The 144,179-nt window shown below is 35.3% G+C and overlaps 9 protein-coding genes, 1 long non-coding RNA gene and 1 pseudogene across 13 annotated transcripts; 5 read left to right on the forward strand and 6 right to left on the reverse strand.

Annotated features, from left to right (window-relative positions):
- The first annotated feature begins 617 nt into the window (after window positions 1–617).
- LOC136207398 (pentatricopeptide repeat-containing protein At1g63330-like) lies at window positions 618–3,446 on the forward strand (annotated as a pseudogene).
- A 611-nt stretch (window positions 3,447–4,057) lies between these two features.
- On the forward strand, window positions 4,058–4,875 carry LOC136206265 (uncharacterized). Of its 2 annotated transcripts, none has more exons than XR_010676237.1 (2): window positions 4,058–4,340; window positions 4,453–4,875. XR_010676237.1 is itself a non-coding variant. In XM_065997250.1 (2 exons), exons 1-2 carry the CDS (start codon window positions 4,281–4,283, stop codon window positions 4,567–4,569), a joined length of 201 nt encoding a protein of 66 aa, XP_065853322.1. In that variant the 5' UTR covers window positions 4,080–4,280; the 3' UTR covers window positions 4,570–4,875. The 2 variants fall into 2 exon arrangements, 1 of the variants encoding a protein (XP_065853322.1); XM_065997250.1 differs by having other exon boundaries at window positions 4,080–4,364.
- A 3,224-nt stretch (window positions 4,876–8,099) lies between these two features.
- Window positions 8,100–17,734, reverse strand: LOC136206697 (uncharacterized). Its single transcript, XM_065997840.1, has 8 exons — window positions 17,461–17,734; window positions 16,728–16,953; window positions 16,010–16,144; window positions 15,058–15,274; window positions 14,182–14,368; window positions 13,717–13,901; window positions 10,672–10,809; window positions 8,100–10,129 (listed from the first exon to the last, which is right to left on the reverse strand). Exons 1-8 carry the CDS (start codon window positions 17,567–17,569, stop codon window positions 10,001–10,003), a joined length of 1,326 nt encoding a protein of 441 aa, XP_065853912.1. The 5' UTR covers window positions 17,570–17,734; the 3' UTR covers window positions 8,100–10,000.
- Window positions 17,735–28,225: 10,491 nt separating this feature from the next.
- Window positions 28,226–36,861, reverse strand: LOC136206586 (gamma aminobutyrate transaminase 3, chloroplastic). The gene is made up of 19 exons (XM_065997695.1): window positions 36,673–36,861; window positions 33,041–33,189; window positions 32,772–32,856; window positions 32,611–32,683; window positions 31,228–31,325; window positions 30,779–30,871; window positions 30,579–30,652; window positions 30,449–30,487; window positions 30,273–30,361; window positions 30,113–30,189; window positions 29,956–30,030; window positions 29,771–29,818; window positions 29,604–29,687; window positions 29,425–29,512; window positions 29,270–29,348; window positions 28,971–29,061; window positions 28,801–28,879; window positions 28,530–28,645; window positions 28,226–28,432 (listed from the first exon to the last, which is right to left on the reverse strand). Exons 1-19 carry the CDS (start codon window positions 36,712–36,714, stop codon window positions 28,358–28,360), a joined length of 1,554 nt encoding a protein of 517 aa, XP_065853767.1. The 5' UTR covers window positions 36,715–36,861; the 3' UTR covers window positions 28,226–28,357.
- A 16,462-nt stretch (window positions 36,862–53,323) lies between these two features.
- Window positions 53,324–57,492, forward strand: LOC136206489 (short-chain dehydrogenase TIC 32 A, chloroplastic-like). 2 transcript variants are annotated; one of them, XM_065997555.1, is made up of 9 exons: window positions 53,324–54,068; window positions 54,201–54,267; window positions 55,070–55,098; window positions 55,185–55,393; window positions 55,714–55,832; window positions 56,115–56,210; window positions 56,302–56,377; window positions 56,677–56,830; window positions 56,956–57,492. In XM_065997555.1, the coding sequence occupies exons 1-9, from the start codon at window positions 53,850–53,852 to the stop codon at window positions 57,109–57,111; spliced, it is 1,125 nt and encodes a 374-aa protein (XP_065853627.1). In that variant the 5' UTR covers window positions 53,324–53,849; the 3' UTR covers window positions 57,112–57,492. The 2 variants fall into 2 exon arrangements, 1 of the variants encoding a protein (XP_065853627.1); XR_010676297.1 differs by lacking the exon at window positions 56,956–57,492 and having other exon boundaries at window positions 56,302–56,552; window positions 56,677–56,811.
- A 2,173-nt stretch (window positions 57,493–59,665) lies between these two features.
- Window positions 59,666–62,313, reverse strand: LOC136207066 (uncharacterized). The gene is made up of 2 exons (XM_065998331.1): window positions 61,545–62,313; window positions 59,666–60,499 (listed from the first exon to the last, which is right to left on the reverse strand). The coding sequence occupies exons 1-2, from the start codon at window positions 62,172–62,174 to the stop codon at window positions 60,140–60,142; spliced, it is 990 nt and encodes a 329-aa protein (XP_065854403.1). The 5' UTR covers window positions 62,175–62,313; the 3' UTR covers window positions 59,666–60,139.
- A 2,550-nt stretch (window positions 62,314–64,863) lies between these two features.
- On the reverse strand, window positions 64,864–75,429 carry LOC136205675 (probable protein S-acyltransferase 19). Of its 2 annotated transcripts, none has more exons than XM_065996376.1 (9): window positions 75,086–75,429; window positions 70,800–70,913; window positions 69,764–70,186; window positions 67,902–67,970; window positions 67,735–67,806; window positions 67,489–67,617; window positions 67,321–67,401; window positions 66,930–67,130; window positions 64,864–66,350 (listed from the first exon to the last, which is right to left on the reverse strand). In XM_065996376.1, exons 1-9 carry the CDS (start codon window positions 75,128–75,130, stop codon window positions 65,250–65,252), a joined length of 2,235 nt encoding a protein of 744 aa, XP_065852448.1. In that variant the 5' UTR covers window positions 75,131–75,429; the 3' UTR covers window positions 64,864–65,249. The 2 variants fall into 2 exon arrangements, with proteins under 2 accessions (XP_065852448.1, XP_065852447.1); XM_065996375.1 differs by lacking the exon at window positions 75,086–75,429 and adding an exon at window positions 74,402–74,534.
- On the reverse strand, window positions 73,019–74,321 carry LOC136205676 (pentatricopeptide repeat-containing protein At4g20090-like). The gene has a single exon (XM_065996377.1). It carries the CDS (start codon window positions 74,214–74,216, stop codon window positions 73,125–73,127), a length of 1,092 nt encoding a protein of 363 aa, XP_065852449.1. The 5' UTR covers window positions 74,217–74,321; the 3' UTR covers window positions 73,019–73,124.
- A 15,324-nt stretch (window positions 75,430–90,753) lies between the features above and the next one.
- On the forward strand, window positions 90,754–93,237 carry LOC136206350 (uncharacterized). Its single transcript, XR_010676256.1, has 4 exons — window positions 90,754–91,061; window positions 91,143–91,257; window positions 91,367–91,462; window positions 93,019–93,237. It is a non-coding gene; the product is annotated as an uncharacterized lncRNA (long non-coding RNA).
- Window positions 93,238–102,345: 9,108 nt separating this feature from the next.
- Window positions 102,346–117,960, forward strand: LOC136205320 (structural maintenance of chromosomes protein 3). Its single transcript, XM_065995858.1, has 31 exons — window positions 102,346–102,700; window positions 102,900–103,013; window positions 103,225–103,265; window positions 103,338–103,413; window positions 104,134–104,172; window positions 104,296–104,363; window positions 104,479–104,550; window positions 105,457–105,536; window positions 105,646–105,724; window positions 105,813–105,930; window positions 106,012–106,187; window positions 107,076–107,321; window positions 107,400–107,521; window positions 108,011–108,155; window positions 109,197–109,369; window positions 109,450–109,549; window positions 110,638–110,774; window positions 110,906–111,107; window positions 111,676–111,763; window positions 111,838–111,987; window positions 112,479–112,630; window positions 112,735–112,926; window positions 113,003–113,186; window positions 113,267–113,337; window positions 113,412–113,563; window positions 113,863–114,031; window positions 114,128–114,274; window positions 115,321–115,416; window positions 116,194–116,368; window positions 117,353–117,544; window positions 117,645–117,960. Exons 3-30 carry the CDS (start codon window positions 103,251–103,253, stop codon window positions 117,541–117,543), a joined length of 3,615 nt encoding a protein of 1,204 aa, XP_065851930.1. The 5' UTR covers window positions 102,346–102,700; window positions 102,900–103,013; window positions 103,225–103,250; the 3' UTR covers window position 117,544; window positions 117,645–117,960.
- A 5,087-nt stretch (window positions 117,961–123,047) lies between these two features.
- On the reverse strand, window positions 123,048–123,652 carry LOC136206876 (josephin-like protein). The gene has a single exon (XM_065998074.1). It carries the CDS (start codon window positions 123,605–123,607, stop codon window positions 123,209–123,211), a length of 399 nt encoding a protein of 132 aa, XP_065854146.1. The 5' UTR covers window positions 123,608–123,652; the 3' UTR covers window positions 123,048–123,208.
- Window positions 123,653–144,179: the final 20,527 nt, after the last annotated feature.

Raw genomic sequence — 144,179 nt, forward strand, 5'->3', positions numbered from 1 at the left:
ACTAATAACATAAACATATACATATTCTTCTTGAAACTCCAAATTCGTAGAGAAACATTTGGAATCCAATTTTCATCATTTAAACTCTTTAGAATTTCCGCAGATATATAATAAACAGATACATATACTAATAGCGGGGTGTTTGTTAGGAGTGATATAGAAGGTGTGATAAGGATAAAAAAACACGAGATAAGTTATCCCGCGTTTGTTTGTGAGATAGAAGAGTGAGACAGATGAGGGATAAGTCTCTTATCCCTCAAATCATATACCCAGGAGGGGGGTGGTATAAGGAGGTGGGATAAGCTCCTAAGATGGAAAAGTCAATCTTATCCCTCAAATTAATGTTATGTAGTTTAAATAAGGTTAAAATAATAAAATGTATTATTTTATCCCTATCCCTATCTCACGTGCCAAACATTGAATAATAATTCTCGAATTATATTTTTATCCTTATCCCAACTATTTATCCTTGTCCATATCCCAATCTTATCCTTATCTCTATCCCAATGGAATACCAAACCCTCCGTAGGTTGTTAAAGCCAACTATAATTATGCCCGTGAATTTTTAAAACCATGTGCTATAGATAAAACGTGTCAAGCATCGTCCTATTCCATTTCACTCTTCCTCTCCGTTCCCATTTCACAAATCAGAGTTACTGTAATTCCCAATTCACACCCTTCAATTTTCGTAACCCTAAATTTTAGATCCACGATGGTAAGGAGCTGCAGCAGACGTCTTCTCTCTACATTTTCATCTCATCATCATCATCAGGTAATGGCTATTTCTGCTAATTCATCTTCTCTTATTCCTACTCCTTATTCCACCGCTGCAAAAGTGAGAGCAGCTCAAACCCAATACAGTTTTCATGATCTCATGTCTTCCTTTAATCATATGCTTCGTATGAATCCGCCTCCTTCTGGTATTCAATTCAACAAATTGCTATCTGCTCTTGTTAGAATCAAACATTTCCAGACCGTCCTTTCTTTGTCTAAGCAGATGGAGTTTGTCGGAATTTCTCCTGATGTCTATACTGCGAATATTTTGATTAATTGCTTTTGCTATCTACGCCGTGTCGATTTTGGGTTCTCTGTTTTGGGGAAAATGTTCAAACTTGGTTTGGAGCCTGACATCATAACTTTTAATACTTTGATTAATGGTTTATGTATTCAAGGTGACATTCTAGAAGCAGTGAACTGTTTTGACAATATAGTTGCCATAGGATATCAACCTGATGCACGTACATATAATGTGATTGTCAATTGTTTCTCTAAAATGGGAAAATTCAATGTTGCATTTGGTTTGCTCGAAGAAATGGCTAGGAGAGGATGTCAGCCTGATGTGGTGACATACAGTTCTATCATTGATAGCCTGTGCAAGTATGGCTTGGTTAAGAAAGCATTTCATCTATTCTCAAATTACAAGTGAAGGAATTTTGCCTGATGTTGTTATCTATAATTCTTTAATTCACAGTTTATGCTATTCAGATCAGTGGACAAAAGCCTCTACGTTGTTAAATGAAATGTTGGACCATAACATAGCACCAGATATAGTTACCTTTAATATTCTTGTCGATGAATTATGTAAGGAAGGAATGGTGGATAAGGCTAGATGTGTGGTTAGAGCAATGATTCAGAGGGATATAGACCCCGATGTTATTACTTACAATTCATTGATAGATGGATTTGGTTTGGATGGTCAGCTGCATCCTATGAAGCACGGACATGGATGTGGACACGGGTGCGGATACGGGTGCGGACACGGCAAACGGCATTTTTAGAAAATATGAGACACGGATGCGGCGGGGACACGACAAATTTTATATAATTAATTTTTATATATTAGATATAAAAATATCAGTTTGATTTTATATAATTAATTTATATATATTAGCTATAAAAATACCAGTTTTTGAAGTTAAAAAGAAGCCATGACTAAACAAAGTAGGAAATTCTAAGGGAGATACTGAACAAGAGATAGAAGAATCAAAATCCCAAAAAAAGAAATCGGTATCCCTAAAAAAGAAATTGAAACAGAAGAAATCGGAAGCAAAAGAAACAAGAGGAGAAGAAATCAGAATCAAAAGAAACAGGAAGAGAAGTCGAATTAAAAAAAACAGGGAGGAGAAGGAAATCGGAATCAAAAGAAACAGAAAGAGAAGAAATCGCAATTGCAGATGATGAAGACAGCAAATCGCAATCGCAGGAGAAGACCTAAATGCGCGATGTTACGATGTACAGGTAAGTAAAAATAGGATTTTTGGTAATTGGTCCATATATTTTTAAAGATTTAAAAAAAAAACCGTAAAACTTTTCCTATTTTTATAATTTGCCGTGTCCCCAGTCGTGTCCCCCCGTGTCCCATCCGTGTCCGATGCTCCGGCCGTGTCCCCGCCGTGTCGCCGCCGTGTCCGGTCGTGTCCCGCCGAGTCCCCGAGTCCGGCGAGTCCGACTCGGCCACGGCGACCCCGGGGAAGTGTCCGTGCTTCATAGGCTGCATCATGCCAGGAAAGTGTTTAATACGATGACAAGCAAGGAGTGTAATCCTAATGTTATTACTTATAACATATTGATTCATTGGTACTGTAAACAAAAAATGATTGTTGAGGCAGAGCAACTTCTAGATGAAATGCTTCGTAAAGGGTTAAATCCTAACAATTATACTTATAGTTCTCTTATACGTGGCTTTTGCTGTACGAGAAGCGTTGGGGAAGCCATGAAGCTTTATAAAGACTTGTGTTCAAGTGGCTATGGTCTAGATATAGTAGCTTACTCAACTTTGCTACATGGCTTCTGTGAAATTAAGAATTTTGATGCTGTGTTCGGCCTATTGCATGAAATGCAAATGAGAAAGTTGAAGCCAGACACATGTATATATAATATTCTAATTGATGGGATGTGCAAAGCTGGAAGGCTCAAATATGCAAATAAGTTATTTTCTATGCTTTTTGTCGGAGGGCTGCAAGCTAATGTTCAAACATATACTATAATGATTAATGGACTTTGTAGAGAAGGATTACTAGATGAAGCATATAATGTGTTCAGGAAAATGAAAGAAAATGGCTGCTCACCAAATAGTGTCTCTTACAACGTGATTGTTCATGGATTTCTACGGCACAAGAATTTGTCCAAGGGGATAGAGCTCATACGTGAAATGCGTGAACACGGGTTTTCTGGAGATAACACCACAGTAGCTTTGGTAATGGATCTGTCATGCAAGAAGGATATCACTCCGGAAAATTTGTAAATCCATACTGAAGACACCAAACTTGTATGTACAAGGATGAAATTAATCTCCAATAAAACGTAAATGACGCTTCCTGTATTGTAAAATGTAGCTGTTGCTGTGCTTCCTTTTTATGTTGTAATCTACATGGAACTTAGAGAGGTTAGATCTTATCATTGTATTTTCTTTCTCCATTTGTTGCAAAATATAATTTTATAGTTAATTATGTATCGTTTATTTTAGAAATCTCTTGAAGGCTCGCCATCTCTCATCTGTAGGGAAAGAAGCAGAAGAAAGGATGATTGTAAACAATCCAAGAACATGAACTGACGGCTTCTGTTATTTTCTTTTCCTTTTTGAGGTTGATTTTGTTAATTAGATTACAGATTATTGGTATGGTTTATCATTTGATTGATGGATATTGAGGGTTTTTGTTTTTGTTTTTTACATTTATACTATGCTTAGATGAGAATAGTGCATATGTATTTCAGAATGAACTATATCATTAAAGTATCTTTTGTTATTTTTCAAAATCGTGTTGCGTTATGTCGTCCATATGTTTCATATGATTATAATGATACAAATGCAAAAAGAAAAGGTAATAGTAAAACCAAAAAGAATGCAACTTTAGCAGAAAAGTAGCATGAAACTTGATTTTCATTGAACAATGGATTTCAATTTTGATAGAATCTGCAGAAGTCTGTTTTTCTTTTCTCTTTTTGCTTTCAGTCCTTTACAAGACTCCTTCTAGATTGAATGAGTTGTCTCAATTATAGACTGAATGAGCTGTCTCAATTATTCTTTTGAACCCATAATTTCAAATATTGTGAATAGGTGAACTAGAGAAATAGAGTGAACAAACATTAGATCCCAATTGGAATTTTCAATGTTGTTTTTTGGTTTATTTCAAATTGAGCATTTGTTGATAATTGTGGATAGGATAAGGGGGCAAATAGGTCATTAAGCCCTATAAAACTCTGGAATCAAAACAGTCCACACAGAAGTCATTATTGAGACAACAAACTTATCTATAGAGTAAAGGAAAAGGAAAAGGAAAATGGAGATGGCAGTTCCAGTACTGGGAATAGTAGCTGCTGCTGCTGTTACTTTCTATGCTGTAAGCTTTGCACAAATTAGAGAGGTTGTTATTCTCTCTATCTTATCTTTAATTTGTTTCTCATCAGCTTTTTGCAGAACTGAATTAAGTATGAAATTATAATTCCTTTTAGAAATCATTTGAAGACTTTGATGAAGAAGGAAATGGAAAAGGGATGAAGCCATTTCTCAGCTCTAAAGAAAAAAGAGCCAGAAGAAAGGCTGATAAACTGTCCAAGAACAAGAATTGACACCTCAACAACTTAACCATCTCTTTCTTTCTTTTCCTTTTTATGTTGTGTTAATTAGATAAACATCCTGGTTGGTAGTGCTGTAATCGAGCCGAGCCGAGCTTTGGCCAAGCTCGGCTCACTATAAAATTAATGAGCTCGAATCTGAGCCGAGCTTTGGCTTGCTCAAGCTCAGCTTATTAGAAAATAAATGAGCTCGAGTCGAACTCCGAACTTATTTCGAGCCCAAAATCCTCTTTGAACTTTGTCCATTAAGAAAATTATCTAACCATGAATCGTTTGTGAGTAAATTGTTAATTATATGTATGAAGTTTGCTTGCAAATAGCTATTTAATTGTGTATATAAACAAGCTCACAAGAAAAGTTTGTGAGCCGCTTGTTTACAAATCGAGTTAAACCGAGCTTTTATCGAGCCGAACATCATACCGTTCATGAACGGCTCGGTTCATTGGTAGGTAGGTAGCTGCTTCACTTTATGCTGATGCTAATGAATTGGATTTTGGCATCAAAATGGACTTATTTCAGCCATTTTCATTGGTTCCTACAGCAGAAAATTGGGGCAATGTTAATGCTTCCTCCCTACATGTTTGATGGCTAAACTGTAATTTGTTAAAGATGAAAAGCTTATTCAACTATATTAATTTCAGGAAGATTAATTCACTGGATATATTGTCTTTTATAAAACCAAGATGAAGATGAAAAGTTGAACCTTCCTATATGAAGAAAAAGGTTAAAGGTTTCTTATAAAAAGAAGAAGTTAAAGGTCAATATTGTCATGAGGTCACGGGGATTAGAGGTGGCAATTGTGCGGGAAGGGGACGGGTATGCATTTACCACTCCGTCCTCCAATGTTTACAGGACGGTTTCGGGAAATTCTCATTAAATGATTCGGGAATTTTTTCATCCCTATCCTCTCTTCCATACAGTTTCGGTACGGTTTCGGAGAATCTACATACCCAATAAATTAATAATATTAATTTTTATATATATATAAAAATTTAATTATAATATTTTAAAGAAAAATAACAAAAAAAACACTAAATTGTACTGGTTATATTACAAAGTAACCAACAAACTTATTGCAGATTAATCCATAACCAATTTGCTAGTTACTCTTTAATCTGTAACCAGCAATTACTAGTTAAAGGGAAGAAGACGTGGCAGAAGAGAGGGGTTAGGATTTCTTGGTTACGAGGATAAGAAGAGTGAACAAGTTGAAAATGAGGGAACCACTTATACTTGTCTAATGGATAATACGGGACGGCAGGTGAGAAATCATTCATCAATGTACCAAAGATCTTAATATGTGTGTTGTCTATTAGCAGATTGTTGCACTTCAGTGTATACAAAATAAAAAAACGGCTTAATACATATATACACATCTAAACTTGGTAAGTTTTGCCTAATGGCACCCAAAACTTTTAAAATAACCTATCACACACATATAGTTGGCTTTAAAAACCTATGACACACTTATAGTTGACTTTAAAAACCTATCACACACCTATAGTTGGCACATTCGGACCTCCTACACACAAAATCGTTGATCTTTCGTCTTTGCGGATGAGGTGACATACCGAACGAACTCACGCGCTTTTATTTTTTTCTATAACACGTATACCACCTTGTTCGTTAAAGACGAAAGGTCAACGATTTTGTATGTAGGAGGTCCGAATGAGCCAACTATAGGTGTTTAATATGTTTTTAAAGCCAACTATAGGTGTGTGATAGGTTTTTAAAGCCAACAATAGGTGTGTGATAGGTTATTTTAAAAATTCAGGATGCCAATAGGCAAAATGTACCAAGTTTAAGGGTGTAAATATGCATTCAACCTAAAAAAACAATGATACATAGTAATATGTTTGTTTTTCTTGCATATGATGTGGTTCAATTTCTATGATACATGCACGTTTGATGATAATGTCATACTATTATACTTCACCAATTGGTTGTTGTTCAGTTTTTCCGGTCAAAAGTTTAATCTTGTAATAATTTGAAACTTGATTCAGCTTGAAATACTCGTTTTTAAGACTATAATTCAGATTATTATGTCAAAATCATGTTATGTTATCTATATGTTTCATAATCATATATGATATAAATGAAAAAAAAAAAGTAATTGTCTGTATAAATCGTAGCATAGTGCTAGAAATTGTCACTCTCAATATGCAACATTTTCTTTTTTTGATAGAATGTGAATTAATGACCCATCGTGTTACAAAATGTATGATTTGTATGACATCTTGTCATTGTGATTTCATGTTTAATGGAACACCCTTAGAAAGCATGAAGATGGCAACTGTAGTGATAGTAACTCTAACTTATCTCAAATAAGAGGGTTTCTAACATTCAAACACGCAAATACATTTCTAATAGGTTTCTAACGTATTTCTAATCTTAATAGTGTCTTAAATCACTAGAAAAATTAAACCTCAACATCGTATGAAAAATCGCAGCAAAAATCGCACAAAATATGTTAAATGATAATTTATATACTAAGGGTATTTCGAGAAAGTTAACTTTGAAAAGTGTCTAATTTTATACTTACTTTCATTATAGCAAATGAATTTTACATTTTATTAACATAATGATCACTTTTAATATTGACCGTATCAAAATGATGTGCTAATCTCAAAATAAAAATAAAAATCTAAGAACTAAAGTTTTTTAGAACTATATTTTTAATGTAAGACTGTTTTTTATTTTTTCCATATCATAATTTTTGGATATTATCTCGCTAAACAACCATTTTCTTTCTTTTAAACAAACACCTAAATAACTTCAAAAAAACAAAATTTAAGAATTAAAGTTGCTCATAATTATCATTTCTATCTGTTTAATAACGTTTGGTTACTTGTTATTAGAATGATCACATTGGTCAACGTGAAAATGAGTGATTATAATATTAAAGTAAAGTACAAGATTTACTAGATCTATAATGTTGGTTTTGAAATACGTTAGAAACCAACATTATAGCTCCTATAGACACTATTAAGATTAAGCATGCAATTATATGATTAAGCATGCAATTAATATTTTGCATTATTTTCATGATCTAGTTTTTCAACTCTAACAAGAACCACAATGAAAAAAAATAAAAAAGATAAGGGCTAAATTTAACCTAATGTTTAAGGAGAAGTGCAAATTTAACTTTATCGTAAAAAGATAGTGTAAATTTATTCTTAATATTTCAAAAAAAAATGATAAATTTTAGCCTTATATTACTGAAAATAGACCTTCCAATTTTTATTGGGTTTTTTTTTGAAATGTTTTTATTGGTTATTTCTAAACTATATTACTAACATAGTAAATTTTTTTTAGATATAATTAATTTTTAGAAGATGTAATGTTGCATATCAATAACTGTAAAAATAATGTTTTCAAATTTTTGATAATATAAAATTAAAATCAATCTTTTTTACAAATATTAATGTTAAATTTGCATCATTTTATATTTTATAGGTTAGTTTTAAATTTACACTTTTCCCAAAAATTAGGTTAAATTTGGCGAGCATCCATTCAAAAAAAAAAAAAAAAACAAGACCTTTTCATACTTATAGCAAAAAAAAATATATATATATATATCCATGGAAGAACCATGACTTGCTTCCAAAACAACTCTTGAATAAGTCAGTAACTTATAACGGTAACAATTTTCTTGTAAAGCAATTCAAGCCCTTGGGTCCTCTTTTTTACCTTCCAACGGTAACAATCAGACACCTTTTATTACCAACAGTAATTTTCACCTGACCGACCAGGTGAATTTGATCAGTCTTCTCCTCCGTCTTCTTCTTCAGTAATCGCATTCTCCAGATTCTTCTTCTTCTTCTTCAATATCTTTTTCTCCACCATCGCCATTTAACCTGTTGTTGTTCGGCTGCACTTTTGACATCGTTGCTCCCTTTTCCAATTTTACTATCTTTTTCGTTGATTTGTTCCGAATGTTGACTGCAAACATCAGAAACTCAGTTCCGAACTGTGAATGTGGAGAAGTTGCAATCGCAAGACCTTCTTGGACAACAGCTAACCCAGGGAGAAGGTTTTTTGGATGCAAAAATTATGGGGTAAGGTTAATTTGATCAATTTTTTAATTTGGGGAAATTAGGGTTCATAATGTTGAAATTAGGGTTCATAATGGTGAAATTCTTTGGATTTGTTTCCATAAAAATAATCCTTGTCAATTTGTTTTCAGACGACTAAAGCTTCATGTAGGTATTTCTTGTGGATTGATGATGAGGCATCTGAGCATTATCGAAATGTTATGAACGGTTTGTTGAAGGACTTGAACGAGAAAGATGGAATTATAGAGTCACAGAAGAAAGTAATGAGAGATGGAGGGTAAACAATGAAAAACAATGAGATGTGGATAAACTATACAGTGGCTTTCATGTTAGGTGTGGCATTTGGTAGAGGAATTCATAGGATATTTAGAGTGTAATTCAGAATGTTCTTGGTGTCTACTTAGTTTCAATTATGTAGTCAGACTTGCTCAACTTCTAGATTGAATAGAATGATATTATGAATAGGTGAACTGAGAATGAATTTTCTATTGCAGTTCCTACTGCAAATGTGAATGATGATCTATTGCTTAATTTAGTGGAATGGAACTTCTTTGACTGAGGGTTACATTCCTGCTTCAATCATGTCTCATTCATTTGAGTATTGTTTCCAGGTCTACTAACTGTTTTAAGTTTAAAGTATGTGTAGTAGTAGTTGAACTATTTTGACATTATATTATGCGTTATGGTTCAGTTTGTTCATACTGCTTTTCCTGCTTCTGGAATTCAGTAAATGCACAACATACAATTGAGAAAAGGGCGAACTATGATTACTTGTTATTATTGAAGATTGAAGTCAAGTAGCAGCATAGCCTAACAGTGAAATAAGATACGTATGATCAACACGCCTCAGTTTTGCAATATGTTTTGCTATTGTTGCTGAGGAAAGTCTTGTTTCCTTACTGAAGACACAAGAAAAAAAACTGTTAAAGCAAACGTTTCTTAGCGAGACGTAATGTTGGAAAGTGTAAAGTTGAGTTACTTTTATGTTACGTTTTACAGTTCAATGATTATAACATGAAAATGAGTAAAGTTCAATGGCCATGGGTGTAATTTACCCGTCTTGTTTTCTTTTTTTCTTCCTTCAACAGGACTTAAGTTTGATATCTAGTGTCAATAGTCGTTCATTTTGCTAATGTTAGCATACATTTTACTTGTAACAAAAGTATTTGTGTACTAACATGAAAATGAGTAAATTTCAATGGTCATGGGTGTAATTTACCCGTCTTGTTTTCCTTTTTTCTTCCTTCTTAACTACAGGACTTAAGTTCGATATCTAGTGTCAATAGTCGTTCATTTCACTAATGTTAGCATACATTTTACTTGTAACAAAAAGATTTGTGTACAAATGTGAACGCTATTGTTTGACTTTGTTATGATACTCGAACTAAGATGTTAGTCAGGTATGCGCCCTCTGGGTAGGACGGATCGAGAGGGTGGTCCGATGCTGCACCAGCTTGTCGAATAACTGTTAACTTCCTTCCGGCCGTTGAAGCTGCAGCCTATTTATCATTGAAGAGAAGAAGAAAGCAATTTCAGTCTCTTGAGAACAAAATAAGAAGATTCATTTTTTACCTTAAATAAATGTTATTTTGTACCTTGTTTCAATTTTTAGTCAAAACAATCTCAAATATATCTAACGTTCAAAATGGAGTAAAATACGCATTTCAACTTGTCCAAAATTCTTTTTCTTTCATTTCTATTAGAATACCCAAAAATGTTAAAAGGAAAAAAAGGTCCAATTGTCCTTCACATTTTTGAGAAAGTGCATGTTCCTAAAAAAATGGGAAATAGTAAAATTTTAGGCTCAACGTTTCCAACCAAACGTAATGTTAGGCGCATAACAGGTATATCTGCACTTCCTCAAAAAACGTTATGGGAAAATGTAGACCTTATCCTAAATATTGACTGAAATTGATGCTTTTTTCTTTTACTATTTAGGCATCATTTGTGGATTTTAGCCCTCACATAATGGTAATAAGACAGAACAAGTTAAAACAAAAGAAAAGACATAAAAGGCAGAAAAGGCAGAAAAAGAACTTGCCTGGAGAATTCGCATGAAAGCTCCACTCTGAGTCATGGCTCCAGAACACGAACAAGTCATGAGAAGACCACCTCTCTTTGTCAATCTCATTGCTAACATGTTCAGATTTCTATACATGCCTGATGCACTTTGTAGTACCTAATCAATAAAAACCTAGAAAATTCAATCAACTACTTTACAAGCCTAATAGGCTACATATATAGATAAAGTTCCTTCTGTTTTCATGCATAGATAAGACTGCTAAGGAAGGGTTAATACAACAAGGGACTCTGTCTGAACTTGCCCAAAAATCAATTGATCCCCTAAATTTTAAGGATGTCTCAATTCTTAAAGTGACATGATTAATCCCTAAGTGCTATGAGCAAAAGTAAGAGGAGATTTGGACAAGTTGAAATGCATATTAATTTAAGCAAGTTCATGAGCTAATAAGTCATTTTAAGAATTTTTGGGGGCTAATGAGACATTTTCAAAGTTTAGGGGTACCATCAGATTATCTGGCCAAGTACAGGGGCTTCTTTATATATTAAGCCTAAGTTGAAAGATAGTTTTACACATGAAAGATTAACTGGGTCTTTAAGCATGGTAAGTCTGGTCAAATAAGTAAAAAATGAGCTTTACTTATAAATTAGTCCTTGGCTTGACAATTTTAGTCAAATTAGTCCAACAATTGACCCTACAGTCTGAACCCTCAAATTCACAGGCAACTTGTATCTTACCCTTTAGGTATCAACTCAGCCTTCAAAAAGCTTGAGGCTATTTTGGTATCTTACCCTTTAGGTATCAACTCAGCCTTCAAGTTGACAAATTTCAACAAATTACCCAACTTTTACAAATTTTAGGTATTAAAACTGATTGTATTTGGGTTAATTTGTCAAATTTGTCAACTTGAGGACTTAAAGTTCCATTTGGATTGAATTGAACATGGTTGCCAACTTTAAGGGTAATGTTGACCCTTAATTCATTTTATAGATGGCTGAATAAAACAACGGTTCTTATAACTTATAAGACTTCATTCCTTGACAATGATTTATGCACGCATAAATTTACTAAGGACAAAAAGAGTGTCTCTGCATATGCAGGTAGGCATGTCACCACGACTAGACCCGGCAAAGCGACACACGATCCGATGACACGACACGAACACGACATGCTTTTTTAGTGTTAGTGTTTAGGGCTTTATGACACGACACGAAATGGCACGTTAATTTTCGTGTCATTTTCATGTCAACCCGAAAACACGAAACTGACCCGAAATTTAATTAAAAAAATTAAAAATTATGATAAACTAGGTTAAAAATAGACATGACTTTTCTTATTTATTAAAGTATAAATATAAAGAGTATAAAAAACCCTATCTTATCTTATTATCTTAACTTATTAGGTTTTAATTTTTCAAATTATGAATTTGAAGTAAAGTTCAAAATATTTGGAATGGCAGATCGGGTCGCGTTGAGCAGGTCAGGTCGTGTTAGTGTTAAGCTTAACAGGTAATGGGTCATTTTTGGGTTGACACGAAACTGACACGCTAATTTTTTAGTTGAGTTAGTGTTGATATGTGAATCCGAAAACGACACGAAATGACATGGATATTGAAAATTGTTGTTATATTCTCTTGTGTTTTTTATGTCACTTTATTAATAAAGATAATAAAATTATAATTATTAATTGCAAATATTGATTTGAATTTCCTAAATTGTTATAAACACATTACATGACCCTCTAACATGATATTATCGAACTTTTCGATAATTATTGTTAACATACTAATCTAAAAATGATATAAAATGTTTAAAAACAGTATCATATCTTCTTATATTTTTAAGAGTTATTATTAATATATATGCATAACAAAATTACATGTAACCCAAAAACACGACACGAAATCGACACTAACCCGAACAGGTTAACACGACTTTGACACGAAAGTTTTTGGGTTGGGTTTGGGTTTACTCATTTTTGACACGAACCCGAAATGACACGACACGAATACGACTCGAACACGATAATTGCCAGGTCTAACCACGACAATACGATTTAAAGACACAACCCACTTGACACGGCCCGTTTAACATGATCATTATTTTTGCATTATTTATATTATATATAATTATGTGAAATATATAAATCACATAACATGATAATCCGTTTTGCCACCTCTAAATGCAAATTAAGAAAGCAAAACATAAATGCGCTAGACCATAGCATGGTAATAACCTGGAATCTAAATTCCATATTGTTGACCTCTACATGAAAGTTTGTGAAAAAAATCCCAGCTAGAACAAGTCCGTACACTAACTTTAATCAGAAAAAATCAAGTCTTGTTCCAAAACTTGACAAAATTGGTCTATTTATTAAATGAATCAGATAGGTGCACTTAACTAATACCTAGAGCTGAATACAAATGTTGATTCTTGAATCAAATCGAATATTCAAATAAAAAGATTCAGACTAGATTGAACCGTTGACTTTTTCTTTAGGGCTAAAGTAAAATTAGTTACAATTCTAGAGATTTCCCTTTAGGGTTGAGCACGGAACTTGGAGATTCTTGAATCCGACAAAATATCCGAATAAAAAGATCCAATTGATCCGACAAAATATCCGAATAAAAAGATCCACAATTGGACTGAACCGTTGACTTTTCCTTTAAAACCAAACCGAATTATACTATTGACTTTCATTAGGTACAGTTCTGGACATTTCCTTTTATTGCTTAGGGCTCAGCATAGATCTCGAAGTTTCTTGAACCGGACCGACTATATGAATAAAAGATCTAAACTGGGATTGAACCATTGACTTTTCTTTTAGGACCGAATCGAATTGTACCTTTGACTTTCATTAGGTACAATTCTTGAGATTTTAAAATTCATCGGTTGAATCGAACCGATCTCATCCATTCGTAATACCATTTAAAGAGGCCACATATTTCAGAAAGTAAACATACAACCGCTAAATATGACTAAGATTTAGTAAGTATATGGACCAAAACTTGCTTTTTCCCAGGGTTTATCTGTTTTGAGATATAAGGTAACATGAATATTGATGTACCTTCTTCCTGGGTGCTAACTTAGGAGGATCAAGAATAACTATATCCCATGACTCATTTCTGGAAAGGGCATCCTTCATATACTCAGTTGCATCTTCTCTCAAAAATGATATTCTTCCCAAGTCCATAGAGTTAAGGATAACATTTTCTCTAGCAAGCTCTAGAGCAGGTAAGGAAGTGTCCACGCCTAAAATGACATAAGATAATCAGAAAATTTTACGTTGTTTTAGGGCTCGTTTGGTTTATTTGTTATCCTTATTGCCGATTTTCCTTTCAAAATAACTATAAGAAGCTGTTTCTCAATCTTAACCAAACACTTTATAGGTTTGTTAAAACAGTAACACGCTAGCAGTTTTACGCGCTCAATACTATATGAACCTTATGATTCTACAGAGTGGAATTCTATTAACATGAACATATATTCCAAAATGAAGTTTAAAATCAACACAAGAGAGAAATTATTTTACCTAAAACATCAACTGCGCCTCCTCGTAGTGCATTTAGAGCAAAGCCACCACTATAGCAGCAAATATCAAGAACTCTCTGACCAGCTGTAATTGTTGATATAAATTTGCGGTTTTCACGTTGATCTGCATAAAACCCAGTCTTTTGACCAGTATGCGATATTGCATATGAAATCCCATTTTCCACAACCTACAGCATGGAAATTAGGTGGCATAAGTTGCTAGTTCAGAGATTCACATAAAAGCAAAAACAGCTTCTGCAGAGAAGAGATATTTAAATTAGATTGTGTAAAGAAGTTATAAATGGGTTTTACATGTATAAAATATGTGGATTTTAGAGCCGGAGACTATTTTAGAAGGAAAATAAAGGGCTCACTCAGAAAGAACAGAATGCCATTTCTGAGACGATTAGCAACACATTATTTAGGAAAATGAGTTTGCAGAAAAGTTCAACTGCAACATAAGGCTTCCAAAACTTTTAATATTGAGTTATGTGCCTGTTCGGTTCTCCTTTTTGTTGTTTTGTTCCAAACAAATAGTAGACATAAAATGTTGGGTTAGCATTAAGAAACAACTGGTGACCACTATTTTGAAAGAAAAATCAGCTAACAATAACAGCTAGGACTGTCAAATTTTTATACAACCTAATTTAGAGAGATAACCTGCATGACACGACTCGTTTGATGCAAATATCATTTTTGTTGCATTTATATCATATATAATATAGATCATATAACACGACTATGACACGAAAACTAGTTTTGACACCCCTAGCAACATCAAATACTAACAACTGAATCAAACTGACCCTGAATTACTGTTAAAGAATTTTCAACATAAAAAATACAATGGATTGCTATATTTCAAAGGCATGTTTACCTTTGTCCTTTCATGACAAAGAGGGATTTCTTTCGAAATTGACACTTCCAATCCTTCTTCTTTTAAAATTTCAACAGAAGGTCTCCAGTTTATATGATGAATTTCATCAACTCTACTTATGCAAGCCTCTACTTCTGATTTGTACTTCTCAACCCATGCAGCAGATGATGCTATTACTGCTAAATCTCCAAACACGTCAACTATTAATCCAGACAATCTGCGTTGATAGCACGAAATGCAATTTGCAAATAAGTGGTGGATCCTAAATTCTTAGATTGAATGAGGAAAAAGAATCATGATGGATCCTAGAGCATAAATGGGAAAAAAAATCTGGGGCCCTTGATCTTTTGGATATTTATTGATCAAACCCATAATCTTTCAATTTGACACCTTGAGCCCTTGATCAATTATAATAGTATACATTAGGCCCTTGGTGACCAGGAAAGTCAGTTTTGAATTTAGAACTCAGTTAACAGAGAGTGTTATTTGTTTAATAAGCAGTTCTTTATGTCTAATGTGGCTATAGAGAAACTGTAAGAACCTTATTTCGAACTGTAAAAAATATAGATGCACTGAGTAACGCTCTTTCTCTTTTAACTAAATTAGATGTTTACCAATTTGGCAAGCAATGGGTTAGCGTGCGCAATTTTAATTGATCTAAGGGCTCCATGTATCAAATTGAAATATTAGAGACTCAATCAACATAAATAAAGATGATTTTTTCCAACACAAATAACAATAAAACAATATCTACATGAATACAATTCATCTTTTCGTCCTATTCTCTCTGCTTATATCTACTCTGGCTTTCAAGATGCATACCCGTGACCTTCGGTCACACGACAACAACGTTTTACCGTTGCGCCAAGGCTCGCCCTCCTAGTAAATCAAGGATAATTTGAAAATATCATATATTGATCAAATATTTGAAAATGTTCATAACTTCACTTACCTATCTCCTTCGCTGTTAACAAGGCGGTATGCATTTGTATGGGTTGATGGCAAACCCAATCTCCTACGCAGCTGTATAGCTGCATTAACTCTTGTTTCAAGTAGCTTCTCCATGTTCAATGCACAAGAAGGATCTCTACACCACAAGAATGGAGAATTGAATGACTTTGAGAAGGAAAGCTAAATTATGAATTAGGTTAAAACATCCCTAGCATCTCAAACTTATCTCGAAAAGTCTAATGACCCTTTCAACTTTGAAGAAAATGACTGATTAGCTCCTTAAAGTTGTTTAAAGTGACATGATTAACATCCTAAGTCCTACATAACAAAGCAAGGAGAGATTTGGACAAATTGAAGCGCGTTTCATCTTAAACAAGTTCAAGCATCCAATACGTGACTTTAAGCAAGTTCATGAATTACTTGGGAAAATAATGAACAAAGGGTTAACTTGGGAAGACTCTGTATACGTTAGGCCTATGAATTACTTGAAAAAATTAATGAACAAAGGGTTAACTCAGCTCGCAGCATTTTCCCCAAATTCAACTTTCAATTCGGTCATATAACTTGGCATTTTTTTGTCAAAATTATACGAAGTGCCACATGTTTGCACAAGAGATTTGACAAATGTCAACAAACAATGAACCATATGCTCACATATGTCACTAACATGACAAAAAATGATAAGTTATAGAGCCTAAAGTTCATTTTGCAAAATTTACCTCATGGCTTCCTCTTCTAATTGCATAAGCCTGACTGTGAACATTGATTTGGAGTTATACATTCCCCAACCAATAGGTTTCTCTGTACCATCAGCCACCAGCACAATATCTCCGGTAACCGGAGGTGGTCTACTGATAATTCTATCAACTGCTCCACTATACACCATTGGGCTTCCATCTTTAAAAAGCTGTGTCTTCCCTTTTTTCAATACAACCTTTGCAATTCCTACCAAATCCATACCAATTGCGACAAAGAGACAGAAATTATCAAATACTAAGAACCATATCCACAATTACAAAAGGGATAAGCTACAAATTTAGCCCTATGGAATCTGAAATTGCTCCATCTACAAAACATTGCTAACATTGCACGGTTTTCAATGTGGAGTCTAAATCTACTCCCTCTCACTAACTTATAGGGTTAAATTTGTCCCTAATCCCATTAGAAAATAGCAAATTTACAGAAGAGAAAGCAACAACATGCTAAAGTAAAGCAGAGGAATCAATCAGCCAATTTAGAGCTTCAAAACGAAATATGAAATTATACAGAAACAGGACAGCTGTTGATAAATTGGTAAAGAGAAAATGGCATAGAGCAACTTAACCTAAAAGCATTGTTGATAATTTCAATCAGGTGAGTATGAATTTCTAAGAAAAATCCACAATTTCATAATTAAAACTAAGAATGAGAAGATAATAATTGTAATATAATAAGAAAATAAAAAGAGAATACCTTTATTAGTAGGATGAGAAGAAGCAATTTCTTGAAGTGTGGTAGAGGAAGATAAGGAACAAAGAGGCAGTGACTTGAAGAGGCGTGAGGGAAGGTTGAGCTGTAGCATTTTCGGTGTTTGGAGAAAAGACACCCAACTGAAATTACACAGTGATAGACATAGAAACTAATGCCGCTACTTCGCTGTCTCCGGCGGTTTTTCGCCGCCAAGTTGAAATAAATGTAAGAGTGAGCTGGGAATTGCAGATTGCAGAACCTTGAGATCAGTGAATAGGGTAAATGACAAAATATAGGATAAAATTAAAAAACTGAGGCTCATTTATATATATAATATATAAAATAATAATAATGGACCATTTTATAAAATAATATAATATAATATATTAATTTTAATTATTTTATTATATTTATTTATAAAAAATTATTTTATTAATTTTTTTTGGTAGAAAATGGAAAAGAAAGACAACACAAAGAACAAACTAGCCTGGGATCAGTCTAGGAAAGCTAACTTCAATCCTATCCTCTAAAAGAAGAGAAGAAAGAAAGATAGGAGGATCAGAAATGGTGGTAACACCTAACATCCCCTCATGCCCAGCCGCCGCCAAGCGATCCGCAATCCGGTTCTGTTCTCTGAAGATGTGGCTGAACTCTAAGAACTCAAAAGAAGAGCCAAGCCTTTTAATAGCTTTGATAAGGTTTTGGCTATTAAGACAAATAGCATGATTATCAGAAATCATATTAATGGCCTCCTTATTATCAGACTCCACAAAAAGCCTCTTAATACTCAGACTTCTGGCAAGCTTGACACCAGAGAGAATACCCCAAAGTTCCGCCGAAAAGGACGAGCCCAACCCCAGGTTATGGGTGAACCCAGACATCCAGGCGCCCCCCGCGTCTCTAAGAACACCTCCGGCCGCGACTCTTCCATTGTTGAGACAGGAGCCATCCGTATTCAACTTCACCACCCCATCCTTTGGCCTACTCCAACCAACAAGGTGGACCTCTTTATTCTGGGTAGACCTGGCAAGGGAATCCCCTTTGAAGCTCTCAGTAATAATAAGGAGCTTTTTCGAGAAGAACTCATGTAAGTTCTGAATAAAAACAGTCTTCTCACTAAAAATCTCCTCGTTCCTCCACTTCCAGATTTGGTGACAAATAATAGCAAAGAAAATGTCACCATGCTCCATGTTAGCCAGTAACTTCCCACTAACCCCATTAGAGAACCAGTCATTCTCATAGTGGGCAAGGAAGGAAGGGAGAATGTGGTGTGGGAGAACTTTCTTCCACACCTCTTTACTTTTAGAGCAGTCCCTAAGAGCATGGCACAAAGTTTCAACATGGCCTCTGCATCTACTACAAGCTCCTGAATCTGCCAAATGCCGTCTGTGCCTATCCGAATTAGTAAGCAACCTATCCTTAACTCCCAGCCACAGGAAGCTCCTAATACGGTAAGGGATTTTAAGGGCCCAAATGGATTTCCAAGTATCCGAGAGAGGGTCGGATCTGTTGAGGGTAAAGGCTTCAAAGGCAGATTTGCAAGAATAAGCTCCATTGTTAGTCAGGGCCCAGCAATGCCTATCCTTGTCTTCCTCTTGATTACTAATCTTAACTCCCCTGATTCTAAGGAGAGTATCCATGCTAAAGAAGGTATCACACGTTGACCAAATCCAGTCCCCATCAGAGTCCACCACATCAGCAATCCTCCAGTTGCGGATATTGCTAGGCGGGGGGGAGCTACAAACATCTATAAGCGGTTTATCTCCAATCCAGGTGTCATTCCAGAAGCTAATGGACTTGCCATTACCCACCTCCAGGCCAACCCCCTAGCAGAATTCAGCAAACACAGCGCTAAGCCCTTTCCAAAGGAAAGAACAATTGACAACTCTCTCCTTAGGGCCCCCAAAGATTTTGTCCTTCCGATACTTACCACAGAGCAGACGAACCCAAAGAGAAGAGGGGCATTGCCACATTCTCCAGAGGAGCTTCATTAATAAAACTTTGTTGTTGTCTTTAGCTTGTATAATGCCAAGACCCCCCATGCTTTTAGGCTGGCAGATCTCCTTCCAAGGGACAAAGTGAATCTTTCTTCCCTCTCCAGACTCTCCCCAAAGGAACCGCCGGTTAATTTTGTCAAGCTCATTGAGAACCGGCTCAGGCAATTTACAGACTTGCATGATATGATTGGGAGCCGCGCAATTGACAGAATGAATTAAAGTTAGACGGCCTGCCAGGGAGAGAGAATTGGCTTTCCAACTAGCACACAACCCATTAGTTTTATCCAGGGTCTCTTTAAAAGAGGCTTTGGAAATTCTGTCGCTGTGGAGGGGGACCCCAAGATACTTATCCAAAGAGTGAGTAAGAGGAATGCCAGAAAGATCACTAAGTTTTTTACAAACGCTTTTTTCCATGTTCTTAGAGCAAAGCATCCGAGACTTATGGATATTAATCTTCTGGCCAGAAGCTGCGCAAAAGCAATTAAGGATATCCATGACCACACCAACTTGCTCCTCATTCCCTTCCACAAAGATCATCACATCGTCAGCGAAGAACAAATGGGAAATAGGAGGGCAAAACTTGTTAATGGACACAGGATAGAGAATCCCCTTGCTCACAGCCTCTTGAATTAGGTGAGCCAGCCTTTCCATAGCAATAACAAAAAGGAAGGGGCTCATAGGATCTCCTTGACGGATACCCCTGGAGGGAGAGAACTCATCAGACATATCTCCATTGATCAAAACCTGGAAAACAGGAGAAGAAATGCAATCCTCAATCAATCTCCTCCAGTTCTCAGGTATACCAGCTCTTTTTAAGCTATCCAGAAGAAAACTCCAATTTAAGCGGTCATAAGCTTTCTCCAGATCAAGTTTGAGAGCCACGATCCCTTTCTTACCTTTCCTCATCTTCATGGAGTGAACCATCTCCTGGGCAATAACCACATTGTCCATCATTTGCCTGCCATGAACAAAACTACCTTGATTTTGGTTAATAATCTCAGGAAGGATACGCCGGAGCCTATTAGCCACAATCTTAGTGATAGCTTTATATAACACATTGCACAGACTGATCGGCCTCATTTGTAAAAAGGAGGAAGGTTTTTCAACTTTAGGGATCAGAACCAGGATGGTTTTGTTCACCAGCCTAATATCATTGGATCCGCCGAAAACACCTATAATAAAACTGTAAATGCCTTCCTTCACCGTATCCCAGTGTTTATGGTAAAAACTAGTAGGAATACCATCGATCCCTAGAGCCTTAGTAGCTCCAATACTGGTGAAGGCCAGATCAATTTCTTTATGGTCGATAGGATGAAAAGCTTCTTTAATAGCATCCTCCTCCAGCCTAGGAAAGGAGATCCCAGATTGGGCTTTGTCCAGATCCACCTCTTCCTCTTTAAAGAGGTCTTTATAGAAATCAAGGGCAAGGCGACGAATATCTTCCTCCTCATATATCCAATCACCATTGGAGTCTTTAATAGCATCGATCTGATTCCTCTGCCTCCTAATAATAGTAGAGAGGTGGAAAAATCTGGTATTCCGGTCACCGTCCTTAATCCAAGCCTTTCTAGATTTCTGGAACCAAAGGAGCTCTTCCTGTCTAAGCACCGCTTCCAACTCGTTCTGGAGAGATCTAAGATGACAATTCAGACTGTGGTCAAAACGGATCTCCAAACAGCGTTGAATACCTTCCATTCTCCTTAAAAGTTTATTTTTCCTTCGGATAATATGGCCAAAGATGTTTTTATTCTATCCCACCACATTCCTTCTAAACTCCTCAGCAGTAAGGAGAACATTAGAATGGGGTTGCTAATTGTCCTTAACAAAATTCCTGAACTCAGGATGGGCATCCCAAGCAACAAGGTACCTAAAAGGTCTATTCCCTTTAAGCCGGTGACCTTTAACCAGTTTAACGAGGATAGGACAATGGTCAGAATGACGAAAAGGGAGATTCAACACTTTCACCTCAGGAAATCTATAAATCGCAGCCACATTCGCATAAACTTTGTCCAACCGAACAAACACGCTACTCCTTTTCCAAGTGAACTTATGACCAGCGGCTCCCAGGTCAGAAAGCCCATATAAATCCATATTCTGCTTATGATTAAGGCACCGGTTCACATAATGATTACCCCCCCCCCCCCCTCTTTGATCACTCATGAGGGAAATATCATTAAAGTCCCCAGCAACCATCCAAGCATCCACCATGCTTGTACTTATAGAATACAGGAGCTCCCACAGCCTTTTTCGGTTAGTCAAAACCGGGTCGGCATAAACAAAGGTGACAAAGAAAGGTTTGTTACCAGGGTAACAAACCTTACTATGAATGAATTGATTATCCATACTAATAATATCGATACTAACACGATCTGGCTTCCAAAAAAGCCAAATCTCCCCTGCCCGACCAGTAGCCTCAGATCTGACACAACTCCAATTCTTAAACTTTCTAACCACCTCATCTGCTTTGGAACCACTAACCTTGGTTTCAAGAAGAGCAAAACAAGAAGGATTAAATTGCTTAATAAGATCTTTAACATGAATGCGGGTAGCCTTACTAGTCGCACCTCTAACATTCCAAACAAAGAAGTCCATCAGAAAAGAAGACTACTGATCGCAGGCCCACACCCTATACAAGGTATTTATTCGGGGCTCCTGAGAGCCTCAAAGAGGTGCCAGCAGGCCCCCTTTTATCCCAAGAATCCAAAGAACTATGGTTCTTTTTAGGGTTAGCTTTAGGTTTCTTCATATTCAACTTATTGACTCCCATAGTTTTTGCGGTTGGGATGTCAACAAGAGTTTTCAAATTACTAACCTCTTTGGTCATCATTCTTCCTGTTGAGCCAACGATCTGGGAGCTCCCCTTGGCAACAGCTTTAGAATCGAAAAGAGGATTAATAGAATCACCTAGGATGGAAGCAGGCTCGGCTGATTCCAGGCCCGGCATGCTTAACTCCATATGCTCATTAGATAATTCTGGATCATGTCCATCTTCAAGAGACAGGACTCCAAATCTCGACCCTGATCCGGATGTTGAAGCAACATCAGCACCAATCTTGATATCAGGGGGCCTGACCTTGATCTCAGGAGCAATTTGCAGAGAATTCAACTCCTTACTGATATCTGGAGATTGATTCCGAGCAGCAAATGCTCGTGGCTTCCGTCTGACCGACCTTTTGGCCAGCATCCAAGGGCCAAAATTCTTCCCTTCACTTTGACTCTCCTCAGCTCTACCTATGTTAGGCACCACCACCTCTTCAACCGCCTTCCTTCTCTTTGGACAGCCATCATAAGTATGGCCAAACATGCCACATTCATAGCAGATATTGTGAATCCCTTCATATTCAATATGAAAAACTTTATTATGAACGCTGAATTTGGACAGAAGAGGCTTAACAAGATCAATGTCAATACACCCCTTGGCAAACTTGCCTCTCACTGCCCCAACGGTAGTTTTGTCTACATGGTGAACTTTCCCTACAAGGCCACCAATCTTATTAAGAAATCTCTCGTTATAGTATTCAATAGGCAGTCCTGGGAATCTAACCCAAGTAAGGATCCTATTCACGGAACAGTCATGAGGATTAAAATTAGGGACCCAATGCCTCAATGCCAACACATGATTGGATATGATATAAGGGCCACCATTAACTACAGCATTAAAATCCTCTGCCCTTGTAAATTTAATGACATAATAGTCATTCTCCAGATCCGTAATGGTAATCTTCCCTTTCTTAGCCCATTGTGCTTGGATCCTCTGAGCAAAGTAATTAAAGCTAATCCTTTTCCCAAGCACCTTGACAATTAAGACTAATTTCCATTTTGACCTGAGCACGCGCTTATCCTCAGAGGAGAGACGGATCACAGGACACAGCGGGTCCTCTTGAACACCATCCTCAACATCAGAGTCGGAATAGACTTCCTCCGATTCATACTCGATAATGTCATCCTCCAACATAGGTTCTTCCTCGATCACCCCCATCACCTTATCTCTCCAGGATGAATTCCCCAATCCTTTCTCAAATTTAATATTATCAACCGTATCCCCACCTTGTTGCGGGCTCGGATTAGCAACAGTAGGCATACCATTATGACCCGCAGCCCCCTGGATCAATGATCCTCCCAACGGGCCTGCAACAACATCCCTAACAAACTTAAAAATTATTTTATTAATACATATTTAATAATTTTACTAAATTTTTTTCTAATTTTTTTTAATTATTTATATAAAATAAAATAAAATTTTAATTTTAATTATATTATTATATTTATTTATAAAAAATTATTTAAACTAAATATAAAAATAAAATAATAAAATTTAATTTAGATAACACATTTGTATCATTAATTTTATGTCATTAATTTTAATTATTAAATTATAAAAAAAATTATATTTGTATACCAAAATGAATCTGTGCATCAAGGTTTGCCATCACTAATTGGACGCAATAAGACTGAGAAATAATTTGATGTAGGGAAATTTGATGAGCGTGGGAAAACGACATAAGGAATGAGATGGAATTATGGGGTCACGTGCAGTGCACAATAATTTGAATGATTTTAATTGCCATGTAGGATGTTAAAAATTGTGATGTGGCGCTGAGTTGGCAGACTTAAAAGATGATGTGTCGTTCTCTTAGTAATTCCTAAATTGATGCTATGTTGTAAACGTTAAGCGTATATAGGTGTTATTTTGAACGTTGAGTCCAAATTAGTACTTCTCCAAAAACTTTAGACATATTTTAGTACCTTATCTCTTATATTTTCCTCTCCAAGGTTGACTTTTTCTTTAATTAGATCACAAACTGGTGGCATGGTTTATCAATTTGTTTGATGAATATTGTCATACCCCCGTAATGAGGAATTTTATTTTACTTTTTAAGAATATGGTATGTTTAGATGGAGTATTTAATTATGTCTGTAAGTTAAAAATTCATGAATTGAGGATGAATGTATTATATCACACTTGTTTGAGGCAGTTCATAACCATACTCAAATTAAGAGGGTGTTTGTTTTAGCTTTTCGGATGAGCGTTTAGCGTTTCACTCCAAACCGCAGGAAATATAGCGTTTGGTTAGGTTTATATAGCCGCAACGTTTAGCATTTTCTCTGGAAACTGCAACGTTTTGGAGCGTTTCACGAAAAACTCATATTTTGAGCTTTTTATAAACAGCTGTTTGTAGTTGATTGTTATTGACAGAATTATCCTTCTTATTTCCACAAAATATATTTATTGTTTAACATTATTTATATTTCTACAACATAATTACCGGAAGAATAAAGTTTTGTTTCGTTCAATAAATTTTTTATTTTTTATATAGATTATTTTTATTAATTTGTGTAACACATTTTTTATTTTATAATAGGATAAAATGCAAAAATACCCCCAATATTTATAGTTAGGAGCAATTTTACCTTTAACGTCTAAAATGGTGCAATTATATCCCTAATTTTGGCAGCCAAAAGCAAATTTATCCATAACATTGACAAATTGGGTCAATTTGAAAAATAATTTATCAAACTGTCTTTTTGGTCATGAATATTGTCATCTACACTTCACATGTGCACCATTTTATCATTGTTAGTAACAGATCACAAACATATGATTAGATGTGATTTTTTTTAAGAAAATAAAAAAAATATATTGTCTTTTGTACGAGTTGGACAGAAAAATTTCAAATATTTTATCGAATTTATAAATATTAATTTTCAATTTTATTATTAAATCACAAAAAAATATAAAATCTCTTTTTTAGAACTACTGGTATGTGCAATTGATGTAGAATAAGAAATAAAATATCTATATTTTCTAGCAATATATGAAATCGACCCAACTTGCCAATGTTAGGAGTAAAATTGCACCATTTTAGACATTAAGAGTAAAATTATTCCTAGTTGTAAACGTTATGAGCATTTTTTCATATTTTTCCTTTTATAATTTCATTGTTGATTAATTTAAAACATGTCCATTTTAGACATTTTAAATCCGAACAGCAACAGTTCAATATAATTTTACCAAACACTATAGTAATTAAACAGCTAATAACAAACAGCTAACTGCAACAGCTAACAGCTTACTGCAACTGCAAACAGCAAACGCAACAGCTATTAGCTAACAGCTGAACCAAACAGGCCCTAAGTTTCCATCCCCAGTTATGAACCTAACTTGTATTCATAGAATTTAATTTACTTAAATGGTAAAAAGTTAAAAACATGCATTTTAGTAAAATTCTGCCTTTGTACAGAGTGTTAAGCAAAAGCTTTGTATTCCAGTTACAGGGTATCTAATAATTGTATGCACAAATTCTAATTCTTTATTAACTAGAGTTAGGCTTGCAGTCAAACATATATAGCTACCCTACCCTAGGTCGATCATTGATGGACTTTTAGTTAGAGTTAGGACCTGTTTGTTTAGAGAAAAATATTTTACACGAAAATATTTTTCCAATTTTCCAGTATTTGTTTGGCCACGAAAATAAGTCAAAGGAACATAAGTGGTAAGTCAATGGAAAAGGAATGAAGAAATAAAGAAAAATGTTTTACCATTTTTAAAAGGTAAACATTTTCCACAAAACATACGCGTTTAGAGAAAAATGGGGAAAACGTTAAAAAATATAAAAATATGAATAACGTGAAAACGTTACAAAAAACGAGAATATGAAAAAAAAACCCGCAAAAAACATGAAAAGGTGAACAAACGCGAAAAACACAAAAACGCAAAAAAAACACTTGAAAAAGCATAAAACATGAACAACGTGAAAAAGTGATAACACGAAATATACAAAAACACGAAAACGCGAAAAATGCTAAAACACAAAAACGTGACAATAAGTGAAAAACACGATAAACATGAAAAGACGAAAAAATGCAAACAAAACAGAAAAACGTAAAAAACACAAAAACATGAAAAATACGAAAAACATGAAAAAACGTGAATAACACGAAAAAGTAACAAATGCGAAAAAGGAAAAACGCGAAAAAAAAGGAAAAAGGGAAAAACCGAAAAACTAAATGTGAAAACACGAGAAATGAAGAAAAAATGCAAAAAAAAAAAACACAATAACGTTAATAACACGAGAAAACGTACAATTTATAGTAATAGATTTAAGGGTAATATTGTCTTTTGAATGGAAAAATTATATATTCTATTATATCTTATTCCACCAACCAAACATATGAATAGTTATTCATAGGGAATTTCTATTCCATTCTTTGTTATTCTATTCCATTCCGCGAATCAAACAACACTTTACCATTTATGTATGTTTTTGGTGCTTAATTTGTGCATAATACATGTGAATCTCTTTTTTGTGTTTTATATATACAATTGAAAATAAAAAAAAAAAATACAAAAAATCTATATTTAGTGGTTAGAAAATATTTTCCAATATCGTAGTCAAACACAGGGAAATATGCACAATATTTTCCATGCATAAAATTTCAAGGAGCACATTATTTCCCCCCCAAACAAACAGAGCCTTAGATATACAACTAAGAAAAAACAAATACAAATTTCACCTGTGGCCACTCAACTTTATCTTTAGATATGTAGTATCTCTGATGTTGAATACGTTGCTGGACATTCTTGGACACATAGCAATAATGTATCGTAATACTGATCTTAGATTAAAATGCAGTTAAAAACTTTTAGTGCAGTTGGTGGAGGATCAAAGATTTATCAGTTTGCAACGTTGTCTCATCGTCTTTTCAGATACGTATCATCTGCAAATGAATACTATGCTCTTCTACAGCTTATGTTTTTCAGAATCATGTTATTCTGCTTTTGTGTGTGTGCCATAATCGTGTTATTCTGCTGGTTGGTCATCATCAGAGTCAAAACTAGTAGCCAAATGAGCTTGTGACGCCTTTTCAGGCTTCTTTTTCTAGAACAATTTAGGGAAGCCGTGTAGTTAAAATCGAGTATCTTTGATAAGTCCACTTATTTTGTTTCTTTCTCCAACTTTCTTGCTAATAAATATGTGCAAACTTCTTAGCATTGACTACTTGAAAATGATCAAGATTTGTGTTCTGGTTTTCAATTTTGTATATAATGGAAGAGGCTTTTTCACTGATGGTAGTAGAGTAGAGGAGTCGGATTGTAGGAAATGCCAGTTCTGTTTAGACGGGTTTTAAATTGTAGAAAGTGGTCAGCAACTTGGTAAGATCATCAAGTTTAGGCAAAGGTACTGAGTTTTTATGTTAATAAAGGGCCAAGTTTAAGAATTATAAATTTTGAAGTTTATGTGCCATAATAAAAGTAAGGGTAAATGTAATTTACCCAATTCTTATTAACCAAAACTGAACTTGGTGAACAAAATTTTGTATTTATGGATAAAATCAAAACATTACTTCATTGTATTGCTGGTAAAATTATACTAGCTTAATCTTAGGATTATTTCTCCAATAATTACCAAATTGATAAAGTGAGAGTGCGCTATAACTTTTAGATTTTACTTTGTAGAAATAAATTTATTTTAGGCTATCATTCCAAAACATAAATAAGAAATTTATGTTATTTGACCCGATACCAATGTCTAAAATATTTACTGGGTAACTAATACATTTACAAACAACTTGCTAAACGAGAAGATATATCTACTAGGATGAAATTAATCTCAAAGGTAAACGGAAATAAGACTTTCTATAGTGGAATATGTACTTGTTGCTGCTGACTTTACCTTTTTATGTTGTAAATTTTATAGAACTTAGAGAGGCTATTCCCTTATCATTGTATTTTCTTTCTTTGTACAGAGTTTTAAGGAGAAGCTTTGCAGTTGTATGCACAAATTGTAATTCTTTATTAACCAGATATTATCCAAACTGATGCTTTATTATGTATCAAAACTCCATCACAAGATTTACACAAACTGCAGAGAATTTTCGTCATTGTCAACTACACTTATTTACTACTTCTTTTGTGATTTCAGCTCGTTTACCCTCTCCTCCGTCGCCTTTAGTGCCTTTCCATAGATGCTGATTAGCTGCGACCAAAGATTTCAAAAGCTTTAGTAGATGAATATATACGTATAACTTCATCAACTTCTAAGAGAAAAATAAAATATGCATACAGATATGTACCTCGTCAACCTCTTCAGGGGTGATTATGAATGGTGGAGACATCAGTATGTTATCCCCAGCAATACGAACTAACATTCCATTCTTCTCGCATTGTGCTCCGAAATATGCACCTATCCCTGGATCCCAACTCACAAAAGTATCAATAACTAGGATAACTGAAGACATAGCAAACACAGAAAAATGCTTCAATTCCCTTCTAGTCAATGTGTATGATGCACTAAGATATATATGTCGGGTATATGGAAAACACGCAAAAGAAGATGAAACTTGCCCCATTCAGGAGGAAAAGGATCATTTGGTGATTTATTGTTAGCAAACTCTGTACCAAGAATCAAGCCAGTTCCCCGAATCTGTAAGCATGAAGAGGATATTAGCTAGTGTCTGTCACTTGTTCACTCCCATCTGTCAACTTAATTTAAGCATTTGTTACAGAGACTTTACCTCTCCTATGATAGGGCTATCTGAAAACGCTTTTACACCATCTTGAAATTTAGGTGCAATTCTACTTACCATCTCAGGAATGTTTCTCTCCCTGCAAATTATAAACATTTTAGCACCGCATTTTGCATAAGCGAAGCAGAGTTCATGTTTGATAATTTATTGACCATTATTTATTTGAAAATTTAACACCACAAAATGCACCATCAATTAGGCATGTTTCTATTCTTATGATTTAACCCCAGAAAATGCACCATTAATTCATAATAAAATTTACTAGATAAATATAGTAAGCAGCATACTTGTATATCTTAAGTGCTTCAATGGCGACCGCACAAGATACGGGGTGGCCAGAATAAGTGAATCCATGAGAAAAAGTACCTGAAATCAAAATATTACGTCAAGCTTTCTAAAGTAAACATGCTTAGTAACTCCTTAATTTGAGTCATCAATTTACCAAGTTTGTCGCTCTGGGAGTATATAACCTCAGAAACTTCTGGGCTGACCATAACAGCTCCAATCGGCATATATGCAGAAGAAAGTGCCTGGAACCAAAAGTCATAGTCACAATAATAAATATAAATCAAACTGCCCCTGGATACGAACAGATGACAAATAAAATTTCTCGAATCTTACCTTCGCCAAGGATACAAGGTCCGGTTTAATGTTGTATTTGTCACACCCAAACATTGTACCAAGTCTTCCAAATGCACAGATTACCTACAAGTTAACAACAGCATGCTTAAGCAACCACTACCTAACCGTAACATTTTGGTAATATGATAAAAGAAAGAAAAGAGTACCTCATCCGCTATAAAAAGAATGTCATACTTTTTTACAACAGCTTGCACCTGCAACAATTTGAAAAATATCATCTCAAGCTCAAATAAGATTTCCAAAAATACTTGAGCAGACCAGCACATAAGCGTTTTTCTCGTCCTTTTAAGCATCTATACAAGGCACTTCTATGTGGAAGATTTCACCTCACCTTTTCGAAATAAGTTGCAGGGGGTGGTATCACGCCTCCTGCCCCCATCACGGGTTCAGCAATAAAAGCAGCAATCTGAAGTGAACATACATGGAAAGTGAGAAACATAAGACAATTCTTGCAATGCTGAAATGACAGCAAGTTGGAGTTTAATTACCGTTTCTGGTCCCTCTTTCAGGATGAGATTTTCCAAATTATTGGCTAATCTGGTTGAGAATTCCTCCTCTGTCTCGCCTGATATATGAATCACATTGAACATTAACAAAATTTTATCAGTTCTGCAAGCATCTCAGGAATAAGACTAACAGCATAGGAACCTTGAAGATGATATCGCCAGTAATGAGGGCAGTCCGTGTGCAATACAAATGGAGCAGGAAGATCGAATTTTTGGTGCAGTGCTGGAAGCCTGTGGTTTAGATTTACTAATTAATATTATCAAGAGTTTCATTAGCGCTGAAGTTCTCATAAAGAAATTGCTTATGTAAAATCTCACCCAGAAAGACTAGCAGATATTAGAGTTGAACCATGGTATCTGCGAGTAAATAAAAACTATATGGTTAGTAAAATTGGAATAATGCCAACAAGGGAAAGAATAAGTTCAATGATTTCATAGTCAGGCATACGATTTTGCTCGAGCTATAAATTTCTTCTTATCTGGTCTTCCAAGGGCATTATTATAGTACCAAACTAGCTTCACCTGCAAATCAAGGGGTACAATAATTACAAAATGAAAAATGCACTACATTTTTTCAAGGTAAAAGAAATATAAATTCAAGGGCTTCCTTTGACTATTCCAACTGTTCCCCTTATTGAAATGTTATACCTGAGTGTCATTGGCTTCTGATCCACTATTTGTAAAGAAGACTTTTTCCATTTTTGTTGCAGTAAACATTTCTAGAAGTTCTGTAGCAAGATCCTGCAAGATCATTCCTTCAGAGAGCGTTTTAAGAAGAAATCCAATAAAAATCTTCCGATAATTCATTAAGCCAGGAAAAGCTCAAGTCAGTCCATTGGGGCGAGTTAACCTCTTTTCTCTATGAGAGAGACATTTGCATGGGTCAATTTTCTCAATAATCTATAGGCTTATAGTGATAAAAGGACTTCTGTTATTTTATGTGGTAAATTGGCCCATGTTTCTCACCATGGGGAAGAGTTTCAAATAATCATTTTATGATCAGATAACTATAGACAAGAAGAAAAGAGAGCATGAGATATCATAATTGAATTCCGGTACATGATTCAGTGTAATAAAAAGAGAAAGAATATGAGTACCAAAGAAGGTTTTGTAGTACGGTTCCAAAATGAATGGTAAAATGGCAACTTATTTAATTGTGACACTGCAGCATTGACAAGCCTTGGTTCGTTTCCCCCTGCATATAACACCACCATATAAGCAAGAGTGCCTCGAAGAGGCAACAATAGCTATTACAGATTGTTTTATTTATAAAAAGGCGTTTTTCTCTTTGAACTTTTGCAAATATTACTTCACCCATAATTGTATTAGCGATAGTAATAGGACTCATCGATGCTTCTGCCATATTGCATTAACTCGCCTAATAAAAGGTTTATATATTGGTTACTTCACATGTAGGAATTGTCTTAGAGGGTACGTCTCAACTTTTGATCATAGATGTACCCCAGCCATCACTTTATCATGTCTCATTGAGGTACCTCACTACTTAATATCAGCTGAGTGAAAAACTGCATTCTTGAACTTTCTATTGTATGGATAGTCCAGGAAGTAAAAAATATTTGACAATAGTCAGGTAAGTTGCTAATGCATATAGTTTGTTCATTAAAACATGTACTTTTGTTCAACTACTGTTTACTTTTTGTCATTTCAATGTTTAGCTATGTTGCCTTTTTTGTTTATGTTTTTCTGCTTGCCTTTGTTTTATTTTCAGATGTGATAATATATTGTCCTTCATCATATAGTATAAAATAGAAAAAAATAATAATAGTAATAATGAGATTCTCATTTAGCGTCTCTTTTACAGCTACTATGCACCATTTTACTATGCACCTTTTTTAATAACTTTTAGTTTACATTGGTCATTTTAAACATACATAATGATAGGTCTCTAGTTTCAATTGGATTATAAATGAAATTTTCTTAAGTATATTTAATGAATATAGCAAAGATGAAGCTGAGACCTAAGTATTGTAATATAAGAATATAATTTCAAAAAAGCTATATGCAAGGACAAGTCATTTTTGTGTTCAGTGAGTAAACTATGTTGGTTCCATCTTCCACCAAAAACCTCCTTTTGTCAAAGAATTTCCTCTGCTTTATTTTGGCATGGCTACACGTTAGAACTTACATATTCAAGCTTGCTAATCATTAAGAGCTTCAGCAAATCATTTTAATGTAGTTTCTATGTTGGATCTTCAAATGAATGAAGTGACATCAGCTACTAAGAAAAACATTTTTTTTTCCTTTTCATACGCAGAAATAGCTATAGTACACAAAAACAATCAACATAGCATGCTAAATCTGCATAAAAAATAGATTTCTGATACTTCTATTAAACTCACTAATCGAGTAGAGTCGAAACCTCAGGGTTTTATAAAAGCAATACCACAAAACAATTTGCAGATACAACTATTAGATGAACCAAGAAATAATAATAACAGGTGAAGGAGCATTATCCTTACCCAAGGCTGTGCACCAAAGACCAGCAAGAGAATCAAGATACTTCTTCCCATTTATGTCGTAAACATAGCTACCCTAGACCATCAATGAACTTCTAGTTAGATATGCAACTAAGAAAAAGTAACAGTTTTACATGATGAAGAAAAAGCATCCTGTTTAATACCTCGGATTTATCTATGACTAGAGGATGCAGATCAGTGCTTTGCCATCCAGCAGTGAAAGGTGCAAGCATATCATGCCCCTTAAAACTGTAGCAATCAAGATTTATTATAGCAATAATTCAGATCATATTGAACTTGTTAGAAAGATAAACATTAGAGCAATTATACATTAGGTATAGCAGATCTAACATGTCCGCTAATTATGAAGATACATGGAGGAGAAAGTATCATCAATATATGAATTTTGCACGAGCTACAGAACACAACTTACCCTCTTGTACCCCCAGAATCATTAGTTGAATCTTCCTTTTCCAAAGATCCTGCTGTACCGTAAAATCTGGACAAGGCTGGAGCTTGAAAAAGAAGCTTCTGTGAACTTCCAGAACCCGTAGTAGACACATGTTTAATGTGTGAAACAAGCTGCAAAACGAAACAAAAAAAAGAGTTGATATGGCAGCAATAGCAAGCCCTGAATCATTCTAAGCAAACAGTGAAGGTGGTAAAAAACGTTAGGCGCTAGTTGGACGGACATGACCATCGGGAATTAATCGGATTGGTATTTTTGTATTTTATTATTTGTTAATAAACAAATTATTATATAAATGCAATTAAACTACGTATTATCAATCTAAAATAATAATATAAAATGATTTAATATAGAAAAACATGTGTATTTGCAACATATATCCTTAAAAATGTGAAAACAATAACATTTCAACAACAATATGATTGCAACAACTCAAACAAGTAAAAAATAATTCTGATAATACAATTCGCCAAAAACTATGAAACATTGTCCTTAGGTCCCGTTTGGTAAGATGTAATGGTCTTTGTAATGGAATGCCCATTACATTGAAGTCTCATTACCATGTTTGGTTGCATATTACAATTTTGCTGTAATGGAATGAGAAAACCATAGGTTACATTTTGTTCAACAAATTTTGTAATCTCCATTACATAGGAAAAGGACTTGAATTCTCATTACATTCAAAGCATGTAATCCTGATTGCTACTCTCAAAGCTCCATCTAACTTCTCATTTATCAAACTCACACTTCAATCTAACCTCTTATCATTCTCAAAAACGCAAAAAAGTAAAAAAACATGAAAATTTAAAAACGAGAAAAAAGCAATATATATATATACACTAATTTATTGATTTCAGTTAATCTAATTTTGTATTTGATTTTTGATTCGATTTTTTTGCATTTTTTGTGTTTTCGTTTTTCGCGTTCATCTCATTTTCCATGTTTTCATGTTTTTCGTTGATTTTAATTGTGTAAATAAAATTTTATAATTACATTTGTTTAGGCAAACATAAGTATTGTAACGGTAGTAATTACATTTCATCATTTTCTTTTATTTGACAACCAAACATGGTAATGGAATTACTATTCCATTACATTACAACTTTGATTATATTACAAGTTTGATTATATTACATTGCATTACGGCATACCAAACGGACCCTTAAAGTCTTAAACCATATCATGGAGACAAATAAAAAAACACAATTAAAAAGAAATATCTTGAATTAATAAACACAATTCACCAAAAACCACACGATAATGTTCAAAATTGAATTATAATAAAATAATAAAAAAAATGCATGTTCTTATCACCGTCTCGACATGCGGTCTAGGCATCGTCAAGCATGGTTATTAAAGGCGCATGGCGCACTAAGGTGCAAGGGGTCCTGGAGCCTTGGCGCATGGCCCGCGCTATAGCGAGATAAGGCGCACTTACAAAAATAACAATTATAAAACTATAAAACTAACATAAAAATGCAATGAATACTAAATCATGAAAATATTCTTAAGCATAAATAAATTTTAAAATGCAAAATAAACCCATATTAGAAAGCTAAAGTTGAATACAAAATCCTAAGTTCTACTCCTAATCAAAACTCTCCAAATTCATCACTCCTCATCATCACTATCACACTCTTCATCTAAAGCATCATCAAACTTTTGAATTTGAATTCCCTTTGGCTTCATTGTTTATGTTGTTTGAATTCGTTTACTGTGTTTTCTTCTACTAAACTTCTTCCTCTTATAATGACTTTGTCGCTTCCTCTTCTAAAAGTCTCTTCCTCTTCTAATTAATTCAAACGTCCTTTTGAATATTTTTTTAGTAGAACACGTGTTCCATTCCAGATATGTAAAGTAACTGCCAAAAATTCCAGAAAACTGCTCCTAACTGCCAAGGCACGCCTTTGGCGACTGCCTCTTGGCGCAAAATGGCGCACCAGACGCGCACCATGGCGGTTGCGCCTCGCCATGGTGGTGACATGGCGCTAAGGCCTGCGCCTGGTGCACCATGCGCCAAAGGCGCACCTTTAATAACTATGTCATCAAGGTGCTGCCCAGGTGATCTAGGCACTACCTAGGTGGCCCCATGCAGCCAAAAACGCCTAAAGGGCCTACTCGGGAAAAATCGGAACGGATTCTCGATTTTGAGCAGTCGGGCATCTTTTTTAACACTGCAAACAGTTGAGTTTGAGACTGTTAAACTGTTGATAGAGAATGGGGGATAATGAACAGAAGAATTACTTCTGCTCCCACAGGGCAACCCCTTCCAAAGCTAAGCTAGGACCAACAGACTAATTTCTCCAAAGCTGATTCCACTTGCCAGCCCTTCACATATTTATAACCAAACCCCTCTCCTCTCCAATAAACTCCAGCTGAGCTAACAAGCCAGGTGTCTCGTCTAACTCCTAATTTACCCTTTAATCTAATTATCCCATTCTTAATCAACTGTAGACTTCAGGTCTACATATCATTTTATGCAGCAACCATATATATCATATATTAGATCAACTGGTAGAGAAGGAAGTGACTGATGCAGCCAATAGTATAACTAATTGCTTTTAAATCCTCTTACGGAACACCAAAACCAAACACTGCGACCATGAAACATAGAACCAATTCTACTATTATAAGTGGACTTAATGAAGTTGATGCTCTTTGACTTCCAAATTTTATTACTTTCTATAGCATAGAAATATATTTTTTTATTCGGCTTTTTCCTTCTTGTTTTATTCGCTAAGGAAGTGATTTACTTTGACTTTGCATTGGATAAATCAATGAAGACTGGTTTAGACACATACAGAATTTCTATCTTAAAAGATATTGTCAACAAGATAAAACATAAAATTTACAACTTCAAAACTTGATCAAGGACAAAAGCATACGTTTCTCATTAAATATGTCAAAAAAGGAAATACTTTGGGAACGGAGAACCAATTATGCTTAAGGAACATTCAGGATTTTTCATTCTCAATGATTCGATCTAAAAGAACTGTGAGTCCAACGTTTCCATAGAAGAAAAAAGACTTGAAAAAAGGATAAATTATTCTTCCTCTGACTGATGAAAGGAAGAAGCAAAAACATAAAGACAAATTATTCCCTAGCACCTATATTAGCAGTTTTGGTGATCATTCTCAATATTCATTACTCAATTTAGCTCCTAGTAAAAACAATTTTCAGTTATGTAAGCCAGATGGAATTTTCTACAAATACAAGCTATATCCTTCTACAGAATTGCAGTATTCATCTATTGCTCATCAACCAACCAACATATTACTTGAATGTTCACCATCATTTTCTGAGCAACCAAACAGAACCTTAAAACTAAAGCAGAACAACTAACATCATAATAAGATTTTTTTTTTTAAATAATTTATTGTTCTGGCCCTGACAATGACATGAAGAAGATAAGTTAACACAAACAACCACCTGTTCAAAAAAAAAAAAATCAAATCTGACCTCTTCAATACCATATATAAGACCGAGAATATATGAAGAAATGTAAGAATAATCATAATCAAAGATGCAAGGAGGCAGGCACATGATCCAAAAGATGCAATAAGAGGGAAATTGGCAAAGGAGAAATGAGGCAAAACCTGATTTTTGAGAGTGGATCGGAGGAGATTGTAGAAGATCATTGTGTTGTGTGATGTATAAATGGAAAATGAATCTGATAATCCAAGAAAAGAGGAAACAATTGATAGTGATAGCAGAGACAGAGAGTGAGCGATCTCAGACGGCTCTTCCTGGGTTTTGGATTTTATTGGTGTTTAATTAAGCGCTAATTGAATGGCTTTGCTAAATACTAATCAGGTGTCAGATATCATTGTCTTTTTCTTAAACAGTTTTTGTCATCTTCCGAGGAGGAGTAATTATTAATTTATTAAGCTTCCGTTTTTATCTTCCATCTTTGAGAGTATTTCAAAACACCACAGTTTGAATTTGCCTTTAAAAAGGGGAAAATGCATATTTAAAGCTACTCTTTAAAATTTAATTTTACTGAGTAAATGCATACAATACGTTTTTTATCAATTAAGGGGCAAATTTTATTTTGTATGGGTGTCTTCTATACTTACTTTGTTTACTTTGTTAAAGTTCATCATCATCCAATGATGGAAAAAACAAAATAAGGTTTACTTTGTCAAAGACAAAGTAAACATAGCTTAATCCGTATTTTTCTTTTTTTTTTTTTTGAGGAGAAGTGTAAATTAATTTACTAATAGTGTTTTCAAATGATTTAAGGGTAAATTACACATATGACCACTGAACTTTGTCCATTTTAACATTGTGGCCACTGAACTTCAATTCTTAACGGTATGACCATTAAACTTTACACTTTTTAACACCGATGACCACTCAACTTTAACCAAGTCCTCAAAATGACTATTAACGACCTCAAAATGAAAATATTCAAGACTTAAACATTTACCATGAAACCACATTTTTTATTTTCCAAAATCACCTTTTTGGAGCTTTATCTCTCTAAAAATTCACTTTCTCTCAACTAACCAAACAACGCCTAAATGACGTCAAAACGAAAATTTTCAAGAATTAAAGTTCCTTAGAATATCATTAACTCTTTGAATTTTTTATTTTCAAACCGTCAGCGATCGTTTTGAAGCATTGAGTGGCCACCAGTGTGAAAAAGTGTAAAGTTCAGTGGTCATACGGTTAAAAATTGAAGTTCAATGGCTATAATGTTAAATGAGTAAAGATCAGTGGCCATAGGTGTAATTTACCCAATGATTTAGTAAACATTACACACTTCGAAAAAAAATTATGATTTATATATATAAATAAACTTAGGGTCTGTTTGTTTTACCTACGGTTTACTGTTGTTGTTTGTTGTTTGCTGTTACAGTTTGCTGTTTGCTGATGAAAAAATGATCTCCTACTTTTGTAAAATGTTGTAAACAGGAGGTGACTACCTTTTGAAGTGAAAAAATAAACAGGAGCATGAAAAGTAGCTACCAAACACCTCATTAATCATTTTATATTAATTGATATTTATAAGGCTTAATGTGATCATTAGATAGTAGTGAAATCAGTCTTTTTAAATTTTAGGGTAATTACTTTATTAGTCCCTATATTTTGACAAAACACATTGTTTAGTCCATGTATTTTTAAAAACATATGGTAAAATCCCTAACGTTTTTCTCGGTGAACTGTTTAGTCCCCTAACGTTTTTCTCAGTGAACTGTTTAGTCACTGTCGTTAAACTCTCATGAAGATTATGTAATCAATTTGGATTTGTGTTCTTCTTTTCCTTTATTTTCCTTTCTTTTAAACTCTAATACATCGGAAATCAACTGTGAGTGTCCTTCTTCTTGATTTTCTTCTTAATCGTTCAAATTCGTAAGCATTGGGTCTGTTCTTTTTCTTGTTCTCTATACAAATAGCTTCTTCTTCTAAATTGGATTTCCTCTTTTGAAGTTTGAAGGTAAATAGTAAAGGGTAATTTAGTCATTTCCGAAGTCATAAACGGTAAAAAAATCTGACAAACAGACAGAAGGACTAAACAGTTCACTGAGAAAAAGATTAGAGATTTTACCATGTGTTTTTGAAAATACAGGGACTAAACAGTGTGTTTTGTCAAAATATAGGAACTAATAAATTAATTACCCTAAATTTTAAGCAATACAAATATAATTTATTTATTATGAAAATGTTTATCTTCATTAGATTGGAAAAGAATAAGTACAATAAAAACAAGAAATGAGTAAGATTAAAAAAAAAAAAAAAAAAACTTACAAAATTCACATAGGGATGAAAATGACTACAAATAGCATAAAAAATCATAAAAGGTATAAAGCACAAAAAAAAAAAAACTATAAAACATATACTTCATGGAAACCCAAATCAACAGACAATCAAATCTTCTTCATTTATGCTTTTTCAAACATTCGGATCTGAGTCCTTTTTTTGTTGCAACCACGTAAATATATTGATCCACGGACAAAATAAATCATTTTCACTCTTGCTAAATCCAAAAAAAAAGTATAAATTGCAGAATAATAGAGAGCATATACAATTCAAACGGATAAAGAGATCTGATAAAACATATAAACACTGACTAAAAAGAAAATACAGTAAAGAAAAATACAGTAAACTTAACCTGGTAGAAGAGGAAGAATTCCTCCTTAAATTTGAAGCACTTTGACTGAAAATGGAAAGAGAAGAAATGAAGGAAGGGGAGTGCCGGTAGTTTTTTGGTTGAGAGAGAATAGTTCTAGTTTTTTTTTTTATAGAGTGCATAGGTTTATAGATTTTACTTTTCATAATGATATAACTGAACTTGATTGAAAATGTTGGGATAAATTTATATCATTTCATACGTTAAGAATAGATATGTATTTTTTAAAAAGTGTTATGGTCAAATTGGCCCTTATCCTTTTTAACATACTAAGGTGGTGTTTGTTTCAGTTTTTAGCATGTCATTCCAAACCACGTGAAATGTAATGTTTGATCAAGTTTGTAGGGTAAATTTCATCCATGGTGTACAACATTTGTCCCATTTCACACTTTGGTGTACAACCTTCAATTTGTCTCACTAATATATACGAACTTATAGGTGACCTCCAACTTTGGTGTATGGGCGGTTAAAATGACCGGTCAACCCAAAGTCAACGCGCCACCTCATCATTTTTCTCTCACCCATTAGTAGGAGGAGACCCACACATAGTGTAATTACAAAAATACCCTCATCCCTAACTAAAAACACTATGTCTCCATCTTTCCCTTTCTCTCTCTATCTCTCCTCATTTTCTGCAAATCCTTTCTCTCTAACTCTTCTCTCAATCTTCAATCCTTTCTCTCTCTAAATTCAATTAAAAAGGTAGAAACAACTGAAACCCCAATATTGGTCTGATGGATTGGGCTGGGTTGTGTGTTCCGTCTACATCGTTTTCTAGTTTCTTCTTCAATTTTTGTTTCAATATTTGAATTCTCCATCTGAGTCTGTTTCTTATTTTAATTAATTATTCTTCATTTTATTCCAACTTTGAAATACCCAATTAATTTTTATTATTCTTCTTCCATTTAATATCCATCTCGAATTCTGCACTTATTACTCTCCTAATTCTCTGTATTGGAAAACTTAATCAACAGCTACATAATTATGAAGTTAATTGCATCCACCTTCCACATCTTTCTATTTCTTCCTTCTTCTGCTCCATGATTTCAGATTTACTTATGATCAGTTCAAGGATAATTCATCATTACATAATTGATGTTTTTAATTTTTACAGAATATGAATAATTACTCACATAACAAATTATGTCTTACTTGATATACAAATTAAGTCCATGATAATTAGATTTCATAACTACTAATAAATTATACATAAATCAACAACGTAATGACTAATATCGGGGTTGAACATACTCAGCTGTTTCTACCTTTTTAATTAGAGAGAGGAAGGATTTAGAGAGAGAGAGAAAGAATTTGCAGGAAATAAGGAGAGATAGAGAAATAGTGTTTTTTAGTTAGGGATGAGGGTATTTTTGTAATTACACTGTGTGGGTCCCCTCCTACTAATGGGTGAGACAAAAATGATGAGATGGCGCGTTGACTTTGGGTTGACCGGTCATTTTAACCGGCCATACACCAAAGTGTGAGGTCACCTATAAGTTCGTATATATTACTGAGACAAATTGAAGGTTGTACATGAAAGTGTGAAATAGGACAAATGTTGTACACCATAGATGAAATTTACCCCAGTTTTTAGCATGTCATTCCAAACCACGTGAAATGTAATGTTTGATCAAGTTTGTAGGGTAAATTACATGCGTGGTGTACAACCTTTACCCTAAATCACATTTTGGTGTACAACCTTTACCCTAAAAAAAAAACTTACAAAATTCACATAGGGATGAAAATGACTACAAATAGCATAAAAAATCATAAAAGGTATAAAGCACAAAAAAAAAACTATAAAATATATACTTCATGAAAACCCAAATCAGCAGACAATCAAATCTTCTTCATTTATGCTTTTTCAAACATTCGGACCTGAGTCCTTTTTTTTTTGTTGCAACCACGTAAATATATTGATCCACGGACAAAATAAATCATTTTCACTCTTGCTAAATCCAAAAAAAAAGTATAAATGGCAGAATAATAGAGAGCATATACAATTCAAACGGATAAAGAGATCTGATAAAACATATAAACACTGACTAAAAAGAAAATACAGTAAAGAAAAATACAATAAACTTAACCTGGTAGAAGAGGAAGAATTCCTCCTTAAATTTGAAGCACTTTGACTGAAAATGGAAAGAGAAGAAAGGAAGGAGGGGGAGTGCCGGCAGTTTTTTGGTTGAGAGAGAATAGTTCTAGTTTTTTTTCATAGAGTGCATAGGTTTATAGATTTTACTCTTCATAACGATATAACTGAACTTGATTGAAAATGTTGGGATAAATTTATATCATTTCATACGTTAAGAATAGATATGTATTTTTTAAAAAGTGTTATGGTCAAATTGGCCCTCATCCTTTTTAACATACTAAGGTGGTGTTTGTTTCAGTTTTTAGCATGTCATTCCAAACCACGTGAAATGTAATGTTTGATCAAGTTTGTAGGGTAAATTACATACGTGGTCTACAACCTTTACCCTAAATCACATTTTGGTGTACAACCAAAATTTTGTCACACTAAACCGTACGAACTTCAGATGACCTCCCACTAAAGTGTACAACCGGTTTTTATGACCGGTCAACGCTGGTCAAAGTTGCCACATCATCATTTTTCATTATAGCATAAAAAAAGGGACCCACTCTTTATAGAATTACTAAAATAGCCTTATCCTTTATAAAATTTACTAAATTACCCTCATCTCCTTCCTTCAACCCCTCTCTCTCTACTATTTCTCTCTCTCAATCTCATCTCTACCATTTGCAGTCATGGACACAGCAAATTCCCAATTTGTAAAACACCATTTACATACCTGAAATATTGAGCTTTCCAATGATGGATTCAGAAATAGTCAGAGATTTCAGAGGATCGGACCTTCTTTGACAATGCAAGTCTTAGCCATTATTTGTTGATTTCGAATTTGATCAAAGCCTGCAACATGAAGTTTGGCAAATCTCCCAATGTCAAACAGAAAAAGTTAGAAATTTAGGTGTGTAATCATAAAATTAATCTGCATAAATAATTGAACGGTTGGATTTTATTAATTGAGGGGCCGTTTGGTTTGAGGGTTTCAGGAAAGAGTAAGGGAAACGGGGAGGCTTCATTCCCTTTGTTGGTGTTTGTTTTGCTAATTAAATGATTCTCTTTGCCCTTTTTTAGTTTTGGGTTTACCCCTAACTCCTCTAACTCATTCCCCACTTCCCCCTAAGGTTTTCTATTCCCTTTCCCATCTCTTTCTAACCTACACTCCTTATAAAATTCTACTTTACTCCTTATTTTATTTTTATTTTTATTTTGGTGTCTATATTTTTTTATTTTTACATTTCTTTATCTTTGGATTAATTTCATTTTTGTTATATATTTTTAATTTTTTTACTCAAAAAATATTTTTTGACTAAATTTTACTTTTTATTTTTGTTTAATCCTTATATTTTTTTATCACTAGATTAATTTCACTTTTGATCCTTATAATTATTTATTTTTACCTTTTTACCCTGAAAAATAATTTTGACCAAATTTTTTTATTTTATCATATTATTCAGTTTTAATATTTATTTTTAATTATTTAAAATAATTATTTTCTTTTTAAATATAATATTTATGCATTTTTTTTTATTAATTTTAACTTTTATGAACTTTATATTATTATCAATAAGGGTAGCAAGTGAGTGACGTTTTAGATTGTTTTGGATTATATATGAAGTTATTTCACGTTTTATGGAAACTATAGTAAAAGAGTGAATTTTTTTTTTTGATTATATATGAAATTAAAAAAAATTAGTTTTGATTCCCTATTTGAACCAAACATCGACAAAGGGAATAGGGTGGAATTGCATTCCCTTTCCTAAACATATCCAAACACATAGGAGTATAAATGCTCATTCCTTTCATTTCTTTTAGTTTCCCTTTCTTGATTCCTTTTCCTTTACCCATTGTGAACCAAACGCCCCCTGAAGGCAGAGTTTGGTTTAACAACATCACTTTTTTTTCTTTTTGGCCCATTCCCAAGGCTTGAGCAAACAATAGTACATCGAAATGCCGTAAAAATATTAAGCCCTGCAAAAAAAAAAAAAATTAAGTTTGGATGGGCAGCTTAACAAACTATGCCAATGATATATGGAACTATCTCAGTCAGGGAAAAATAAACAAAATGAAAAATTAAAGAGCACATCGCAGTAAGGAATATTTAGTTCTAAAAACAATACCTAAATGAAGGAAGAAATTTGGTTGTAAAGTGTAATAATATGAATGAAAAGGAAAAAACAAAAGTCTATGTTCACTTTCATGTGCACAAGGAATATGCTACTTATTAACAACCTGACCTGCCATTTCTTCTTCTTAGATAATAACCAATCCATATTTTGTTTCGAGACTTTGGACATCTCATTTACCGATGGATTTGATCCTAATTAGGGATGGAACTTGCCCAGGAAAAATATCTCCACATGGCAGGCAGAGAGAGGAGTGAGAGAGAGAAATGGTAGAGAGAGAAGGGTTGAAGGAAGAAGATGAGGGTAATTTAGTAAATTTATAAGGGATAAGGCTATTTTAGTAATTCTATAAAGAGTGGGTCCCATTTTTTTTAATGCTATAATAAAAAATGATGATGTGGCAACTTTGACCAGCGTTGACCGATCATAAAAACCGGTTGTACACTTTAATGTGAAGTCACCTGAAGTTCGTACGGTTTAGTGTGACAAAATTTTGGTTGTACACCAAAGTGTGATTTAGAGTAAAGGTTGTACACCACATGTAATTTACCCCAAGTTTGTAAAACAACATCTTTTAGTTTTTTTTATCTGTACATTCGTGCTTAGCTTTTTGTGAGAAGGTCAATTTTTCTTTGTATTTATTTGACAAAATTATACTTTTTATTTCCACACAATATGTTTCATTTTTTTAACGTTATTCTCATCTCTATAATATTATTACTCAAAGCATAATGATTTAATTCGTTCAATAATTTTTTTAGGTTATTTTTATTAATTTGTGTATTACATTTTTTATTTTTATAACTTATTATTGATTAATTTAAAACATGTCCAAATTAGATAGTTTACATACTAAGAACACCAGTTCATCACAATATTACAAAAAAAAATAGTAATAATTAATCAGCTAACATCAACAATAAACAGTTAATAACAACAACAACATCAACAGCTGACTAAACAGGTCTTAAGTATCTGTTTGATTTAGTTGTTAGATTGCAGTTGTTATTAGCTTTTAGATTTTAGATTTTAGATTATTGATAAGTAATGTTTGGTAAATATATGATGAAATGTTGTTGTTAAAATGTCAAAAGTCTAGTAAATGTGTTTCGGACCAAGTCCAAACAAAGGCACAATTCGCTTTTCAAAGCTCATTCCACTCTGTATGTCCCACTAACGAAGGAGAAGCGCACAACAGAAATCGTTGTAATCACCTAAGCCAGGTGAAGATGGTATTTTCACATTCCTAAAAGCTTTAATTATGTAGATACCACTTTTTATTACTCTGATTGGTTATAGGGAGGCCACATCAGCACAAGTCAATGAATAGCTAAAAGAAGCAACTAAGAAGTTGGACCAGATCCAACATTTGGTGTGGTGAACGTGGAACATACTCATCGACCTTCAGGTATCACTTTATCCCAGCTCGAAACAATTCTCCACGAAATGGAAGGATAATTGTCCTAAGACTCTCTCGACTAGAAGCTCAAAACATATAGCTGACTCTATATTGGGGGAGAAGAGAGAATCCCAAATAACGACGAGCAAGACCTTAAAATTCATTACTTCGAGGGTGACACGCCAAAGAAGCCCGATACAGCTTGAATTCCTAAGATAGACCATGCAGTATTACTCGCTACATTGTGAAAAATACAAAAAACTTAAGCCCAAATGGCTGAGACACAGTTCGAGTTACAGAAGGAGAATCAACAATTACAAGCTTATTTAGACGAAAACAAAACATTTTTCCCCGAGCATATGAAAGCAAGGACAAAACATAAGCAAAAATGCCCCACTCGGAGTGTTAGTAGTGACACTTCATATAGGAAGCAAGGTACTCGATGAAGAAAAAACAAAGAAATCTCAAATAATACTAGCCCTAGGGAAAGCATATAGAAAGCCTCGTTCAGGGAATCATATGAGGTGATATACTTCTTTCTATAATTTGTCTTCTGATTGCTTCTAGTGACCTGAATCAATGAACAATTGTCAGAAAAGGGGTCGGAGGTCCGGCGAACCCTCTCAAATGCTAAAGTCAGAAAGTATTTGAGGAAACACTAGACTAACTTGTAAGCAATGAAGTATGAGTTGAGTTTTTAGAAGTGATGTACCTATGATAGTTGACTTCCAACCTATTTATAGGCAAAATGTTATGTACCTAGACATATGCCGTTGTTTGATTAGTCTTCGGACCTTATATTTCTGTTCTAAAATACGTGTGAACTTGGGGAGCGTGCCTTTAGAATCCAGCATTCTTATTTGTCCACGTGTCATCTTTAGGCAGCTCCCAAAGAGATGTTATTTAACCAAAGGTCAGTATTTGATCGAAGCTTAGTTCGTCTATGGGCCTTAATTAGACTAGGCCCAAGTGTTGACTTCAGCATGAAGTAAAAGCCTTTTGACTTACGGCCCAATCAAATGATATCATATCAGATACCCCCCCTAGTTCTATTATGAAATCCTTTAGGGTTTCATCAATCAGTACGCTGAAAAGACGCCTGACATCCATAACGTCATCTTGAAATCATTAATTAGTCGCCTTCTTTATGAATCAATAATTACCATTTAACACGCTTTATTTATCCTGAGAATAAAATCAGAAACGTTTCCCATTTCTCCAGTGTTTCCATAATTTGAAGAGAAAGATCCCATTTTCGTCTTCTTCACTCATTACTCCTTGTGAATTCCTTCCTTGCTAAAAGCTGTAAATATTTGTGCCTTCTTTCTTTCATTAAGTTTCTTTCATTTTATACTCAAATGGCTGGTTCATCATCCAAAGATGGAACCAAGAAATCTCACTCTGGTAAATAAATAGTCACAGCTGATGTTATAGCCGCAATTGATGCTGATGTTGAAAAGGTAGCCAAACCCAGAAAAATAAATCCCAGGCTTCCTGAACAACCCTCTACTTTAACTCCCTTTCGCTTGAGAACTCTTGAAGATAAGCATGCCTGGCTCTAACGAATGACACAATTTCACTATCAACGGATAATTGAAGAGCCCATCTCCCCCCCCCCCCCACCCCCTCCTCCATAAAATTAGGTTTATTCCCCAATATATGGATTAGGAGATGAGATTTCCCCTGCCTACATGCTTACTGGTTATGTTAAATGAATTCAACCTTTATCCCTGCCAAATTACCCCAAATGCTTGGCTAGAGCTTCGTAGCTTTGATAAAGTCTGCATTGATCTTGGAATTGGGTTAGCATGTCCAATGAAGAAAACAGATGAAGACATGATTTATTAGACACTCAGTGGCCGAAGATAACCATTCCTAAAAAAAATGCAAATCATAAAAGATTTCAAGCACAAATGGTTCTGGATAGAGCCAAATGGAGCCGATCCAAATAATCCATACGTTTGGGGATTTCCATTTGCCATAAGATGGAACAAAAGCCTGAAAGCTCCTAGAAACCTGCAAGAGCGTTAAGCCCTGATAAAACAATAAACGTCGAACGAATCAGCTCTTATGACCTTAAATGGGAATATCAAGAGATGATTAGAGTTATCTGAACTGAAGGATATACAGGATTATTTAGTACAACTAATAGAATTGTATATCTAGGATCTTCCTGATTTAAAGCTATAAAAGGTAGATTTGCTTTCGTTCTTTGAATTTATACTATTTATTTTCTTTGACGCATGTAATTCTGATCATGTCTTCTATTCGTGATGAAATGTTAGCTCGCATAAAGAATTTGAAGAAAGATAAAGCTACAGTGAAGAGTTCTAATGAAGGCTCAACAAGCAAGAAAGTGGTTGAAGTTGAAAGCTCATCTCCAATCGTACCGAATGCATCCATCGAAAATAATCCTTTAACAACTGCACCAATTCAGACTTCAGGAATTTCAGAAGCACGGACGACCTTGGATAATTTGTCTATTGACATGTCCATTCCAGCTTCCCACACGGTGACTCCTTGTCTAGTTTTCACCGAAGGAAACAAAGACACTCCCTTAGTAGATGTGGCCATTTCTAACGAATATATGCCTTCCTCTCATGGAGGTTTTGTTGATGATCCTAACATGCAGAATGAAGAAATGATGGAAAACCAGGTTTATACCATCATTTCTTCACCAGAGGCATCCACCCCAAGCTGTGAAAATGACCGTGGGCAAAAGCTCTAAAGTTCCAGAGCATGAACATGCTAAACCAATAAGAAAACTTCAGAAGAATACTCCTAACACAACAGGTTATTCTTCTTATTCAGATTCAAATACATCCAAGAGGAAATGAGTCAACAATTTTCAAAAAATTCTCATCGAAAGAGAATCTAGATCCTTGTTGGTGAAGACTCTTATTTTGCGGGGAAGCATCCCAGGCCTATTGAAGTGACTGATCTTCATGAGCCCTGAAGGAATATAAAGAAGGAAGAGCCCGAATGAGAGCTAGCAAAAAATAATCCTTGCCTACTGGAGTGAATCTAGAGATTGTGAATCAAGTCATCGAAGTAGTTGATTCAGAAACCCTAGCACAATTTGACAAATATGATAGGACTGAGGTACAACCATATACCCCACTTTTATCATGGAAATTTGCTATTCATATTTTATTTTCCTAATTTCAATCTTTGGTTGTGCAGCTGTGGGCAACTATTTTTGGGGATCGTTTATCTCTTCGAATCCCATGAATAATTGAAGACATCGCTCTTTTAGCAGTGATGCCAAATGATGTTGAATACTTCAATCATCTGAATACCTATGAGGTTGCTTGAGAAACTCTTGAAAGGAAAGTTTTGATAAGCTTGAATTATTGTGTCCATTTTCTCTTCTTGATTTATTTACTTCTCTTTTAATCGAAACTTCATGCTTTTCAGGACTTGTCTTCGACTGCTCTATTGTTTGAGCAGTATACAAATTTAGCTGTAAACTACCACGAGTAGCAAGATAAAATGGCGAATCAGACTTAATAACCGAAGAGGCCCTAAAAGAACTGGATAATGTCAGGAACCAACTGTCAGCGGCTCAAGATGAAGTTACTAAGTCACGTGATGTTATGACTGAAGCAAAACATCAAGAGAAAATTTCTCTTCAAGCAGCCCAATGTGTTAAAGACTTGGAGAACATTATCCAAGATAAAAATGATACCATCTGAAAGCATCTTCATACCTTAAAGCTCTTTAAGCCTAACATGATGCATTGACCACCGATATCGAAAAGGACTTAAGGGCTAGAAATAAATTTGAGACTGACCTTGGTGCCTTAAAGGTTAAATGTCCAACATAGAAGCTAGATTAGAAGCCACAAAGGCTAAAGTTCTTGTAGAGAAGAAGAAGAGAACTGACGAAGCAAAGAGAGATGTGAACAGCTTAAGCTTCAAATGTTGTCAGGTAGCTTCCTTAGTAGCAAAAAAATCTTCTAATGAAGCTACTTTTACGAGGATGATAAATGATTTGAAGGAGCAATCGGTCGCTGCTATTGCCCATGTTACCGAAGAAGCAAAACAGATAGGACTCAATAGATCACTGAAGTTTAGGGTTTTGTTCCTTCAGACTTTAAGGCAAAAGTACTCTGATGCTGACTTTGATTTCTGGGTGAGACTTTTTCCTCTCGAGGAAGATGATTATCTTGAAATCCCTAATGATGAGGAATTTCCCGATCCTGATTAGATGTATTCTTTTATTTGTAACTTTATCTTTTTATTTCCGTAAAATGAATGTTTAAGCATTTTTCAATTTATGAAAAATTCTACTTGTTTTATTCGGTTATGTGGATGTTTAGATAAATTGTGATGCCTTTTTAGAATGTTTCGACTGAATGATTGTGACTAGAATCCTTTTAGCATGCATAAGATTAGTCTTTAATATAACCAGAAAGGATTCTAAGTAAGATAGCAAAAATAAAAGAGTTGCACTTGATTGCTTTCAAATGGTCTAAAAAGCAGGATTTACAAAAGTTTGTTGAAACACCTTTCCACATGATTTTGATTTGACAAAATTATTTAAGTTAATCCATGATTAAGGGACAATTAAATTTAAGTGCTTTGATTTAATTATACTAATATGTTTGTTCAATGATTGAGTATAAATATAAATACAAATAGAAATAAAAAGTAAGACAGGACGAAGTCAGCATGAGACCACAACACAAGCTGAGTAGAGTGGAACTCAGCGTGAGAAAAGATAAGTCATCTTCTGAACAGAAGCTTAAAGATCAAGAAGCTGAGTGGAACGAAACTCAGTATGAAAGGTAGAAATGTCTTCTTAAAGAACTATGTCTTGCAGAATGAAGCTGACCATGGAAGCTAAGTAAAAGAGAACTCAGTATTTGTATTAGCAAACAATCACAAACAACGGCTATCAAAGACAAGTTGAGTGATCTTCAGGACAGCATGAATGATCCGTTTGCTAAAAGACAAGCTCCGACAACTGTCTGCACTAATAATAGAAACCTTAGAATTATGCAAAAGCTAATTTCAAGATGCATGAGTCAACTGTTCTTTTGCTAAAAGACGAACTGGCATAAGAAGATGAAACCTGCAAGAAGAAGACAAACCTGACGCATGCGGAATTCAGACGATAGGATTGGCCTGCAAGACTGAAGCTGACCAGAACTTGTCTAAAAAAGGAGCCGTTTGGATCAACGGACAAATCCAAAGTTCAAAACCATTTCTGCTTCAGACCTCAACTATATAAGGACATGATCATTCTTGGATCATAGGCCGATTACAACAAGTACAAAAAGAGTATACATACAAAGCACACAAAAGCCAAAAGAGATCTTACACCAAATTTTTATTCTTGTGTAAAAGCTAGATTGATTTTCTATAATCATCTAAAGTGTTCTTCATTCGAAAAGAACAATTTGTATCAATTGTAAAATTGAGAGTGTTGTGCTGAGTGCTTAGTGGTAGAGAAATCTAGGTGTTTGGTTATAGCACTTAGTAGGAGTTGAGTAGACGAATAGAGGAAGGTACTCTTGCATATTCAACTGCCTTGTAAACGGTTTGTGCTCTACCTTTAAAGAGCTCGGTATTGGATTTAAAAAGCCCGGAGGGACTCTGGGGACTGGACGTAGGCGGAGAGACCGAACCAGGATAAGTCGTACTGAGTAATCTCTAACTCTCTCTCAATATATATATATATATATATATATATATCTGTATGTGTTGCTTGTCATATTTACTCAGCATATAAACTGTTTAAACTGACACTGAGTAAATAAGAGTGCTGAGTTGGAAGCTGACCACAATAGTGTCAATTCCCAACTCATACGTAAAATAGTTCTAGTCAACATCTGATTAAAGCTGTCTTACACCATAATCGGCCGTGTTGATCAAAGCTGAGTTAACTAACTCAAGAAAATATATTAAGTCAGCTTAATTAAATTCGAAAAATTTATATTAGTTCCTACCCCCCCTGGAACTAATCACACGGGACCAACAAAGTTGAACTACCGAAAGGTAGGCTTATGAATGAAAAAAATTACATACTACCGAATGTAGGTTTATTGGTAAAATTTTCGCAATGAGACGACATTCCACGTTTTATGAATTGATCTACCATTTAACTCCCAAAGTCGATATGTATGTGCGCGCACACATTCATCAACTTGAAATGGGTCTTTCCAATTCCTACCGAGTTTTCCTTTATCCACACTGGACTGAGAAGCTTCAACATTTCTGATGACCAAATTTCTTTGGAATAATTGATGGGTCTAACTCGTTTATCATGAGTAGCTTTAATTTTCTATATGTTTTATAATTTTAATTTTTTTTAGTTCTACAACTAAAACCACGTGGTTTTAGTTGTATATTAGGTTTTTTTAATTTTTATGAAAATGACTTATTTACCCTTTATTTAATGGGTAAATTACACTCATGCCACTAAACTTTACCCATTTTAATATTATGGTCACCGAACTTCAATTTTTAACGGTATGGTCACTCAACTTTACACTTTTTAATACTGGCGGCCACTCAACTTTAACTAACTCCTCAAAATGATTGTTAACAACCTCAAACTGTAAATATTCAAGAATTAAAGTTGTTCAGAATGACATTTACCATGAAACCACATTTTGTATTTTCCAAAATCAACTTTTTTGGATTTTTCTTTCTTTAAAAATTCAGCGCTCTCCTAACCAAACAACACCTAAATAACCTCAAAATGAAAATTTTCAAGAATTAAAGTTCCTTAGAATATCATTAACTCTTTAATTTTTTTTATTATGAAGCCATCAACGGTTGTTTTGAGGCGTTGAGTGGCTACCAGTATTAAAAAAGTGTAAAGTTCAGTGGTCATACCATTAAAAATTATTGTTCAGTAATCACAATGTTAAAATAAGTAAAGTTCAGTAGTCATGGGTGTAATTTACCCTTCATTTAAAACCTCGGTTGTGTGCAGCAATTATACTATTTAGCCTCCACTCCTCCACATTCGTGATTTACTGCTGAAAGAAGAGAGGTTGCTGCTGCAGCCGTTCGCTGCCGGAAGTTGGGGGAAAGAGATAGAGAGGTAAGTTCTTAAATTTAAGGTTTTGATTTTAGGCTTGTGATTTTTGGGATTTTGATTTTGGGATTTTAATTTTAGGATTTTTGATTAAATTGAATTGATAATGTGATAATTAGGGTTTTTAATTGAATTGATGATATTTAGGGGGTTTGATTTTAAGATTTATTGAATTGAATGTGATATTTTTAGGGTTCAATTGGATTTAGGATTGAATTGAAATGTAATATATTGAATTGAATTGAATTGAATATGATATTGAATTGAATGTGATATTTTGAGGGCTCAATTGAATTTAGGATTAAATTGAATGTGATATTTTAAAGGTTGAATTGAATTTAAGATTGAATTGAATTAAATGTGTTATTTTGACGATTCGATTGAATTTAGAATTAAATTGAATAAAAGTGGTCAGCGAAATAAAAGCATATGTAAATTTATTAAAAAGAACTTCTTGTAGATAGAAATGTTGGATTTCAAGTATTTGATTAGAAAAATTGTGTAAAATATTCCAATTTTATTGTTCACAGCCTTCTACTTTAAAATTATAGATAAATAGATAGATTTGATATTTTAGGTTGAATTGAATTTATGATTGAATTGAACTAAAACTTGTAAACTTGTTTACTTTTTAAAAAACTTTTTAAAACTTGTGAATTTATTAAAAACTTATTAAAACTTGTAAAATATGTTTAAGTACCATTTATTTATTTTTTTCTTACATGGTCATTCTGAGATTTGAAAATGATCCAAACATTTGTAGTTAAAAAAAAAGGTTTAGGGTATTATTGAGCTCTGACCTATTAAAAAAAAAATTATTTGGCCCCTTATCTATTATTTAGTTATATTTGATCTTTAAATTATTCCAATTGGTGAAATTTCACCTAATTTAGATAGAGACATGATAAAAACGTTATCCTCTCTTATATGCAGTGATATTTTGACACATGAATTCGACATGTCACATATATTGAAGTTTATTTCAAAAAAAAACTCTCTTATGTGAAAATAGTTAATTATATTAAAAAACAAAAATAAAAACAAATCCCTAAATTAAAATTTATAAGTGTCAAAATATTGTCATGGTCAATAGAATAGCAATTATCTTAAATCTTCATTCAGATTGGGTGAAATTATACTAAATGGGATAGGTGCCAAATGTGACCAAATAATGGTAAAGGCTATGCTTATTTTGTTTTTTTACAAAGTAAGTCTTACTTTGTGTGTTTTCACCATTGGATTAATTTTATATTTCATCTTTCAATGGTAAAAACACACCAAGTAATGGTACTTTGTCAAAAATAAAGTAACCATAGAAGACACCCCATATAATAGATCATAAGTCAAATAATAAAATTTTAGATAGATGGAAGGCAAAATAATGATTAAAGCAAAAAAAAAAAAACTATAATGGATAAAGAAAAAAAAAAAGTAAGTTAATGATACCACCACTTTGAATAATTGTGAAAAAGAAAAGCAAAAAATTGACAGAGAGAGGCCATGAAAATCCCCAAAATTGATGATGGAAAGACGGCTGGGATGTCAAAACAGATTCACCGGTAGTGTCTTTGAGTATTACATTCGTACCTATAAATAGTTGCATTCGATGATCCGTCGACGCAACCGTTCATAATCGCCACTTCTTTTCTGATTGACAATTTCACTTGGCGACTGAAATTCGGCTACCAATTTGCCTTTTTATCTAGGATACTAAACCCCAATTTGGATGCATCTCTAGTCCATGGCACAGCTACTCAGTATTAGATCCGCATAGAGTGAACTGCAAACTCCTATCAACTTCGGTGGCAGAAGATAAGAATTCGAGTTCGATATCGTAGATTTGGTTATTTCAAGTCTGAAGTGATTTTCTTTTATTTTGTGCTATGGTCATAATTGATTCTGTTTTGGACAAATAATAGTCTTGTTGATGGTTTTGAAACAAGCCTTTTAGGAAGGAGATTATTTGTAGCTAGGAGACAATGGATATGATTAAGGTCCCGAGGGAACTTAGAGAAGCTCTGCATTTCATTTGCTCTGTGGAATTTTGGAGAATGGGTGTGTTTTGGACTATCTCTCTCCTTGTCTCGTATTTCCAATTGTTCCTTAAAAGGATATTCAGTCATAATTATGTCTTTCCCCATTGCCTTCCTCAAACTCCAAGAAGTGGGTCTACCAGACCTCTTTGCATTATTACCGGTGTAAGCGTTCTTGGATTCACCTGTAAATATTGACTTTGGCTTTCTCTGTATGTTTATGTTTTATAAAATGTTTGTTTTTATGAACTTAAGAATGCATTTTTAAATTTTGTACTCCCCTTATTGTTGCTGCAGGCTACATCTGGGCTAGGTGAAGCTGCAGCGCTTGCTCTTTCCAGGAAAGGTTTCTTCGTTGTTCTTGGTACAGCACTCACCTTCTTCTCCTCTTTGTTTTAGAATATTGGTTTGAAGCATTTTTTAGCCACTGATCTACCAAAATTGTTTGTGTTTTCCCCGACCTATTATTTTGTCAATTGATCCGTGATGTACAACAATCTATCACATTTTGTCTAATTTAGACAGAAATTAGCAAGGTCCTTAAATGTTTGGGTTTGATGATTGCTAATCGCAACACAACTGTTATATATATAATATTTCACACCCGAAAACTACTTGCTTCTCCGTTTCTACAACCTCGGAGAACATTAGTTATTTTTCACCCAATTAGCAACTATCTCACGCAAGATTGAACGAGTCTCCTTATTATATACACATTTAGTTTCGTCTAAATTGTACCAAATGTGATTAATTGCTATACGCCGGCACAAACGCAAACATATTTTATAGGTCAATGGCCAAATAATACGTTAAATCTACAAATAATACATTAAACAGCCACTAACATACAAAGGGACAATTGAAAGTTGCACTTAAAGGTGGCACTTTTAAGTTAAGGTATACAACATTTGTACTGTTCAGTAACAAATATTTTGTTTGCATATTTGTTTTATTATCGGTGCTCTGCAAACACTGTAGAAATGCTTTATCTTTAGCGTCCAAAGTTCTAATAAATTAATTTGATGGTTGATATTATAATTTCAACATCCAGATATGGTAGTTTATCAACCTTGGCATAAATAGTTTTAACTTCATGTTTGACTTAGAAATGATTCTTTTGATGAGTTCTATGAGTTATTATAACTGGACTGATGTTCTGTCTGCAGCTGGACGGTCATCCAAATCACTATGCGAGGTAATATAATATGCCTTCTACTTTTAGTATATGCATGATTCACGTTGAATTTTTTTTCTAATGCTCCCTTGTAATGTTTGTGACAGACAGTGGAGAGGATTCAAAAACAGAATAGGGATGCCCAGCTGAAAGCATTTGAGCTTAATCTATCATCTTTCAAATCTATCCTGAAGTTCAAAAGCTCCCTAGAGAAGTGGCTCTTGGATTCAGATATGCATTCTTCCATCCAGCTCCTAATAAACAATGCTGGGATACTGGCCACATCACATCGTCTCACAACAGAAGGCTACGATCAGTTAATTTCTCCATCTTTTACATAAACATTAAGCCTCATTTTGCCTTCACTTGAAAATGGTGTGCTGTAGAGGTTCTTCAAACTAGAATTATTAAATCCCTTCATGCTTGACCTTAAATTCCTCATGGAGCTCAAACACTGTTAGATCAAAACATTTTTCTTTTGTTGTTGCATTTTCAAGCCCCATTATTTTGCTTTCTTGTTATTTTTCAAACTTCATTTCAGTTTCAGAATTATTTTTTAGTCATCTGGAAGCATATTACTTTGATGGACCTTTTTATTGGTCAAACCGAGCATATTACTAACTGTCTTCTGCCTAGGATGATGAGCACAAATTACATTGGTCCCTTCTCTCTCACCAAACTTCTATTGCCGCTACTTAGACACAGCCCTGTTGGTTCACGGATAGTGAACGTTACATCCTTTACGCATCGAAGTGGTAAAAACTTGCACATTTGATTTTGAGATTCTTTTCTTTTTGGATATCTTGTATGCAAAATCTTAAGGTGATCAAGTTCACATTGGTTATCATTTGTCATGCACTTTACAGGAATAGATATGATTCGATGTGATGTGTACAATCTTTTTTTCATTCGATCCTCATTTGTTTCGATGCTTGTGTTCTTAAATCTTGTCTGAATTTGTTTGCAAGGAATAGTTTTAATTATAACGTACAAAAATTGAAAGAAAATTTGATTGATCTATTCCTTTTTTCATGTAGCATTTAGTGTACAGGTTGACAAGGAAACTGTTGGGGGGAAGCGCTTCTGGACATCTAAACGATATCCATATGCTCATCTGTATGAATACTCTAAATGTAAGCCATAACTGTGACATAATTTGCTATCAAATTATTATAAATTCTTTTATCCTATCATCTCTAACAATCACATTTTTGGATTTGGCAGTGTGCTTGCTGCTCTTCACATATCAGCTTCATCAGCAAATTCAGTTGATGGATGAATCTTGTCAGGTCTCTGTCAAGTATGTGCCTTATGACCTTCATGTGTTCACTTCTTCAAATTTACTGTTGTCACCTCTATTTGAATTTGATCACTTGATGGTATCTTCTTCTGGAATTTATGCCCTGGTCTTCCAAGCGTAATGAAAAACCAGTTCGTGAATTCCTATTTTCTTATCTATTCCGATGTACTTGTAGGTAAAATGTACCTTTTCTATTTCTTTTAGATCCACAAGTTAATTGTAGGTAGCTCTTGTAACCTATGGTATTTCAGTTCAGCCCCAAATGATCAATTTTGCTCTGTATTCTGTTACATTTCTAGTGCTGCAGATCCTGGAATTGTGGAAACCAATATCATGCGAGAAGTCCCTTCCTGTCTTTCCCGTATGGCATATATAGTGTTTAAACTTCTCGGCCTTTTGCAGTCATCTGATTATGGGATTGGCTCTATTCTTGATGCGGCCCTTGCCCCTCCAGTAAGATGATGTTTCGTTTTCTTCATTTCTTCTTCCTTTCTCTCCAGTGTTAAAAGAGGATACATATGGTTTATCTAGCAGCAATGTTTCTTACTCTTAGCTAATCGGTGATTCGTTTCTCTTAGGAAACGTCTGGAGTATACTTTTTTGGTGGGAAGGGCAGGACTCTGAGCTCTTCTGCACTTTCACACAACATGAACCTTGCAGAAAAACTTTGGACAACTTCAGTCGATCTCTTTGAAGAGTTTGCTTCCAAGGAAAAAGATGCTCAAATTTCATGAAAGATTGTCATAGTTTAATTGCGAACTTAGGTGGTAGCTAAATGTTTGCAGAAGATAACTTTTGGTGAGATGAAGTAGTGTTTCCTCCATTAGTCATTGTTCATCGACTGATATGCATGAAAATAGGAAGTCAGAGGTACAGGCGCAGCCACAGCATATTCAGAAAGTTGTTGACTAATAGATGGAGACTTTTTCTTACCAGATCAAAGAGCTAAGTTATAGTTTGCTTGTAAGAGCTTAAAAGATCATTATTTTGATAGTAGATGGTAATTTTCGCCTGTTTACCAGTTATTTGTAAGGGAAAAATGAACTTGGTTTCATTTATAAATAGGACCTCCATTATACATGAACTCGACTAAAAGAGGTCCAAGTTCTACTGTTTCTGTTAGTTGTTTATATACATCTTGGAATGAAAGAAGTAGAAAAAAAAAGACGGGTAGAATCCGAATCCAATTGCTATTTGCACTTCATTACAGACACTTTTCCTTTTGGTTAGCAACTAGGAACTTGTTGCTAAATAAAGTTGTCATTTTTTAGCTTTATTTTTCGTTGTTATTAATTCTGCAAACTTCTCAGTTATTCAAAGATGAGTGAATACAGGTACAAACGTCAGCGGCAGTTGAATGGAAACAACTCCCTAAAGTAGCTGAATGGTTAAGATCTTCTGCAACCATTGATGAATGCAATTCTAGTGTTAGAAATAACTCTACAGCAACCTCTCTGACGTAATGTTACAGGAGTAAGCTTGTCAAATTGCCTTCCTTCGAAGATTAACTTTCCTATGTGAAAAGAAGTACCAGACGTTCGCTAACGAGTACTACATCCTCAAAATTGTAACCTTCCCATGGTATATAAGCTACTAATACGTTTTTCCCCAAGGCGAGTTCACCACCACTGGTAGCGGCACCATCTGTTAAAACTTGTCCCTTTTTAATGCATTTACCCTGCTGAACCTGGGTTTTTTGGTGCATACAAGTATTTTTTGTTAGAACGTTCATACATAACTAATGGAATGCGTAGAGTATCTTCATTGCCCGATAAAATGATCTTGTCAATATCAGTATAATTTATCTTTCCCTCGTGTTCGGTTATAGTAGGAACCCCTGTATCTAGAGCCACTTGGAATTAGTTTCAGTGCAAGTATCTCTTCCCTCTTTGGGCTAACCCTTTAAGTTGAATTTAGTTAGTGTGTTGCGAGTAGGGTATAAGAAGAAACCACTTGAACCTCACAACATGAGTTCAAAAATTCAAGGTTTTAGGGTCTTCTAAGCTGGTCCCATTTAGAGATTTCTTCTTAAGCCACATCAATAATCAGACAAAAAAGTTGTAGAGAAATTTAAAATTTAGTCTTAACTCTTCCTTGCACCAGAACCAGAACCCGAAGGATGGTTCTCTTCCAAGACCCGGTAACAAAACTGGAAGTTGATCTGATGCAGAATCTCTTCTGAATCTAGATTCCCGAGGTAGGTTCAGTGCCAACCTCTGTTGGCCCTATGGAGTATACATCAGCTTCTGAGGTTGCTGTGTTGGAGTCTTAGCTGCCAAAGATGAAGACTCCTGTCGTGGAATTATTGGCTTCCTGCCATAATTGCTCATTTCTGCACTAGGTTTTGGCAATCCTATTTGCGTAGTTAATCTGATTCCTGATAAAGTATCTGATAACAGTTGTTTCCAGCAGGAATAGGTTCCTGGAAACTAAAGGATGGTCAGGAGCAAAGCTTAAGACCGAGATTGCTGCTAAAGCTACTAGCACCCTGAGTTCCATTTTCATACTCATCCTTGCTACCTTGACATGGGAAACGCCTGTGTAGATAATCTTGGCTCGTCCTTGATCTCTTTGTTCATGCCCATATCAATACTCCCTGGCCTTGGCTGCTGCTTTTGCAGCCTCAGTAGAATCTAACTTGGCAAGTTTCCAAGCACTGATTCGGACGGCCCCCTTGGACAGCCAACTCCGCTGCATCTGATAAAACCCTGGTCCTTTGTATGCATGCCAAGTGAACTTCCACAACTATAACCCGTAGTAGCAGATCCTGTTGGAGAGTAGAGCACATTTCCCAGTTCCTCATCCACAGATGCTCAAGCTGGAGCCTCACTCATTGCCATATTCACAATTGTTAAAATGAAAAGATTATCCTCCTGAAATCTACTTTGTATGGCCAATTTTTCATTTTTCACTGAATACAGTAGCCAAAACCTTTCTGATCAATATCATTTGGAAAAAGAAAAAGTTCACCCAGAGGCATGCACGCAAGAATTGACACGCTGTACACACCGCCTTCAGAACAGGTTGAAAAGAAAGCTCGCAGAAACATGCAAACGTCGGCAATGTTTGCTGAATTTACGTACCTGCATATTTAAAGATTTGCATCTCCAATACAGATTGCCAGTGTTATTTCCCAATGCAGTACTGAGCAATCAATCTTGGAGCTAAATTAAGCAATCAATTTCTGCATATTCAAGCAATACGAACAAGCTTATTTGTTCAAACTTGGAGATTTCCATCAAAAATATTATTTGCAATAATGCCAATATAATTTGTATATAACAAATACAAAGTCAAACTAATTTTCTATTGGAATAAATTATTCTACAAATGAACAGCTCCCACAAAGTAGCTACTGTATCAAACAAAAATTAAGAATGAAGAGAACATTCAATAAACAGTTGACTTGACATGGTAAATTTGATGCATCAAAGCATTAAAAAAATGTCTACAAGGTAAAAAAAAATTGCACATTCTAACAAACCTAAGAAGAATTACTGGCTATCAAGCTGATAAACATCCTTTCTTCTACATAAGCTCTCTACTTGCAGCAGAATTCAGAGAATGCTTTCCCTTTTGTTTCGGTTTTCCATCAGCATTTGCACCAGCGGCATAGTCAACATCAGCAGTGTCACTGTCTCGTGATACCTAAGTTTCCATTTTTTAGAACATAAGGACTTGAGCTTTGATGCGAAAGAAGCCAAATTACTATTGCATCGGCACAAGTTCCTCTTGCAGTTAATATCTGTTCAATCTACTACGTCAATCCTTGGTGCAGTGCGCATCCGTACCATGCTGAGTGCAATGATTATAACCCACACTTTGAAGAAAATTACGAATTTCTTTTGCACTGCTGTTGCTTGCTTGTAATAGCCGTTCATCTTCCTCGTATATCACGTATGGAGCTTCACCCTTCTTTCTTGACAGTAACTTCGATGCTCCTCTCAACACATGATATTCCCAGCCCTGAACATCAATTTTGAGCAGAACCACTGATTCCGTGTCTGGAATAAGTTCATCAAGAGGAATAGTCCTTACTTCAACTGCTATTTCTTTATTGGACTTGAATGCCAGCTTTGCACCAGTTGCTGAAACAGCACTATTGTCAAGCCTCCCAACAAGCTAATGCACAAAAACATGAATTTTGTTGGTTACTACAGGACTAAAAATAAATTTGCAATATACAAACATATAAAGTCTCTGAAAAGGAGATCAAATATCAAAATACAAGGATCAGAAATTCAGAACTCACATGATCTTCAACTAACAAAACCGAAGTTCTAATCTGAATGGAAGATCAACATTCCAAATCTTTTGATATTGAAGTATCGAGTACCAGTAGAAAAACAGAGTTTATTTTTTATTCAAGAATTTCACTTCACAACCATATAATTTTGGTAGAATTCAAGTGGTGATCAACCACTTTGGAGGATGGAGAAGTTAACAGCACTCCTTATCCCCAACATATCTTTGCCCCAAAATCCGAACCCCCAATCCTTCGACAAGTAAAGGTTGCTCGGGCCACCTTGCTACCACTATACTGGTAGTCTCTCAACCATATGAAGGATGAAGCCTTATTGGACTTTCTACTACTATCAACAATATCTAACACATTCACTACTCTGAGTTATCTATCAAAGAACCACCGAACCCAAAAGCTCAAGCTGATACGAAACGTCTCTGAAGTGTGCCTAAACTTAAAAGCTGATAAGAAATGTTAAATGTTACAAGGATAGTTTATTGTTGTTACTATTTCTTAACATTATACAAAGTTAGCAGCTGATCCAATCTTATAATTCTTTTAGCATTCAGAACCAGTGACTTAAACTGGGAAAGAATATACATCAAACAATCATCAATGGAGACTAGGCAAAACCCCATAAAAAAAACATGAGCATTATTTTAAACATCTTCCATTGCTGACGAAAAGTAACTATGACAGGGAATAAAAACTGGTTCAGCATTTGATATTTAGTGATACAGACAGGCAGGGGAAAGATCCCTAACACCCATTTTCCAGATTATCTTATACATCAAAAGCAATGAACAATAAAATGCAGCAAACAAGTGCAAACTAGCAGAACTCACTATAAAAAAATGTTAGAAATAGCATATTTCAAATAATTTGATTAAAAACCAAATTCAATAAGTTGAATTAAACAATTACCTTATAAAAAGTGATATTCCCAATATGATCAGAAACAGCGGCTTCAAAAACTGTAACCAAGTCTGCAACTCTATTAAACCAAATCCCATCACAAATCCTCTGCAAGTTCTCAAAAACTGGTTCAAAAGCCAACACTTTAAACCCCATTACAGCCGCAGCAAAACTTGCCATTCCTACATTAGCACCCACATCGACCACCAAACCGTTTCTGTCCTTCCTACCTTCTAATAATCCCTGAATTGTCGCCGAGATATCCGGCTTCCTAAAGGGCTTTCCTTTAATCAGCCTCACAATGTTCTTGTGGGGTTTATCGGGCAGGGACCCAAAATCAGCGAGGGAGAACAGAAATGGATACTTGATGTTTTCAACTATGTTGGCAATTACAGGATGGGCTTGCGGAGATTTTAAGCAATTGAAGGGAGGGATTGGATAATTCGAGGTGTCTGTGGGGATCAAAGATCTTGAGATAGAGAGTGAGAGGTTGGGTATTGACGTTGACCGGCGGGAGGAGGAGGAGGAGAAGAAGAAAAAGAAGAAGATTAGAATAAGAGATAGAATGAAAAGAAAGAATATGGATTTGGGAGAGAGTAGTTTGGGGTGTTTATTTTCTCTTTTCCAGGCATTTGCCATGGAAATTTTAGAGTTTTCCAGGAAATATAGCAGTCTGAAATGTAAAGTTTGGAGCTTTCCGACGAAAATCGTGGGGTTTTCCCGGAAAATTTAGATGGGATCTGAAGAAGAAGCACTCTATTTACGTTAGTTAGCACACTGCAGCTTCCACTAATTTCAAAAAGTTTCCAAAAATTGTAACCGAAAAAAGAAAAAAAAAAAAAAAAAGTTTCCAAGATTTACTTTAAAAAAATATAATATTTTATTTTTTCTATTATATATTTTGCTTTTATTACTATAATCCTATAAATTATTAAATGATAGAATATTTAAATATTTAATTACATTTTTATTAAAAAAATGATAAATGATGTATAAAAAAGGGTTTAATATAGCCCTCTCAACTTGCATAAAATGTTCATTAAACCCCTAAACTTGCATAAAATATAATCAATTGATCATTCAATTGCAAAAAAAAAATAAGTTAAATGCGAAAAATATATTGCACGTGTCTTAGAATGTTCTTACAGAATAGATTAAAAATGAAGTTCTTACTTACTCGACTATAAAAACTTATATTTTCTAATGTTAGAATCATATACTCCAAACTTGGTCATTTTACTTTTTTTAAGATGCGTGCAGTACATCTTTCGCATTTAACTTACTTTTTTTTTGCAATCGAGTAATCAATTGATTGCATTTTACGCAAGATCAAAGAGCTAACTAAACATTTTATGCAAGTTGAGAGGCTATCGAAATACTTTGAAAATTCAAGGAGTCAATCAAGATTTTTGAACAAATTCAGATGGCAAATGGTGTATTAAGTCATTCTTGTCTCTACAATACAAAACACTCTTCCAAATACCTTTCATCTTACCGACCATTTTCTATCAAAGATGCTTTAAGTGAAACAGAAACAAAAATGTTGACAAGACATGCAGTAATAGCAAGTATGAGTGTTCAAATTTAGATGAATTATTATAACTCATTTATGGTTTTGGAGAATTTATTAGAAGCACTCGATTCTCCATGTCAAATGGAAAACCTTCCACATGTGTAACATGACTCACACATATTATAATAGGTTATATATGAATTTCATGGTTTAGATGAGTTATAAAAAAAAATTGGATTTATACGGGATGATGAGTTATGATAGGTTATGTATGGAATTTCATGGTTTAGATGAGATATAATAACCTATCCAATTAACTCACTTAACTTATTATATTGGTCAAGTAAAGAGCTTTTTTAGAGTAAAGTTAGAAGTTTGAGCAATTTCAGAAGTTTTGACTAATCAAACCTTTAACAGTGGTGTTTGGTAAAGAGAGGTTTGAAAGAGTTTATTGGATCCAAAGAACTAATTTTGAAAAAGCTCATTTTAGGAACTTTTCCGATTAACTTATTGCTCCGTCTTTTTTTAATGACATTTTTACCTCTAATTAATATTCTTTAACCCCCAAATAAAATATAACCATAAAATATCAATGTCTTTGTTAGTAAACAGCTAAGTTTTATCAAACAATTTTATAGAATCAACTAATCAAATCAGCTAACCAAAAAGGTAATCAGATTGAATTGATTAATTAATCATAGAGCATAAATAATATTTTACAGCATTAATAAAGGATTAAAAAGGAAATATATTTCTGAACTCAGATTGAATTGAGATAAAAAAAAAAAAAACATTGAAACTAAATATATAAAATAAAAATAGGGTACATTACACGTAAATCTATTGTGCCGATTTCGTCCAATTAATTGAACGTGTATTTTTTCTCTTATTTCTTTTCAGCTCGAGCTAAAACGACGTTAATTTGTTAATTTGTTAATTTGATATGGGTAGAGGCAAAAGAAATTCTTTAACCTAACTCATATGGGTGGGTCTATTTTTTCTACTCCAAGAAATTGAAGGATGATTCCGCCATTTTCTATACCTAAAAATTATTCCACATTGAAAACGTTGAGAACAAAATTTTATTATTTTTTTTTAGATGAATGTAGATATTATCCTTTCATTTTATTTGTTGTTAATGGCATCATATAAAAAATTAACTCAAAATAAAAAAGAACCAAAGAAACACTTGACATTTTAAAGACTTCAAATTGATATTCGCTCTTTACAAAGACCTAATAGAAGATCTTTCCTTTTGGTTAAGATCAAGCAACCTGTAACTAAACAAACTTGTCTCATTGGTTCTACATTTCAAAAGACTCTTAGTTTGGTTTTTAAATTAAAATTTGAAAGAGAATTAAAAAATTAACTCCCTCAAATCACTAAAAGTCTCTCTATCCTCTATTACTGAGCTCCTAATGCCCCTTTATTCTATTTTTTATTAATAATTTATTATTAAGTAGTCTCTCTCCTCTCACTATTAACAATACTTAATAAGTTTAATGATAAAAATAATAAATAAATAGTGAATATGGAAAGTATTGTTAGATATGATTTGTTTTAGTCACTACTGAAGTTACTATTATTTTTAGCACCAATGTTCACATGCACCTTAGTGACCAAGTGAATTTGATCATTCACTATTAGATATAGACTTATTAAATCTAAGCTCTGGGATATTTTGAATCTCCACCTTAGGATTTTATTAAGCCTAGATCTAACAATGAATGGTCAAATTCTACATGGTCATTAAGGTGTATGTGATCAGAACCGTTATTTTTAGGGAGTGGACTGACCTCTTAGAGATGCTCCTAATTCTGCAAACAACTTCTTAGTTATTCAGAGATGAGTAAATAAGAGTACAAGGCAAGTGGCAATGGAATGGAAACAAAACCCTAAAGTAGCTGAATGGTTAAGATCTTCTACAATCATTGATGAATGCAATTCTAGTGCTAAAACCAACTCTACAGGAGTAATCTTGTCGAATTGCCTTCCGATTACATTCTTCAGCCGGAGAAGCAGGTTTCAAAGATCACTTTCATCCAAGAAGAAACCACTTGAACCTCACAACTACAGCTTCACAAGAGTTCAAAAATTTCAAGGGTTCAGGGTCTTCTAAGCTGGTCTCATTTACAGGTTTCTTCTTAAGCCACTTCAATTTTCAACTCGCCGATTGATAATCGGATAGAGAAATTTGAAATTTAGTCTTGACTCTTCCTTGCACCAGAACCAGAAGGATGGTTCTCCTCTAAGGCCCCAGGAACAAAAACTGGAAGTTGATTTGATGCAGAATCTCTTCTGAATCTAGATTCCCGAGGTAGGTTCAGTCCCAACCGCTGTTGGGCCTCTCTCGAACCTGAACTCCCGCCTCTCAAGCCATCCCTGGCTGGAGCACTTAAAAGGGGACCGCCGAAGAAAATGGAGTCCCCTGTATACATCAGCTTCTCAGGTTGCTGTGTTGGAATCTTAGCTGCCGAAGATGAAGACTCTTGTGGTGGAATTATTGGCTTCCTGCCATAACTGCTCATTTCCGCGCTAGGTTTTGGCAATCCTATTTGCATAGTTGATCTGTTTCTAGCTTCAGAAGCTGATACAGGAACTGATACATACCTGCCAGCATCTTGGTCCCAGACAACTGACGTTCGTTTCACATCTCTCAGAATAGAAGTAGCTGGAGCTGCAAGAAGCAATGGATCAGAAGTGCCTCCCCTATGCACGACTTTGTCATCGATTCCTGATACAGGTTCCGATAACAGGTTGTTTCCGGCAGGAATAAGTGCCCTGGAAACCACGGGATGATCAGGAGCAAAGCTGGAGATGGAGGTTGCTGCAGTAAAATGACTTAAACCATGTGTTTGCGGTAGAGGGCTAAGTGTGACTGACTCGTGAATATGGCTTGGGCTGCTAAAGCTACTAGCACTCTGAGTTCCAATTTCATACTCATCCCTGCTACCCTGACTCGGGGCAAAAGAGTTTCCCCGCATAGATGATCTCTGCTCATTCTTGATCTCTTTGTTGATGCCCATGTCAGTACTCACACTACTCCTGACACTCATGTTGCCACTAGAGCTATATTCTTGATCAGGTAAACGGCGGCTATCAACCGGTTTTAGAACTGAGGAAGAAGCCCTGGCCTTGGCTGCTGCTTTTGTAGCCTCAGCAGAATCTAACTTGGCAAGTTTCCAAGCACTGATTCGGACAGGCCTCTTGGACAGCTTGTTTCCTCTTTGTGCAACTCCAGCTGCATCTGGATCAACCGTAGATGGGACCATTCCAGGCTCTAGGTGCGGGATAACTTCATCCTGATGCAACAAGTGAAATATGTTTTCAGCAAGTGCAAAAGTCAAAAGCTTGTTCCTGAGTAACTTAACTTTTAATTCTATCCAGAAGAAATCCACAAAAAAAGTAAGGGCATGGACCAACAGTCAATAGTTCTGTTCTAGTATACATTCCACCTCACGAGACAGAAAACTCAAATCAGCCACCACCAGCGCCTTAGATTTAGCTAAGAACAAATTTAAAACCCAAATTGCACATTAAAATCTAAACCCTTACCAGCCATGGCATTCAACAATGATTAGTCGGAGGGTTCAGATTCAAACCCTTAGAATAGTCTTCAGACTTGGAAGTTTAAATAGTTTGAAGTATTAAATGTTTTTTTTTTTTGTGAATTAAGGTCTTATTATGAATGTTATTTATGGTTTATATATTTATCTTTTAAATTTTTCATTATAAATGTGTGTGCGTGAATATATATAATTTGGCGTGTCCCCGTTCTACCCGTATTTCATATTTTTAAAATACTGTAGGTACCTGTACGAGTATCCATGTCTGTTAGTGCTTCCTAGGCAATAACAAGAGTAAGTCTAACAAAGTAATACCTGATAATCTACAAAAACCCTGGGAGGGGTGCACCATGCTCCTTTGTATTGCAGGCCAAGCGAACTTCCACCACTAAAACCCGTAGTAGCAGATCCTGATGGAGAGTAGAGCACATTCCCCAATTCCTCATCCACAGATGCTCCAGCGGGTGCTTCACTCATTGCTCTCATTGCCACAACATACTCATATGTCGTAATACCCTAATTTAACATATTCACAAATGTTAAAATGAAAATATTAGCCTCCTCAAATTCTACTTAAATATGTATGGTCAATTTTCATTTTACACCAAACACAGTAACTGAATTAATAGATAATTTTATAGCTACCAAATTAATCCCCAATGGCAACACCAGAAGTGAAACTAATGTCCAACACTCCCCAACAAACCTTTCTGATCAATATCATGTGGAAAAAGAATAGTTCACCAAGAGGTATGCATGCGAGAATTGAGACTGCAGTACACACCGCCTGCACCAATTTAAATGTAACATTAACAAGAAAATTCTGAATAATTAGATGTTAAAGCTTGGGTCTAATGATATTACGCATATGTACCACAACTGCCGCAAAAGGTGCTCGCGAGAAACCATTTCCAAGAGTGTCAACAATTTCAGCATTCATTGTTTTCTTATTGACAAAGCACCGGACCAATACAGCAATGCCAATTCCAGCTTCAAGTACAAGCTGCACCGAGGCAGAAACAGAGAGAGAGAGGAGCAACGTCAATATTTGAAAATAATGAAGAGTAGGGCAAGTGCAAATAAAATAATAAAGTAACATATGCTGGATTGCGATACATACCCAAACAAGACTACAGGCCATAAGAGAAATAAAAGTCACATAATTCTTGTAACCGACACAATTATTGAGCCACTACAGCCAAACCAGAGACAGATGTTAGTATAAAAAAAAATTTAATCACTTCAGAACAGGTTGAAAAGAAAGCTTGCAGCAACATCAAAACATACCCGGCAATGGTGATCAAAACCATCAACACATTTATCACAACTTCGGCAATGTTTGCTGAATTTGCGTACCTGCATATTTAAAGATTTGCATCTCAAATACAGATTGCTAGTGTAATGTCCTAAGACAGTATCTCAATCCATAAGCAATACTAGAGAACACTATCAGCCACTACTTTATTTTCCCACAGAATGTATCAAGAAAGACATCATTCAGATAATGAAAATGCAAAACAGGCTTCTTTCATCAATGTAATGATACATACAATTCTATAAACAACAGGAAATTTATACCCAATGCATCCACTACTTTTTGAGCAATCTTTTGAAGATTAGATTTCAGGTTCAAACAGTGAAAATAAGTCATCCTTGGCATCATTAAAGAGATGTAAATGTAAGAATTAACAGAAATAAGGTTATAACTTTCAAGAGCATATTTAAGCACTTTCTGTTGTTCCTCAGTGTATCAATAAGACATCAAAGGAAGTATATTACACTCACCACCACTATTCCCAATTCCCCACACAATTACCTCCAGATATCCAAAATATTCTTGATTTTTAGTTACTAATTTCTATTAATTCCAAATTCATTTCTTAAATCAAACCCGTATACTCCCAAACAAACTTAAATTGTGGGTATTCAATAACTTGTGTTGTTAAATTATTACAGCCATGGTGACATTGTGATGTGAAATTGCTAGAAAAGATATCTACTGACAAACCGTGAATCCATTAATGCTTCTAGGAAAATTTTTGTCAATCACTCCTCACACAAATCATTTTCCAATATAGCATATAAATCTTGTTTTCCCATCAAAAATTCTAACAGGACCTATTTGTTTGACAATCATGATATTATTGAAGCAGCAAGCAATGATCCACAAAGATAGATTTTAGTGCAAACCATGATGCATTGACTCAACATATCATTTGTACATATGAGAATTTGAAAACACATTACATGTCAAAGTAGAGACAAATGACAAAATAAAAAGTATACTTGGCTTACTAATTAAAACATAAAAAGCTAGCATATTCATCAATTTTGAGTGAAGAGTATTATATGAAGTCTCCTCATGCTATCAATTCAGAAATAAAAAAACAATACCCTACAATCCTAAATAAAAAAAAACAATTACCATTATAAGATTGATTAAACCAAAATCTAAAGTATTTGACTTCAGTAACAAATTCATGCTAGAGCACCATTATTCTTCACGAATGAAACATTACAGTCTAAATAAAATTTATTATAAATTGGAGATAGGATCCATAATGATAATTTTCAATGCATAAATACTCAATTTCAACTAGTTTAATCTTCTTCCACGCAAACACAAATCTATAAAGAAGAGGAGAAAAATGGGATATGAATGATCACGTTATTCCATACATATATCACTTAGGTTTTTGAGTCATTAACATTAGATTTGTTTCCTATTCTTGGAAGTTGGAAGGATTAAGATTAAAGCTTTGTGTTGCCTATATTTAAGGGAAGATTTCTCAATGTTCTATCAGGGATTAATGATATATGAGTGAGAATTCTCCAAGAAGCTTATGCTGCTAAGAATTATCTTGAACCTATCAAAAGATTAGGTTAGGTTAGTCTTTTATTGGGTTCTCCACTACCAACTTCCAGTCTTAGTAATCATCACATCTAGAGGAATTAAAACTATTGGTTGGATGATTTCATCGATTAGGGTTCAAAGGTTTGTTTATCCATCAAAATCTATAAAAGAACCTTCTTAGATTGTGGGCTGATTCTGTATGGTTTCATTTTTCAACTTTTGGGTACCATATCATTTCCTAACCATTGAAAATTACAGATGCATACTATTACATCACACATGTTATGTTACATACCTCAGAATTGCACAACGTACAAAACAAAGCATCTTCACCAGTGCCTTGTTGCTCAGCTGCACCCTCCTGTTTGCGGCAATCTTCGTGAACAAATATTGCACAGAAGATTAGTCCAAAGATTCCTCCGGTGTTGCAACAAGATTTTCTAGGCAAAGGTTGTTGGGCAGTGTCCATACTCCCAATTTCTCTTGCTGAGCTTTTCTTACTAGAGTTACCAGCAACTACAGAACTTCTAGAAGCTGATGATGGGGAGTAATGCACTCCACTGCCGGTTTCATCAAATTTTCCCAGCACGTCTCTGTCTGATAACCCGTTTGTCCTATTGGGATTACTCATTATGTGTGTGCTAAATTTATACATAATCCCAGGATCTGCAGGATTAATAGCAGTGCACCGAACATAAAGAATAAAAACAAGGAGTACCTGCAAATCCATGAGAGGAAAGCTCAAAATGCATGAACAATGCATAAGATCGCATTGGCTTAGCTAAATTCAGAAAAAAAATAGTATTTTATTTTTCGCAACCAAGAAAGGAAAAGATAGAAACAGTATATAAATTGATAAAACATGAATCTGGTTTCAAATTCACAAAATTGCCAAAAAAAAATACCAACATCATAAGTTAGGTCAAAACTAAAAGATGCACAAACTTTTGGATGTTTCAGGAGATTCTGCCTCCATAATATCATATGAATAACACATTCCAAAGAACAGATGGCTTAGCACTCTGCATTGATAGATAGCACATCCTCTTGAGATTTTTTACTTGTATATTCACTAGCCAACCAATAACTAAGTTTACCAATGGTATTATTAATCTGACTGTTGCGGGGATGCAAGAAAGACAAAACAATACGATAAAGCTACAAAAAATAGAACTGAAAAGGCAACCTTTTCATTGAAGAGGAGAATTAACTACACAATAGGTAATTATTTGCAAAATCACAACCAAATATATTGCCCACACAATCAATAATCCATAACATCTAAGACCCAAAATATATTTTATAGCTACCACAATTAGAAAGTTATATACCACAGGTGAATAGGTGGCAATCAGAGCATACTCCCAGATGCGGCCTCCGAGGAAAGGGGCAAAGAAAGCATAAAATGCAATCACCAATAAGCAGAATACAGTAATTGCAACAACCTGTCAAACATGAGACAATAATTAGAAAACAAGAGCAACAATGCATAATTTATTTACAAATAGTGATATCAGTGTGACATATATGCTAATACAGAAATAACAAATAATATGAGTATTGAAAAGGTCCTATTTGCGAATGCTTTTCCTGGACAAAACTGCTGATTGAAAAGGTGATTCAGCATTTAAAATTAGTAAAGAATGTCATATACTCTTCAAATTTTCACATGTCAAATGTATTCATGCATCAAATGTGGATGCTTAAAATATTAGAATGGGGTTTCCAATTGTCAGCCGTGTGAATTTCAACAACCGTAACATCAACAAACCAAGATATAATTAACAAGAAGAAGGCTTATCATAAATCAGATGCAACCTTCTAAATAATGTTGTCTATAAGACGCATAAGGTTTCCATGGAGGAGAAGATCCACAAGCAAGAAATCTCATTACAAAGCCACATTGAAATTTTCGGCTGTTCAAGAAAATGCAATCCACCAAGCGAAAAATCGCCAAAATGCGCATAGACTGCAACCTAGGTAAGTACTACATAGCCTAAGATAATCACGGGAGCAAATCATAGGGATGAGGGTGTCTCAATGTTAAAAAGGCAGCATTCTTTGAGCTATGATTGAAGAAACATCACAAAGAGACTTCAGTTTCAAGACAATCTCATTCAATTGGAAGGAAGTCAGCAGTAAAATTGGGTTCAATCTCCAGCTGAACATCAACATAAATAAACCAAACTAGTGTAGCCATATGAAACTTGTTGATATAAGAGATATATAGGAAGAAAAACGCCGTTCTTGAGTCAACTCTACAACTGAACTAACCCCCTTAAAACTATTACATAAACAGAAACAGAATTACTTGAACCCCCCATTGACAGGGATAAGCATACTTTCTTTCTTATATAAAATTTGTAAATATATCTGAATTTTTCCAATAATTCAAATTGCTTGCATCTCAACCAGGAGAGCTTATGAACTCTCAACATAATTCCACAGAGCTATTAGACATATCGCACATTATGGACTGCAGAAATCTGACATGATTTACATTTTATGGGAGCTCACTACACATTCTAAATTTAGACAATGTCAGCTATTAATATGAAGTGGACCTTTAACTATCAGCTTGAGCTTTTAGCTAAAACGGTTCCATGACATGGTATCAGAGCCAGTGTGACCAAGTGGTCCAGGGTTCGATTCCTGGCAGCCCCATTTGTTGAGTTATTTGCAGGACATGGTAATATGGGCCTGTGTTGTCACGCTTCAAGCCCAAGTGTGCTTTTGCGTGTGGGGGTGTGTCAGCTATTTCATGTTCTCTCATTGTTTGGTTCTCAAGCTATCTTGGCTGGCTTGTTTCACTAAGCAGACTACTATCTTTACGATGATCGCTGTTGCACTTCTGACGAAGAGATACCATGTGAAGAGATGCCACGCCATAGATCAACCTATTAAAATTAGTTATTTCTTGCTGATCGTCTCATCAGATCTTTGGGTAAAGCAGCTTTTGTATGATTTAGGATCTGTACTATGTTGTCTCTTTTTTGGTCTTCTTATGATATGGCCAATCCGCTAGCCAAAATCATTTGAAGCTATGGATGATACAAGTACAGAAGAAGGACCTCGAATCATCATTACGTTCAACCCTAAGAACAAAAAGCATCTTTCATTGTCTTTTTTCGGTTTCATTCCAGCTTCAAATTCGCTTCTTCCCATTTGTAAATTAAATCTAAAGAATCAGCTGTATAAGTTGCTCCAGCACTTGTCAATGGCTGTTCGAATCTTCTTTGGTTTACATAGCTCTTGAACAACTCTTGCCCATGTAGAGGATTTTGGAGGCAAAAACTTCCGCAACATCAAGTCGACAATCCTCGAAGCACCTAGAACTCTTTGTCTCTTCAATAAGCGAACGGCAAGCTCATCTAAAAAGTCACTCCCATCTTGAGGTGGATTTACCTTTTCCCTTAATGTTCTCAAGAATATGTCACATGTTACCAAGTCAGGATCACAGTCCCGCTCTATCATGCTATTTAAAAGATCAACAGCATGGGATATCCTAAACTGCTTGCATAAAGCATCGAAAAGTATGTTATACGTGATCACATCCGGTTGAGAATCAGGCCCCAAACACAGCATCTCATTGTAAAGTTTAAAAGCCTCTTTTACTGAGCCAACATTGCAAAGGCCATGAATCATTGAACTATAAGCTACAGCATCTGTTTGCAACCTTTCCCTAACATTTGTGCCCAAACCACCAAAGCCTCCTTGACCCGCCCATCCTTGCATAGCCCGTGAATGAGTACACTGTAACAAAACTCATTATTGGCACAATCTTTGGCCATGTCTCTCCAAATTTCAATGGCCTTATTGCTATTACCTGCCTCGAAGAATCCCTTCATCAAGGAGCTATAAGTGAAAGCATTCGGTGTGCAATCTTTCTTAACCATCTCCATACAAAGTTTCAATGCCTCATCTGGCTTTCCTTCTCGACACAAGCCATCAATAAGCGTACTAAACAGAATAGTATTAAGTTTACAACCTTTTTCTACCGACTCCTTGAACAATTTCATTGCCTCTTCAGGCTTTCCCTCCTTAAATAACCCACTAACTAGCACCGAATACACGTATTCGTTTCCCCGATACCCTCTTTCTTCCATCAAAACCAAGAGTTGAGCTCCATCGAGAGCTCTTCCTTGCTTAACAAGTCCGTTAATGATTGTCCCATACGTGACTTCATTAGCCACACATTTACTAAACACCATCCGATCCAAAAGACTAAGAGCCTTATCCAACTTCCCTTTCAAACACAACCCATGAATAAGTGTGTTATATGTTACTTCATTAGGAACACAACCTTTGAGAAACATATTATCAACGAGCTTTGTCACCCGTGTTAGATCACCCTTCTTGCACAACCCATTAATCAAGACATTGAACATAACCGAACTCGGAAAACACCCCTCAACTTGCATCTCATCTAATAGAGAAACAGCCTCATCAATCCTATCCTCTTTGCAAAGCCCATCCATCAATGTACAATAAGTATATGCATCAGGAACACAGTTTTTAACCGGCATGTCCCGAAACACCTCAATGGCACCATCAACTAGTCCTATCTTACACATAGCCTTAATAACCAAATTAAAGCTAAGTGAATTAGGCAATATATTCATATGCTTCAAACTAACAACATGATTATAAAACTCCAAAGCACGATTATACAAACACTCTTTTATAATAACATTAAGAACCGAATTAAATGACTTCACTGTTACTTTACACAGAAATTCATGACCCATTCTATAAAACAATTCAATAGCCTTCTCAGGCAAATGAGCTTTCCCATATGCCTTAAAAATAACAATGAAACTCTTCTCTGTCAAAACTCTGTTTTCAAGTCTCACTCGAACTAATATCTTCTCCAATGACCTAAAATCACCCAAATTGGCATAGTTTTCAATCAAGGAATAGAAAGTTGAATCACCTGGCGTATAAGAACCCATTTTGGAGGCTGAATTGAAAATTTTATCAGGTATTGGAGACTGAAATTCATTGCCTGTTGCAAAATCATTATCGTTGTTCTGTTCATTGTCATACTGGGTAGTGGATGGACTTGCACGAACTGAAGAATAAAAGTGAGAATGGAAGTTATTTGGGATGAAACCCAAAGTGCGCAAGTAGTTGAGGCCAATGAGGAAAGAGCGGGCAAAGGGTCTCCCGTTGTGTAGAGAGCATTTTGGCATAGGGATTCAAAAGATTTTAGCTTTGCTAGCAGTCGCAGTTTGATTGAGAGACCCGGTTTTAGTATCAGTCCGGCAATATTACAAGTATGGAGCTCTTGAATACCTATTTACCAGTAGCCGGCCTGGACAACAACCAAAAAAGTACTAACACTAACCCAGAAATATAATATTTAAACGGAAGAAGAAAACAAAAGGCATTATAACAGAAAACTCGTCTACCAAGAACTAATTTTTTCACATGGTTTCTATAAATAATAAAAAATCTGGGGAAAAGTTCCCAACAAGTAGATACCTAAGCATAACAAGCAAAAAGTAATAGTTTGCCATTTCTAAGCGAAATCAATAATTTGGACATACCCGAATCAGTAATTAAGAAAAAAACACTAAAACACGGAAATGGAGTATTAAGAAAAGAGGATTAATACCTGAAAAGTGTGTGCTGGTAATTCCCATCCATGCTTCCTCACCATGACTGCCAAACTAAACCCGCCCAAAAACTCCCAAACAAAACCCTATAACATAGGGAAAGAGGGAGAGAAATATTCTCCTTTAGTCTTTCAAGTCAGTTCTACCTGACAAGTAGTGATGAAAGATGATGAAATAAAGGAAAGAACTTTAGGGTCAGAAAGAAGGAAATAAAAAAAACAAAAAGGAAGAAAACAAAAGGGAAGATTATAAGAAAAATGAAAACAGTTAGGAGGAGGAGGAGAAACCCAGAAAATGACAAAAGGGGGAGAAGCGTTGACAGACAAAGGAAAGGGATAATTGTCTTTCAAAATGTGAAGCTCAAGGGTAAAGTAGGGTATGGACTAACATGGTCTTACCCCCCTTGAATGTGCAACTAATTTTTGATGGTTTCACAAACTAAACCTTACTTAAGGTTTATTTTGTCAAAGACAAGGTAACTATAGCTTTTACATTTCTTTTAATAGTCCGCACTTTTATATCTAATATATTGTTAATCATTAACTTTGTTATATTCAATAATTTAATCATTAACTTTTTTTTTTTTTTGTTACATTCAACAATTTAATAATGGATTAAATTGTTTAAAAATTCAAATATTTAAAAGATTAAGGGCTCGTTTGTTTTACCTACTGTTTGCTATTTACTGTTTGATGTTTGTCGTTGGAAAAAACTGTTTTTCTGAAAAACAGAGATTCTCTGCTTTTGTAAAATGCTGTTTTTCAGGTGTAAAAGGCAAACAGGAGGTCACTAACCAAACACCCAGTGCTGCTTTTCAGATGTAAAAGGCAAATAGAATGTCACTAACCAAACACCTAAAATTCTCCCTTTTGAAATGAAAAGATAAACAGGAGCATGAAAATGAGCAATCAAACATCCTCTAAATTATTAAATATATTACAATTTTATTCTATATTATTATAATAGATTGATTCATTCATTTAATAATATTAGTATCATTTTTGCTAATCGTTCTACGAATAGTGTTATCTATAAATTTGTAAGGGCATCCTATTATATGTTAGGAGTGATAGAGTGACATACTAATCCTCTAAATTTCATTGTTCAAACCTTGTATTCTGTTTCTACTTAATACATGGTCGTTTCTTTTCAAAATATATATATTATTAAAATATAAAACTCAAACTGTATATTATGTAAAAATATAGAAACTAATAAATTAGTATTTACCTTTTCTATAAAAAAAATATGTACCTTAATTTTTAAATAATTTTGTTTGGAGTTTATTTGATTTTTTACTTTATATCTCAAAGTTGTAACCCAAAAAAAAATCAAGGTTTTCAACTAGCCCGATCGAATCTATTCAATCCAATATGGTCTAATAAGCAAATTAGTTTGAATAGATATACAAATATTATATTGCTCATGATCGGTAAACACCCAACTATTCGGACGGCTTATCCGGTGATTTGTAAACTATAAAATTATACTACTAATTTAAGTGTTTAAGAAAATGACTGCTAAACCGTCTAAACTTTGTTTGGACGCTCAAAAAAATTTATTCTGATTTTTCTCAATTAAACCATGTGGGCTTTTCCCCCCTCTTTGGTGTTTTCTTGACCACCTAGGCGGTGATCGGAACAACAAAAAAAAATATTTTATTATTATTATTATTATTCATTTTTGAACATTGTTGTATGGTTGCTGATTAATTCTATTTGCTATTCGTATATTTTTTTTAATTGTGTTCTCTTCTTTACTTGTTTCATAATTTTCGGGGGTAAATTACATACGTGGTGTACAACATTTACTTGTTATCACACTTTGGTGTACAACCTTTAATTTTGCACACTAAAATGTACAACATTTTGTTGACTTCCCACTAAAATGCACAGCAGGTAAAAGTGACATGTCAATCCTGTTAACCACTTGGTCAACATGACACCTCATCAATTTTTACTCCTTAAAAATTAAAAGTGGTCCCCACATATTATTAAATTACTTTTATACCCTTAATAAAAAAAAATCCCAATTCCCTCTTCTAATTTTTCTCACATATTCCCTTTCATAAAATTTATTTTGTCATTATCTCTCTAAAACCTCTCTCCTCTTTCTCCCTCTTCACCATTTTTTCATATCCATAACTATCATTGTCACTCTCTCTATCTTATTTCTCAATTTCACAATTTCAAGTGGGTAAAAATTCTACTAAATAGATTTGGATCCGACTAACATACCAAATAAAGCTTCAAAATCAAAACATCATCTTTGAATTTGATCAAACAAATCCTCTTTGCACCGCAGATAATCGCTCAGCACATTTTCATACTTAGGAAGCATCTTTCCCATCAGTACATTTTCACACATCTCTTAATACTAGCATTTCAATTTCATCTGTATTTAGATACATAATTCTCTAATTCAAGTTCCAATCCTATCGATTATTTCTCCCTACGCTTAGTGACCCCTCGGCTCTTTCCTTTTTGGTACGTTGCGGGTTTTACAGATATAACGCTTGCTGGAGACCTTTACCCAACAATTTTGTCGTAATTTCTAGCTTCAGTCGTTTCAGGAGAAATTAATTTTCCATGGAAAAGGGAGAAGATTTGTGACGTTATGGATTCACAAAAAATCTGCATCCAACACTTAAATTTAATTTCACCATTTCATTATTCATGGGAAAAGGGAGAAGATTTGTGGCGTAATGGATTCACCCACGCTGCACAGAACGAGCAATTGCAACTCCGTCACGCAATCGTTGAAACGCAAATACGGTGGAGCATGATACAACAAGGCCACCGATGCTAAGATTTTGAACACGAAGAACAAAAAGATGAGGGAGCAATCTCATCGGCGACGGAGGCAAAGGCATGGGAAAGCAGTCAGAGTTGATTTTGAAGCAACTTCCATGGCAGCCGGAGAGATAGAGAAGAGAGAGGTTTGGGAGAGAGAGATATATAATTAGTGGGAGAGGATGGATTAAAAGAAATAAAATTTAGAGAAAATGTGAAACAATAGAAAAGATGGAATTGAGAAATTTATTTTTATTGAGGGTATAAAAATAATTTAATAATATATAGGGACCACATTTAATTTTTAAGCAAGTGAAAATTGATGAGCTGTCACGTTGACCAAGTGGTTAACAGGGTTGACCGGTCATTTTTACCTGTTGTACACTTTAGTGAGAAGTGAACAGAAGGTTGTACATTTTAGTGTGCAAAATTAAAGGTTTTACACCAAAGTGTGATAACAGATAAAGCTTGTACACCACGTATGTAATTTACCCTAATTTTCGGTAAATTATATTATTTATGGATATTACTTTTTACTTGTTTGAATTATTCCAATGATATTATATTGAAATGTTATTGTTTGTACTTTTTTAAGGATGTGTGTTACAAATATACGTGTTTTTTTATATTAAATCATTTTATATTATTATTTTTAAATAATATAATACATATTTTAATTACATTTATAGATTAATTTGTTTATTAAAAATTAAAAGAAATACAGAAATACAAATCTAATTAATTACTGTTTAATTTTTGACTAATCTCTAACTAATCCTAAAGAAGGTTTTCGCCCGACTAACGTCCGACTTATTTAAAAACTTGATAATTGTTAAACATATATATATTATAAACTTATTATTATATTGACATTTTAATTTATTATTAGTAGTAGTATAATTATTATTGATATATTTGATATAGTGGCTGTATGTATGATTTTTCCTTCAAATTTGATAATAAGGGAAATATCGGTGTTGGCGGGAATGTATTTTTTAAGAACAAATAGAGAAAATAGACTAGCAATAGTATGTAAAACATGTATGGGGTTTCATAAACTCTACCTTATAGAGCCCCCCATACCGCGTCCTAATTGGAGTATGATTTCATTTATAGTCAAGAGCTAAAGTCCTAATCACAAAAGGAAGCTATCTAACATACATTGTCTCTCTAAGAATCATTATCTAGACTTGACTTCCAAGGTGTGTAGTATAAGACCTCACTCGTCAACATAAGATCTAAATCCTTTGACATGCGGATTTGGATCATTTGGTCCAAGCTTTATTAGCATGCCCAACGAATAACATTTGCAGGTTATCACGTTGCTCGTCTATGAACTGCATAATCACTCATATTTACAGGGAAGGTAATCAAGCTGCGGATCGTCTTGCCTGTTTTGACAAATCTGCGTTAGCGCTCCGCTGGTGGCACTCTGCGCCTTATTTTTGTCAATCTCATGTTTTCGATGACCTTTGTAATGTTACTCATATTCGTTTCCTTTAATTTTCTCCCTCTTTTGTAATTTTTTATTTTTTATTAATAATATTCAGGGTTGGTTAAGTGCGTCAGAGGTGCCAACCTAGTTGGGATGTCTAACCTCTTAATCGCGTCCCTATCTTTCATTATTTGATAAAAAAAAAGTACTCCATCATCATCTGAAGGTATGACACGTGTACAAATATCGTGCAAGGACGTCCCAAAGGTCTCCAATTGTTAATGTCTTTATAAGACAAGTTCATTTTCCCTTTGACTTTTACCCTATAAAAAAAGCAAAAGACGATTTGATTACTTCTATTAACCTCGTGAGTCACGAGAATCTAGATGTTTAGGTGACGAAGATTGTGACAAATCATCCACATTCAAACTCTGATAGTAAGAAGCTTGGATATGTAAATGTTCGTATTCTGAATGTTTTAAATTAAATATCCTCGACCTTATAACTCATTTTCTTTTTGCTTATTTTTTCCATAAAGGAATGCCAAAGTTATCGCAGATGGGTTACTAGACCATCCATTATGGCTAAAAGATCCGACTATCTTAAAAGATATCTGAAATTGTTTGATCTTACTTGAGTTTGTATTGATACTAAATAATAGTTTAAATAGAGATTTACAAGAGATTGGTTATAACAAATAAATCCTAGAGGATACATGAACATGACTGGTGTAAAAGTAAATAATATCTAAATATAATCTGCACAAAATATGGGCTGGTATATCTACAAAACTGACCCCCTAACATCCCCCCTCAAGTTGATGGTGGTTGAACTCTCAACTTGTCTCGTAGTGCCAATAACCGATCTTTAGACAACAGTTTTATGAATATGTATGTTGTTTGGTCAATCGTAGATATGTACTAAACATGAAGTTCCTTTCGAGCAACCTTGTCACGCACAAAATGGAATTCAATTTCTAAGTGTTTTGATCTTTCGTGAAAGATAGGATTAGCAATAAGATAGGCTGGCCCTAAATTATCACACCAAAGAACTGGTGATGTTTTAGAACAAAAACCAATCTTTATGATCAACATTTTAACCCGAAGCATTTTAACCAATGTGATTGTGTTTCTTAACAACCATTTTGTTAAAGCTTTTGAAAACAGCACCATTTGTATCGGTTTTAATATTTCTAGAGACACACCACAATATAAAAGAGTTCAGTTTCATGTACCTAACCTTTTTGCATAGAAGATTAAATGCAACAAATTTGTGGATTAGATTAAGAACCATGTAAAGCAAAGAACCGAAACTTAGTTTGTTAGCATTATAATCACCTCAATTCGTGAGCTCAAGCCACATTTTTTTCACAGGCCGCACCTTATGGCTAAGTAGTCTTAGCAACATCATCATTATTTTCTACCCCTATAATAACGGATATCCAACTATCCCTTATTCAATTAAAAAAATCGTCCCTTCAAGCAGAAGGAGCAAGTTTCACCATTTTCCATTTGATTATTTCTTAGGGTACTTAGTAACTCTAAGATTAGACTATTCTATGCATCAACTTTTGTTATGGCCAGCTTTAACCATCCCTAAAATTTTAGGATGGCTTGAACGATCTTATCTAAGCCTAAAGTTCCTAAGTAAGCAAAATCAAATACATACATAAGAGTAGGAAGTAAATAAGCAAAGTATTCAAACATACGTCCCTCACTTTTTTCAACCAAATCAAAAGGAGTATGAAGTCTATATTTCTTAAGGTGGGAATAAACATTACATCGTGTCCAGAGTCACTTCCTTCGATAGCAACATTCTCATCTTTTCCTTTTGAAGAGCTTGCTTCCCTATCCATTTGAAGCTTCGACAATGGATGTAGGGTTATGCATAATGCGGTAAAAACCGCAAAACAAACTGAACCGTATAAAAATTCAGTTTTTATTCATTTTATTATTATTCGATTCAGAATCGGTTTGATTTTTTAGGATATATTGGTATTTGGTTCGGTTCAGTTTGGTTCAATTTTACAAAAAATACTTAAAAACCGAACCGATTATATATACAAAATATACTATGATGTCGTTTATATTGGATTAGTAAGAATGATTTTTCAAATAAAGTGCAAATATTTAATTTAGTACACATTCCTAAGTAAAATTTATTTCTATCTTTATAAATTGATATTTTCCAATGTCTATCAATTACTCTTACTAATTGTTAGAGGCTAAGCTCGATGGAAAATTATAAAGAGCCATCCTCCTTTCCTCTTTGCTTGCCCTTTCTCATTTTTTCATGTTGTTATCCTTTTTCTTCGAAATTCAATTCCAGACGTAACCAATGGGGATCTTGCCATTGCCCTAACTTTCTTCTTGTTGGCCTCTGTTGAATCTCATTGGGCCTTTCTGATCCTGCTATAATTTATGAATAATTCATATATTTATTTTGTATGATAATAATTGTACAAAAATATGTTCTTTTTAAAATTATTATATAAATTTAGTTAATTCGGTTTAAAATCAAACTGAAATTTTCAGTTTGGTGTTATCACGGGTTTATATTTTTATTCGGTTTGTGTCGGTTCAAAGTTTTTTACTAATTCGATATTCGGTTCGGTTCAGTTTTGTACCAATGGACATTTCTAAATGGAGGTGGAGCTTGAGGTTGAAGATGAAGTCGGGTATTGACCTAAAACAACTTTAAGAGCACAACTTGCAAATAGAGTAGATTTATGCAAGAAATGTTAGGTTTAGCACGGATTATAATTTAGACGTGGGATTTGAAGAGTTTTTGGAAGATTGAAAGTTGGGGATTTCAAGGGTTTTGAAGAAAATTGTGGATTTGGAGAAAGGATTGGGGATTTGTGGGTATGGGGGAAGGCCCCCCCTAAACCGATAATCATGACTTAAAATCGTGATTCTAGTGGCTCAACTCGACGAGCTAAAGCATATTAGGACCGCAAGTTCCTGTTGTATCCAAGCTCATCGAGCTGGCCAGTCCATCTTGATGAGCTGGGCTAGACTATGTGCGGCACAACCCCTGCCAACCAACTTAGTGAGCTACCGGGCAAAAATTATTCCCGCCAAATCCCTTAACCAATTTCTTGTTTTCCCCTTTCGTGCAATTTTATTTTCTCGGCCCGGACTTTTAAGACTTAAGGTAAAACTAACTCAAAAATTACAAACTTAATTCAAAAAAAAAAATTTAAGTGCATCAAATGAAAAATGTTCAAAAACCTAATTAGAAACTGCTTTGTTTATAGTCGGAAAAAGCTCAACTTTCTCACCCCACTTATTCTCTTTATAGGATTTTCATATTATTCTCTGTATTGCTTGGGAGAGAACTTTAGGGCTTTCTTTCCTTTCCTGATTCATCTGAGCCACTTGGTTGCTCAAGTCCTTGTAGAATGCCTCATTATTTGCAAGTGGGGCTCACATTTCCTTCAAGAGAGTTAATACTTCGTCTTGTGGACCAGAGGGATGTGGAGGAGCTTGGTATGCTTTTTGGTTTGGGGACATCCCTAATCAATGTTTCATGTGCTTATTGTAAGAGTTTGATTAGGATTACACCTTTGGTGGCCACCCACGTAACCTACATTCTCATTACCATCTTCGATGAAAGGATTTCCAACCTGACAATCCTTGCCATGATGATCACTGCCACAATATGTGTAAGAAAGGGCTTGTGCGGTCTGACTAAGGCTCATATGCACCATCAATACGTCCATTTTCTTGTTTAAATCAGCCATGGAGGAATTAGGAGCCTCATTCCCCAAGGTATATATTTGTTATCTTGATGGGCCGATAAGCTTTTCGGCTTGCACTTTTCCTTGCAAGATCATTGATCATGTTGTATGCTGCGTTGGCCGACCTTCTAAAAAAATCTCCACCTGCAGCAGAATCCACTTTAACATGATTAGTTGGGGTCAACCTATGATAGAAGATACTTACCAAGGTATGCTTGGAAATGTCATGATACATGCATATATGGAGCATCTTGTGGAACTGGGCTCATGAGGAAGTAGTAGGCAATAATTCCTTATCCAAACTTGCTAATATAGTGATATAACCGGGATCCAACAACCTCAGACACTCAAATGCATATCTTGTCAATGAAACAGGAAACACTTCAAAAAAATAACATCTTGGAAAACTCCGTTCATCTTTGATGTATTTGCACACATTAAAATTTTACCAAGATGATCATTTGGGTTCTCTTGAACCTCACCTCTGAACAACCCAGTTTATTGGATCAGTTGATCATTCTAGACTTAATTTCATATAAGTTGATTGGAATATTGGGAGCAACAATTCTAGCCAAATTGTGGTGCCAATGGGGAGCTAAGATTTCACTCAAAGAGCGGTTGTCCTGACCACCATTTACGTTCTCATTGTTGGGACAACTGGAATTATTGTTATTTTTCATATCGTTTTGGTTATGGACGTGCCTTTTGCTTTTAGACCTGCAAACAAAACGTTCAAGTTCAAAATCAATTGAAATACAAGATGCCTTTTGATATTGTTTGCATATGTTAAGATTTTTTTTTTTGCTAAAATACAAAATTTACAAGTAAATACTCACAGTTATAAACATATTCACAAAATTTTGCCTAAACTAACAATTAATTTTTTTGTTCGATATTACTAGAAAATAAATCATCGGGAACGACGCCAAAAACTTGATGCACCTCGAGCTAATGCTTAAAGACTCACTAAGGGATAAGTGTACCCCGTCGTTATCAAGTAATAAATCTGATAAAGTATATGTATCAAATCATTGGGATTTATACTGCAAGTAACAAACTACTCAATTCTAGATTAGTATTTAGGCGATCGGAAGTGGATTTGATTTGTGTTTATACTAATTACTATCCTAATGCCTAATTCTAAGTTTAATCCAGGTTAACTGTAAATCAAAATACCCAAATGCAATAATTAAATAAAACATAAACAGATGAATGAAATGAATTGAAACTCATACTAAAGACGATGAAAATTGTCACAACTTACAAACAATTCAAAATCCAGAGAGATATCAATAGTTGAACAAGAATAAAAGGGAAAGAAGATCGTCTTTGAAACTTGTCGACTCAAGCAGTCATTGTTCTAAATTGGAGGTGAAACCTTGATCACTTGTGTATCAATGGCAGACAGGAGCTGGGGGCCAGGCTAAATTCCTTTTTAATGGCTAGCTCAACGAGTTGGCATGCATCGGGGCTTGGTCTTCGCTGGTCCTGGTCAAAATTGCTCTAATGCTGAAATCCCTAAAAATCTCAAAAAATCTTACAAAATCCCATTAAATCTCTACCAAAAATCATTTGATTAACTGATGAGGGCATCCGTCCTCCAGAGGCGGACCCGAAACCTAAAGACGAGACCCGGAGAGACTTAACCGAGGAGGACGAAATCAAGCACGAGAAGTCGAGTACGCGGGGCGCACGTAAGGGGGCGCGGAGCGTAAAGAATCCACTATCGAGGAAACAGACCAGCGGGTCGTATACGCGGGGTGTGCCCTCTGAGGCGCGGAGCGTGGAACATGAGTTCGAGGAGAGTCCCATCCAGGAAGTAAAGAGCGCGAGGCATATTGTCGGGGACGCCACGTGTATCAATGCCCAACGAGAGCCACTAAGCCCAGAGACTCAATCACGTGGGGCGTGAACAAGGGCACGCGGGGCGTACCTAGGTTGAGGAATACTTCCTCCCCAAGTTCTTCTTGTTAGGAACAATACATGCCACCTTCTATTTACTGTTTTGCCACTCAACCATTTACCACTTTGCCATTTACCCTAATTACCCTATTATCTATCTTTATGTAATGCCTACCTTACCCCTATGGTTCCTTAGTTGTTGGTAACCCTAGGGGGGGCTTTTAGTCATTTGTATTTTAATTGCGAGGAGTATATATTCTGCTTATTTTGTAATGTTTGCTAACTTGGATGAAATATTGAATTGAAGCCTCCATTGGAGCAAGGATATTATCCTTTTTGGGTTTACTCAACCTTCTAGTCAAGCTAGAGAAGTTTATAAGCTTTGTTGGTTTAAGATTAAAACCTTCAGATCGATTTAATCTACATCATTTGGTATCAAAGCCGAGTCGTTTTCCTTACCGGAGACTTCTTCTCGGAGATGGTTCAACCACGTATCACCACCGAAGCCATTGGAACCATTGAACAAAGGTTCGAAGCACTAGAAGCAATTATGAAGGTAATGAGTGACAAGATGATGGAGCTTGAAGAGAAGCAAGAAGTGGGTAGAAGAGAAATGCACCTTGCCATGGAGAGACTTGTTCTTGAGTTTCGGAATGCCCACACTCAACCCGCCGGAGACCTTCACCGGACAAATGAAGATACAATCCGGCCTCCACCGGATAGACACCCAACACCACCTCTTTTGAGAAACCAAGCACCACAACGAGTGGACCATTGGGTTCATGAGGTAAGGCATCCTAACGCCATGGTTATTAGAAATGCTGATAGTGATAATGATGACAATCTATTTGATGAATTCGATTTGAATCGGATTGCTAAAAACATGTGTATTAGGCATGATGTCGGTATTGGGGATGTTAGGCATGTGAATGATATGTATATGCTTAATGTTGTTGGTCCCGCGTATGTGCGTGTCGGGAATTTGGATATTTTGAATGTCGATGATGTAGGTGGTCACGGAAGGGGGAATTATGGAATGAATGACCCATATAGGGGTCATAATGTTGGTAGAGGCGACTATAGGGATGGAGCGAATAGGAGAGTGGGCTATGGAGGACACTATGATAGGGATGATGCGTTCAAGCTAAAGGTTGATCTACCTTCATTTGGAGGGGAACTTGACATTGAGGGGTTCCTTGATTGGTTGCTTGAGGTGGAGAGGTTCTTCGACTATGCGGGTATATCGGAAGATAAGAGAGTTCGGTTAGTGGCCTATAGGTTGAAAGGGGGAGCCTCGGTGTGGTGGGATTGAAGGAAAATAGGCAAACGTTTGGCAGCGGAAATATAAAAATTTTAACCTATTTCCATTAACCCAAGATCCGTTAATTGTTATTTCGTATAAAGAGGGATAGAAGGAAATACCTTTTGGAGTTCTATCTACTGTTGCAATCGTAGTGCCCACAACTCTTACTCCGAGTTCCTGAGCATAAGATAAAAACACAATCCAAAATCAAGTTAGATATCAACCGTATAAAACAATCAAGAATAAATTGTCTCTAATAAATCAACACAAGATCAAGGAATAAGAGAAAGAGATGGAAATCAATTGAACAGAAGAAAGCGGTAGATAATCTCGTCCTCAATACTGTGGGTCGAAATTCTCTCTCTCTGGATGGCTAGGGTTGGCCGAAATTCTTATGCAAAGGGGGGTATAAATACTCTCTTGTATCTAAACCCTAGTTAGATAGAATTAGGTTACTGAATAAGAATTTAATTCGGAATAAAATTCTTATTAGTTATTATCTATAAATATATCTAAATATAAAGATAATAATAATAACCTTATAGGATAATAATAGGAGTAATTTAATCTCATTAAAACTCCTAACTTATTTATCCTTTAATTAATTTAATTCACAATTATAATCTAATTAGAATTGTTAAAAATCAAATTAATTATTTATGTATTTTACTACATAAAATCGCCCCCCTCATTTACTGGGCCTTAGTGGACTCAGTTGGGCTTCCATCAATTAATTAGCATATGTTTCTCTTTTGGGCTCCAAGTCTTATGTGTGACCCATTAGGTTCTTATTGCTTCTAGCCGTATGCAACTATTAAATTAATTTTCTCAGAATTATATTTAATCTTTGCATAACGGAATGAGTACGCGAAATGTGATTAGCAAATCCGAAACATTCACCCAGAGCTATAAGAAGACAAGTTGATTCTGCCATTGACCTTTCCGTATTAGTTATAGTATAATTCGATCCTTTATTAACTACATCCTTGAATTGAATCTTATGACTATGGATAATGTCAAGTCACATATAGCGAGACGTTCGTTTTACTTGTACAGGCCGAGTAAACTCCAATTAGATAGGTTAAGTGAAATCTGTATTTCAAGTCTTAAGTTATCACTTTGCAAGAATTTAGAGTCAAGTCTTCCACAAGCGATCCTTGGATGTATCTCCCATTTATCGGGAGTGACAAATGCTCAATCCAATGTATAACTATCCTGCAATTACTTCCTGTGATACCCAACATCTGTCGTTCACACCCCAGAGTCATCTCTGTTATGGATCGTGTTACAACAGGATCAAAGCATCACATTCCGTAATTCAGAATCACTAATTAACATTTCTTTGAGTCTGAGGATTATTTATACCTATTAATACCAATGAGATGAACATGTGACAAGGATGAATCTACCCATCCTGTTATCTCAAGTCGGGTCCCCAATCCTAATGAACTCCCTTTCATTGGATCCATGCAACTGTCCAGATTATCTGTATATCTGAAGCTTGTGAGATCAGCTCTCTATCTTGACAGAAGACATTGTTACATGCAAGTCTCAACAGTGAAATGTCAATCCTAAACATATTACTTGACTTGGGGTGGTTTTAAGTTTATTAGTTTATTATAAAGTTTCTTCTCACTTCATGCTTGTATGAACACTTTATAATCACTTTAAATAAACTTAGGGATTTCCTTTTATTAGACTTATTTAGTTCTTTAAAAGAGGTTGCCTTTATATAGTTATGAAACCATATCTTACTAAAACAAATAACATAAAGAACACTTCATTTATATTTAGTTCATATCCTAGAACAATTGTCTATAGGACATCCGAATCCGTATCGAGTGGGATGGATTAAAGAGGGGGAGAAGCTTAATGTCACTCACAAGTGCAAGGTTCATATCTCTATTGGGGCCTACCAAGATGAGGTTATGTGTGATGTGGTTGATATGGATGTGTATCACTTGCTTCTTGGGAGGCCTTGGCAATTCGACCGTGACGCCTCACATGCGGGAAGGGACAACACGTACACCATATTCAAAGATGGGGCCAAGTACATTCTCACACCATTGACGGGTCCCACCAAGGGAGAAAAGAAAGCCGCTTTGATTATGTGCCCTAGCCGAGAACCAACTCCGCTAGGAGATGCAAACGTTGGGCAGCCCGTCAGATTGCTAGTAACGGGTAACCCGAGCCAAGAGAAGAGTAATGCTAATGGGGTGAGCGGACTATCAACCTTGGGCATGAGCCATCCATATTCTATCATTGAGTTGGGGTCTGACTCTTTTAAAGAAGGAGAGTATGATGAGGGCATCCGTCCTCCGGAGGCGGAGCCGGAACATAAAGACGAGACCCGGAGAGACTTAACCGAGGAGGACGAAATCAAGCACGAGAAGCCGAGTACGCGAGGCGCACGTAAGGGGGCGCGGAGCGTAAAGAATCCACTATCGGGGAAATAGATCAGCGAGTCGTATACGCGGGGTGTGCCGTCTGAGGCGCAGAGCGTGGAACATGAGTTCGAGGAGAGTCCTGTCTAGGAAGTAAAGAACGTGAGGCGTATTTTCAGGGACGCCACACGTATCAATGCCCAACGAGAGCCACTAAGCCCAGAGACTCAACCACGCGTGGCATGAATAAGGGCACGCGGGGCGTACCTGGGTTGAGGAATACTTCCTCCCCAAGTTCTTCTTGTTAGGAACAATACATGCCACCTTCTATTTACTATTTTGCCACTCAACCATTTACCAATTTGCCATTTACCCTAATTACCCTATTATCTATCTTTATGTAATGTCTACCTTACCCCTATGGTTCCTTAGTTGTTGGTAACCCTAGGGGGGGCCTTTTAGTCTTTTGTTTTTTAATTGGGAGGAGTATATATTATCCTTATTTTGTAATGTTTGCTAACTTGGATGAAATATTGAATTGAAGCCTCCATTAGAGCAATGATATTATCCTTTTTGGGTTTATTCAACCTTCTAGTCAAGCTAGAGAAGTTTGTAATCTTTATTGGTTTAAGATTAAAACATTCAGATCGATTTAATCTACATCATTAACTTATCAAAGTATCATTTTGTTACCAAGTCAAAATTGATTATTTTTGGTCCGCCAGTTTCATGAAATTGGTACTATAATAAGCTCTAAATTAAATTCACAATTTTTTTTATTGAAAATAACATAAAACTTGATAGAAATTAAATAAATGCTATAAAAGTGAACAAAAACCAAAACTTAACAAAATAAAGATTAAAACTAGTAAATTAGCATAAAATGACACAAAACGGTACAAAATAATCCTAAAAACCATAATAAAAGATGGAGACAAAACATTCTTAAATTCTTAGCAAAAAGTAGACAATTTGTTTATAATTACAACAAGTTAAAATCATCCATCAAAAGACATACCTTCAAAACTAATCTAATGAGCAATTTTCTAGAGTTCATGCGACTGTGCCTCTAAAGGTTTGTCGTTGGTTGTTGATATGGGTATTTTACCTCTATCTTTTAGCGTGATTTACGGGTTAATTTTAGAAGAAATAAATAAGTTTAATTGCAAAAATAGAGTGTTTTGAATAAAATAACGAAATAATAATAAATTCCGTATTTTCGGATAATTTTTCTTGTTTTTGATTTATTTAGGAAATAAAAACGTCAAGCTAACTCGGCTCTCAAGAATTGTATTTCAGGTACAAGGAAGAAGCAAAATTCATGCTAATACGCGGGGCGTGAAACATCAAGTCAGAAATGATTGCCCTATCCACAGACACCACGTGGGATCGAGTCAGCATACGCGAGGCGTATGCCAACCTACGCGAGGCGTATGACACATGTCAGAAATGATTTGCCTAATCCTGAAAAGTCAGACTGCATGGTCTCCCTGAGTCAACTACCCATACGCGGAGCGTACCACCTTACACGCGAGGCGTGTGAGGGAATTCTTCAACAGAAAAGACCAGAGACTCGTTTACGCGGGGCGTGCCTCAAGCTACGCACAGCGTAACACTACAAAAAATTCCTGATATTGTGACTAATTCTGTTGTAACAAAAGTATTTTTGTCACAATAAATATGGTTATTATGACAAAATAAATTATTTGTCACAATAATTAATCTAGATACAAAAGATTGTGATGAAATACTTATTTTGATAAAATTTTGTCACTATACGTATATATTGGAACGAAATCAATTTGTTACTACTATTTCGTAGCAATATATATGACATAATATTTTTGGGTTAAAATTGTAAACATATATAGAGACTATTATTTTGTCTCTAAAAAAATTAATATTATTATGACAAAATAATTTTGTTACAACAACATACATCATCGATTTTTAATTTTATTATGATATTAGTGACTATGGAAAGAAATAGTGTGTGGTCACAATATGTTTCAAAATTATAACTACATATATTTATTATTTTCTCTATTGAAAAAGAAAAGGAAAAGACGAAATTCATTAACAAAATAAAACCTAAATATAAAACAATTGGATAGCAGAAATTAAACTCATCTCTCTGGCGACCCCTCACTTTGCCCTTTCATATCAGAAACCCTATAACCAAACCCATCTCCCACCTGTGCTTCTTCTCCGGCCACCAACTCTTGCCACCACTTCCTATTTCTGCCTTCTTCCATTTTGTTTTCCCCTTGCTCTTATCCTTACCCGTCTTTGTGAATATCAATTTCAGATCCGTAAATTTTCTGAAAGACCAACATTGTAGCTCTATCAGCCATTGTTGATGTTATGGTGTCTAATTGAAGTCTCTACTCACTTCTTCATACCCAATAGAGTTTCAGGTTTGTTAATTTAAATGCTATGCGTATGATTTGGGTATTTATAAATTTGGTTTTTTTAATTTATTGCTCTGGTGTGAGTAGGGTTTCAGATTTTTGCAATACCGCCATTTGAGAGACTACTGCAATTAATTCTCCATCGTTTATAGAGTACCGCTCCTGAAGCTTATAGAGCTGCCAAGGCTGCTTCTTCCATACGGTAAACTCTCAAATTAGATAGTGTTTTATGTTTTTCGTTATTTGAAATTTGGTTTTGTTTCCACCCTAAACCTATTTTAATTGAAATTAATATTTGTCGTATGTTGTAGACTCAGAAAAAAAAAAACTAGTGACAAATTTCATTCAACGTTTATCCCCAGTTCAAGAAGGGGATGGTTTTGTTTCCACCCTAAACCTATTTCAAGGTATGCAGCATGTTATTATTATTCAATATTTTGGGTACATTGACATTACTATTATTCAAGATCTTCTGGTAAATTTTCCTGTTATATCTGTTGATATTGTGTGCACTGTTACTTAAGTGAATAAGGGGATGGTTTATGTGAATAAGGGGATGGTTTTGGTATGGCGGATGTACAAATGAATTTGATCCAACAAATACTAACACCCGGAACACTCGCCAATTCTAGATTGCATATCTTAATTTTCTGTAACATGTCATATGGTCTTGTTAATTTGATTGTGTCAAAGGATAAGGTACTAAAATAGGTCTATGATTTTTAGGGAAGTATCAATTTAGGCTCCACGTAAAAAATAACACCAATATAGGCCTTTAAAAAAAGGTACCAATTTAGGCCTCGATAATGGAACGAGACACGACGTTGACATTACTCCGTTAAGTTCTATCGATTATACGTGGAGGAAGAAATAAAAAATTAACGAAGTAATAGAAATGACGTGTCCAATCTGTTCTCAAGGCCTAAATTGATACTTACCCCAAAACCATAAGCCTATTTTGATACCTTATCCCAATTTTTATTATAAGAACTTGTGTTTTTTCTAGTATTTAATTTGTCATGAGCTGACATGAGAATGAGGAAATATTTTCTTGACAAGTTTATACTAGGTCTAAACACAAAAATTGAAGTTTGATAACTCTGTTAAATGGTTTCTATAGCCTTTAAATTGAAGTTTATAAGAACTCTGATATGAAAATTTGCCTTTAAAAGGATAGTCTGGCTCTGATTTATCAGTTACGAATTTACCACTTTGCTAAATATGACACAAAAATTACTATAGTCAATTAGTTGTTTCAAACATTGACTTTATGCAATTGTGAGATAGCTATTGATATTAACATGTACGTATACGTGTTTGCAAGGTACTCTAATATATGTGATGCTATCTAGAAATAGAAATAAAGAATGAAATTATTTGTGCAGGGGGGATGTGTTATATTATATATTTATATTCAATTTGATAGTTCTCTAGCTGTGGGTGTAAAATTGGCAAAACAAATGTGGGTTTTCAATTCAGCGTCTCAAATGACCAATCCACACTAGCAAAATAATTGAATTCAGGCCTCCTGTATATGCAACCTCTTATTTAAACGTAATTTTATGTGTTATGATTATGAATTGTTCAGTTATGATGTTTCGTAGTTGTTTCTATTAGCTTTTATATTCAGTTGATTCGTCAAGTAATCAAGAAAAAAAAGTTTCTATTACTACTCACTATGGGGAACTTTCGGTACGGTCAATGATATCTTTTTCCTCCATGATGCTTTTCTCCAACTAAAAATCTTCAATCCTTTGTCATCCTCTGTGTTTATTGTACCATATATTTAAGATCATGAATTATTATTTTTTTCTCAGTTGTGTAAGAAAACTGTTAGATTTTGTTCATCCTTTGGATATTTAACAATTTAGATAGCAGTTCATGTCTTGTTATTAACTTATTAAAAAGCTTTCGTTATATACTTATTAGATGGATTATAATTTACCTTTTTTGTTGCTTTCAGGATGATCTCGAGGCACCAAGAGTATTCTAAATTGGAGCAGCAGCAACAATTTCGCAAAATTATTGTCTCAAAATTAAAGTTGGATATTATTTTTAGATTTACTGTTTCTTATAAACATCAAGTGTTCTTCGTTGTAATTAAATTAGTGGCTTTTCTATTATTGATAATGTACATTTTTCTATTGTGGATTAATAGAATATTGGATTGAGTCTTGAGATATGATATTATATTCATTAGTTTGATATATAAAATGAATAATTAAGTTTTAAAGCAAAAAACTTATGACCAGAACATCTAGCTTGATAAAAAAAATCACACAATTTATAACGATGCATTAATCACAATATATTAAATAAATTGGATTAAATCTAGTTTGTCAAATATTATAACATTAAATAAATTGTAACAAATAATGCATTGGTCACATTTTAATAATAAATTAATTGTAACAAATATTCTTTTGTCATATTAACAAATTTTGTCACAATAGATATTAAATATTTGTCCAACCAACTAACATTTTGTGACTAATATAATTTAGTAGCAACGAAATATAATCGATGTCGTGACTAATTATTAGTCACAATATATGCCGCAAAGGTGACGAATGAAATTTTGTCTCAACATGATCTTAATAATGGAGACAAACTACAATTTCGTCACAAGAAACTTATTGAGACGAGCTTATTGCAACGAAGTTTGTGACAAAATATTTAGTCACTATATGTATATTGTGACAAAATAAGTATATGTTCTGATGAAATTTTTCGTCACAACAAATCCTTTTTTTTTTTGTAAAGAAAGGACCAAAGCAAGCAATAAAAAGTCAGAGTCTCAAACACGCCATGCGCATCCCAGTCTACGCAGGGCGTATTTGAGACAACAAAACCTAGAATTGGTCCACATGCAGAAGATTTCTGACGAAATGGGCATTTACGCGAGGCGTGCCACACCATACGCGGGGCGTATTATGGGATTTCTGCACAAATAATGTTGCTCCATACTTGTACCTTGCAAAATTACAATTTTGCCCTAGCTTGATGTGTATAAATAGACAGCTATTGATACATCTTGGACACACCATTAGAGAGCAAACTATACTTGTTTTGATTGTTGTAGTTTTAGATTTGTTTTTAGGCTTTGTGTAACTAAACTCTTCCATCTCGAGAGCTTGTCCGTTGCTCCCGGCATTTCATCAAAGTTCCGCACCATCTCCGCACACCAAGCTCGAGAGCTCCACCATTCAAGTCCTAGAGACGGTTTTTGAGTCCGGTTAGCTAGTTCCGAGGGTGGATTCTTCCCTTTACACTTGCTAATTAGCTTGATCTCATCCTATGTACTAGGCGTGTTTGTAATTCATATTCATACTTTCCATATTTATAATTTATGATTCATAATCTTTTTTTCTATATATGTGTTGATGTTTGTTGCTTATTTTGATACTCGTAATTGACTATTGTGTAGGGGAACGCGATTTCCGACGCCATTCGGGCTATCTTTAGGGATTCATATAGGTGTTTCCTTACCGAAAGTGACGCTCCGAAAACCGTAGGAATTGACAAGCCACGGAACTTACGGGCCCTAATTTCTGGTCCCAAGCATTAGACACGCCTTGACTAGGAACCACGTAGTCTAAGTACTTCACGGGTCGGTCATACTACACGTAGTCGTCTTTGTAAGAGCAAAACATTAACCGTATATGCATTAGGAGTCGTTATTTGTCATAGTTATAACTTATCACCATCTGTATCACTTCTTAAGAGTTTCGTTATATAAATTTGCCTCACCCGTAGTTAGGAGTAGTTTGTAGTTGGTCCCCATATCAACCTCAAAGTATTCACAGCTTAAATAACGTATAAAACCGAGTCGTTTAATACTTGCAGTTATAAATCACGCGGATTCGATACCCGGTCTTAACCGGATTATTACTTGATACGACGGGGTACACTTGCCCCTAAGTGGTGACATCTAGTGAATTTAGAGCATTTAGAAAGACCACATCCATATTCCCATAGCACACTCATATCACACTACATTCGTAAACACACCTAGACTTCACAGCTATCAGTTGTCTGGAATTTCAAGTAGAGATTGTCAACACATTTTTTCGTTCCAGCCTCCTCTATTCATACTTATTCTGCAACGCATCCCAAATTCCTTTGACATATTTTTTCTCAGCATTGTAATAATCATATAGATTATCAATCAGTCAAGTCAATATATAATTTTTACACAAAAAACCAGTCTTGATCCACTTACCAGCATCGTGTTTCGTAACTTTCAATGGCATTTTCAACAATCACATGTTCTCCAAAATTTAGAACTGATACAACCCTTTGTGGTAAGATAAAATATCTTTTGTTTCCATCTAATTGAAAATCAAAATAGTTTACTGATATCATTTAGTCCAACAATATAATTGGTAGATTCATCAATATCGTTTTTTGAGAATTGTACATTTATCTCTAATATAGGAAATGATATAAATATCTTATAACGTTTCAAATACGGTCAATTTTACCTTTATATAACATAAAAATTAATTAGTTTGTTTTTACCGTCATTTAACTATCACATCGAATTTTTTAAATATTAATTATATCTGAAATATTTATCATGTTATTAACATAAATGAAAAAATATCAACAACTAAGTATGCAACATATGTGTAACTCAAAATTTTTTTGTCAAAAATATAAAAAATGTTTATTGTTTTACTACTATAGTTGTAAACAAAATATGTATAAAATTATTTGAGTTTATTGATAAATTTATTTAAAAGATTGATATAACCGTAATAACAATAAAATCAAACTGTTTTAAATATTTAATTAGATAGAATAAAATTGATTTTGTTTAATATATTTTTTTACTATGATTTTATTTAAAAATGTTAAAAACTAATTTTGTAACATTGAGTACCAACAAAAAGAAAATATAAAGATAGAGGGAAAGTTCACCTCATCCCATACCTTAATAATAATAAAAGGGTTAAGGTATAAACATACCCCTAATATTTTGGGTCAAGAGCAATTTTACCACTAACGTTTAAAATGATGCAATTTTACCCATAATATTGGAAGTGAAGAGCAATTTTATTTTACCCCTAATGTTTTTTTGATTAAAGGTGGAGAGGGAGCAGAGAGATCCCAACTAGGTTGGCACCTCCCTTAAAACTCCAACCCAGATATTATTAAAGATAAAAAGAAAAATTCATACGAAAGGCCAAAGAAAAGTAAGAAAGCTAAGTGAAACGAAACGAAGGTCGCTTCCACATGTTATCTCTGATCAGACCAAAACAGAAGTCCGGGGCGGTGCTCCATCGAATAATCTGGGGCTGCAAACGACCGTAGTTTGCTAATTTATCCGCTATTTGGTTTCCTTCACGGAAGATGTGAGAAACCACAATACTGATTCCGGACAGCAGGTCTAAATAGTCTAACCAGTCACCGCAGAGCATCCAAGGAACCCTCCTCGAACGAGAACGGAACATTGCAACAACATAAGACGTTTCGCATTCAAGTCACAGCTGGTTCCAGTTATTTTCTTCCGCAATTCGAACTGCACTGATTGCTGCCTCAAGCTCGGCCATGTGCGTGAATCTGTAGTTAGACGGCATTACAAAAGCCCCGATGACCGTCCCTGTGCAATTTCTAAAAACACCACCACCGCCGGCCGAATTGCTAGTGACCAATGCATTAGAGTTCGCCTTGACCCACCCGACTGGAGGAGCCGTCCAGCAAACTGGAATTATCCGCCGCATACGGCGAAGCCGAGGGCGAACAGCTAGAGAATTCATAATACTTCTCTCAACCTCCGAATTCCAAACAGTACCAGTCCCGACTAAATCTGTCTGTTGAAGCCTAGTCCATAAAGTTCTCAACGCTCGGTGTATATTTGGCTCTACGTTCTCAAAGAAGCAATCATTCTGTGTTCTCCAAATGATCCAAACAACATTTATTATAGCACTAAGCTAGAGATTACGGATTTGAGGGCTAAACCGAGCCTCGAAGGTATCAGTAAATTTGGTTTTAAGGTCCGTGGCAACCCCCATCCTACGACCAAAAAGGGATGAAACCGCATCCCACAACTAAGGAGTGAATTGACATTGTATAAATAGGTGAGTTGTCGACTCCTCACTGCTCTGGCATAGGCAACATCTTGAAACGATGAGCATACCCTTCCGTTTCAGTAGATCATGAATAGGAAGGCTGTTCTGAGCCGCTCTCCAAGCGGTTAACGAGTAGGACAGGGGCATGAAAGGATGCCAGAGGTGCCGTGTTATGTTCGTTGGTCTGAAGCCCAAGAGCCAATTATAAAATAGGCGAACCGTGAATATGCCATCGGAGCTAGGCTTCCAAGCGCACATATCAGTCGTGTCCCTATGTATCTTCACCGCGCATATATCCGCCCTATATTCATCACACATATCCGACAATTCGGTCCATACCCCCATGTGTATGAAATCAGAAACTTTCTCACGGCCTTTATCCCTTGCCGATTTACTTAAACCAAGACGCTCCACCACCGTTAGAGAAATCCAATCTGCATTCCAGAAGTTAATATTTAAGCCGCTGCCGATGAACCGCTTACAGTGATCCCGAAGCGCCTTATAGGCCGATTTAATAAAAGACCAAACAAAGGAGGAGGCAATTGGCCTAACAAGGCCTCTTGTATTCATGAATCTTTAACGAAGAATGTTGAAACAAAATGAGGTGTCAGCCAAGACGCCCCAAGCAAGTTTCCCTGATAATGCAGTATTCCAAATATCCAGTTTTTTGACTCCCAGCCCCCCTCTTTAAACGACGGGTAACAGTCAATCCAACGCGGAGTTATTATCTTTTTCCCCGAAGTAGAGCCTGACCATATGAAGTTCCGAATCTGTCTAGATATTCTCTTGATCAATTTGCTCGGCCATTTATAAATCAGAAATGAATGTGTTAAAGAGCCATGAATCACTGCTTTGACCATCGTAAGTCTCCCGGCCATGGACAGAGCTGAACCTTTCCATTTTGAGAACTTCCCAACAATTTTATCCGCCAATGGGGTAAGAAGAGAGGATTTAGGGGCTCCAACGAACAACGGAACGCCCAAATAGTTAAAAGGAAGCTCACCTTGGCGAATTCCTGTCACATCCGATAGCTTTCTCCTCCTCCTAGCTGTTACCGACTCAGCAAAGAACACCTCCGATTTCTGCCAATTCACCCACTGACCAGATATTGTACCATAATAGTCAAAAGCAGCGGCTAGAGACTTCGCATTCTCCATGCTCGCCCGACAAAATAGTAAAATGTCATCATCGTATAGAAGATGAGTGGGGAAGTTAAAAGAGCTTGAGTATGCTGATTGAGTGAGTTTACCTTCTACAACCAATTGATCTAACCATGTGCTAAGGAATTCCTCCGCCGGGCTAAACAAAATCGGCGATAATAGATCACCTTGACGGCCACCGCGGGAACAGGAAAAATATCCCTGAAGACCATAATGAGTCATAATGGATATCCTAGCTGATGATAAAAGATTAAGAATCCAATCCCTGAACTTCAAAGAGAAGCCAAATGCTTCCAAAACAGCGAGGAGAAAATTCCAATCCAGGGTGTCGAAGGCTTTAGCAATGTCAATTTTCAGGCTCATATTACCGCCGAAGCACTTCTTCCGCATGGTGTTGATCCTAACGCGATGCATTGGTGAATATTCCGGCCTTTAATAAAGCTGAATTGATTAGGGGAGACAGTTATATTTGCCACTTCAGCTAACCTAGCAGCGAGGATTTTAGATAGAACTTTGAAGCTGAAATTGCTCATAACTATCGGTCGATATTGTTCAATGCGAAGAGCGCCATAAATCTTGGGAATTAGTAATAGGACATTTGAGTTTAAACCGGTACTGATTTCCCCATTCTCAAAAAACCAACGAATCATGCGGCAGACATCTGGACCAACAATCCCCCATAAACTTTGATAAAACTGACCCGTAAAACCGTCAGGTCCAGGAGTACTAGTCGGGCTCATCCCCATGACTGTTTGCCTAATTTCTGAATCCGACGGACAACGGAGAAGCTCATCGTTCATTTTTCACTGTTTACCAACCCCAGTATAACCTCTGCCACCTTCGAAGTATCCACCGGCCAACCCGTGACAGGATTAGCGAATAAATTACCATAGAAGTCTGTTATATGACTCGCGATCCGATTCTGGTCAGTAACAACGGCATCATCAATCATCAGAGCCACAATGCCACTAGAAGTCTTCCGCTAGGTAGCCATTCGATGAAAAAACATGTTGTTGCGGTCACCAACAGACAACCATTGTACCTTGCTCTTTTCTTTCAGGTAAGTTTCCTTTTGCAGTAAGTGAAAATCAAGTCTCGAGTGAGCCTCAAGTTCCTTTGCGTGCAATTCCTTCGTAAACCCATTAACGAGCTGTAACTGAATCTCATTTAGCTCAGATTCACTATGTTCAATGTTCCGGTCCAGCTGACCAAAGCAATCTCTGTTCCACTGCCTTAAGACGTACCTGAGCCCTCTTAATTTGTGACTATGAAGTTGCATAGGACCCATGGGTGGATGTTCGGCCTCCCAGAAGTTTTTTTATCACATCTCTTAGACCCGGATGAGTAACCCACATCGATTGGAAGCGACACCTTAAGACCCTTTGATGATCACAATAGAAACGGAACAACAAAGGATGGTGGTCCGAGTGGTGCCTGATCAGAGATGTGAAGTTGTAAGACCATAATTGAGAAAATTCTTCTGAGACTATAACTCTATCCAATCTGCTCTCAACCCTGGCTTGACCATGCCTGCCATTTGTCCAAGTGTAGAACGAGCCAGCAGTTAGGACGTCATGCCATTCCCCATTATCTACAAATTCACAAAAATCCCGATAGGGCCGTGGAGCCGGAGGACCTCTAGATTTTTCGTGAGCACCCATAACCACGTTAAAATCCCCAATGGAAACCCAGACACCTGGATTGCTGTGTTGAATACTCGTTACTTCGTCAAACAGTAGTTTTCTTTGGTTTGACCAATTACTTGCATAGACAAAATAGAAGAAATGCAGGTTCCCTTGTAAACTGCAGCTCATTACAAGACATTGATCACTTCTATGCAGTATGTTGCTCTGCAGAGCCAAGTGATTGGCCTGAAACAGCCACATTGACGGCTTATCTCTATCATTATGTGCTATCAATTTCATACCCAATTGGTCCCAGAACCTGTGACTTATTGAATCAAAATCCCCCATCGGCTCGGCTATACATAACCAGTCCGGTTTGTATGAATTGAAGATGCTATAAAGATATCTTTGTGTGCCCGCGTTCATCAGGCCTCTACAATTCCAGTATAAGATTATCATCTGAGATAAGTCGGTGGCTTGCAGACCCGTCCGCACGAGTTATGTCCCTGTCCACTTTTTGCTTCGTAACTGTTTTCTTGCCTGTGACTGTTTCCCACCTATGTGATTCCTCATCCATTTCATCTGCCCAACTTCCCTTTGCTTTTGTCAACGGGGTGACGATGTTAGCAATTCCGGGTGACAGGGCTCTATTGCATAACTCCTCCCAACAATCCACTTTCGGAGCCTGAGCCGACACAAAAGGAGATTGAGCATTTAAAAGCTGAGTGTTAATTTCCTCATCTGGTTCAGAGTCCATTTTTGGATGAACTTCTTCCTTATCCGTAGATTCCCCAAGGGCATCAATAATCTTTGTGGTGATTTTAGAGACTGTAATTAACGAATTATCAATCCCATCTAGTGGTGGCTTTTCGACTCGAGATGGTTTTGCTTTATACTCAATTCTTGCCACTTTATCAGTTCGTTTAGGTGCTATTGGCTTTGAATTTTTCCGACATTCATATGCCATATGCCCAATGTTACAGCAAACTTTACAAAAGCTAGGGAGATTTTCATATGATACATCAATCCAAAATTGTTTACCCTCCCTTTCAACACCAAGTTGAGTGGGAATTTCATCTGCTAAATCAATATCAATCAAGAGCCTAACATAATGACCAACCTCCCCCTCTAGAGTCCTCTTATCGAACCTAATCAGCCCTCCTAGACCCCGAGCGATGTCCGATAGGATCTGAGGATCCCAATACTCCCAAGATAACCCATAAAGGCGAACCCATACCTGAGCATGTGTGGACTTTTCCGCAAAAGGGTCGAAATCTGCCTTCCAAGGTTGCAACTGGAAGATGCTTGGTCTTAATGAGGACGCCTTTACTCATTGCCATCTCCTTTGCCCTGTTCGAAGGAAGATATACCTGATAATATCCCCTTCCAATCGAGATTAATTTCCAAGGTTCCGATAACCCCTATTTCGTAGCGAGTCTGGTTTTTAGTTCTGCAGTTTTCCAAGGGGCTTCTCCTTTAGCCAGGATTAGCCGCCCGATGAGGGAGTGCTCGCAAAGAGCAAGGCGTTTATCGTAAGCCGTTTGCGATATTCGCACCGTCCGAATACCACCAATTTCAGAGATGATGGCCGCCAATTGTGGCTTTGACGGGATGTTACGGCGCATAATTGAGGAGAATGAAGGCGTCGGCTGAGGGGTGGCCTTGTCTGGTACTCCAAAGCGGAGATTTGGATTGAAGAGAACCCTAATTCCGACATGATCGTCAATCGTCGAGACCATGGCTGAAATCAAAGAGCAAAGAAGGAGATTGCAGCCGCAGAGGAACTAGGTCATCGTCCAGACCATGGCTGATATCTATTTTACCCCTAACGTTGATAAATTGGGTCAATTTGAGAAATAATTCATCAAACTATCTTCTCGGTCATGAATCTTGTCATCTACACTTCACACATGCGTTATTTTATCAGTAATAAATCACAAACATATGTTGGGATGTGAAAAAAATAAGAAAAAAATATTAAAAATATACTGTCTTTTATATGAATTAGACAAAAAATTCAAAAAATTTATCGAATTTATAAATATTAATCTCCAATTTTATTATTAAATTACAGAAAACATTATATCATTTTTTTTAGAACAAATTGATATGCAATTGGTGCAAAATAAAGAAAAAAACGACTGTATTTTATAATAGTGTCTGAAATTGATCCAATTTATCAACGTTAGAGGTAAAATTGCTCTTGGCTATAAATATTAGGGGTAAAATTGCACCATTTTAAATGTTAGGGGGTAAAATTGCTCATGGCCCAAAACGTTAGAGTATTTTTGCACCTTTAACCCATAATAAAAAGAAATTTCGAAAAAGTGAAAGTAATTAAAAAAAAAAAAAAGAAAGTTGGAGGAAAAAGGGTGTCAATTAATTAACCCGCGGACTCCATTTCATTTTAGTTTTTGAAATATTTTTGAGCGCTTCGAATCCGATAAAAAATACCTAACCCAGAAAAAACCCACACCAACTCAACTGGAAAGGCAAACAACCAGACCTTCAAATCGATACTCGTGGAAGCTTGCACCGTTCTTCACAATTTGCACTAAACCAACTGAAGTCCAGAAATTGAAGTATCAACTCCGATTGAAACCACTTCCGGCCAAGCCAATATGTCACTGTCTCTTCAGTGCTAATTCTTCTCATCCAAACGCAGCAGACGAATTCAACTAACCTATTAGAACAACAAGTAAACCTCTGTACCAGTACTGCCGATAGCAACTAAAACAGAGAGAATTGAGACTTGCAGCAACTCTAGCACTCCCACCTCAAACCTGGTAATTATCATACTCTAATCCCAATTTCTTAAGTAAACCCTTATATTCCTGTTCTGATACCATATCATACAGATAGTGTAATTGTATTTCTCATTATTTTAGTCAACGTGCATCACTCGTAGATACACAGTTGATTCTCACCTATATATGAGGAGAGATTATTTACAGCTCATAACTGTCTTAAACTTTCTTTGAACAGACCTGAAAGTGTTTTTGTGCAAAAGATGCTGGATGCTCGATGAGAGAATTATGTTTTGGTGCCTGTTTTCTGGCTAGAATTTGCTAGATATAGAAGCAAATCTTAATTTGTCTGGTTAGTTTATTTTTTATTTTTTATTTTCTTTATATATATTATTATCAGGATTAGTGCCTTCCCTTTCAAGCTCTTAAATCAAGAAGAATGCTTCTAGTTCTATTTCCGAACTTTGTTTTCTTTGTTTTTAAAAAATAATTTTTGTTGGTTTTATGATAATATTATCTGATATAGTTGTGGCTCATTTGTTTTTTCGTTATTTCACTGTCAGAGGCTGGATAATTTAACTATTTCAGAATGTATATAAAGCAGGTAACTCCAGGCAAATCTTTTTTTCCCCTATATTGTGAAAGATCTGATCTTAACTGCTGTGATCCAATGTAGGTTATAATTGAAGGTTTTAAGAGTTACAGAGAACAAATTGCTACTGAGCCTTTCAGTCCAAAAGTTAATTGTGTTGGTAAGTTTAAGATTATTTTTCCATGATAAATCGTTGTTTGTTTTGGATTATATGGCTCTAAATAAAAGCAGCTACAGTTTGTGTACTACAATAACTAATCTATTTCTACTGTCTAATTTAAGTTTTTGCATTAGTTATTGTATCTAAAGCATGGCTCTAGTTATGGCCTAATTTGGTTTATATCATTGTGAAATAATTATCACTGCTGCACTGCAGAACGTTAGTTGTAGAGGCTCTTTATTTTTTTGCCCTCCCTTAGAGAACTGGAGATCGGATTAGATAGTGCATCTATGTTGCACGGAAACTGAAACCGAAAAGGAAACGGACACGGAAACATCATTTTCAAGAAAATTTAGATAGGAAACGGTAATGGAAACGGAAACGGACATGAAACTCTGAAATGCTAGTGAAGAAGAGTTTATGTGCAACATAGTAGTGCATTAAGAGAAGTACAACTGGATGCTAAATACAATGAGCAACTACTGGACACAAAGCAATTGGATATAGTTAGTATATAACTTTTATCTACTGAGTACTTTATCACTGAAACATGTGTTATTGGTAAGGCTGAGGCTTTTCAGGTTCTCCGTTCTAATTGATAGAACTAAATAACATATTTCTTGAGTTATAGCAATGCATTTGACAATCTGCACCTCCTAAGATAACTGCTTTGTGTTGTATTATCAAACTTTATATCTTATTTCAAATGGCCTTCTGCAGTTGGAGCTAATGGATCTGGCAAGACAAATTTTTTCTATGGTGAGTGCATCCTTGATGATTGTTTATGTTTTAACTGCTTTGCTGGTAGTTTCTTCAAGGAAAATTCGATATAGAAATCATATTATTGTTTGTGTGCTTGTTTTTTTTTTTTGGTGTGTGTAGCCATTCGTTTTGTGCTCAGTGATCTATTCCAGAACCTGCGGAATGATGATAGGCGTGCCCTACTTCATGTATGTATGACTAAATGGTTTTTTCTGTTCACCATTTCAATATATAAATATCTTGGTTTCACAGTTTTTTTTACCGTGAATTTAACTTTTTGTTTGATCTTCTATTGTTCAACAGGAAGGCGCTGGACACCAAGTTTTCTCTGCTTTTGTGGAGATTGTGTTCGATAATTCTGACAATCGGATTCCTGTAATGATCTTAACCTATTCTTTTTACTCTTGGGGCCTGGTGCCCATTCTAGATGCTTTTATCTTTACGATGAACGACACTGACTTTATACATTTTCTGATTTTGTGTCAATATCGTTATCATTTTGCTTATTTTCTTTCATTCTTTCCTTGTTTCTTTGAAGCAACTTCCACTCTGTGGTAAGTTCATCTCCATATTTTTTCTTCTAGTTCATCTACATGTGTTTTTGTCCTTGTAGTTGTAATACCAAACTCTGTCTTCTTTCAGAAAGGAGTAGCTCAGTATTTTTCCTCTATTATTGCAGCTATTTACTAATTTATTGTGAGAGAAGGGAAAAACGGGAAAAATTATGTTTGGCATGTAGCCTTATGTTCTTTCCAATTTGTATTCAACTTATCATAAAGTCAAAATTGGCATTATGAGTCCCCTAATTATATCGAATTCCATGGTTGTGCACTCAACGGTATCTACTACCCTTTCTTAGAACTGTTCATCTAACTTGTGGGCTGTCGCTGTGAAATGCCTTATCTATCATATGCTGAGTTAAGGAAGCTCTTACATAACATATTCTGGGAAGTTTCTATTTAAATATTGGATATCAGTCTTTGCCAATAGAAACTAGACTCATAGCTGTAGGTAGGCACTTGGAAAAATGGACATGCATTGGTACTTTTATCATGAAACTTTGACCATGATTTTGTAAGAACTGTGTCATATTCAATCTTCAAGTATAACATGTCAATTAGGTCTTAAGAAGTCTTTGTTTTGCATAATAATTTGACATATTCTTTTCCTTCCAGAAGAATTTAAATCATTGCGATCTTTTCTTGGAATGTTATGTTTGGTGGTGACGTTGACATCTAATATCTTGTTCACATTTAAGACATCTTTTTTACCTTTCAATAGGTCGATAAAGAGGAAGTCCATCTGCGAAGGACAATTAGTTTGAAAAAGGACGAGTATTTTCTGGATGGGAAGCATATTACGTAAGTGTTTTGCTTGAAAAGATCCTTTGCCTGTATGCATCTTATTTGTTGTTGCCTCTTACTATTTTTTACTGTTGCCTTAACATTAGAAGTTGATATTAATTGGCAGGAAAACGGAAGTTATGAATCTACTGGAAAGTGCTGGGTTCTCTCGCTCCAATCCGTACTACGTAGTGCAGCAGGGAAAGGTACTATACTTGAATTTAGACGGTCATGCTTTAGGATTTTCAAAACATGTCCTATTAACAATATACTTCCTTTTTTTTTTCTCAACAGATAGCTTCATTAACATTGATGAAAGACTCGGAGCGTCTTGATTTACTGAAGGAAATTGGTGGCACTCGGGTGTATGAAGAGAGACGTCGTGAAAGTTTGAAAATTATGCAAGACACAGGCAAGTCATAATTGGTTTAGCTGATTTCTTTTCTCCTTGATCTTGCAGTTTGCTTTATGTGCACTTCTTCTTGGTAACCAGGTAACAAAAGAAAGCAAATAATTCAAGTTGTTCAATACTTAGACGAGAGACTGAAGGAGCTGGATGAAGAGAAGGAGGAGCTGAGAAAATATCAGCAGCTTGACAGACAGCGTAAATCTCTGGAATATACCATTTATGACAAGGAACTCCATGATGCTCAGCAGAAGTTGGGGGAGGTCAGCAACTTTTAATTGCCTGGATATACAGGATTCTGCATTTCTGCTTTTATCAATCTTTCTATGTGTTACACCTTTTGTCTTATGGGAGGCACTGAAGTTTAGGAGATGCCTGCAATTTCTCCTGATAATTTTTTTAGGTCTTGAAATTCATGAATGGATATTGCAGAAAGGACGAACATGGATGTCTTTCAAACTGGTTAACTGTGGAAGGACCAGTTATTATGTTTTATTTTGTTTTCTATTCTCTTCCTTCGTTCGTTTCGGGAAGAGACTCATACCCTGTATAGTGTGCAAGGTGTAAATGGTAGAACACATATTGGTAATATATTTCAGAACTCAAAATACCTGGTGGTGGAAAGACTCCTGTTTTATCATTTATAAATTGTAAGTTTGAAATTGTCCAGGCAAAAGTTGGTTGATCAAATGATAAAGGTTTGTATAAGACAGTTATTTTCTTTTTTGCTACATGTGAAACCTTATTGGCATAACAGGTGTGATAAGTCTGGTTTTAGAACTTTGCCAAGTTTACAACGAACAAGATTTTGCTTGGATGCTGTGAAGTATAGGATGAAACATCTATAAAAGAAAATGTATCTAACTCTCAGTTGTGAATTTACATCCTCAATCACTAAGTTCTTACCACTTTTTACTAGTTAAACTAGCTTTCCATTTTAGAATCATATAGATAATACTATCATTTTATATGATCTATATTTTCTTCAAAATAGTATTTGGATATTCTTGGTTCATATTTTGTGTAGTATTTATTTATTGCATGCAATTTTCTACTGCACTCTCTGGTACTTGGACTTTATTGTGGCCCGTTTTATTGTGTGTCAGCATGTTTAACATCAAGGTTGTATATATATTTTTCTGCTGTTTTAGGTCGAAGAGGCTCGAAACAAGGTTTCTGAAACTTCCACTAAGATGTATAACAGTGTGTTGGATGCCCATGAAAAGTCTAAGGACTTGGACAAGAATCTTAAAGAATTTTCGAAAGAGGTTCAAGGATTAACTAAAGAGAAAGAGGTGTTAGAGAAGAGACAGACTAAAGCTATAAAAAGGCACACAGAGCTGGAGCTTGATGTGAAGGACATGCAAGAGCGGATTTCTGGAAATGCCCAAGCCAAAGTATTGTTCTGTTGATTATATGCGTTTAGTTCTATAGATAGAGAATGCTTGTTTATTTTTCGGATATGCATCTTTCAGGAGGATGCAATGAAGCAGCTTGATATTCTTCAGACAGAAATACAGAAGTCAATGGAGGAGCTTGACAAAATTAGTCCATTGTATGAGAATCAAGTAATGAAGGAAAAGGATATTAGTAAAGGGTATGTCTAAATGTTTTGCATGCTAGTCATGTGTGGACCATGCCATTTTTTTTTGTTAAAGTGATTGATATCTCAAGTTATACCTCATGCTAGTTCTACTGGTTTGAGTTTGGAAATTGATCGCTTTAGGCAAAAATATTTACTAGTTTAATGTTATGATAATTGGAATTTAAACAGATATTTTTTTTTGTCAACTACGATATCAAGGACGCTGAGTGGTGAAACAAAAGTTTTCCTTTCAATTTGCTTTCCAATTTTGAACTTTCTCATTTGTTTAGTTGCAATCAATTTTTCTTTCCAAATCTTTGATGCTGGCTTCGAAATCTTCTACAGCAGTGTATGCATATGATTTTTTTTTTAATATATAAATAAAAAACCCCACTGGAAAATGTAATTTATCAAGTGATTGGAGGAGATTTCTTGCTATTTCTATTACCCCTTCTTTTTCAACATAGAAATTTTTATCAGATGGTGTGGATGACTTTGCAGAATTATGGAACGTGAAAAGCAGCTTAGTATTCTATATCAAAAACAAGGCCGCGCCACCCAATTTTCCAGCAAAGCTGCGCGAGACAAATGGCTTCAAAAGGAAATTGATGATCTGCAACGTGTTCTTTCCTCAAATTTGGCTCAGGTAACTGTTGACTTCTATTCTTTTTGAGGCTCAATATCATCATAGCTCTTATAAATATTAACTTGCTTACTATTCTGAAAGGATGATTTGTCTAAAATCTAGAACTTGTATACACTTTAATCTTTTCTTTCTGATAATAGTTTCAACTTTCAATGGTAACCTCAACTTAAGAGTTTCTAGTTTCATTGTGTCAATTATAGCCATTTGTTGCTTTTACTCATTTGGGGAATTGTTGTTCTACGTGGATGTGATGTGGCATGCTGAAATTTCTCCAATATGTTCAATGTTGTACATTCTAGATTGCAATTATAGGGAAATTGCATGAAAGGAGATACAATCAACTCTGGGAATGCTAAGAAACTGCAATAAATTTTGAGATGATGTATCCCTCTTAATTTTTTGGGGAGGATGATTGTATGACTAGTTTAGGTTCATTAAACATGTCATTGGTTAGAATATGTGTGCAGAATACTGGTAAATAAGCCAAATTTAAGAAAATATCCCTAATTAACATAAAATATCCACATCTGGGAACGCCATTGTTAGAATTGATAGGCTAGACAAATTGTCACATGTGCCATTTCTTGGATTGATTTAGTGATCTGTCTTTTTAGAGAAGTGGATCGTATCCTGAACCAGATTTATGGTATAGAAGCTCCTGTCCGTTGGTCTGGTTATCTGCTGATATACAATGTTCATAAAGTGTGTTGGAGGCATGCCTTTTTTGTCATGGATTCAAAATGTACTCTGTATCTCTACGGTCACGTGTCTTGCTGTTGGGCTGTCTTTTCTGGTTATTTACGAGGCATATACCTTGGTCCTTAGAGTTTTGACTTAATTAGATTGAATAGCTGGTGAAGAATGTGACCTACTTGTGTGTTGAATTGTCAGTGAGAAATTTGTGATTTCTTGTTTGATCCTAGATGGGACGTGATCCACTTGTTGATGTTTCTATAATGCTCTGCTTCTAGCTTTTATGTTGCAAGTGTATGTTCTAATTATGCTGGTTTGTTGTTTTCTGGATGTTTTCACTTGCTGCAGGAGCAAAAACTTCAGGATGAAATTCAGAAATTGAATGTGGATTTGGAAGAGCGAGATGGCTACATTGAGAATCGCAAAGCTGATATTGCAGAATTACAATCATCTATATCACAGTCCCGTGAAGGGTTTAATAGTCATAGAGATCAAAGAGACAAGCTGCAGGATGAGCGGAAGTAAGATTTTTTCCTTCTATTTTTTTTTTTTTGTTAGGGTATCAAAATTGCCTATTTGATTAAGTTGTTCCTTTCTGCAGGATGTTGTGGACAAAAGAAAGTGCACTTAATTCTGAAATCGATAAGCTGAGAGCAGAAATTGAAAAAGCAGAGAAGAGCCTTGATCACGCAACACCTGGTGTAAGTTATTCTGTGTGGATGTGCATTTGACTCTATGAGCTTAGTTATTTAAATGACGGAAATAGTACTGCTCTTAGAGGAGCTGATGGTACTATGCATCGTTTGCTTAATGTTTTTCTAAATTAAGCTTAAGCATCATTTTGAGTGAAATGAAATTGGTCCAAGCCTAGTCTCAATTAGTTTGTTGACCAACTGCATGAATAATTTTGGAGAGAGGGTTTGGATGTTGATGTAATTTTTCTGTACTCCAAGATGTTTTAGGTATTACTATATTTGAGTTGTTCATATGTTAAGTGTTTTTCCTTGAAAAATTTAGTATTCACTGTATTTTTGGTACTTTAGCAGCAAACAAGGCCATTGTTTTTTTCTAAATTTTAATTTTTTTTTTCCTGAATCAGTTCAAGATCAAAGACAAGAATTAGTATATTTGGCATTTGTAAACCATTTAATTGTCGTCTGACTTGGATAGTGGTGGTTTCTACGCTTGCAAACAGCCCAACCAAGTACAGATCATGACTGATCTGGCTTGAATCTATCTCTATTTAACCTTGGAAAAAACTATTGATTTTTTGTTCACCTGAGCATGAGCAGTCGAATACCTGCCCTTGTTTGTTTGTGTCCCTATGTATGCCTTTTCACAGTCATCATATGCTGTTCATAATAGGATATAAACACTGCAAGATTTAAGTCATAATGGATTGATGTCTTAATTGCATATGATGACCCGGAAAAGAATTATCCTTCACTAGTTGGTGTCATGGAACCACTTGAACTAAAAGCTTAAGCTGATAGTTAAGGCCCAATTCGTATTAATATCTGACACACCCCCGCATGCGAATGCTCATTGGGCTTGAAGCGTGTACAACACAAGCCCATCTTACCATGTGCTCAAATTAAATCAACAAATGGGGTTGCCAGGATTCGAACCCTTGATCACTTGGTCTAAGAGGCTCTTATCATGGAACCACTTGAATTAAAAGCTTCAGTTGATAGTTATGGCCCAATTCATAATATATCTGATAAGGCTATAACCATTAGATATTATTTTCCATGCAGGTAATTTTTGTTTATTGTTTCAATGTTTTCAGGATGTAAGGAGAGGGCTCAGTTCGATTCGGCGGATCTGTAGAGACTATAAAATTAATGGAGTATTTGGTCCTATTATAGAATTGATTGATTGTGATGAAAAATTTTATACTGCTGTTGAAGTCACTGCTGGAAACAGGTATGTCTCATTTATTTTAGTCTATTATTGATTTTTATTGAATTATGTGCCTCTGATTTGCTTAGCCTTTTTACTTCAATCATCCTGTATCTGGAATATTTTGCTTAGATAATTGCTATGTTTATGGGCAGCTTGTTTCATGTCGTGGTTGAGAATGACGAAATATCGACGCAGATAATTAGACACCTTAATTCATCAAAAGGTGGACGTGTCACTTTTATTCCTCTAAACAGGGTTAAGGCTCCACATGTAACTTATCCACAGAGTTCAGATGTCATACCTTTGTTGAAGAAACTAAAGTTCTCTCCCAATTTCAACCCTGCTTTTTCACAGGTCAGTTTTTCTGGTGATCCTGTTCTTACAGAAATAGTGATGGATCCATTGAGGAAATGAGGATACATATTGTGTTAGTAGAGGTATCTTGGCTTATGGATAACTAACAGAGTGGTTATTCCAGTGTGGATTTTGTTCAGGGGTATTATTTATCAATATCATCGCTTCACAAATAAATTATCTTTATTGGAATGGATTGATTTTATATGATAGTTTCAGAACTCTTGTTTCAGTCGTTGTCCTGGCTTGAGATGCTTGTAGTCATTGGTTGCTCTTGGTGTTAGATTGATCAGTGATGATAAGGGATGTTTCTGAAATTGATAATTTTTTAACTGTACAGTTAGTAGAGTTTCTTGAGCTCCCAAGTCCTCTTTGTAGGTTGCTCAGTTCCCTATGGAACTTTTCATGAACTGAGAAAGTGAATTTTCCACCACCTTCACCAAACACATGAATTTTTATGTGCTTTCATTTCTGAAACAGGACTTAAATTGACTAGCAATATTTTGCATTTGACAATTATCAGGTTTATATGCTTTGAGTTGCTTACAACTACTACTATCATTATCAGGTTTTTGCTAGGACTGTGATTTGTCGAGATTTGGATGTCGCCACTAGAGTTGCTCGGAATGATGGGTTGGACTGCATAACTCTGGAAGGTTCACATCTTTTCTTTTAATGACTTTCCTGTCCATGATCAACAGTCGGGGCTTACTAAGTGAACATTTTTCAGGTGATCAAGTAAGCAAGAAAGGTGGTATGACAGGGGGCTTTTATGACCATAGACGTTCAAAATTGAAGTTTATGAATATAATTATGCAGAATACACAGTTAATCAATATGAAGGAAGAAGAACTGCAAAAAGTTAGATCTAGCTTACAAGATATCCTTTTTCTGTTTCTTACTGTTACCTCGAAAGGCCTTTTTAGGTTGTGTTTTCTTTTCAGTTTATATGGGTTATCAAAGCTATCTTTTTCACCATTCTCATAGCATTTATAGGTGCAGCTGATAATCAGCAGCGCGTGGGTGTTTCCTTGTCCGTGAATAATATTTATAAGCTTGAAAATATCTGCCTAACTTTTGTTTTAACCTGGAATAGTTATGGAGTTCCAATTGCTATAAGCAACCTGGAATAGCTTTTATTTTTATATTATTGGCATAATGCAGATTCTCTTTATTGCTTTGTTGACATACCTAAATATGTGCTTTCATGCTATGCTGTCTCAGTAATATGTGTATATTATTATAAACACTTGAATCATGGAGCAGGACTAATTTCCACGCGTTGCCTTTATCATATGTATATGTGGAATTAGACATTATCACCGTTTTTGGAAGAAGTTGACTCTTTTGCTTTCGCTTAATTATTCTCACTTGTAGACCAGAAAATTACTGAACTTGTGACTGAGCAGCAAAAAATTGATGCCAAGCGGACTCATGACAGATCAGAGTTGGAACAGTTGAAGCAGGACATTGCTAATGCCAATAAGCAAAAACAGCTTATCTCTAAAGCTCTTGAAAAGAAAGTAATATTATTTCCTCAAATTACTATTGGCTTGCTAATCGCAGTAGTTTTAATTTTTTTTAAGCTTTTGCTGCTGTTATAGTTACCACTGTCTATCATTTGTAGGAAAAGTCTCTTGCAGATGTCCTAACTCAAATAGATCAGCTTAAAGGAAGTATGGCCACGAAACAGGCAGAGATGGGCACAGATCTCATTGATCACTTAACACCAAAGGAAAAAAATCTTCTGTCACGACTGAATCCTGAAATAGCTGATTATAAAGAGAAGCTTATTTCCTGCAGAACAGATCGTATTGAGGTTTGAAAATTTTACGGAATTGTTTATCTTAAATTTTTCTTCCATGTATTCTCATATTGTATTTTCCAATTTATAGACTGAAACAAGAAAAGCTGAGCTAGAGACCAATCTTTCAACTAATCTGAAAAGGCGAAAACAAGAGTTAGAAGCTATAGTATCATCTGCAGAAACTGACGCATTGCATAGTGAAGCTGAATTGAAGAGACAGGAGCTAGCAGATGCTAAATCATTGGTTGAAGTTGCGACACAGGACCTGAAACGTGAGTCTTGTATTAGAGCATGTATTCAAATTTGAAATTTGAAAATTAAGGCACGTGTTCACTGAGGTTTTTGTACATAGGTGTTTGTAGCAGGATAGGTGAAATAACAAAGGAAATAAAAAAGATCAAAGATGACAAGATGAAATTAAAGGTAACTTTCCAGGAATTTTGGATCTTGATTTTTAGTATTTTCACCTATAGCTAATACTGTTGTGCGCTTTTCAGGCTTTGGAAGACAACTATGACAGGACGCTTCAGGATGAAGCCAAAGAACTAGAGCAGTTATTGAGTAAAAGGAATCTACTTCAAGCCAAACAAGAGGAGTTCTCTAACAAAATTAGGGAATTGGGCCCCTTATCATCGGATGCTTTTGAAACGTACCATTTCCACTCGAGCTTCAAATTTTCTGCTATCAATTATAAACAAATATCAGTATCTTACTTGGATTTGTTATATGGCCATGTTCTGCTATCAATTGAGATACTTGATGTTTTGATTGATTTAATTTCTGTATTTGAGCTGCCATACGAGTTATGGTTAACATGCTTTTAGTGCATCACTCTCATCATTGTTTTCTTCTGTTTGAGGGAATGCAATCATATTTTTTTTTATGCTGTTTCCTATGTACTGATTTTGGTTTTTGACTAAGGTATTTTATGGACATTGCAAATTATAGGTACAAGCGGAAGAGTATCAAAGAGTTGCATAAAATGCTTCATAAGTGCAACCAACAGCTACAACAGTTCAGTCATGTCAACAAGAAGGCACTAGATCAATATGTAAATTTCACAGAGCAGCGTGAAGAACTCCAGAGAAGGCAAGCAGAACTTGATGCAGGTGATGAGGTATTAAAACATTATTTCTTTGATCTTTATGTTGCATTTACTGTTTACAACATGGAAAGCTGTTTTAGTTGTCTCATGCATACTGTATCATTGCAGAAAATCAGAGAACTTATCTCAGTTTTGGATCAGCGGAAGGATGAATCTATTGAGCGTACTTTTAAAGGTGTTGCTCGGCACTTCCGAGAAGTATTCTCCGAACTGGTGCAAGGTGGTCATGGACATCTAGTTATGATGAAGAAAAAGGTTTGCTAGTCGACTTTTAAGCTTTATTATTGTTGCATATGCAACTACCATTTCATTTTGTCTTTGCTAGTGCTCTTAAAGTTTTAATCCAGAAGTGTGCGGCTTTGAAGCTTAGATTGCATCGTGTTTAGGGCTTATAATGTGGCTTACATATTTGTTTCACACATCTGGGGCTACCATCACTTGTTTCTCACTGAAAATTCTCATGCGCTTTGACACACAATTAAGGTGCGCTGGGATCTGTGTTTTTGCTTTATCCTGCAGGGTAGTATAGATGAGAGATTTTTATTTGCATGATCTGATATTCTTGATATTGCATGACTTCTATAGGAACTAGTTTGCTACGAAAGTTTGAACCGTATTTGCTATAAATTTTCCCCATGAACATCTGTTCTTTTGTTGGGATATCATAACTTCAATAGGAACTAGTTTTCTTCCTTTGTTATTCTTTTAGCCATATTTTCTAGTCAGCTTTGTATACCTCTCATTCCCTTAATCTTTCAACTTAAAAAGTCGTGTTCTGATGTGAGTTTTTTTATTGTTAGATTAAATTTACATATATTTTTTTTTTATTAAAAGGTAGAGGACAAGGAAAGGAAGCCCGGGATATCCCAATTAAATTTACATATATTAAAGAGTGATTTTTTGCTTAAAGCTTGGTCTGCATTTGAACTAGTATCAGTTTATTGATTGTGTTGGTCATCAATTGGTTCAGGATTTACACTTGAGCCTTTATCTTTTATTTGATTCCTTCAATGTTCCTGCTCAAACTCTCTCTTATTTGTATAATCTGATCTGGCGCAAAGTTACTCTATAAGAAATGTGCTCATTTCTGTGACAACAGATTATAAACGTTTTTTCCTACTATTTCGTCACAAGACATTCCGACTCCCTCGTTTTGATGATTGACTCTATGTTTGGTTTGGGATTATTTTCTTTTCAATTTTGGAAGGAAATAGTCTTTTATTTTATGGAGATGTCTTCTGTTTGTGATAAGATGATGTTAATCTGTAAAGTATGTTAGTAATTTTATTGCATTTGAACAGGATGGTGATCATGGTGATGATGATTATGATGATGATGGTCCTCGTGAGGCTGATGCGGAGGGGAGAGTGGAGAAATACATTGGTGTGAAAGTGAAGGCATGTATCTTTTTAAAGGCTTAATAGTCTGAAGTTCCTCATCCGATTTTGGTCTTTCAAATATAGCAAGTTCTTTTCATTTTATCAATTTTATCCTCAATTGTAGTACATGTTAAAAAGAGTGCTTTTCTGAATTATAACTAAAACGGGTTAACTTGCAAAATTAACTAAATCAGCACTGCAAATAAGATATTTGTTTTATTTCCAACACAATTAACATTACATTTAAAATTTGAATAACATCATTTTGATTTTTTTCTAACCATCAGAAAATTAGTGTTAATGTTCTTCCAAGTAAATAAGGACGAAAAACTTATTAGTATTAAGAGTTAAGTAAAACACATATAAGATATTCATTTGGTTTACAACTTGGGATGAAATCGTTATCATATGATGTAAGTTTAAGCTAGAATGGATAAAATCAAAAGAATAGGGTGCAATTGGAATACAATCATTGTTTATGTGTGCATGTGTGTGTTTTATTTTAATATTAGGCCTTCTTTTAAATTAACCATAATATTTGCATGAGGATTTGTTTTTCATGGTAAGATATCAGAATTGGTCTTGCAATAAAAATACTGGCCGCAGCACTTTTTGTTGAGTTTATTGCAAACATAGGTTTGAAAGAGATAAGAAGTCCAATAATACTACTCTTTTGGTCCTTAATTCTTTTATTACATGGTTAGGCATAGGTTGACAAAAAAACTTGCATGGAATCTTCAATACATATGACTATGTAAGCTCATAACTAAGTTAACTAACTTCTGTGCTGTTTAGGTTTCATTCACAGGACAAGGGGAAACACAATCTATGAAGCAACTCTCAGGAGGTCAGAAAACTGTTGTTGCTCTGACATTGATCTTTGCTATACAACGATGTGATCCTGCTCCTTTTTATCTCTTTGATGAGATAGATGCCGCCCTAGATCCTCAGTACAGAACTGCTGTCGGAAGTATCCTATTTTATCTTCTTGTTCTTGCTATAGCTTTTATTGTTTATGCTTTTTTGTTCTTTGAGGAATCGATCTTCAACTGCATGTGTTTTTTCATGTTAGCTGAAGCTTTTATATCTATACTTGCATGCTTGGATACACTTATGCTTGAAGAGATCGTTTTTGCTTTTATGTGCTTGGGTCGTCATTGTTCCCTACATGTATCTGGGAGTTGGTTTGTTCATACTACTCAAATTTCCTGGAGTATGAGCAGAAGTCATTGAATTTTAACTGATAGAAGAACTCGTTGAGAAATTTCATGAGAGATGATTTGTTTTGTTCATTGTATCTTATTAATAATTTGTTTCTAAAGGGTCATCATTTATTTAGGTGGTTGAAAATTATGTGTAAAAGCACAAATTTGTGTCAAGTAAAGTGTGTTTATGAGGAATGGAAGGGGAAGACACTTGCACTTTTTCTAGCTGTCAGATCTGGTACACTTTGTTGGAGGCACTGCTTTTTTTTATTATTACTAAATGGTATGTTGCAATTTCACATATGGAATGAGATCCCTTTTCAGGGGATTTCAATTGATTTATATATTACAATACTTTGGAAGGTGTTAATTATGATACCGTTTACCATGTGAATATCTTAGTATAACATGGTCATTTTCTTCCAAAACCTAGTTCCATAGGGGTCCTCCATCCCAATGCTTTTAGGAAGGAAATAAAACCAAAGACTCTATCTAGCAGGTTATTGCTCAATAGCAGCAATGCATAAATTTAGCTACTCAAGAACTATAATGATATTTTCAATGGTCACATTCAAATGATGGTGGTCTGTTCTTTTTTCTGAAATGCCATGTATTATATTTTTTCTTATGATGGAAATAATGCTTGGGTCCGTCCCTCTCATTTTTTCCCCTTGTGTTTTTGCATTGAGTTGTGCTGTTGCTTTGATCTGTCTTATTGGTTGGAGATCCTTGAATCACTTGTTTGATAGATATGGTACGTCGCCTAGCTGATATGGCAAATACACAATTCATAACAACAACGTTCCGGCCAGAGCTTGTGAAAGTTGCTGATAAAATATACGGGGTGACACATAAAAACAGAGTGAGCCGCGTCAATGTTGTTTCCAAGGAAGAAGCATTAGATTTTATCGACCATGATCAAACACACAATGCAGAATAAGGTCAGAATGTCTGGAATTAGCCTTCTCTTGCTTTATTGCATTTCAGTTGAATAACTAAAATAGGGTATAAAACTGAGAAGTTTTATTTTGGATTTGGCAGGTGGAGTCCCTTGTAGATTATATATACATGTGGATATGCAGGAAAGTAGTCTTCTTCACTTACCATGTAGGAAGGATATGCCACTTAGCAGTCTAAAGCTTTGTCTTAGAATAGATTGTTAATTTTGTATCTTGATTTATTGTATAGGTGTTAAAAAGTATTAACTTAGTGTAGTTTGGAGTAGTTTCTGATTGGTTATTTTTAATTGTCATTATAAGCCTTGAAGTTACTAATTGAGAAAGAACGGTGGTGGATAATATGGAATGACATATCCTGTTGTGTTTAGTATTATGATGTATGTCAGAATTGTTTGATATTTTTGCATTTGTTAGTGGCTTGGTGTTTAAAGCTCAATGAGCTTCTTGTCTGGTTTGGTCTTTTTGTATTTTCTCCGATTTGGCCAATGTGGTATGTTAATAGAATGCTGCTATTATATATAACTAGTCGAAGTCTCGCTTGTTGCACGAGCTACTAATATTGTTTAACTAGTATTTCCTTTTTACCAATTGCGAGTTATATGAGAATATTTAGCTAATAACTTTTTATCAAAAAATTACATAAAGAAATCCCCAATTTTTGAAGAATGATCACCTTCATACTTGTGTCTTCTGCATTATTAATATGATAAATTATTTACTTTTTTTTTTGGTCAAATTTGTAACATGAAATGCTATAATTATAATTAAGAATTTTGATGGTTTGACATGTTATAAAAATGTTGAGGCGTTATGTTTAGGAAGGTTAAATGTTTTAGCTTTTATGGATTGTCTTGAAAATATATATTAGTAGAAAGATATTAGAAAGGAAATGATAATTGTAAATTTTTTCAAAGATTGACATTAATATGCAACTAATAAAATAAAATATGAAAATGGCAAAATAAGTATGTCTAAAAAAGAAAGGCATGATTTTGGATATATAGATGTACCCTCATTTAATTGATGAAATGAACAATTTGAAAGGTAATAGTGGTAAGGAGAGCAAGTAATGTTCATTGGAAATGGAATAAAAAGAGAATAATTTTTAATAAGTATGAAATATCATCATAGAATGTCACATAACAAACTATTTGTCAAGCAAGATAATATACTCAATTTTTTTTGTAAACATATCAACATATCTATACTAACTGCTGTTCAATTATCATATGTTTAAATTATCAAGGAAAAATAGATAAAAACAAACAAAGTATATATGTTATCGACCATGCATTTTATATTTTTTTATAGTTATAAAAATTAATCGGTTTGAATATGATAATTTAATTCAATTAAATTGAATTATAATCGGTTACAAAATAATAAAATTTTTGGTATATACATGTATTATAGGACACCCAAATTTCCACCATTTCCCCGCATAATTTGAGAAACTTATTAAGGAAATTGAAAATTGCAAGATGAATAGGAGGGTTAGATGAGATAATATAGATACTATCATACTGTATGGGAAGATGCACAAGCTAATGCAAAATTGCATTTAGGATGGTGGTCTAGCTTAGACCTGGGCATGGGCCGGCGAGCCCGCCCGCCCGGCCCGGGCCCAGGGCCATTTAGCCGGGCTTGGACACATGGAAATACTGTTAGGCCCGGCCCGGCCCAAGCCCGTATAAGCCCACCAAAAACTGGGCGGGCTTGGGCTTTACAACTTTTATATCGGGCCGGCCCGGCCCGGCCTGGCCCGGCCTGATATACTATATATATATATATATATATAATATATATATATTTTTATAAATTATAATATATTTTTATAAACATAAATATAAATAATTTTTTCAAAAAAAACTTTGCTGCAGAAAAAAAAACTTTGCTGTTTAACTTAATATATATATATATATATTTATACAAATTATAATATATACATTTTTATATAAATTATAATATATAATATATAAATATAAATTATAATATATAAATATAAGTTATAATATATTTTTTAATATATAGATGGGCTTGGACGGGCAGGCTTGGGATTCATATCTTCGGCCCGAGTCCAGCCCGAGCCCGAGCCCGATTAAATTTCTTGCGGGCTGGGCTGGGCTTGGGCTTGCCAGACTTTATCAAAAGCCCGACAGGCCCGGCCTGAGCCCGGCCCATGCCCAGGTCTATAAGCTAGACTCTAGCTTATAGACAGGACAAGCACATTCTTTTCGATAAGTTGATTAGATCCAGTCATCTTAAAGGGTGAAAGATATGGTGATAGCATCCCGGAGGGATAGCGGTCATAACAATAAGAAGTCCATTCGAAATTTTTAGCCAAAATTTTCCAATTGAGCCCTTCGAGCCCCTAGCCTTCATTCAAATTAAGTGGGTTTTATGTCTTTTGGAGGGCTGGTCCACACAATTAGTGTGTACAAATTGTTTCCGGATGCTCCCCTGCTTAAATTTATAGGTTGCTTCTTATTAAATAAAAACGACATCAGTTTATTATGTCCTCTTCAGTTTAGGATGGCCCGAATCGGCGATTTGAGACCCGAAAATGACATTTTTCACGTGTTTTTTTCTCTAATGCTTCCCCGATGCACTCTTAACACTTCTGAATCCTCGACACGCCCCGAATACTCATATTTACTATTTCCATTGTTTGTCATGTAATTTTGAGTTTCTAATGCTCCCTCATTGCTTCAATTTGAACCGTCAGACAAGGGTCCGGAGATCGGCAAACTCTTTCCGATGCCGAAGTTAGTATGAGAAATACGTAACTTGAAAACTATTTAATCAAAGTGAGTAGTATAGAATTGTGTACCTGATATCATGGTTTCCACGCTATTTATAGACAATCATCTACATCATTGTTTGTGCCTTTGTACACGTGTCAGCTCATCATTGGTTCAGAATCTATGTTTCCGCAATGTATTGATTTGAGCGTGTTTCCCGAATTCTGAAACCTTTCTTGTATTTATTTTGGAAAGGCCATTTTTTATGGATGGGTTGGCCGGATATAGGCATGGGCTTATTCTCTTAAGCTCATAACATTATTTGATAACATATCAGAGAGGATGAACATTAATCTTTTTTTTTTTTTTGAAGAGAATATTAGTCTTCTTTTAGTTTTACAATTTTCTAATATTCTTACATGTAAATTTTGTAGCTGATGTGACATTTTCTTATCAACTATGTGTTGATCGTAATAGATTCAATAATTTTTACAACTCATCTATTGCTAACCTGATATATTCATATAACATATTTTAAGCTCAATTTTTTTTTTCATATATATATTGATAAATAGGTTAGTAAATAGATAAAACGTGTTAACACTTACAAATACAGTAAAGCCTCTATGTAGGAATACTCTTTATAGGAATAACCTCTATTTTGTTATAAAAAACTCGGTCCCAACTTAGTAATAACCTCTATGACCAAACTCTATTATATAATAACCTTTCAATTAGCCTGGTCCCAATAGTGTATTCCTATATAGAGATTTGTTGTATATTTTTAACTACGATGAAACGTTACAAATTTGAAAAGAGTGACATTACTCGTGGAAGTTAGATGTTTTACTAGGGAAATTTGCACCTATAAATTTAGTGTTTTGTTAATTTGTCTTGGAATTGGAAGATCCACGTACGACCCCTCCATGAAGTTTTGTCCCTCCGGCAGCCGTGGGGTGCTTGTGTTGTGTTAGTGTAGGCAAGTTGGGGTGTGGAAGATGTAGTCAAAACAATGAAATAAAGCAAAAATGTCGAGTGGGATTAATGGCTTTGATAGTAACTCCACTCACTGGCTCATTCTTCTATGCTTGGTCCACCTCTGGAATTGTCTGTTTCTATTCCTTCATCATTTGTTAAATTATGTCTTTATGTGCCAATCCAATTAAGGTTTTGATCCTACAACTAGCTGATTCTTTAAGTAGTATTATTACAAGAAATTGTCCAACAAAATAAAAATGGAATTGATTATGGATAACCGGATTCCCCGTTAAGTAAACGGTACTAAGATTGTCACACTATAATATAAAACGGTGCAAGGGATACCTAATTTCATGAAGAAGTATGTATACCCAACTCAATTATGAAACTAAGAATGTAATGACTCGATATGCTGCTTCAGTAGAAGAGCGAGATACTGTTTGTTGCTTCTGTGAAGACCACAGAATAAGAGACGATTGTATATATCCACTATAGACTCCAGTGCGAATTGAGCTTTCTCGTCAATAAGCAATCTAAACAAATTATTAAAAGTGATCGACTCAAAATAAGCCTCCAACCAAAACCCAAGAAAAGGGCGATTTGCTAAAACCCGTCTATTAGTTATACAATCAATAAAATACTCTTCCGGTATAGGACTTTGTAGCTTGGCCAGCCGATCAAATCGCTATTTTCTTTCCGTATATAAACAGATTGTTATGACATTTCAATTTTAATTTTACAAATTTCTAACTAAGTGCCGGTAAACTTTAGCAATGCAATTCCATAGAAAATAGTAAAATTGAGCTCATTCACCGTTAGATTCAGACTTTTAGGAGTTCTAATAAGCATAGATTTAACGGTAAATAACCAAATACTATATGGTCATCAAAGACTATGTGATCAAATCCGGATATTTATACTATGAGATTTGAGTTTCCCCAAATATTATTGATAAAATTGACTCTTATACCCAAATTTATTAAATTAATTTAGAAAGATTTGGCTCCTTTAATTACAATCTGTCACATAAGTTCCTACAATTCAATTTTTTTAGGGTAAATTTCAAATAAAACCCCGTGGTTTCACTAATTTTCAGATAAAGGACCGTGGTTTACTTTTTGTCAAAACGAGGATTGAGGTTTCGCACTTGGATTAATACTATTAAAACCATCTTTAACGACCTGAAAATAAAAATTTTCAAGAATTAAAGTTGTTCAATGTCATATTTTTTATGGAACTACATTTTCGATTTTCGAAAATCATCTTTTTTAGAACTTTCTCTCTCTAAACATTAACTCTCTCTCTTTACCAAACAACATCTAAACAATCTCAAAATAAAAAAGTTGAAGAATTAAAATTGTTTAGAATATTAGTAGTTCTTAAAATATGTCATTTTTGAAGTCGTCAAGAGTGATTTTAATAATATCAATCGAAAAAGTCCTTATTTTGCTAAAGTTGAAAACCTCAATCCTTGTTTTGACAAAAAGTAAACCACAGTCCTTTATCTAAAAATTAGTGAAACCACATGGGTTTTATTTGAAGTTTACCCATTTTTTTATATATACATATATATTTGACTCATATACTTTAATTTTCACAAAATCTCACCTTTAATTGAGTGTTTTAAAATACATGCACTGTAACACATTTTTGGTTTGACTATAAACATTTTAACAAATTATGTGATACACACCATAAAATTACCAGTGAAATGTCAAATTTTAAGAAAATCTAAAACACATAGAATTGAAGTAGCACACTGCCAATAAAATAAATAAATAAATATATATTACTCATAAGAAATAAATAATTTTTTTCTGAATTTACATATTCAAAACTGAAAAATTATGGTAAGAATATGATCAAATGATAATAAATTTGAATTTACATAGTAATTAATTAATTAATGCAATTGTAATGAATGAGTCTAGTAATTAGAAATTGTAGAAACTGAATTAGATCTGTGCAAAGATGAAGAATTAGAATTGAGGAATTCAATACAATCTTCAATTGCTTCAGCTCTCTGAGAATCTAATGCATCTGCAACTGATCTTGATCTTGTTAAACTGCTAGCTGAAGAAACTTTCCGAGAAGAAGACTGTTTTCTTCTCATGGCCACTAAACGAACAACTCTTGATACCTTAGCTCCGAGACGCCGTAGAATTCTCGCCGGAGAATAATTTGAAGAGGTTTTAGGTAGCCTGAAAGTGAAGATTCCGGCAGCCACTCTCTTCCTGTTTCCATTTCCGTGTTTAAGAAGGACGGTTGGGTTTTCTTGGGCATCGGGACTGAAATTGACTCGCCGGAGTGCTTTATTACTTGACATTTTAGAACAGTTTTAGAGAGAGAGAGAGAGAGAGGATTGAGGAGAAAGAAGAAGGGGGGGGGGGGGGGAGTTGGTGAGGTTGAAAGGAGTATTTATTTATGAATTTATTTGATATAAAGAGAAAGTAAGTGAAAGAGAGACAAGATAAAGTTGAAAATAAAGAAAATTGGAATGTGTGGTCATCAAAATGATTATGGGTCGTATGGGATGAGAATTTCTACGAGTGGACCGGATGCAATAGATCCAACTAATAAAAAAGAGAGAAACATGATACCTCATTAGGAGATGATTAATGTAGTGGGCTACTATATATCGCATCCGAATTCCGGTTCACCGCGCCCTATTGACAATATTGCCCTTGTCACTTTTTCAAACAAGAAAAGTTCACTTCTCAAATCCTCTCTACCTTCTTAGCATTTTCAAAAAACCGAGCTAAAACGACATGGCACCAAGGGTAGGCATGGGCAAAGGATTCATGGGTATTACGGTAAGTGTTTTACATTAAAAAATTTAACGTAATCATGATTTTTGCCTCCGAAATAGGAGCCAAAAAAACCCGGAATCGCACCAAACAGGTGCGATTTCCCTGCTCCACCTTTGGTGGAACGGACGAACTATCCGTTCCACCAAAGGTGCAGCAAGGAATCGCCACGTGGCTCTCCTTCTGGTGGGCCGCGCGACGCACCCGATCCACCGTAAGGTGGGATGGGATCGTTACCCGTCCCACCTTATGGTGGGTCGGGTGCGCCACGCGGCCCACCAGAAGGAGAGCTGCGCGGCGCACCTGTTTGACCCCTCAGTCGGGCGGGTTTCTTATCCGTTTGACCGAGGGGTCAAACGTTTGCGGCGCACCAGTTTGGCCTGCGGTCAGGTGGTGTAAACCACTCGCTCAGGCCAAAATCGGGCCGCTTTGTGCCTTTTTAAAAATTTTTTTAGCCCGGGCCGATGTAGGTAGACCCGAACACATAAAAAATTAAGGAAAATGGAAAATTGAATATAATAAATAAATAATTTTACAGGATGATGTTGTTGAGGCGGGTTCTGGCCGCAGACATATGACCTCACGTGTTGTTACTGCCTCTGCTCGGAGGGACCGGACAGAGCAGCGACGGTTGATGGCGGACGCCCAGAGGGCATATGCAGCACAGGAGGAGCGTGTCGGAGGACAGGATGAGGCGGCTGATGTAGAGATGGACGGAGATGACACTATGCCTCGTCCTAGTTCTGATACTTTCTCCGTACCTCGTGGTGTCGTGACGAGGGGTCGAGACGGACGATTTGCTTCTACCGCATGATCGTCTTCTAGTAAGAGTAATTTAAAAATGTGCTTATATTTATTTGTTTTATTCGTGATTATTAGAAAATATACCAAAAATTTAATGTAAACCGTTTACTGTAATTTCAGGTAGCAGCAAGCGCTCGAAGAGTGTTACAGATGATGACTGGGTTGTGAAGGATCCCGTCCCCGGGGGTCCATTTGATGGTACTGTGATCCCAAACTTTCTGGGACATGTTGCATGTGCTATTTGGGGCGGTCAGGATAGGGGCATCCTTAGGTGTCATACCAGATCAGGGTATTGCTCGAAGCTGAGATTATGGTACAGTGGTTCTTCCAGGACGATTTAGTTGCTTATGGAGACATCTGGCATGTTCCATCTACCTGGTATCATGCACAGTCACATAGATGCTGCTTTGATCATGACATTTGTCGAGCGGTGGCAGCCAGACACGTCATCATTTCACATGCCGTTCAGCGAGATGACCATTTTGATGCATGATGTGTGGGAGATATTGCACATTCCCATAGATGGTGCCATGGTGACTGCTGAAGCGAGTATTGACGAGCTTAAGGATTGCGTGATGGATTTGTTTGGGATGACGCGGGCTGAGTTAGATGTCGGTCACTACTCCTTTGGCGGTATATGAGCTGCTTCGGTCATGGATTATGGTAGAGGTGATCGGATTCCTGAGACCCAGGCTATCGCTTGGACGTGGCTGATGCTTGGTTCCACCTTGTTCGTAGACAAGAGTGGTGACCGCATCCGACCTTCTTGCCTGCTGGAGGTGCAGGACTCGACAGCTGGAGCCGTTGGACTCTCTTGGGGATCGGCTGCACTAGCATATCTATACCGTCATCTTGGTATTGCTAGCAGAGGAGATTGCGGGCAGATGACGGGTTGTCTGACATTGCTCCAGTCATGGATTTATGAGTACTTTCCTTGCTTCAGGCCGCATCGAGAGGCAGTTACAGTTAACCCGGATCTTCCTAGGGCTTCCATGTGGCCATCTATATCGCTGGAGAAGAGCGATGAGCGGCTGAGAGCATTTCGTGCCCAGATTGATATATTGACGGCAGATGAGGTATAATTGCTATATAATTATAAATACTGTTCAATTAAAACAAATTTGTATTACTTGTATGTGTTAATGTAATTTTATACATCTGTAGGTGATGTGGATGCCGTATGGCCCTGCTGCCATTACGGGGACCCCGAGGACGCTATACGCTGGATGGATACGGTATCGGGATGTGATCGAGCCGTACATGCCGGGGAGATGCCTTCGACAGCTTGGACATGTGCAGACCATTCCCAGACCGATATTGCGGCCTTCTGAGGCTGTGCGTCCGTGGGCTAGTTTGAAGTATCCTGTAGATGTGCCAGCTGTGATGGTGCATGACCATACAAAACCATACAGAATTCACCTGTAACATTACAGAACCATACAAAACCATACATAATTCACCAGAATTCACCTGTAACATTACAGAACCATATAGAACCATACAGAATTCATCAGAATTCACCTGTAACATTACAGAACCATACAAAACCATACAGAATTCATCAGAATTCACCTGTAACATTACAGAACCATACAGAATCATATAGAATTCATCAGAATTCACCTGTAACATTACAGAACCATACAGAATTCATCAGAATTCACATGTAACATTACAAAACCATACAAAACCATACAGAATTCATCAGAATTCACCTATAACATTACAGAACCATACAAAACCATACAGAATTCATCAGAATTCACCTGTAACATTACAGAACCATACAACACCATACCGAATTCATAAGAATTCACCTGTAACATTACAGAACCATACAAACCATATAATACCAAATACTAATATCCCCTAAGTTTGGCCAATCTGGTCCACTGTGCCACCCTATCCTGATAGAAGCGCTCCCATCCTACAACGCTTTGACTTCGGTGCCGAAACCACCAGTGTATTATAGGGGGCATCGGAAAGTTAGGCGATAAATTTAAACGTATGTAGTGATGACAGTGATTCCCTAAATGAGCTATACAAATCTCACGTGCTGGTCTTGTAGCAGTGGATGCGGCATACAATGGTAAGATAGTACCACACAATGCTAATGTGTCCCCACCCGAGAAGCCGAATAACATGACAACATCATTGTACATTGTAGCAACCGGCCACAAGTCATCCCAAACGAGCATCCAATAATCCGGCGTACAACCTGCACCGTCCCAACTTACCCTACGAATAGCTGCATCAACACTATCAACAAACACTCTTTCATACAGACAACAGTTAGCAATTATTTCATTTCGAATGTGATACCTAACTATCTGCCACGCTTCTTCGCTACCAAAAATGTAAGTTGCTACCGTACGGAAACCACAATTTCCATCACCTACAACGTCATAGTATGATTCGACATATGGTTTAATTATGCCAACTATTTTATCGGAATGTACGAAGTCAGAAATATGTTTTTCCATCTGTATTCATGTATATTAGTGTAAATGAACTATATATTGCAAAACATTTACAAAAAAAAGTCGAGTTTATCAAATAAACATTACCTGATGAGGCACCATTATGTACCGAGGATGAAGAGCTAATTCTACCACTTCTACCACGACTCCTAGATGAACTAGTAGAACGAGCCCGTCCACGACGAGTTTCATTGTATTCCCAAGAACTCGATATACGTTTTGTGGATTTTCTCACCTTAGCTTGCCCTCGCACGTGAATTTTGACATCGGGTTCGGTGTACTGAGCTTGATCAGGGTCTAGTTGATCATGGATAAGCATTGAAATATTACGCATTAAGGCTGGGTCGCCTTTAGAGACCTGGTCCACTAAGGACTGAAAATATCGCTGATCCTCGTTCAGATCATTACGCCCTGCATTTTCATCAGTGTGACCATAATTGATTAAAAGTGTTCTCCAAAACACGTGAACACTCTCAGTACTGATCATTTGGTCCAGATCACAAGCTCGTTTCATCTCGCATGCACATGGTATCTGATGCGAGGTTCTCAATACACAACCGCAACGCACGTCCACTTCATGGCTCAACCCTCTCATGCGCTCTAACTCTCCATTCAGCAACTCCAGACAGTAGTGAGAGACTTTGAATACAAGTTGGTTTAATGGGCGGCCGGCGAAAGTGACTGCTTGATGAAGCCGAGACTGCTCAAGCATGTACCTGATACGAAGACAAAATTACTATTAGTTAGTGAAATGATACAGCCATAAATGCAAATTCCTAAATTGCAGTAGAAGAAATTGCAAATACCTTATATTAGTTGCTTGTGATTCAATCTGCTTGTGAACCTTCTGCCATACCGTGTCAAGGGAGCCAGTTGCCGTATTGAGCCATTGCTTTAGACTAGCATGTTCGCTCTCCACTCGACAAGAAGTTGTGTTGCCAAAATGTAGGAACTCCTTTGTCCAATTAACAACAAACTTCTCCTTATGCACCAACCACGTATCCTCAACATACGAGATAAGATTTTTGTACCTGCTCATCTTATCCTTCATCATGCTAAGATTGGTCTCGTACTCCTTAATGGTTAATGAATGTAATATTGTTTTCCATCTGCCATTCTTGAATTTAGAGGCAAGGTCTTTATCTCCCAAAATTCTATACACCCGATCTTCCACATCCTTATTTATATGCCAAGTGCATAACAAGTGCACTGCTTGTGGAAAAACTTCTTGGATCGGCTTTAATAACCCAAGCTCCCTGTCACTAACAATAACGGTCGGGTTAAGATGAAACCCAATCAAAATCTTCAGCCTTTACAAAATCCAACGATAGCTCCCTTCGGTCTCGTCTTTAACAATAGCATACGCTATCTTGAAGTTGTTATTGCATGGCGTCATCCCCACAATCTCAACAAATGGCATTTTGTACTTGTTTGTTTTGTACGTTGAATCAATGCCGATGTACCAGTGGTAAGTCCTGAACATATCAACTGACTCTGGATGTGCCATGAACACATGCGTTATCACACATGAATCAGCTTGTGTGTAATTGACATATTTGTTCTCCACAGCAATATGGTAGAATTGACTAGCCAGGTCTCTACCTTCAAACTCGTCCCTCCTCATTTTTGTTGGGGTTTAGTGTCCTATAGACAATTGTTCTAGGATATAAACCAGCTGTAAATGAATTGTTCTTTATGTCATTTGTTTTAATAAGATATGGTTTTATAACTGTATAAAGGCAATTACTTTTAAGAACTAAATAAGTCTAAATAAAAGGAAATCCCTAAGTTTATTTAAAGTGATTATAAAGTGTTCATACAAGCATGAAGTGAGACAAAACATTATAATAAACTAATAAACTTAAAATCACCCCAAGTCAAGTGATATGTTTTGAATAGGGATTGACATAACACTGTTGAGACTTGCATGCAACAATGTTTTCTTTCCGGACAGAGAGCTGATCTCACAAGCTTTAGATATGTAGATATTTGGACAGTTACATGGATCCAATGAAAGATGTTCATTAGGATTGGGGACCCGACTTGAGATAACAGGATGGGTAGATTTATCCTTGTCACCTGTTCATCTCATTGGTATTAATAGGTATAAGTAATCCTCAGACTCAAAGGAATGTTAATTAGTGATTCTGGATTATGAAATGTGAGGCTTTGATCCTGTTCTAAACACGATCCATAACAGAGATGACTCTAGGGTGTGTTAGGCAGACGTTGGGTGTCACAGGAAGTAATTGCAGGATAGTTAACATTGGATTGAGCATTTGTCACTCCTGATAAATGGGAGATACGTCCAAGGATCGCTTGTGGAAGACTTGACTCTAAATCCTTGCAAGGTGATAGCTTAAGGCTTGAAATACAGATTTCACTTAACCTATCTAATTGGAGTTAACTCGGCCTGTACAAGTAAAACGAACGTCTCGCTATATGTGACTTGACATTATCCATAGTCATAAGATTCTGTTCAAGGATGTAGTTGATGAAGGATCGAATTATACTGTAACTAATACGGAAAGGTCAACGACGGAAAAGGTCAACGACGGAATCAATCTGTCTTCTTATAACTCTGGGGGAATGTTTACGGTTCTGCCTATCACAGTCCTCGCACTCATTCCGTTATACAAAGATTAAAATTAACTTTGGGAAATTAATTTAATGGTTGTATACGGCTAGTAGTAATAAGAACCTAATGGGTCACACATAAGACTTGGAACCAAAAGAGGAATGGATGTTAATTAATAGATGGAAGCCCAATATAAAGGCCCAAATAGAAAAAGGGGAAATACATGTATTATATATATATACATGTGAGAATTAATTTATTTTAGTCAATTATGATTAGATTATAATTGTGGATAAATTAATTATTGAATAATTAAGTTAGAAGGTTTAAAATGGTTAAATGCTTCTAAATATTATTTTACCAAACAACATAATGTTATCTTTATATTTAGATATAACTTTAGATAATATTTATGAAGTTTTATTTTAGAATAAAACTATAAAGAAGTTATCTAAAACTGTGGATAATATTTATGAAGTTTTATTTTAGAATAAAACTATAAAGAAGTTATCTAAAACTATAGATAATATTTATGAAGTTTTATTTTGGAATAAAACTCTAAAGAAGTTATCTAAAAACCATAGATAATATTTATGAAGTTTTATTTTAGAATAAAACTCAAAAAGAAGTAACCTAATTCTATATAACTAAGGTTTAGATACAAGAGGCTATATATATCCCCCCTTATAGGTGTATTGGATTTTAATCCAGAACAGAGAGAGAATTTCGACCAGTCTATTGTAGAGAAAGAAATTGCTCCGCTCGCTTCCATTCTATTGATTTCTTTTTTTTTTCTCTTTATCCTTGATCTTGTGTTGATTTGTTAGAGGCAATCTATTTTGGTTGCTATTCATTGGTTGAGATTCTAACTTGTTTGATCTGGTCTTTTGGTTTGTGCTCGTGAACTCGGAACTAGAGTTGAGGGCACTTCGTTAGCAACAGTAGATAGTTCTTCTAAAAGGTATTTCCTTCTATCATTCCTTGTATGAAATAACGATTAACGGATCTTGTTTTTAAGGAAATAGGTTAAAATTTTTATATTTCCGCTGCCAAACGTTTGCCTATATTCCTTGCAATTTTGTCCCTGTAATTATATATGTGTTTAATTACTGAGTTGTCCTCTGGGTGTTTTTCTTTAACTGCTGCTAAAATAGCACAGGGCTTTGCTTGAGCTGAAGTCATATCACGCACAATTTGTTTAGATGCGATACTGAGTCCGCTCATTTTCCGACTTCCCTCTGGATACATACGCATTGTATGATTATGCATTCCAGTTAACCTAGCCTTAGCCTGTATCCCCCATCCAGAAAGGTCTGCATGTTGATAGACTTTAATCTGAAATTTACAGCGGCACGCTTTAGTTTTACTTTTTCTAATTGCAGGATCTTCATCAATTTTCACAACACCTCTATATCGTTCACCCCGTGAGCATCGCAACAGCTTCTGTTTTCCCCCATGTTTGTGCGAAGATATTACAATCTCAAACCCATTCTGAATTGCTATCTTTTTTACCCAATCAATAGCATCCTGACACGAAGGGAAAATGGTGTCCGTTATGAAACGTGAACTATAATCAATGTTATCGGGTTTTCAATCTTCTATCGGTACCTGAATATACAAAAAATGCATAATATGTTAGCATAATTGACATTAAAATTAAAAAAAATACTTCGGGGTAATTTCTCCCCTGCAAAAATAGTCCGGGGCAATTTCTGCCCAATTTTGCCTGAACGGGCAGGCTGCCCGTTTCACCATAGGCGGAAACGGGCATCGCGTACTGCCCGTTCCGTAGGTGGAACGAGCAGCGCGTACCACCCGTTCCATAGGTGGAACGTGTAACCCATACCACCCGTTCCATGGGTGGAACGGGTGACGCATACTGCCCGTTCCTTAGGCCGAACGGGTAGTTCATCCATTTGGCCTAAGGAACGGGCAGTATGCGCCATCCGTTCAGGCAAAAACCAACGAAAAAAAAATCAAAATTAAAAAATAACGTTTTTAATAATCGTAATATTACCTCGTGTTCGAAATCATTATCTTCGGGAATGCTTGGATCCATTTTTGTAAAATCCGGGATTTGTGCTCGGGAGAGAGAGTTTTTAAGGTTTTGGAAGAAAAAAAAATGACAAGGGCAATATGGTCAAAAGGGTGCGGTGAACCGGAATTTGGGGGCGGTATATAGCAATATCCTTAATGTAAGGAAAGAAAGTGCACAATTGTCATGTGTCTATTGGCAAAGTCCAATGGACCGGGACTATAGTAGAATTTCTCGTATGAGATTTGTTGTTTACTCAAAGATTTCTTGCCGTCAAAAGAAACTCATTTTCACGTAGTTTCCTAACCAAAACGATAATAAATAACTACACCAGTATTCAAAATGATTATGGGCCGTTTCCGATTTGTTGTTTACTCAAAGATTTCCTGCCGGAGGAAGAAACTCATTTTCATGTAGTTTCCTAACAAAACCATAATAATAGTTCCTAATCAAATAACTAAGTAAAACTTTCGAACAAACCGTAGAAGAAAATAGAGTAAACAAACACATTTTACATATGTACGTGTGTTGAAATTTAATCAATAAATGGAATTATCCAGATTCAACTATAGATGATCTGGGGGTGTTTGTTTCAGCTTTTTGGAGGAGTGTTTAGCGTTTCACTCCAAACCAAAGGAAATATAGTGTTTGGTTAAGTTGATATAACCGCAATATTCAACATTCTCTCTGGAAACTGCAGCATTTTGGAACTTTTCACGAAAAGCTTCTATTTGGAGCTTTTCATAAAAGCTGTTTGTAGTTATTTGTTATTGACAAAATTATCCTTGTTATTTTAACAAAATATGTTTAACATAATTACAGGATGAACAAGGTTTTGTTGCGTTCAATATTTTTTATTTATTTTCTATATAGATTATTTTTATTAATTTTTTAACACATTTTTTTTTGTTTTATAATAGGATAATGTGCAATAATATCCAAAACATTTATAGATAGGAGCAATTTTACCCTTAACGTCTAAAATTGTGCAATTATACCCTATAACGTTGGCAGCCAAGAGCAATTTTACCCCTAGTTGAATCAATTTGAGAAATAATTCATCAAACTGTCTTCTTAGTCATGAATATTGTCATCTACACTTCACATGTGAATCATTTTACCATCATTAGTAACAGATCACAAACATAATTTTTTTTGTTGATTAATTTAAAACATGTCCATATTAGACATTTTAAATCCGAACAACAACAGTTCAATATAATTTTACCAAACACTAATAATTAAACAACTAATAACAAATAGCTAACAACAGCTAACAACTAACAACTAATAACAAACAGCTAACAACAACGGCTAACAACTTACTGCAAACAGCTAATAGCAACCACAACAGCTATTAGCTAACAGCTGAACCAAACACGCTTTAATCTAAAAGTTAAGTCAATAGTTAAGGTAATTTATTATTATTATTATTAGTATATACGAGAAGGCTAAGCCTGATTAAGTCTTTGTATTCCATTTATTCCACAATACATGTTTTTTTTAAGATTAAGAATAAAAAATAAAAAAATGTAATTAATTTTAATTAAAAGACTTTGTTACCATTGTATTAATTACACACACTAATTAAAATTTGTCTATTCTCAAAATAAAAAGCAGCTTTTGTGTACATGAATTGAATAAAAACATCATATATTATGAAACAAAAAAATTCTCTAAAAAGACATCTATTGTGAAACAAATGGAGTATTTCATTTCAATATATTATATATTAGCTTGAGTTGTAAGAGATTAATAAAACCCCTTAAATTAGAAATCTCGATTTTAAGTTATAGTACACATAATAGATTTTAATTACAGTAAAACCTCGATAAATGCATATCCTTAGGACTGAAAAAAATATTCATTGAGCGGGATTATTTATTTATTTGATAAATGAATAAATTATTCATTTATCGATAAATCAATATTTATTATTTTATAGATAATTTTTCATGTAAAATGCATACATTGTATGTGGTAAGAAAAATCAAAAGACATCAATTAAAGTATTACTTGAATCTAGAGACGTTTAATTTTTTTTTTGGTGAAACTTAATGCATTTAAAACTAAGTTCATGCACGCAAATGAAAAGGTTTAGTATTTAGTTATAAAGGTAGAAGATATATTTCAAGTACACATTCTTTTCTCCTCCAATATCTTCTCATCATTTGAAAGGAGTAAAGAAATCAACTTTAACTGACAAAATGAGGAGTGCAATTTGTGAGCCCTTAAGTCCATTCGGCTCTTAAGGATTTTGTATATAATTTAATAATTATTAATTTATATTTTCATTGGGCTTTAAGGATTTAAATATTTTCATTACTTAATGCATTAAGCGAGGTTATTACTTTAGTCCATTGGCCCAAGTCGGGACCGAAAGAATTTATTATATAGACAAAGTTATTACTTTATCGAACATACATTCATTTATCGAGGTTTAACTGTAGAAGAGAAACTATTTAAAAAGTACATCAACAATTTCAAATCAATTATTCAAACTTAATTAATGACCCAAAAAAAACCTGGTTAACTAGAAAAATCAACGTTGGAATAAAACTTGATTAATTGGATGTTATCAATTTCATTTGTGTTTGAAATTTATATTTTTACCAGTTTTAAAAATAATTAAAAAAGGGGTTGACTGTTAACAAATTAACACCCAGCAAACACTACAGTATACATATAGTACGTGCATGAGCCATGCACGTGTCATCCTTTGACTCTGTTCTGTTCTGCTTTGAAATCTAAAGCATCGGATTCTCCTCACACAATACAATGTGAGCACATATAGATTAATCAAATTTACTATTTGTGGCCTCTAATTTTGGAAAGTTCCTATTTTCAAACATTTAGTCTTTGTTTTGATAAAAAAAAGTCAAAATTATTGGGTGAAGATTCTCATACGCAGCTCAAAGTTATCAATCTACAATTCCAACATGTCATTTCTAATGATTCGTGAATCCCCAATTTTATTATTATTTTCAAAATAATATATCTCTCAATAAAAATAAATATTACTAAACCAATTTAAGGCCAAACCCGCCTTGTGCTTTTAATTCCATAAAATTAATGAGATTGTCAGAACTTGAATCCTCGACTGTTTGGTTCAAGTGGTTCTGATGCCATGTAATGGAATCGTTTTAACCAACAGTTCAAACTGATAGTTAAGAGTTCACTTCATATTAATATCTGACACATCTCCACACGTGAATGCTCAGTAGGCTTGAAGCGTGCACAACACAAGTCCATATTACCATGTCCTACTGACTCTGATACCCTATCATGGAACCGTTTGAACTAAAAGTTCAAACTAATAAATAAGGTCCAATCATATATCTTATATTAATATTTGACACTTACTAGGAGATAATTCTTAAAAGTGATTTTTTTTTCTACGGAGAAGAAACAATATCCTTACAAAATGCACAATTTAACTAACTAAGAAATGAAAACTAAAACAAAGTGTAAAAGCTAGCATATTGAAAAGGACTTAATGAGCTATCATATTAGCAATTCTGTTCGCTACACTTGAAAAAAAAGACACAGTAAAATCTGGTTAATCACGTAAGAAATCACGATATTCTTGGATGATATTCCAAAATTATGAGACGTGAGGCTTGAAGAAGTAGAGACAATCAACTACAAATTTTCCATCTGTCTCAAGCATGACATGACTAAAATTGAGAAAAATAATACAAAAAATACTATGGCGGAGAGCAACAACTTCATCTAATTTGGCTTTGAGCAATTCCATTGTAGAAAGAACTATGAAGAGCAATGGAGTCCCTAACAAGATTGTGAATAATAGCACCATACCTATGCTTCGTTTCTTTGTGGAAAATAGACACATCCACATTACACTTGATTGAACCAGTCGGGGGAAGAATGCATCTTCCAAGCCTAAATATTCTCATAGGCGTAGTGGAAGGTTTCGAAACAGCCTTCTAAGCATCAAATCACTCAAAAAAAAAAAAAAGACTTCAACAAATCCATAACTATCCGCGGACTCGCACATCTCCCTTCCCAAATAAGTGAATTTCGGTGTTGCCATATGCTCTATGAAACAAAACCAAAATCTTTCATTAACCCTACATCAACCAAAGTACAAAAATTCAGAAACCAGTCCCCGGCTTCATCAAACTCACACTCCAAAAACACCTAAGAAAAGGTGGAAGTCATGCTCAGTATCATTAGGACAAAATAAGTAAGTAACCGGAATCGAAACATGTTTACTCCTCAATCTCCATTAGGTAGGAAGAGCCTTCGAGCAAAACTTCCAAAGGAAAAGCTTTACTTTTGGAGGAACTTACTTTTGGAGGAACTTCAAGCTTCCATATGCAATTCCACCCATTAGAAATTACTTGAGAAGTGCGACTATTGGTTAGAAAATTGTAACCTAACTTAGACGAGTAAATTCTGATTTTTGTATAGTGCCACATCAATTTATCATAATTGTTGTTGAAAGTAAGTATCATATTATTAATGAATTCAGTTTCATAAGGAAAAAACAACAAGCTAAACTTCCCTCTATCCGAAATTCTAGAGTTTGAGATAAAAAGATAGACCACATTAATATTCGTTGTACCCAGACTACAAGTTGATTTCACATGAAAATCATCACCCTTAATCGACCATTGATATGGTCCCACTTCAATTGATCCACTATTACCAACACACCATCTCAGTCCTAAGGATAAAACATTTCTAGCACTCACACTCCTCCAAAAATAACTAGGGTTATTACCTAATTTATAAGAAAGGAAAGGACATACTACCGAAAATATTTTGCTTTAAAAATTCGACTAACCAAACTATGTAGATTATGAATGAACTTTTATCATTTCTTCCCAAGTAACGAGAGATTATAATCATGCAAATCTATATACATTAGACCACCTTGATCCTTCTCATCACATAACTTCTCCCAACTAAACCAATAGGTATTCTGTTTCTGTTGTCCTTCATTCCCCGTCAAAACGAATTCATCATATTTTGGGGTTCATCACAAATAGATAAAGGAATAATAATGAACATGCGCATACAAAAAGTTGGAATATTTTGAACCACAGACTTAAGCAACACGTCTTTACCTGCCCTGGAAAGACATCGGAAACTCCAACTATTTAAACCTCTTATTTCAATTTCTCCTTAAGGAAACAAAAAATGGCCTATTTAGACCTTTTAATGAGAAAAGGAAGACCCAAGTAGCGTCTGATATTCACAGGCAGAAAGGAGCATATAGTCTCGATTTGGCATGATTAATTACCTTCCTTGAAGAAGCTTTATACTCAACAAGAATTTCTAAGATAACTCGACTTTCATCTGAATTAGCTTTGAAAAAGAGAAAGCTATCATCAGCAAACATGAAATGAGTAACACTAGGAGCTTTCTGACTAATGCGACAACCATGCATCACACCTTTCATTTCTGCCTTTAAGATCAACCTCAAGAATACTTCAGAACAAAGAATGAACAAATATGGAGACAACGGATCTCCTTGCCTCAGTCATCTAGCTAGGGAGATATGGCCAACAAGCATACCACTACTAACGACCATATAAGAAACATAAGAGACACATAATAATCCAATCTATCCATCTATCATGAAAGTTAAAATTAACAAATTTAGGTGTGTGATATGTCTAATTATAAGTTTAAAGGGTCAAATGTCAAAAAGTGACAAGTTTAAATGTATAATTATACATTAAACCATAAATTTATTATAAATAAATGGGATAAGGTGTAATACCCCTAGTGTTTATAGTCAAAAGCAATTTTACCCGTAATATCTAAAATGGTACAATTTTACCACTAACCTCGGCGGTCAAAAACAATTTTAGCACTAACGTTGACAAGTTGAGTCAATTTGAGAAATAATTCATCAAACTTTCTTCTCGACCACGAATCTTTTCATATACACTTCACATGGCGTCATTTTATCACTAAATAGTAACAGATCACAAACATATGATTACACGTGGAAAAATATACTATATTTTGTATGAGTTTGGCAAAAAAAATTTAAATATTTTACCGAATTTAAAAATATTAATCTCTAATTCTATTATTAAATCATAAAAAATATGATTTTTTTTATAACCAACAAATATTCAATTGATGCAGAGTAAAGAAAAAATATACGCGTTTTACAACAATATCTACACTCGACCTAATTTACTAATATTAAGGGTAAAATTGTTTTCAACTACCAACATTAAAGATAAAAATACACAATCTTAAATGTTAAGAGTAAAGCTCATAACTGTAAACATTATGGAAGCAACGTGAAGAAACCTAGTGAGAGAAGGCCTTCTCTCTAGGTTTTTAGTTTCTCCTTCCTTGCCTTCATCCGCCGCACTGCCGACTCCCTCTCCCTTTTCTCCTCTTTCTTCTTCCGGAAACTATCAGCTTTGCTCCCTTTCTCCCTCTTCTTCTGACTACTCACAACAAAGTCTGAGTTGCTTCTATCTAGTTGAGGAGGAAGAAGGAAACTTGTCTATCTTCTTCCTCCTCCCCCTATTTTTATTTTTCTGGTGTGCTAGTTGGTTTTCTTTTTGTTTGTATCTGTTTATTTTGGTTGGATCCGATATATTTTGTCCGATCTCTAGATCCGTTTGAAGTGCATCTATTGGTTAAGATCTTTGCTTTTGTAACATTTTCTGTTGTTCCAAGTGCCGAAAAGGTAGATCTCATCCGTAGATCACTAGATTTACGTGGTTGCAATAAAAAAAGACTTAGATCCGAAGCTTCAGAATGATTTAAAAGATGAAGATTGTACTAAAGTTGCTCCACTGCGAATCTGGGGTTACGATAAATATATGGTTCAATGATTTTCTATTTTAGATGTACCTTTAATGTTTTTTTCTTGCCCTTGTGGATCATTTATTAGGCATAGCCTATATGTATGTGAGGTTTTACTCCTTACTGTTTTCGTGTTGTACTAACAATCTTATTACTTAATAAAATTTTAGCATTCCTTTAAAAAAAACTGTAAACGTTATGAGTTTTTTCCCCCACCTCATCCCCAAATAAATAGGTGACATTAATGTGGTTGAACAAGGTAGAGTTAAAAGTGGGAGCATTTAGGGCTTTATAAACGAGCCGAGCTAAGCCGAACTTTGGCCTGCTCGAGTTCGGCTCAGAGTTTTTTTTATCGAGCTCGAGCCGAGCTTCGAGTTCGGTTCATGCTCAATTTTCTATTCGAGCTCGGCTCGTTTAGCAGCTCGATTGTTCACGAGTTGCTCACGAGTCGAGCTCGTTTATCAAGCTCACGAACAACTCATTTTATTTGTTTGTGAGTAGCTCATTCGTTGTGCTCGCGAGCTTTGCTCACGAGCAGCTTGTTTATTTTTCTATGAAAAGCTCATTTCTTGTGCTCATGAGTTTTGATCACAAGTAACTCGTTTGTTTTGCTCACGAACGAGCTCGTTTATGGTCTTCACGAACAAAATAATATCAAATTCAGTATATGTTGAATGGGCCAGGACTAATGAGTCATTAATTGGGTATACTTGTAATATAAATTTATACACATTACTAAACTTTATTTTTTTTTAAATATATAAATATTATAATTGAGTTAGCTCACGAGCTTTTATCGAGCTTGTTCATGAACTTGTTCACGAGCTTCTAATCGAGCTTTCGAGCCGAACTTTGGTCTGCTCAACCTCGACTCGTTTACAAACCGAATTTGAAAATCGTGCTCACAAACGGTTCATTAAAAAATCGAATCGAGCCGAACGCCGAACCGCTCATGAACGGCTCGGCTCATTTACTGCGCTAGGAGCATCAGGTATTCACTTTTTTTTTTTTTTTTTTGAGGAGGCAAAGTAGTATGAATTATGAGAAGATTTTGTGTATAGGATGAATGGGTCCCTTCCCTTAACTAATTTTGGCCATGCATTAACTGAATCAATAAAATTACTAAAATTTAAGGAGTAATTGGTCAAAAGCTATCTACAGTAGCAGTGGTGTGGAGCATAGTAGAAGTTGAAATTTAATTAATAAGATCATTATTACACCAAATTCAAATTCAAGTTACTACATAACATCCTTAATGTCTCTTTTGTAAAACTTATGTTATATATCAAGTTTGTAATATATTAAACCAATTAAAAAAGAAATTTATACCAGATCATTTGTATTAAGAGAATAAATAATATATTAGTAGTATTATTTGATTAGACGGATTTATTATGCCAAGTGTATAATATAATTTCTCCTCTTTTTAATTAGAAATGATGTCATCTCTTTGATTGAATGAAGAGTTTTTGGAAGATTGGAAATTTTAGAAAATCGAAAATAATGAAAGCATCAATTTGATAGAAAAGACAAATTGGACCATCAAAAATTAGGGGATTCGCGATAGAGTGACATGTTTAAAGATCCTTGACAATTCGTTAATTAGTGAATCATATGTATGGAGAGATGGAGGGGTAGAAATCCCCTAGAGTTGAAATCCTCTAGAGTTGGTAGAGTTATATGCATCCCAACCATTAATTACAAAATGAATGGATGCGATTTGATTGATCAATAAATGACTAATTAAATATTAAAATTTATCAATCAAATCTCATTCATTAATGTTGCAATTAATGATTGAGATTACAACTCCTATAGGCTTTTCAAGTCTAGAGGATCCCTACCCGGAGAGATGTGTTATAGTTGTTTGTCAAATCCACGTGAAGGTAAATTTTTATACTGTTTTCGGACGTTATCAATATATATATTATTTATATGTTACGGTCAACATATTTTTAAATAAATTAGAAAAAAGTTAGGGTGAAAAAAGATGAACAAAAATTGATACTCCATTGATACTCTTCTCATAAGCATTGCTTTTTAGGTGGTATAAGGTCCCTCTTTTATTTTGTTGGGCATATCTTTGATTCTGTTACTAAGAATAGAAACAAAATAAACCAATATTGGTGGTCAAATCAATTTTTTTTTGGCGAGGGAAATTATTTTATTTGAATATGGAATTAATTTGTAGGGTTTTATGATGTACAACACTCTTTCTTTTTTTCCCACTTTAGCATTATATTATATAATTAAAATTAAAATTCTCTTAAAATGTGGTAAATCTTTTTGACTGAAAGGTCCCAATTTCTTTATTTCTTTCTTTATTGGTCAAACAATATGAGAATCAAATATACATACTACTTTAATTTCAAGGATTCTAACAACTTCTTTAAATGTCCCACTCCACTTCTTTCCCTTTAAATACTAATTTTCCAATTTCAGTTTCATTTTTTCATAAATAATTTTTCTAAACACATATAAATATATGTCCCACTTATATCACCTAAAAAGCAACCCAATAATTTTTTCTAATTTTTTTTTTATGTCCAATTAATGTTCCAACTCTATTATTTCCTTGCTCTACATAATAATCATAATATATTTATATGTGTCGTAATGCCTTGAATCAGTATATCTTATTTCTTATTCGGAGTAGTATTGTGTTCCAGATTTCTACTTGGATTCGAAATCGTGGGGACATTGTGGGATCATGGGTTCCAAGAAGGATTAGGTTAGATTGAGTATTATAAATACCCCATTATGTAAACCTAATCATGTAATCTGCTTTTCTGCCTCCTAATAAATACTATTCTCCTTCTGCCCATGGACTAGCCAACACAACGTTGGTGAACCGCGTAAATCTGTGTTTTTCAATTGTTTATTATTTATCTTTCGTTAATTCCGCACAACAAACTGGTATCAGAGCTTTCGGTTTTCGATCGGGATTTTATTTTCTGGAGAGAAAGATATCTATGATGAACGTGAAAATCGAAAAGTTTACTGGGAGAAATAGTTTCAGTCTATGGCAGATCAAGATGCGGGCTTTGTTAAAACAACAAGGTCTGTGGACGCCATTGAAGAAGGCAACGGGAGAAGTCACTGCTGAGATGGCGATTCTGGAGGAAAAGGCACATTCGACAATTATGTTGTGCCTCGCAGATGACGTCATCACTGAGGTCTTAGACGAAGAGACTGCTGTCGGTCTGTGGATGAAGTTAGAGAGCTTATACATGACGAAATCTCTAACGAACAAACTGTTGAAACACCTTTCCACATAATTTTGATTTGACAAAATTGTTTAAGTATAATTAAAAACATATTCTAAACACACTAAGTTTAAATGCTTTGATTTATTCTACTAATGTGTTTGTTCAATGTTGAGTTAAATTGTTTATAAGACATAAGGATTAAGAGGCCCAAGCCTTATACAACAGTCAAAGCCCAAGTCAAACAGTTCAATACAACTCGGCCCGCATTTATCAAAACGATGTCGCTGTGTACCAAAACGCAACTCAGCAAGAGAAGGATCTAGAAGACCTTCAGGGAACAACTTCGGAACGAAGCTGCTGAGTTGGTTCGACAAAGCGTACAAGACAGCAGCTGGCTAAGAAAAACTTCCAGACAAAGTATTTCTACTTTGGGTAAAGTTCAGACGACACAGTATGCTGTCCAGATGACTTTACCATAAAAGGAGAGACGTTCTGCCGAGCTGACCAAAAGCTGACCGAAGACAGAAGATACACAAATCTGATTGGCCGAGAGCTCTGAGCAAGTCAGGATTACAACGACAGGAAGCCGTTTCTCTCTAACGGTTATTTCGAAATTTGAAATGACCGATGCCTCAAGACGTCTCTATAAATAGTGCCATCAGAAGCTTCATTCATACAGAACTTGATCAAGCCATTACGCTGACCAAATTTCTACGCAAGTTCTGCAAGCAAAAAGCAAAGCAAATCTTACACTACAGTTCATATATTTGTGTAAAAGTCTAGAGTGATTATTCAATCATCTAAGGTGTCTTAGCAATCATTGTTTAGGACAAACACTTATCATTTCTAGAGATTAGAAAGGAGAGGCTGAGTACTCGGTTATAGTACTCAGCGAGAGATTAGGATTGAGTAGAGGTATAGAGGAAGGTACTCTTGTTATACTCAGTTGCTAAGATTGTAAAAGGTTTGAGGCTCTACCTTTAAAGAGCTTAGTAGAGGATTCGAAATCTCGAAACGTGTTCCGAGGACAGGACGTAGGCTTTGAAGAAGCCGAACCTGGATAAATCTGCTGAGTAACGTATTTCTTACCTTAAACTCCTTATATATATTGCTTGCTTAAATAACCAAAAACTGACCAAGTAAAGAGGTCAAGCTGAGTTGTGCGCATCGAACATCTGAGCTCAGGAATAGACTTTAAGTGCTATCTCCTGACTCAAGTCAAGAAACTGACCTAGTCACCAGTTGACTAAGCCAGTATCTTACTGATTACTCAGCGCCGCTGTTAAAACCTTTTCTCTTAAGAAAAGAAGTCTGCCCTAAATCTTTAAAAAAGTTTAAATAGTTCCTAACCCCCCCCCCCCCCTTGGAACTATACTTGTAACGTTATAAGGGACCAACAAGTGGTATCAGAGCCTAAAAGCTCACTGTAAAAGGTTTAACAACCTTGAGCTGATCCACACTATGGGCGAAAACAGTACTCGGTTTCTCCCAGGAAACCAAACAACTCAGATATTGCCTGAGGGGCTGTCCATCACCCGGCCTCCCCTATTCTTCGGGTCTAACTATACCTTCTGGAAGAATAGGATAAAAAATTTCATTCAGGCTACAAATATGAGTGCCTGGCTATCTATAGTGCAAGGCCCATTTGTACCTGTCGAAGTTGTGGCTGGCCAAACAGTTGTAAAAGCTGAGGCCAAATGGACAGAGGATGATCTCAAGAAGCTTCAAAATCACACTTCGGCTATTAATATGCTTCACTGTGCGCTCGATGCTGCAGAATATAATAAAATCTCAGATTGTGAGTCGGCGCAAGAGATCTGGAAGAAGCTGGAGGTCACCTACGAAGGAACCAATAAAGTAAAGGAGTCCAAGGTGAACCAGCAGATGAGACTGTACGAGCTTTTCGAGATGAACAATGATGAGGGAATATTTGACATGAATGCAAGATTTACCAGCATCATAAATGAGCTCAAGAGACTTGGGAAGATCTTCACTGAGGAAGAACAAGTCAAAAAGATACTCAGGAGTCTTCCTAAAGACTGGCAAGCAAAGAAGACCGCTGTTGAAGAAGCTCAGGACTTAACCACCTACAAATACGACGAACTCATCGGCTCGTTGCTGACCCATGAGATATCGATGAAAAACTTCGAGGTGAAAGAAAAGTCTGAAGACAAGAAGCAG

This window comes from Euphorbia lathyris, chromosome 9 (assembly GCF_963576675.1).
Source record: "Euphorbia lathyris chromosome 9, ddEupLath1.1, whole genome shotgun sequence".
Taxonomy (NCBI): domain Eukaryota; kingdom Viridiplantae; phylum Streptophyta; class Magnoliopsida; order Malpighiales; family Euphorbiaceae; genus Euphorbia; species Euphorbia lathyris.

Coding starts and splice junctions, on each gene's coding strand:
- LOC136206265 (XM_065997250.1), top strand. CDS start 4,281: ATGGAGATGGCAGTTCCAGTACTGGGAATAGTAGCTGCTGCTGCTGTT. Junction 4,365..4,452: donor GCTTTGCACAAATTAGAGAG/GTTGTTATTCTC, acceptor AATTCCTTTTAG/AAATCATTTGAAGACTTTGA.
- LOC136206697 (XM_065997840.1), bottom strand. CDS start 17,569: ATGCTACAGCTCAACCTTCCCTCACGCCTCTTCAAGTCACTGCCTCTT. Junction 13,902..14,181: donor AGGCGCAGTTGATGTTTTAG/GTAAAATAATTT, acceptor ATGTCATTTTAG/GCGTGGACACTTCCTTACCT. Junction 10,130..10,671: donor CTTTCATGCGAATTCTCCAG/GCAAGTTCTTTT, acceptor AATGATAAATAG/GCTGCAGCTTCAACGGCCGG.
- LOC136206586 (XM_065997695.1), bottom strand. CDS start 36,714: ATGATCTTCTACAATCTCCTCCGATCCACTCTCAAAAATCAG. Junction 30,653..30,778: donor CAGAAGCCAATGACACTCAG/GTATAACATTTC, acceptor CTTGATTTGCAG/GTGAAGCTAGTTTGGTACTA. Junction 28,646..28,800: donor TCCTTTTCCTCCTGAATGGG/GCAAGTTTCATC, acceptor GTTGGGATCCAG/GGATAGGTGCATATTTCGGA.
- LOC136206489 (XM_065997555.1), top strand. CDS start 53,850: ATGGATATGATTAAGGTCCCGAGGGAACTTAGAGAAGCTCTGCATTTC. Junction 54,268..55,069: donor AGGTTTCTTCGTTGTTCTTG/GTACAGCACTCA, acceptor TTCTGTCTGCAG/CTGGACGGTCATCCAAATCA. Junction 56,211..56,301: donor TCTGTATGAATACTCTAAAT/GTAAGCCATAAC, acceptor TGGATTTGGCAG/TGTGCTTGCTGCTCTTCACA.
- LOC136207066 (XM_065998331.1), bottom strand. CDS start 62,174: ATGGCAAATGCCTGGAAAAGAGAAAATAAACACCCCAAACTACTCTCT. Junction 60,500..61,544: donor GGAATATCACTTTTTATAAG/GTAATTGTTTAA, acceptor TTTGTGCATTAG/CTTGTTGGGAGGCTTGACAA.
- LOC136205676 (XM_065996377.1), bottom strand. CDS start 74,216: ATGGGTCATGAATTTCTGTGTAAAGTAACAGTGAAGTCATTTAATTCG.
- LOC136205675 (XM_065996375.1), bottom strand. CDS start 74,512: ATGACAATGAACAGAACAACGATAATGATTTTGCAACAGGCAATGAAT. Junction 67,131..67,320: donor ACATGATATTGATCAGAAAG/GTTTGTTGGGGA, acceptor ATGTTAAATTAG/GGTATTACGACATATGAGTA. Junction 66,351..66,929: donor GGGTTTTTGTAGATTATCAG/GTATTACTTTGT, acceptor TTGTTGCATCAG/GATGAAGTTATCCCGCACCT.
- LOC136205320 (XM_065995858.1), top strand. Junction 105,537..105,645: donor CTGGATGGGAAGCATATTAC/GTAAGTGTTTTG, acceptor ATTAATTGGCAG/GAAAACGGAAGTTATGAATC. Junction 105,725..105,812: donor ACGTAGTGCAGCAGGGAAAG/GTACTATACTTG, acceptor TTTTCTCAACAG/ATAGCTTCATTAACATTGAT.
- LOC136206876 (XM_065998074.1), bottom strand. CDS start 123,607: ATGTCAAGTAATAAAGCACTCCGGCGAGTCAATTTCAGTCCCGATGCC.